Source organism: Lycium ferocissimum, chromosome 2, assembly GCF_029784015.1.
Source record: "Lycium ferocissimum isolate CSIRO_LF1 chromosome 2, AGI_CSIRO_Lferr_CH_V1, whole genome shotgun sequence".
NCBI lineage: Eukaryota > Viridiplantae > Streptophyta > Magnoliopsida > Solanales > Solanaceae > Lycium > Lycium ferocissimum.
The window spans coordinates 62288536-62429863 of record NC_081343.1 but is presented as its reverse complement, the minus strand read 5'-3'; the positions used below and the strand labels follow the sequence as shown (position 1 = coordinate 62429863).

General features: G+C 34.7%; 13 protein-coding genes and 2 long non-coding RNA genes across 18 annotated transcripts; 5 read left to right on the top strand and 10 right to left on the bottom strand.

Moving 5' to 3' along the window:
- Positions 1 to 26861: 26861 nt before the first annotated feature.
- On the bottom strand, positions 26862 to 28078 carry LOC132046635 (ribulose bisphosphate carboxylase small subunit, chloroplastic 5-like). The gene is made up of 3 exons (XM_059437326.1): positions 27823 to 28078; positions 27383 to 27517; positions 26862 to 27289 (listed from the first exon to the last, which is right to left on the bottom strand). Exons 1-3 carry the CDS (start codon positions 27997 to 27999, stop codon positions 27059 to 27061), a joined length of 543 nt encoding a protein of 180 aa, XP_059293309.1. The 5' UTR covers positions 28000 to 28078; the 3' UTR covers positions 26862 to 27058.
- A 1996-nt stretch (positions 28079 to 30074) lies between these two features.
- LOC132046638 (ribulose bisphosphate carboxylase small subunit, chloroplastic 3-like) lies at positions 30075 to 31980 on the bottom strand. The gene is made up of 3 exons (XM_059437330.1): positions 31765 to 31980; positions 30542 to 30676; positions 30075 to 30448 (listed from the first exon to the last, which is right to left on the bottom strand). The coding sequence occupies exons 1-3, from the start codon at positions 31939 to 31941 to the stop codon at positions 30218 to 30220; spliced, it is 543 nt and encodes a 180-aa protein (XP_059293313.1). The 5' UTR covers positions 31942 to 31980; the 3' UTR covers positions 30075 to 30217.
- Positions 31981 to 34369: 2389 nt separating this feature from the next.
- On the bottom strand, positions 34370 to 36154 carry LOC132046639 (ribulose bisphosphate carboxylase small subunit, chloroplastic 3-like). Its single transcript, XM_059437331.1, has 3 exons — positions 35937 to 36154; positions 34862 to 34996; positions 34370 to 34754 (listed from the first exon to the last, which is right to left on the bottom strand). The coding sequence occupies exons 1-3, from the start codon at positions 36111 to 36113 to the stop codon at positions 34518 to 34520; spliced, it is 549 nt and encodes a 182-aa protein (XP_059293314.1). The 5' UTR covers positions 36114 to 36154; the 3' UTR covers positions 34370 to 34517.
- Positions 36155 to 37773: 1619 nt separating this feature from the next.
- Positions 37774 to 39199, bottom strand: LOC132046637 (ribulose bisphosphate carboxylase small subunit, chloroplastic 3). Its single transcript, XM_059437329.1, has 3 exons — positions 38979 to 39199; positions 38282 to 38416; positions 37774 to 38188 (listed from the first exon to the last, which is right to left on the bottom strand). The coding sequence occupies exons 1-3, from the start codon at positions 39153 to 39155 to the stop codon at positions 37958 to 37960; spliced, it is 543 nt and encodes a 180-aa protein (XP_059293312.1). The 5' UTR covers positions 39156 to 39199; the 3' UTR covers positions 37774 to 37957.
- A 1842-nt stretch (positions 39200 to 41041) lies between these two features.
- LOC132046636 (ribulose bisphosphate carboxylase small subunit, chloroplastic 3-like) lies at positions 41042 to 42293 on the bottom strand. Its single transcript, XM_059437327.1, has 3 exons — positions 42046 to 42293; positions 41554 to 41688; positions 41042 to 41460 (listed from the first exon to the last, which is right to left on the bottom strand). The coding sequence occupies exons 1-3, from the start codon at positions 42220 to 42222 to the stop codon at positions 41230 to 41232; spliced, it is 543 nt and encodes a 180-aa protein (XP_059293310.1). The 5' UTR covers positions 42223 to 42293; the 3' UTR covers positions 41042 to 41229.
- Positions 42294 to 48056: 5763 nt separating this feature from the next.
- Positions 48057 to 50449, bottom strand: LOC132048293 (uncharacterized). The gene is made up of 2 exons (XR_009412940.1): positions 50407 to 50449; positions 48057 to 48505 (listed from the first exon to the last, which is right to left on the bottom strand). It is a non-coding gene; the product is annotated as an uncharacterized LOC132048293 (long non-coding RNA).
- Positions 50450 to 51996: 1547 nt separating this feature from the next.
- On the bottom strand, positions 51997 to 55682 carry LOC132048292 (putative Peroxidase 48). Its single transcript, XM_059439199.1, has 4 exons — positions 55170 to 55682; positions 53464 to 53655; positions 52866 to 53031; positions 51997 to 52768 (listed from the first exon to the last, which is right to left on the bottom strand). Exons 1-4 carry the CDS (start codon positions 55425 to 55427, stop codon positions 52284 to 52286), a joined length of 1101 nt encoding a protein of 366 aa, XP_059295182.1. The 5' UTR covers positions 55428 to 55682; the 3' UTR covers positions 51997 to 52283.
- A 10951-nt stretch (positions 55683 to 66633) lies between these two features.
- LOC132046634 (uncharacterized) lies at positions 66634 to 71978 on the top strand. Of its 3 annotated transcripts, none has more exons than XM_059437324.1 (4): positions 66634 to 66651; positions 67882 to 68008; positions 69748 to 69863; positions 71483 to 71978. In XM_059437324.1, exons 2-4 carry the CDS (start codon positions 67889 to 67891, stop codon positions 71826 to 71828), a joined length of 582 nt encoding a protein of 193 aa, XP_059293307.1. In that variant the 5' UTR covers positions 66634 to 66651; positions 67882 to 67888; the 3' UTR covers positions 71829 to 71978. The 3 variants fall into 3 exon arrangements, with proteins under 3 accessions (XP_059293307.1, XP_059293306.1, XP_059293308.1); XM_059437323.1 differs by having other exon boundaries at positions 67879 to 68008; XM_059437325.1 differs by lacking the exon at positions 66634 to 66651 and adding an exon at positions 67370 to 67617 and having other exon boundaries at positions 67879 to 68008.
- A 3092-nt stretch (positions 71979 to 75070) lies between these two features.
- Positions 75071 to 84915, top strand: LOC132046632 (uncharacterized). Its single transcript, XM_059437322.1, is given in 4 exon segments — positions 75071 to 75221; positions 76865 to 78241; positions 83455 to 84461; positions 84463 to 84915. Coding segments are annotated over 3 exon segments (2748 nt in total). The 5' UTR covers positions 75071 to 75221; the 3' UTR covers positions 84827 to 84915.
- On the bottom strand, positions 75382 to 83281 carry LOC132046633 (uncharacterized). The gene is made up of 2 exons (XR_009412755.1): positions 82964 to 83281; positions 75382 to 75439 (listed from the first exon to the last, which is right to left on the bottom strand). It is a non-coding gene; the product is annotated as an uncharacterized LOC132046633 (long non-coding RNA).
- Positions 84916 to 89752: 4837 nt separating the features above from the next.
- On the top strand, positions 89753 to 94650 carry LOC132046631 (protein translation factor SUI1 homolog). Of its 2 annotated transcripts, none has more exons than XM_059437320.1 (3): positions 89753 to 89774; positions 93744 to 93843; positions 94089 to 94650. In XM_059437320.1, the coding sequence occupies exons 2-3, from the start codon at positions 93807 to 93809 to the stop codon at positions 94391 to 94393; spliced, it is 342 nt and encodes a 113-aa protein (XP_059293303.1). In that variant the 5' UTR covers positions 89753 to 89774; positions 93744 to 93806; the 3' UTR covers positions 94394 to 94650. The 2 variants fall into 2 exon arrangements, with proteins under 2 accessions (XP_059293303.1, XP_059293302.1); XM_059437319.1 differs by lacking the exon at positions 89753 to 89774 and adding an exon at positions 91296 to 91372.
- Positions 94651 to 96640: 1990 nt separating this feature from the next.
- Positions 96641 to 105562, top strand: LOC132046630 (DDRGK domain-containing protein 1). Its single transcript, XM_059437318.1, has 9 exons — positions 96641 to 96761; positions 99705 to 99852; positions 100827 to 100932; positions 101608 to 101714; positions 103534 to 103635; positions 103708 to 103869; positions 104126 to 104182; positions 104998 to 105034; positions 105122 to 105562. The coding sequence occupies exons 2-9, from the start codon at positions 99733 to 99735 to the stop codon at positions 105325 to 105327; spliced, it is 897 nt and encodes a 298-aa protein (XP_059293301.1). The 5' UTR covers positions 96641 to 96761; positions 99705 to 99732; the 3' UTR covers positions 105328 to 105562.
- Positions 105563 to 107744: 2182 nt separating this feature from the next.
- On the top strand, positions 107745 to 112059 carry LOC132046629 (COBRA-like protein 10). Its single transcript, XM_059437317.1, has 5 exons — positions 107745 to 108205; positions 108806 to 109120; positions 109467 to 110009; positions 110271 to 111170; positions 111898 to 112059. Exons 1-4 carry the CDS (start codon positions 107932 to 107934, stop codon positions 111149 to 111151), a joined length of 2013 nt encoding a protein of 670 aa, XP_059293300.1. The 5' UTR covers positions 107745 to 107931; the 3' UTR covers positions 111152 to 111170; positions 111898 to 112059.
- Positions 112060 to 114869: 2810 nt separating this feature from the next.
- Positions 114870 to 122557, bottom strand: LOC132046628 (rab GTPase-activating protein 22-like). The gene is made up of 15 exons (XM_059437316.1): positions 122156 to 122557; positions 121867 to 121934; positions 121440 to 121697; positions 120076 to 120171; positions 119800 to 119903; positions 119542 to 119723; positions 119322 to 119399; positions 118591 to 118713; positions 118194 to 118282; positions 117959 to 118064; positions 117684 to 117781; positions 116963 to 117220; positions 116354 to 116437; positions 115928 to 115996; positions 114870 to 115140 (listed from the first exon to the last, which is right to left on the bottom strand). Exons 3-14 carry the CDS (start codon positions 121551 to 121553, stop codon positions 115976 to 115978), a joined length of 1353 nt encoding a protein of 450 aa, XP_059293299.1. The 5' UTR covers positions 121554 to 121697; positions 121867 to 121934; positions 122156 to 122557; the 3' UTR covers positions 114870 to 115140; positions 115928 to 115975.
- A 12786-nt stretch (positions 122558 to 135343) lies between these two features.
- LOC132048291 (vascular-related unknown protein 4-like) lies at positions 135344 to 136858 on the bottom strand. The gene is made up of 3 exons (XM_059439198.1): positions 136477 to 136858; positions 136282 to 136344; positions 135344 to 135745 (listed from the first exon to the last, which is right to left on the bottom strand). The coding sequence occupies exons 1-3, from the start codon at positions 136807 to 136809 to the stop codon at positions 135614 to 135616; spliced, it is 528 nt and encodes a 175-aa protein (XP_059295181.1). The 5' UTR covers positions 136810 to 136858; the 3' UTR covers positions 135344 to 135613.
- Positions 136859 to 141328: the final 4470 nt, after the last annotated feature.

Sequence of the window (141328 nt, the reverse complement as noted above, 5' to 3'; positions counted from 1 at the left end):
GAAGACTTAGAAATTTTAAGAATTGTTGTGTGGAAAATAACCTTAGACCTAGAAAAATTCAAGTAGAAATTGAGACTAGGTGGAACTACACTTACATTATGCTACAACAAGCATATGAGTATAGGATTCCCATACAACAAGTTCACAACAAATATAATATTAATAATGATGATTGGTTAAATTTTACGCATTGGGAAGATGTTAAGGAATGTATTGAACTCTTAGAAAATTTTTATAATGCAACTCTTGCTTTTTCTAAATAATTTTATCCCACGGTAACCGAAATTTTAGCCTACTTAGCGGAAATAGCTAGAGTTTTACAAGAGTATAAATATAAACCCGGTTATCAAGCGGCTATTTTTGATATGACAACAAAATTTAAGAAGTATTTTTTTCCATCCCAACTTTATTTATATTGGGTTCTCTTTTAAATCCTTGTTTAAAAGTGTCTTATACTAAAGCATTGGTTAATCAAATTTATACATTTTTAGAAATTGAAGAGGGAGTTCAACCATCTTTAGCTGAAGCCGAACACGCTATTGATGCCGAGTTTAGAAAAGTTTTTACTCATTATTCTAATTTGGAAGAACATGCTACACCCGTTGCTCCACGTCCTACTACTTCTCAAAGTAACAAAAAGGGCTTGTCAGGTTTGTCGCATTTAAAAGTTTTACATTCACATCCAACTCCTTCTTGTAATGCAAACTTTGATGAATATAACTTTTATTTGATGCAGCCAAATGTGGATATCAAGGAACTAGATGATTTGGATGTCTTAGCATGGTGGAAGAAGTACAAGGCAAGTAATCCGATACTCTCAAGAATGGCTCGAGATATCCTTACGGTTCAAGTATCAACCGTGGCTTTGGAGAGCGCATTTAGCCAAGGAAGACAACAAATTGACGACCATAGACACTCATTATCCGGCTTTAGCTTGCAAGTACTAGTGTGCTTTCGCGATTGGATTAGATCGGAGCGACGCAACCAAAACTTAGAAGCGGAGGAAGGCGAAGAGAAAGAGATTGAAGATTTGATAGCAAGTGGAGCGGACCAAATGGAATACTTTGAAGATATCTCCATGGCCGAATATGATATGGGGGAAATTAGCCAAATGATTGAGAATTGGTGATTTTATTATTCTACTATTTCTTTGCAACTCATGTATTATTTACAAGTTAAAAAAACTACAACTTACAAATAAATGTTATCCAAGAATGAATAAAATATATGGCTCATTGAGCTTTCTTCTATTTACCTGTGTTCATATTTTTACTTATATTAAGTTAGGAATATACCTAAAATATACTAAGAATATACTTATAATAGACATCTACTTAAATTAAAAACTAGAAAGTTATATACTTGAAAAATAACTAAAATATACTAAGAATATACTTATAATATAAATATACTTAATTTATAAAATACGAGTTTATAAACTTAGAAAAAAATTAAGCTATAAATAACTTAAGTTATAATATATAAGTATATATAGTATACATATAACTTAAACATATATATATATATATATATATATATATATATATATATATATATATATATATATATATATAAGTCAATATAGTATACATATAACTTAAACATATATATATATATATATATATATATATATAACCTATATTTTGATATATATAAGTATATTCTTAGTATATTTTAGGTAATATATACCAAGATATTCTTAGTATATTTTAGGTAATATATATAAGTATATTCTTAGTATATTTTAGGTATATATAGTATAACTTAAGCATATAACTTAATATATATATATATATATATATATATATACGTATATCTTTGTATTCTTAGTCGGTAAATATATAAACCTTACTTATAAACTTATATAACATATGTAAATATACCTACAATATACTAATAAATACTATAATATATATATAATATACAAAAAAAAAGAAGAAGAGGTTTTTGACACTTTTGAACCGGACCGGTCCGGTTTCGGTTATTTAACCGGTAAACCGGAACCGGTGGCCGGTTCCGATTTTTAAACCGGAAACCGGCCGGTTTGTTAACCGGTTACCGGTCCGGTCCGGTTCAAACCGGTTAACAGGTTTAGGTTGATATATGATGTCCCTTTGAGCAAAGAATGGTACATTTAAAGAACAATTAATCCAATTAGCACATATCTAATCTTAACAATTAAGCATGTGTCTTGACCAATTTGGAGGTTGGCGAAGGAATTGGGACAGACATGCCTGGGCTTAATATAGGAAAGGATTAAATGTAATTCCTTTATCTTAATCAAAGATCTTGGATCTAATTTTGGCAATGAAATATTTAGATATATGCTAATCTTGACTATTAGAACAACTGAAACAAAAAAGACACTCAGATAGTTTTCTCCTATATCCTAATCAATTTATTCTTAGTAAAATTGCAATTGGCTTTTACTAAAAATGAATGCAAGATTAACATAATCAAATTTACTCACATCCAATAATTAAATCAAATTAAAAAATATATAATGTGTTACATTATTCTTACATAATTTAATACTATAACCTATATAAAGTTGATCTTTAATTACTTAATGTTGATTCCAAGAATTATATTTAATAAATGAAAATCTTTTTTCTTAGAAGGAGCTTATTCCTAGGCAAGTAGATTTAGCCAAAAATTAAATTAATTTGTTTCCTTCTCTTTTCCCATTACTACTGACCACCTTCAAGAATTGTGGCACATATAATCCTATGATTCAGCTTGTTTGTCCCAAACCTGGTCGACTAAATTGCAATTCCCAAAGGGTTATGAAACTTCCCTTCAGGTGATTACTCTTTCTCTTTGTTAATTTTTTTTCATAGACTGTTAAACCTTTAACATTCTGTATTTAATTTGGGGTTCTTTAATGAACAACAATCAAGTTGAGGAAGCTGGAGCAGAAGTATATTTGGATCTCATTCTCAAAGAGGTATTTCTTTATATTTCTGGCCTCAGCAAATTGCATTTCAAAACTCTTTGTTTGTTGCCTTCATCTCGTTTCATTAATATGGATGATCACACATACTTACTGCCCCCCAAAAAAGGAAAGATTTTCATATTATTGCGTCAATGATAAGTTCACATAATTTTCAGGGTTTGAATATACCTTGTTGTATAAAATTTGAATTAGCCATTTCCATGTGGGAGGGGAAATGTAGATGAAATGAGAGTTTTGGAACCTCTCTGCTACGTTATATGAGGGATATAGTTGCAGTTATAAGTAATTGTCAACGTGGAATTCAACATTTTCATCTGCCAAAGGTTGTTGATTTCAAGCTAGATGAATCTTACACGCGTGAAAACAGTATAAAACATCAGAATTCTCAATGACGAAGCTTCTATTTAACTTTGAGTGGCATATATATGTATGGATTACGAGCTAAGGTCATGAATCTAGTCTCTAGTAGATTGCTGAAGTGTTGCAAACTGCATACCGTGGTTTCTGCGAAGTAGCTTTGATGCTTAAGTAAATGCATACAAGTTATAAACACTCACAGGTGTCATTTTTCTTTCAAATGATCAGAGTTTAACCATTAGTGCATAAATCCTTTTTTCTTAAAATAAGGGTCAGTGTATAAAACTGACAGTCTAAGTTGATTAGTTTGTCCTGTCTCGAAGTAATGCTCGGATCTAGGGTAAACATGTATACGTCGTGGAGTGGAGTAAATCTGGGTAAATCATAAGTAAATCGAAATATGGGAGTTGTCTCGAAGTACGCCTTGTGTCCTCAATAGCCATTCAATAAATTAGTTCTCATTACCTTTTGTTTTTATTTGGTAAATCAACTAATCAAAGCTTTTCATTTCATAGTTAACTAGGTGCCTCGTCCGGAACAATGTCACGGGCAACAGTTGGGTAGCAGTCACAAAAACTTCTGGAAGATCATTCCGGGAATGTTTGCTAGCAACAATTACATTAGGAGCATTTAGGTTACAAAAAGATCTAGCATATGTAGTTCCTTCCATGTCTGCCCAAAAACTTGCAGCTGCATACATAGGTGGAACTACCCGTCAGAGGCGAATCCAGGATTTCAGAAGGATGAGTTCACCTTAGAATTATTATGTTTTTAAAAAGATGCAAAAGTGCATTTAGTAGGGTTCAATCCCACAACCTTAGGGGATTAAATCCCATTACTTAACCAGTGCTCCACTCAGTCTAGTTTGATCATGTGTTTCTTCAGTTAAAATTAGATATATTTGAAGGATTATATACATAATATACCGAGTTTAGTCGGGTGATCATGGGTTCATATGAACCATTTTTTACACATGGATTCGCCCCTGCTACCAGTATCATTCTTTCTCCAAAAAGCTTCCTCCTTGGTCCTTCTCTTGCCAGTGCATCAGCGACTGAGTTTTGCTCCCTGTAGTCATGTCCTACTGTTGGATTCCCCAGCCTCTCTATCAAGCATCTGCATTCAAGAATCAAATGAGTATAAGTGTCATGGCCATGCTCCAGAATATTTAGTACCTCAGTCGAGTTGCATTCCACTTCTAGGTAAAAGAATCCTTGCTCATGGGCTAGCTTCACTCCCTGCATTAAAGTTGTTAATTCTGCATGAATAATAGAAGAATTTGGCAGTCCTTTGGTAAGGCCTATAATCCAGTTTCCACTGTTGGTTCTAATGACTCCCCCAATCCCTTTTATGCCCGTTTTTTCATGAAAGGTTCCATCTGTGTTAAGTTTATAGAAACCTCTTTTAGGGGGGTTCCATTTGACATTGATAGTGACTTTGTTGCTAGGTACAACAGGAAGCAAGTTATATTCTAGGGCAACATTGATGGTGGTGGTGTAACTCATAGGGTTGTGGAGGTGATTAAATTGGTTTTTATTTCTATTGATTCATATGTTCCACAGGCAGAAGGGAATGAGGTCAATCCATTTCAAGCAATTATTATAGTACTTGTTTTTTATGATGTCCCATGTGGCTTGCCAGCTACTGGGGAAAAAACTGATCATGATGCCTCCAGAGTCCATAGAGGCTTTAGCACATACTTCATTCCAGAAGGAGGAAGCAACGTGGCATTCAAAGAATATGTGCTTCATGGATTCATTTTGAGTATTACAATGGTGGAAGGTATTAGGAATGGGTATTCCTATAGAGGAAATGAAGCTGTTGGTTGGGAGTCTGGCATGGTTAAAGGTCCACATAAAGAATTTCAACTTGTTTGGGACATTGAGTTTCCATACTCAATTGAATTCTTTTGTATTTGCCTGCTGGGTGGTTCTGGTAGAGGAGTCAATGATGCTGTAGGAAGATTCGGTGGTGAACTTACCACTACTATGGAGGTTCCAAGCAATGGTGTCCTCCTTGCCAGAGTTAGCAGGGATGAAGGTGTTCTGAATGGCCTCAGTGATGTTATTGGGGAGTTCAAAAGGGATGAGGTGAAGGTTCCATCTGTTGTCATGATAGACATCAACAATTTTTAGGTTTTCCATACCTAGGGGAATGAGGCCAAGGATGCAACTTTAATGGTTCCTCTGCTAGGGATCCAATTAATGTGCCAAAAGTTATTACTCTTACCATTGCGGATGACATTAGTGATACCTTTATTGCAAGTTCTCCATCCTTGGAGGATGCCTTTCCAAGGTTTGGAGTGAATTGTTTTAGGATTTAGGCCCATTCCACAGCGTTTAGCAATAAGGATTGAAGCCCAGTTGGAGGTGGGGTTCTTTAGTAATCTTTAAGCAAGGCTGGCCAGTAGGGCCTTGATTTTAGATTCAGCTTTTTAGATTTCCAAGCCCCTTTTACTTTTTGGTAAGGTAATGGTGTCTCACCCTTCTAGATGCATCTTCTCCTTCTCAGAGGTGGTGCCCCAGATGAAGTTCCTTTAGGCTCTATTGATGTGCTTTGTGATAGTGCTTGAGAGAGTAACGTACTGTATGACATGATTTAGGATGCTACTGAGGGTAGCTGTAACAAAGGTTGTTCTTCCTGCCATATTCATGAATATAGTCTTCCACCCAGCCATTCTGTTATTTAGGTTATTAGTGATGTATTGAAAGTCAGAATTAGTGGGCTTGTTATGGAATATGGGGAATCCCAATCCAAAGCTGTCATTACGACACCTAACATTGTGGAGATGTTTCTTTTGGATTCCAATAAGATGTTTGAGGAGAAGACAACTTTAGACTTTGAGAAGTTAATCTTTTTTCCTGACCTGGTACTGAAGGTGGCAAGTGTGTCTATAATGGTATTGACATTCCTATTGTTTGCTTGGGTGAACAGGGTAAGGTCATCAGCAAAGAACAGGTGTGAGATCTTGGGGCCTCCTCTACTTATTGAGATGGGGGACCAATTCCTTTGAGTGACTTTTTGTTCAATGCTTCTGGAAAGAAGTTTCATACACATGATGAAGATGTAGGGTGACCTGAGGTCCTCCTGTCTGATTCCTCTAGTGGGCAAGAAGGGTGGTGTCCTCCCCTCATTCACCAAGACAGAGATGGAACTGGTGCTGATGCAGGACATGATGATATTAGAGAGGTTTGGGGAAAGTAAAAAAAAAAACATTTCTTTTATGAAGGACCATTCTAATCTATCAAAAGCTTTCTCCGGTCAATTTTGAGGATCATGCTGGAATTTCTCCCTTTTATGGGCTTGAAGTGGGAAATGTATTCTTGTACAATTATGGCATTATCAAAGGCTCTCCTATTGGACAAGAAACTAGCTTGACTGGGCCCAATAATGTTGGGAAGATGAGGTTTGATTCTATTTACTATTATCTTGGTGATGAAGCTGCACAGAGTGTTACAAAGCCCAATAGGCCTGAAGTTTTTTAGGATGGAGGCATCAGGGGTCTTGGGAATGAGACAAAGGAGGGTAGAGTTAACTTCAGGGTCCATCTTTCCAGAGGAGAAAACTTTATGACAAAAAGAAGTGACTTAGCTCTTTATAAGTTCCCAATACCTTTGATAAAAAAGGGGATGGAGTCCATCATACCCAAGTGCTTTTTTGGGCTCAAAGGAAAAAAGGGCTTTTTTTATTCCACTGTCTCTAAGTGGAGAGGAGAGACTAGATGCAGCAGCTTGGCTTAAAATATTGCCTCTAGGGTTTTCCTGGTCAGTGACCCTAGGGGAGGAGCTGAGCTCAGACTTATAGAGATTTGAGTAGAAAGAGAGGATTTGCAGTTTAATATCAAGCTGATTATGGATCCACTCTCCTGCATCATTTCTTAGGGCCATGATCTTATTCATTCTTCTTTTGTTAAGGGTGGTGAGGTGGAAGAAACTAGTGTTGGCATCTCCCTCAGCTAGCTAATTAATCCTAGATTTGAGGGCCCAAAATTCTGTTTTTAACCTGAGGATTTCACTGAATTCTTTGGTCAAGGTCACCTTTAGATCTAGCAAGAAATTGCGCAGATGATAGTTGGGGGAACTCTGGATGCCATTGATTCTGGCAAGGATTTTTTTTTTCCTAGCAAAGATGTTTTCAAAGGTATGCTTATTCCAAGTGATGACATCTTGTTGAAACGATTTAGTGGCTGTGCAAAGGGGGTTTCCTGGCCAAAAATTATTCCTGACAATGATGTTCAGCTCGGGGTGGTTACTCCACATAGTTTCAAACCTGAAGGGTCTATCATTAGTCCTATGATTGTTGTTGGCTAAGGAGACTAGCAGGGGGCAATGATCAGAGTGCACTCTAGGTAGGTGAGTAACAATGGCTTCAGGAAAGTCAGCAATCCAGGAATTATTAGCAAAGCACCTGTCAATTCTCTCAAGGATCAGATCTGTCTATTAGTTTAGTGTTTGTTGATCCAGGTGAACCTACTACCTTTATATCCTAGATCTATCAGATTATAATTGTTAAGACAGTCCCAAAATAGATTAGCTCTTCTCCTACTGATGGGGTTAACCCCAAATTTTTCAGAAGCTCTTAAAACTTTATTAAAATCCCTACCTACCAACCACTTACAGTGATTCGTATTGCTTATTCTAATGAGATCGTCCTAAAGAGACTGTTTAAGGGCAAAGTCATTACTAGCATAAATAGCAGAAAATAGCCATTTAGAAGGGGGTTGCATACCTGGACCATCACATGTATCCCTTGAAGATTAGTGGTTATGTCTTCAAGACGAAGAATTTCTTCCCTGTACATGATGACAATCTTGCTGTAGCCCAACTTTGTTGATTGGACTTCCTCCATACATTGGTCCTTGTTCGGTGGTTCCGCGGGGCGAGGGGGTGGGGGGGGGGATCTGTCCTTTCTACAATCTACACTTATCCTGCTGATTTTTTTCCCGAAACATTGCTTCAAATGTTGCTTCTGTTACATAATGGAAGTATAAAGAGATTTAACTTATTTCAAGGACGGTGTAATGAATTACACTAATGGTTTAACTTTCTTTTACACTGTTAGTGTATTTACTTAAACTCTAAATATAAAATCCTCTTTCTGAAATTGATCATCTATATATGTTTCTATATGTGGTTTAACAGGATGGTATAGTAATGCGATCAGCATCCCTATTGTCATCATCCCCTCTTTTTTTTAATGGGTCATAGCCGAGCGATGAATCCATTGATTCATAATGTGTACTTTGCAAATTATGGAAAGCAATTAACCTGTTTATCATCATCATCATCATCATCAAGTCTATCGACTTCAGCTTCACGTTCTCCATCATCGAGTTGTAAAGGAAGGTCATGTGCAAGGGCAAGACATATACTTGGGCAAACTAAAGCACCAGCTAGAGTTGAAGGCTTTGATTGCCAAAACTCTCGTCTAGTTGCTACAATTTGAACTTCAACAGTTGAACATTCAATAGGGAAATTCGACTATAAAACATGTTCAATAAAGAAGAAATTTTGACTAGAAAAGACAAAGAGAAGATGGAAATTTTGGGCATTAATTAGCAATAGAGGAAAGTTTTCAATTTTATATTTATTATGCAAGTATCTCTATCTTAAGCAATTATTTATGTAAAAGGATTGATGGTTCATCAATTTTGTTTATTGCCTTCTGTAAATGCACTCGAGTGGTCTTCACAAATTTTGAGAATTTGAAAATATGTAATAATATTGTACAGAGTGGAATATGTTTCCTTTTTGTATGTGGATGTTTTAGTTAAGTTTCATTTACCCATGAGTATATAGCTTTCTCGTCGCGCTTTAGGTTCCTTTTCCCCCAAATCAGTGAAGAAGGGAGACACTTTAGGTTCCTTCCGGCCAAATCAATGAAGAAGGGAGACGTAAGTTAATTCTTTCAAAAAATCAAAAGATGAGCGCTAATGCGGGTGACTGAATCGGAAAAAGAAATGGCTCTGGCAAAAAATTGGGGTTACTAATGCATTTCCACGTGATCAACCTTCCTTGAATGAATTTGCTTTCATAAACTTTCCTTGAATTTAGTTTCATGTTTCATTTTGAAAGCTCATCTACTTGTTGCTGAAGGTTCCAACAGTACCGTTAATTTCTACAACACAAAACAATGGATCAAGTAAACAACAAATACATAATTGGCATTAACACGCCACCCTATCTTGATTATCTCCTTATATTTCAGTGAAGAAAAATAAAAATAAAAACGGACGCCATGCCAACTACAGAACCACCAAACTGAACTACGTACTAGAGTTCATTCTCAAATGCAAACAAACTATATCTCTTGTAAAGTTCTGAAACAAACTGACACATACATAGATTCTAGAATCTACTGACACAAGTGTAATACATGCATAAATTTAGCTCTAAAAATAGCAAAACACCAAAAAGAAAAAGAAGAAGGAAGCTTTCACATTAGAAATTTCATAAAGGTGCCAACAAAGTGGTCGGTGTTTTTTTGGAGATTTCTACCTTTTCTCCGGTTGGGTTTACAGGTTTAAATGCTATGGGCTATCCTCCTTTCCGGTATATGACCTTTCTATCCTTTTTTTGGAAAAAAAGTGAATTCTTTTTCTTCTTCTAACATTTAACAATTTAACCTACCCAATATATTTAGAATTTAACTTATATACACTGATAATATTATACAGATGTTTGAGTTAGCTTGCTCGCACCTTGACTAATTCTACGGGGCATTTGCTACCTCTCACTAGCATAGGCACCGGGTAACCGATCTGTCCGCCAAAACTTGGACAGACGAGAAGAAATCACCTACTCCCTTCGTCCCAAAATAGTTGTCACGTTTCACTTCTTGATAGTCAATTCGACTAATTCTCGTAGCTAAATTAGATTTAATTAAAATTTAGATATTCAAAAACTATACGAAAAGTACTATATGTCGCAGTTTTTCTCAAATCAATGTGGTGAAAATTACATCTCAAAATGTTAGTCAAATTCATGCATTTTGACTCTAAGAAGCGATACGTGACAAATATTTTGGTACGAAGGGAGTATTCCTTTACTTCCGTTGGAAAATGAACCTTAGACCTCATTGTTCAGCCTACTTCGTTAAGCACAAGGCCATGCTCTGGATACTACTATTAGTATTATTTTAATCCGTCATAATAGATAATTTATCTTATTTACCAGGTTACTAGCTAATCCAACGTTAATTCTACTGTAGTTATCTGAAATGTTTATGCATTATCATAGAAGTTAAACTCAACTAATCTTATCTAAACTACCTTTACTTTTTAGTACTGAATTTTAGACAACCCTCAATTGAATTTAATGCATAATGCTTGATTCTTGTAACGGACAAGAGGTAGTTCGGTAGCTGCCTCTTTGTTCCAGTTTAATTATTGTGTTCTATCTGCTAGACATCTAAACTCGCCACTTATTAATACATGTAATCAGATTAGTATCTGTGACAAAACTCCAGATTTACTTCTCTTTAATCTCCCTTTTTAATTTGTCTGAGAAAAAAACAAACACCACCTTAATTGCGTGTGTGATTATGTGATGACTCATGCATGCAGGCATATAATCCAAAAACGATAACGTTGCTCCCCTCACTATATATACACTCTCTCCCTCACTCTATCGAAGCACAAAAAAACTTCTCTTCTTCTTCTTCTTCTTTTGATCTTTAATTTCTTTGTTTTCTTGTCCCTTCTTTTTCCGTTATGGGGTCTCTTAAACAGGGTGATGATGTGAAAATAGCGGTGAAAAATGACGAGGAAGTGAAAAGGTCGAAAAATGTTGGAGAATTTGAAGAAATTCCGTTAGATGTGAAGGATTACGAGGAGCTGGGGCTGATAATAGAACTAGGCAAAGATGACTTTAATTTGGAGAAAACTAGCGTTAATTTTGATGCTATGTTTTCCGACTTTTTTCCTGAAGAAGAGAGGGAAATGAATTATGAGAAGGCGGAATTTATTTTTTCAGAGCCCACATCTGAACAATTTAGGGAATTGGAGAAATGGATGGAGATACCTCCACCAGAAGAGAAATTTGTGGCGGGACCATTATTTTCAGGTGCTAATAATACCTGGGATCAGGAGATTATGGAGTGGCTTTGGTCCCCATACAGTTATGAAGAGTACCTGCGCTTTTATTATCAAAGATAATTAATGATCATAATTTCCCCCCTTTGGAATTAAACTGCTACTAAGAGCAGATGGTTGTGTGTTTGTTTTATTTTATTTTTGTCTTAGCTTTTTTTCTTTTTGTGTTATGGACTAAAGTCTATGTAAGTGTATATATATGTATGAACTTCAGTTACATGTAAGTGCATGTTGTACCCAGAAGCGGCCCAAGGGGCAAGCAGCCCAAGCAACTGCTTGACGCCCCATAATTTTCTAAATTAAGTACTATACGTTATTTTTTTTTTAAATAATTAAAAAGTATAGTTTGCAAAGGAAAGATGGTACTGGTGAGATTAATTGGGAAGCCAAATTGTATTTTGAGAATCTCTCCCAATAGTTACGGTTGAATAGCTCTCTCGCTCATTTATACACAACCATCATTATTATAAGGCTCCACATTAGATTTATCTTTTATTGTCTTTCTCTTCTTACTTGTCTACTTATCTTTTTCTTTCATCTGTCAACTTTTACTTTGACCTTTCTCAAGTTCTAAAGCTGCATTAAAAGTACTAGAGCGATGAAAATAATAGCAAGTTTCTATTTGTTGAACCAAGTTTGATTGTGTTATATTTTATCATTCTACATTTAATTTTTTTTTTCTTCATAATATATTGTCTTTTTAGTTATTTTTTAGAATTTTAATATGTCAACGAGAAAGTATGAATCCAGATATTCAAAACTCAAAAAAGTAGAAATATTGAAACTTTAATGCAATCCCATAAAGGAGGCCTTTATTTTGTTTTACATTTTTTTGAGATTTCCAATGTAAAAAAGAATAACTTAAAAAAAAAAAAAAAAAAACAACAGACACAAACGTTCGGCAACCCAAACCTTTTCAAACTCTTTCTATTCCAAACGTTTCCTCTCTCCATCCATTTTCAGTTTCCTACTCAATTTACACCTCTCCCCTCGTATTTTCCCTCCACTGCACTAAAATGGAATTACAGATACAAATCGTTACCACCCCAAAATTCACCTTCCTGAAAATTCTCATTGGCGCCACATAAATTTCTTTCTGCATTCTCCATTCCTCTTCTCCCACCGCTCAGTATTCCCAAACGTCATCTCCTTTAGGGTTTGCCAATGACTTTGATAGACGTCCAGGACTTTACAAACTGGAATAGCCTACATAGATCACCTTCATTATAAAGGCATGCAAATTCAACCACTTTATTTTTCTTTTGTTGCAGTGCTTCCTCGACCAATTAACTATTTCCTTGGAGATCTTTTCAAACTACTTTCTTCTAAATAAATTTAGATCTTTCACTCCCTTATCTGGAATATAGTGTTATTATTTCATAAAACTGAATAAATCTCAACAGGGATTCATCATTTTTCTAGAATTCTTTTTATATTTAGCAGGATAAAACTTTTAGACCTTTTATTGCTGGAAAAATTACTCGCTTTAACATTTTCTAGAATTCTCTTTTTGTTATGCAGGATAGAATTTTTAGACCTTTCATTGTTGGAAAATCAGTTTATGAAATTATCTTTAAATTTTGCGGGATAGCATTTTTATACCTTCCATTGTTTGAACATGAATTTGTGCACATTTAAGAGATAATAGCAGGTATTATCATCATCTTTGGGATTCCGAGCAAGTTTTCGCTCTGAAAATCAGGCCTTATCTTCTATGGTTCAACTGTTAAATTAGTAGCTCTAATTAATTTCTATGCATATGATGCAATGTTCTGCAAATATTTTGATGTTGTTTAATAGCTTTTGTCCTTCTTACTGCATTTTCCTCCTTGCCTGTATTGTTAAAAAAATTCTATTTCTTTTCTTGGCAAAAGCTTAAAATAAAAGTGTGTATTTTCTGTGATGGATGGGAAAGAAGAGTCAACAATGTCGTTAAGAACGTGAAATGTTCGTACAACAGTAATTGGAGAAATTAGTACAAGAAGCCATGGATACACTTCTTGATAATGGTATCTGGGACAACCATTGAGAGACGGTCATAATAAATTTTACAAGTCATTTTCTGATGTAATTAAAGGAGGTGAATGGAATCCGATGCATAAATCAATTAGTTTGCTAACTTTGAGTGTTTTTTTTTTCAGTGACAGCCGCTACAAGTCCACTTGTGTCAGCAATTTATATGGACCATATGATGCTAAGCAGATTAATGAAGAGTCAGCTATTTCTTTTTCTCAGGTATGCAATATTTTGTATCTTTTTTCTCCTCTTAAGGAGCTACTCTCTTCGGCTATGCTCCACTGTATCTTTCTACACTCCTCTGTTTGGTGACTTAGCAAGTCAATTATTTCTTTTGATATTCTTGGCTAAAAATTGCTTCTTTCCACCATAATTTATTCTCATGAATACATATATTTTAAATGTGATATTGTTTTAGCTATGTTTGTGAAGTCACATGTTTGATCGTGTATAGAAAGGTCCAAATAAAGAGGGATTTGGTTGAACAATGACACAACCCACTCTTGCAAGAAAATACTAGATGCAAAGGAGGAAAGTTGCAATATTAAAGATCTGTGAGATCTCTTTGGTCTACCAGATCATCTGTCGAGTGGATATAAAAGATGAGGTAAAGAACATTTGTATATCATGTCTCTTAAGTCTTATCCTTTTGAAACATGACAATTAATGTGAAATTTTGCTGAATCTTATGGCCTCTAATAAAAAATATTACTCTGTTAATTACATTCTGTTTTAATTTTTATATATACACACACACCTGCAGATCAAATTCTGGTGAATAGCGTCTTCCCGGAAAAAAAGAGAGGCAAACATGCGGTTTACTTTATTGCAGAAGTTTAACAGTCTAAGAACTCTCTGCAAATATGTTCGTCCTTTCTAATTATCAAATCCCTAAAAGCCATATTATTCAGAAAGTAGAAAGAATCTGCAATATTTTATTGAACATCATTGATCTTTCAACGAGGGGTATTCCTGATGATTTGAGTTCTGCTTTTCGCATTATCTCTATTATATATCACTTCTCTGGACATCTATATCTCTTCTGGCGGAGTTCACAAATTGTGCATATGGTGTCGGAAGAAGAGAATATGACTCTACATTCTCCTCTCAATTTCCCACCGCAAGCTCCGGAAACTATTTTTTTTATTGGTTATATACAGTGTTACTAGCAGTGGTGTTCTTCTATCATGACATCCAAGTGTTTTTAACCGAATGTCCAACTACCAAAAAGAGATCTCAACCACCTATGCCAAAAGATAATTTAAGTAACTTATAGATTCTTATTCTTTTGGTTTGGTATAATTTTTCAGTTAGATTTGTTGGGAAAATGAAGGGAAAACCACCTGGTGTTGTTTACTCAAAAAATACACGTATGTAAATCTTGCAGAGTAATCTTTACCACCTTTCCGTCTTTGAATATATTTGCAACATGTAACACAGACCTTTTCAGATAAGCAACTGAACGTTTTTTAAAAAAAGCTTTTCAGGAGTATATTATACTATTATTCTCCCAGTATTATGTTATTGTCTTTCACCCTCATTATTAGCAGTTTCTTATTTACACTTAAGGAACTACATATATTCTGTTTCTTTTGGTGTGGTATTATTTTGCAGTTGGATTGTTCGGGAAAATGAAGGAAAAGCTAAGTAATCATACTTTAAAATTACGTCTAATACAAGCATGTCCTAAGAACTAGCCGACATTGCATAAAACTTGCTTGGACAGTGCCTCCAAAGATGTGGCCAGGCCAGGAGAAGGGCCTATAGCAATCACTCTTGAAACGCCTATTGGTTTATTTATATTTGAACCTATTAAACTGAAAGATGCGCTTAAGAATAATATGTTTGTACGAAATCTTACTTCGTCCTGTCTTGGTCCCTCATGTCGTCTATTTGCTTCTTTTGTTCATTTCATCCCTACACGTTCCTGGTATCAAGTTAAATTGTTTTTAGTATTTTAATTTAGTTTGCATTAACGGTCTCTTTTTTTTTTTTTTTTTTAAATTCCTGTTTATTTTTAATTTACGGTTGTTGTAGCCTTTTTCCATGTTTATTCAGTCTGGTAATTTATATATAGTTTATAAAAAAATAAATTGTCGTCTGTAAGTTCTCAAACAAACTGTAGTGAAAATATATCTCTCCTCAAATATGGAAGACACCAAAGATAATAAATTGGCAGGTCCAATGTAAGGTTCGAGAATAGAGATGGTCAAATATGTTTGATTTGGTTAAGGACAGAGGCAGTTAGTCAAGTGTGTTTCATACTTATCTATCAAACAATTATTCAAGTATATTGCAGTTGTGTTATTTATTATGATAAACAAGTTGACTATACTGATTAGCATGAAATTTCATTAGTGATCACACTCTTTAGAGAATGGGATTCACTGGGTATGTTGTTGTACTCTTTAGAGGATGGCTAATTCCATTTATCTGTTTTTTTGGGAAGCCACATACAAATTCTGATTCTAACTTTGATAGGAAGATTGGATGTCTTACTTTGTGTTTCTTGGCGTGCACAAAGAATTTTGCATTCAGTGAACTACAATTAGCAACCAACAACTTCCGTCAAACGAAAAAAAAATAGGGCGAGGCGGTTTTGGCACTGTATACAAGGTACAACTCTCCTCTAAGAACACGTCTCCTGCTCTTTCATGCCTGAGTTTTATGCATGGAAACTTATTTTGTGTCTTTTGAATGCTGTTTACAGTGTTACATTCTTGGATGTTAAGGTTTACTTTAAGTTACAGGAGCAGACAGAATTCTGAAATTTTAAGTTACTGGAGCAGAAAGAATTCTGAAATTCTCAGAAATTCTGCATTATTAACTTCTTAGTCTGTTATCTAATTTTCATGATTATCTCCCCTCTTCAAAGAGTTGTGTAAAACAGTAACCAGCTTTGCTTCTGAGGTTAAGACCTTAATAAATAACAAATTTATTTGCGAGTGATTATCTCACGAGCTTTCTTTTCTACCCACCCATCATTTTAACGGATTACTCTGTTTATAATGGTTGCTACTTATCAGTTTTGATCTTACTTATTTACATGTAGTGATTAACCCTTTTTTTTTTTTTTTTTTTGGAAAATCTTTTCTTAACCTCAATGGATTCTTTTCAGGACAAGGGTCTGCAATGTATCTTAATGGATTGGTGGACTTTAAAAGCTTTAATGGCATCACTTGATAATTATGTAAAGTTGTCCCTCCTTCCCAAACATGCTTTTGAAAGTTTGGGAAATGAAAGTGTGCCTAAATACAGTATGGATGGACTCTGTATTGGTGGGCGCGCTTATACAAACTATGATGGGGCAACCCTCGACTTTACATCTAATTTAAGCTACTCATTTGATACATTTAAGTTAAATGATTGTGATGGAGAAACAGTTGAACAAGGCTGAATGCTTTTTTGGCCTCTATTTATAGTATATCATGAAAGGAGGTGCATTTAAAGAGATTTAAGATATGTAAATGCAGAAGGAAAATGCATCACCCTTTTACGTGCATTTTTTTTGGGAAATTAAAAGAACATCTATAAATCACCATTTACATGCATTTAAGCAGAGGCAAATTTACATATAAAATTTGGGTCACGTGAACACATGGTCACTCGACTAAACTCGATATATTATGTGTATAATTTTAAAATTATATCTAATATTAATTGAAGGAACACATAGTCAAATCAGGTCCAGTGTAGCAGTGGTTAGGGGTTGTATTTATTTCCTTAAGGTCTCGGGGTCGAACCCGATTTCCTGCACATTTTATGCTTTTATTTTCTAAAGCAGCCTTTTAACTTCCTTTTTATATTATTTTAAATCTTTTGTCTGTTATAATTCTAATTATCCAAAAGTAAAAAAACGTGTTTCTTTTTTATGTTACATCTAATGATTTTTTCCCTCCTTTATTTCTAATTACCCAAGTCTGAAGAGGCAAAAGAAATTAAAAAACCCCATAGGCGCTAAGCTGTAATGAATCAAAGGCAAAAGAAAAAATCAAAAACGCCATAGTTAATAGTCAATCCATCCTCTTGAAATTCTGGATTCGCCTCTGCATTTAAGTGCTTTAAAAATCTAATGTGAATGGAACGATTCATATTAATCTCACCCTATGTTGAATTGCTCATATTTCCCAGTACCAGCCTAACTAATTCGTACTGAATATATAGTATTAATCAATTCGGTTTTTTTTTTTTTTTTTTTCAAGGTACTTTTTAGCGGTTCAAATATTCTTCCTGACTTCCTCAAATTTAGAACACGATTGCTTGACGAATTTTATGTTTTTAAATAACCGCGCGAAGCGCGGGAAGTTCACTAGTTTGTTTAATAAATGATAAGTAACCAGAATAAGAAAATGTGGGAGAATTTATTGTAGATTAACAAATCAACGATATAGTCGACTTAAACTACAATAAAATCCAAGAAGGAGAAGTAGTTTGTGAAAAATCGGACATATATCCTTCAGAAAATCAAGATATTCTATAAGAATTGAATAATTGCATTCCAGAAAACATATATTATCAATTGAAAAAGAACTAGACATTGACTATAAAAATATTATTAATAATTTTGTATCTCAAAAAGCTAGAATTTTTTCTCAAATAAAATCAAATATGATTTTTTTTTTTTTAATGAAAAAACTTAAGGACTCTCGTTGAAGTTTCGCTGTAGGCCACAAATATCATTGAGACACCCCCGATTGTACTATCAAATAAATTGAAAAGGAGGAGTTTTAAGTTTGTAAAATTTCACCAGAATAGCACGTGTTTGATTTTGCATGACATTTAGACAATTTTGTCTATGTGTTGTTACTTCTCCCCAATTTGACAATAACATAATTAACGAGAACCAATAAGCTTTCTCAGTTTATGTTACTCCTGAAATTGGACTAATGAAAAGCTAGTATAAGAAATCGAGGGGCAACATAAAGTAAGGCATGGATAGAGAAGAAGAGATTCAGAACTTAGAAAAAATTATGTAGTTACGTAAAAGGGATGATTAGTTCACTTACGTACACCGGCAAAAAAGAAAAAGGGCATCCCGCATTAGCGGGGTTCGGGGAAGGGCGTGGCTCCTTAAGGGGTGTATGTAGACAACCTACCCTAATACTAGTATTAGTGGTTGCTTCCACAGTTTGCATGACGTAATATGTTTGATTTATACCATCATATCATTCGAAAGATATCTCTAGGTAATCTTCATTAGAATGAGGCAAGACGGTTTACTTTCTATAATAGGTAAATGTGATCAGATAACGTAAAAAAATATTAGAATGCTAGTGAATTATATTACTCTGTCCTTCCCAATTTATGCGGCACCGTTCGAATTTTGAGAGTTAAACTTTTAGACATTGATTGTGAATTCGGACATGAAATCTTTAAACATTTTGAAATAAAGTTAGCATATTTGAAAACTTTATTAAAAGTATTATAAGTCATAGTAATTGATAATTAAAAATATTTATAAAGCATATAAGAAAATATGGTAAAAGAAACTCATAGTAATTGATAATTAAAAATATTTCTAAAGCATATAAGAAAATATGGTAAAAGAAACTTATTTAACTCTCGAAATTGAAACACTACTAAAAACATTGCAAAATCCGATAAAAAAATTGGAGGTCGTCTGTAATAAAACACTGACCTCCGGAAGTCAGTATGCAGAGGCGGATCTAGGGGGGCAGAGGGTATTCACCCGAACCCCCTCGGCCAAAAAATACATTATAATATAAGGTATTTTTTTTTTTTTAATGTACATATATAGATTTTGATTCCCCTAGACATAAGATTAGAGGTTGGCTTAGTGGTTTAGGGCATTCAAAATACACCTTCAGTATGGAGGTTGGTTTTTGAAATTACACATGTTAGGATACATTTCTACTACTAGACCATTTGTACTTGTTGATTTAAGACTTTTTTTTGTTAATCTTCAAATTCATTTTTTCGCAAAAAATGAAATAGACCTCTGGAGGTCGGTCGCTTTAAAAAATAAAAAATTGCTAAAACCGACCTCCAGATATCGTTTTTAAAAATGATTTTTTATTTAATTACTGACCTCTGGAGATTGGTATTTCTAAATAAATTTTTGTGAAATTTAAAGCCGACCTCTGGGTTATAAATTTTTCCCGTTTTGGCACTAAAAAAAGCCGACTTCCAGAGGTTGGTTTTGTTAAAGAATAATTAAAAGAAATATTTAGTCAAAAACCAGCCTTCATAGATCAATCTTTTCGGTTTGTTTTTGAAGGTTGGCTTTTTAGGTCGGTTTTTAGCCTTTTTTTTTTAAAGGTGAAAAGATATCACATAAATTGTGACAGAAGTAGTTAAACTTCAAAACAAACAAAAAAAAAAAAGTACTCCTGCTCCATAGTTTAACTCTCTATTTGGGGACCAAGGTGGATGGTATGCTCTCTCCTTTTCTATAGGATCTTCCTAGCTCTGAATTGATTGTATATATTTCTGGGAGAAAATATATTTTCAAAATTATGGGTCTTTAAGAAGTAAAACAAATTATCTGCCCCTGAAACACAATCCTTCTTTCTTTTTCGAATTGTCCTTAGGATAGCATTTTCCTTTATTTGGGTCGTAACAAAACGTCTTATATACTGGTGACAAATGAGCGGGTTGGATTCGATAAGTGAGAGCAGGGGTGTTCAAATGAGACCGAGAAACCGATCGAATTGGTTAACCGAGTCAACCTGAGTTAGTAAACCAAAACCCGGCTCGGTTTGACTTGATTTGGTTTTAAATTTGAAAAAACCGATAACATTTGATTTGGGTTGGTGTTAAAAAAAAAAAAAAAAAAAAGGAATGAAACCGATAAATATATGGATATTTAAAATACTATATAAAATAAATAGATAGTTATATTCACCAAAATGACTAAGTTATACGAGTTTTTGTAGTAAAGACTTAATATAAGCTTCCGATACAATAGCGTCAGAATGGAATTCTTGCTTCTTTTATACGGTACTTTTTATTGCAAATAACGAGAGAGGGTACAAACTGGTAAATACTTCTCCACACCGGTGTTTACACTCAGAGGCGGATTCAGAATTTAAATTTTATGGGTTCAATCTTAGGATTTTTAGCATTGAACCCATTATATTTTTAATTAGGGGTTCATATCTACTATTTATTGCGATTTTAATAATTTTTTATACATAAATTTAGGTTCCGTATCGAAAGTTTGGGGTTTTGAACCCCTACCTTGTAGGCTAGATATGCCTCTGTTTACACTAAACCAACACAATTACCGTGGTTAAGTGATTATATGAAGTGAATATATACATTAATTAACTATGGTTAAGTGATAGTTGAATATGTTCAAACACTTTGTCATCATACATTGTTTTGGTGTAAATACCCAGTGTGAGTAAGTTTTTACCGTATAAACTTATCTTTGCAATTTTTATGAGGACCCATAAATACGGCATACTATTTGGATCTTAAAGGCTAAATGAAAAGTGATCCTTTGGTTTCTTGATCAAGTGAACTGTTATATAATAAAAATTACTCAGTTCATGACCTACGCATATTTCAATAAGAAGAACTAAGAATTAGTACATTTAGAGTAAAAAAGAGAGTTTACTATATTGAAACATTTCAGAAGCAGTGATTATCTTCGGGACAAAAACTATTTAAGAAGCCCTATAAAGTTTTATCAACAAAAAATGCCTAAGTTATACGAGTGACCTAAAAAGTTTTTAACATTTAATTACCTTTTGATTCAAAGATTCTTTGCATTACAAAATACATTTTCAAAACTCGCAAAAACCGAATCAAACTGGTAAAACCGACAAAACTGAAACCGATAAAATTTATATAGTGATTTCGTTTGGTTTGAATATTACAAAAAAAAAAACGGCTTAATTGGTTTGCTTTGGTTTTAACCAAAAATCGAGCCAACCCGGACATGAACACCCCTATGTGCGAGTTGAAAAACATGTTGGACAAAAAAGGGGATAAAAAATCCAGCCAACATATTATGCGGACAAAAAAATGGGTTGAGTGACGGCTTCTTATGAAAGCTTAAGTACGTCTTATATACTGCTAACAAATAGGCAAGTTGAGTTTGATGTGTGCAAGTTGAAAAACGTGTTAGACAAAAAGCGGATAAAAAATTCAGTAGCCATATTTAATACGGATAAAAATGGGTTGAGTGACGGCTTCTTAAAAAAGCTTAAGTAAGTCTTATATACTGCTGACAAATGGGCAATCTAAATTCGATGTATGCGAGTTGAAATATGTGTTAGACAAAAATGGATAAAAAGTACCGCTGTCATATTTAATATGGACAAAAAATGAGTTGATGAATGACGACTTCGTAAGACTGAGCCTCGATATGGAAACTTACTTAGCGGTAAATTTCAAATTTAAAGAAACCCTGGAATTAACAAAAATGGGCAATCCTGAGCTTAAGTATGTCTTCTATACTGCTGGCAAACGATAGGTTCAATTTGATGTGTACGAGCTGAAAAACATATTAGAAAAAAAGGATAAAAAATTCAGCCACCATATTAAATACGGACAAATAATGAATTAAATGACGGCTTCTTAAGAAAGCTTAAGTAAGTCTTATATATTGCTGACAAATGGGACAGTTGAATTTGATGTGCGCGAGTTGAAAAAGTGTTAGGCAAAAAATGGATAAAAGATCCGGTCGTCATACTTAATACAGACAAAAAATGGGTTGAATGACGACCTCTTAATAAAGGTTAAGTATGTCTTATATATTGCTGACAAATGGGCACGTTGAATTCGATGTATGCGAGTCAAAAATGTGTTAGACAAAAAACGAATAAAAAATCCAACCGCCATCATTAATCCGGACAAAAAATGAGTTGAGTGGTGGCTTCTAAGAAAGTTTAAGTATGTCTTATATACTGCTGACAAATGGGCAGGTTGAATTCGATGTGCGAGTTGAAAAACGTGTTAGACACAAAACAGATAAAAACTCCGGCCGCCATATTTAATACGGAAAAAAAAATGAGTTGAGTGACAGCTTCTTAAGAAAGCTTAAGTATGTCTTATATACTGTTGACAAATGGGCAGGTTGAATTCGATGTGTGCGAGTTGAAAAACGTGTTAGACAAAAAATGGATAAAAAATCCATCCGCCATATTTGACACCTACAAAAAATAGGTTGAGTGACGGCTTCTTGAGAAAGCTAAAGTATGTCTTATATATTGCTGACAAATGGGCAGATTGAATTCGATGCGTGCGAGTTGAAAAATGTGTTAGACAAAAAAACAGATAAAAGTCCAGCCATTGTATTTAATACGGACAAAAAATGAGTTGAGTGACGGCTTCTTGAGAAAGCTTGAGTATGTCTTATATACTGCTGACAAACGGGCAAATTAAATTCGATATGTGTGAGTTGAAAAACGTGTTAGATAAAAAACGGATAAAAAATTCAACCGCCATATTTAATATGGACAAAAAATGAATTGAGTGACGGCTTCTTAAGAAAGCTTAAGTATGTCTTATCATGGGCATGTTGAATTCGATATGTGCGAGTTGAAAAACGTGTTAGAAAACGGATAAAAAATCCAGCCTTCATATTTAATACGGACAAAAAATGGGTTGAATGACAGTTTCTTAATAAAGCTTATGTCTTATATACTGCTAACAAATGGACAGGTTGAATTCAATGTGTGCGAGTTGAAAAACATGTCAGAAAAAAAACGAATAAAAAATCCAACCGCCATATTTAATACGGACAAAATATGAGTGGAGTGACGGCTACTTAAGAAAGCTTAATTGTGTCTTATATATTGCTGACAAATGTGCAGGTTGTGTGCGAGTTGAAAAATGTGTTAATATAGGTTTATCAAATATATATTGGTATAAAAACATTATATTTGCAGTATTACTTCAAATATACCATTTACATACATACAGTATCTTAGATATATTGCTAATATAGATTTATCAAATATACGGATGATATAAAAACGCATAACTCATAACCATCACTAGCCAAAATTATAACATGGTAAAATAATGTGTATTAGACAAACTTGAATTTCAAAAAGAATAAACCAAGTGTTTTGCCAATATAGAAACAAAATAAAAAAGAAAGATAATAGGAAAGGAAAGGAACAATTGCCCTCATTGATCCACATCCCCAAAACTTAGTAGGAATTCATCACTCCCTACTTTTTAGGCAGGCAAAAGAGCTCCAATTAATTACAGTTGTTTCACTGGTTTTTTCGGAATTGATTTAGATGAAAAAGGAAATTGTTTAGGTTTGGATTTTTGCTAAAGTATATAACTATTTTCTGGCCATAACTGTTATTTTGAGAATAATGCTAAAAATCAGTAATGTGTTTCTTATGTCAACACCATGAAGCCACTTCCATTATGGGCCTTATGCCTTGCAAAGGAGTATCATAATCGTCCGAAAAAAAAAAAAGGAAATGTAGGATACGAAGCTCTATTTGATTAGAAATTTTGTGACTACATTTAGTAGATAGTTGGTTCAAATAACAAATTTTTTCTTCAATCAAAAAGGTTTGGACATGATCCTTTTATCTCCAGTTTCTTCAATTGTGACCAAAAATTTAAGGTACTCACATCATGAGCTATACATATACGCCGTGATAACCGAAAAAGGGAAAAAGAAAGAATCAACTCATAGTATAACGAAATTTTACACTAATCGATTACAACAGATTACCTGTCATTTTCATAGATTACCAATCATCAATGTTTATTATGAAGAGTTACCTACCATTTCCCTTTATCAATACATTACCAATCATCAATACATCATATATGCTTGAAAATAATTTTTCACATTTTTACTTTTTTACTTTACATATAAAATTTCTTTGTTCAATAGTTAAGTCATTAATATAGATTAAAAAGAGAAAAATATTATCATAATATTAAAAAGGTAAAAAATAACAAAAGTTGTTAATTTAGAGGGTAAAATGAGTGATTGGCCAGTTGACTGACAAGTTAAAGGAGTTTTCGATGTAATCTGCCAAAAAATTATGTAGTTACTTAAAGGGGATGCTTACTTAACTTTTATACCCAACAATGTATTATTTTTATTTAATAACATCATGTCAAATGTGATATTTGTAATTTTTATATAAGGCAGGACAGTTTACCTATTATAACAGGTAAATAGATCAGGTTAACATAAAAAAAAGATTACTCTCCTAGTGAATTATAGTAGCTAACTTGAAAAAAAAATAAAAAAAAATGATGCTCCTGCTCCAAATTTCAACTCTATAACGATCCGGGGAACCAGAGCTGGATGGTGTGCTCTTTCCGTTTCTAACTCAATTTTCCTCTAATAACTGATTGTATATATTTATGAGAGCATATGTATTTTCTAAAGTTATGGGTCTTTCATAACTAAATCGAAGTCTCTTTGTCCCTAAAACTCAATCGTACTTCTTTTAGATGTCTTCAATATTTAATAGTTGTGTGTCATATTTCGAACAAATTATTACAGTATTAAAATTCGCTATAAGTCTTCTTTGGTAAAAAAAAAAAAAAAATCGTACTTCTTTTTCGAATTTTCCTTGATAACATTTTTCTTTATTTGGCTCGTAACAGAATTTCAGCTTTCTTTAATTAGAAAGCTTAAGTATTTCTTAGATAGAGCCGACAAATTGGCGGGTCAGATTGAATGTGGGTGAATTGTAAAACAAGTTTGGCAAAAAAAGGGATAAAAAACCCAACATCCTTATTGAATACGGACAAAACGATAGTTTGACATCTGTACGATATGAATTATATATTATTATTAAAATGATAGTTTGAATTATATACTGTCATTACTAAAACGACAGTTTGAATATGTATCATTGTTTGAATTATCTATTGGCATTACTGAAATGCTAGTTGACATCCGTACGATGGTTCCATGGATCAATTTACAAATCCACATTATACAAATTCCTCCAATTTGGAAAAAAGAGCAAAAATGGAAAATGTCAGGAGAAAAATAGAATCTCTTTGAGAGATGCAAACCAAGTATAATACTCTTGTTACCAGCATAGAGTACTCTATTTAATGTGATATGTACCACATGTTTGGTGGTGCCAATTCTCCTTAAGGAGAAATGTGACATTACCAATAAAAGGGATTGGAGCTAGCAATATTTTGGGCCAAATTCTTTTTGGAAGTATCACATTAACTTTGCGTCAACAAAGGGAAACAACAAACAATATAAGGCCATCTATCCTTTTTTTTTTTTTAGCAGGGCCACACATGTCAACACCATGAAGCCATTGCCATTATGATCCTTATGGCTAGCAAAGGAATATCATTATCGTGGAGGGAAAATTAAAAATACTAGTAGGATATGATTAATTAAAAATGTTAAATGGAATACCGCGATTAATTCTTTTATTTCTTTGCTTCTATTGTCCTAGCAATTTCTTGAAATTCTTATGACTACATTGTATTATTTGAGATTTTGGTAGATAGTTGGTTCAAATAACACAATTAATTTGTTCTTCGATCGAAAAGGTTTGGACATGATCCTTTTATCTCCACTTCCTTCAATTGTGGCCAGAAAGAATTAGAGATACTTCCATTGTGAAACAATTCTCTAAAGTAATGATGTCAAATATAGTTGCTAAGCATAATACATAAATAGGCCCTCAAATTTGACATCACCTGCAAAGACGCCCTTCAATCCTCTGCACAAGAAAGACTTCAACTTGTCTTCACTTTGTCAGTTGAACGCTCCAACTTACAAAATGATCATCTAGACACTTTCAAAATTTATGTGCCACGTAAGTGCTACATCAGCATTTGTATTTACGTGTTCAACTTTATACAAGTTGAGGTGCCTACTAGTGCACACCCAAAGTTAGAGGGCATACTTGCCCGCTGAGACCAAGTTTGAGTGTTTGTTTATATATTATGCCTAGTTGCTATGCTACATCGATCATGAGCTATCTATACATATAGACCATGACAATCAAAAGGAAAGGAAAGATTCAACTTATAGTATAATGAACTTTTACACTAATCAATTTTAACAGATTGCTTGTCATTTTTATAGATTACCAATCATCAATATTTATCATGAAGTGTTACCTATAATTTCCCTTTAAGTATACATAATTTTGTCCTATCAATGTAAAAGATAATGTACTTAGTACTTACAACTGTCAGTTTCACTCAATAGATCAACTAAGCCTTAATGCAAGACTATAGTTGGAATCAGCTTAATAAATCCTCTCTGTCCATTTCAGCCTTTCAGGTTATCCTAATTGTACATTGATAGTGCCATAGTGTAGATAATTGTATCAAACAGAGAAAAAGAAGAGCACAAGAATTTCGGACAGAAAAAGTAGTTGGCGCGGAGCATATCTATTTCATAACTTGAATGGGGGAAAAGAGAATTGCATTGAGAATGCAGATATTGCTGGAATGAAAGTGATATATGCACCAGAAATCATGTTTCAAAAGGCAAAATAAAGAAACAAATAAGTATTATTAGTTCTCATAAACTCCATTGGAATCCGACCCAAAACATACACTGAATAGAAAGAAAGAAGCAAAAGAAATGAAAATGAAAAATGCGAACAGTTTTTCCAGGGAAAAACCTAAGGAGGATTCATACAAGTTTCCCCTAAATACATAAGTTGAGTTATACATTATAAGTAGAGATTTTAGTAGCCTTCGGGCTTGTAGGCGATGAAACTGATGCACTGCACTTGACGAACGTTGTCGAATCCGATGATACGGATCCAGGCTTGTGGGTATGCCTTCTTGGCCTCTCCGACCTCAGCCAAGACCTGGGTAGCATCAGTGCACCCGAACATGGGCAACTTCCACATTGTCCAGTATCTGCCATCGTAGTAACCTGGTGACTTGTTGTTCTCACGGTAAACGAATCCATGCTGCATATATCCACAACATAAACAAAACATTAACACATGATATTCATGTTAATTATACATAATAGGAACAAAGTATAAAACAGAGATGTTGACCTCAGTCTCGAATTCCAAGCAAGGAACCCATCCATTTTTCAAAAGGTACTCAATTTCCTTGAGCAATTGCTCGTCGGACAAGTCAGGAAGGTATGAGAGAGTCTCGTACTTCTTCATGTTAATTGGTGGCCACACCTATACATATCCCACATAACGAACTTCATAAGTACTTTTAACATTCTAATGTAAAACAGGGTTGTCAGTGAATTTTTTTTCCTTAATTTCCCGTGTATATACTAGATTTGGTGAAAGTAAGGCAACATAATAGTATAGATTAAAGTTTAGTATTGGAAACTGTTCATAATAAGTGAGATTAGTAACGTGGAAATCAAATAATTAAGGCAGGTAACTGCTACAATAAGTCAAATACATAGATAATACAAAAATTCCTTATATTGTCGGTATATATAAGTTAATCTAATATAATATACACTACAAACCTGCATGCATTGGACTCTTCCACCATTGCTAGCAATAGAGGTAATGTCAAGGTTAGACTTTCTTGAAACTGGGAAGGAGGCGGTGGATTTGAGGCCAGTGAAAGGTGCAACCATGCTGGCTTGAGCAGCATTGGCGCCGGTGGCAACAGCTACAGAGGACATCACTGAGGAAGCCATTGCTGAAAATGAAGTGCTTTGCTTAAAGCTATTGCTATGCTTCCCTTGACCTTTAATTTCAAGAGGGTTACTAGCTCTGTAGCAACCCCTCTCTATATATAGTGATAAGGCTTTACATCCTCTTCCCATCTAACGGACAAAAAGAGGTAGCAAACCTCATCCTAGAGGAATGGTAACCATCGGATTATGTGGTTCTTGGCATTACAAACTTTATGGCCACATGAATTTTGACCCCTAACGTTACACTCACTCACTCGTCCTTATCTCAAAGTTCCCGTACTGACAAATGGGATAAGTTCTTTTAAAAATAACACTTATTTGCTTCTCTTCTTTCCAACAAATTTTTCAATTTTAAAATTAGTACTCCCTCGGTCCAAATTTGTGTGATACACTTTTCTTTTTGGTTTGTCCAAAAAAGAAAGATACATTTCTATATTTAGAAATAATTTAACTTAAAACTTTCCTTTACCTTAAATGAAATGATTTACACTCACACATAAATCTATGGCTTGTTTTAGACTACAAGTTTCAAAAGTCTTACTTTCTTTCTTAAACTCTGTGCCTACTCAAACTATTTCACATAAATTAAGACAGAGGGAGTACTATCAGAACTTGAGAAGAAAATCGAATTTGTAGCCCATATGTTGAACTGTCCCGCATTGGGTGCGATGTAGATATTGGTCTCCTGACAACCCTCGCTTAATGAGCTTATTTTTGGAGTTGAGTTATGTCCAAGGTCCATTTTCTGTATCACCCTTCATTGTTTCTTTCTTGTTTGGTGTTGGTCGCAGAGTAATTTCTACGGCAAATTTGGGGAACTTGGTAATATCTTGGGACATTATGAATCGCCTGATCCCTCACCTTAAGTTAGTATAAATCAACAAAATTGGTTAGTCTATCTATTTGTTAGCAGGGGACACACATGTGACAACCATGAGGCCATTGCCATTTTCTGGCCAGCACAGGAATAAGAGGGAGGAAAACAATACGATAGAACCCTCTATTTGGTTGAAATAATCTAAATCCAATTCTTGCTTTTGTCAACTGATTAACCATAAAGTTTTTGGTTCCACTCCTTATTGGTTACTTGTTCAATTAAATACATTGAACAAAAGTTTGGTGAGCCCATTTGTGATTGTTCTTACTTCTTTTTATTTGCCTGAAAAGGATAATTACATATGAAATATTTAAGTTATGCACATTGATTGTATAAAGGAATTTTACAGTATTAATATCATTTTACCGTAGACTGGCTACATCACACCGCATTTGGTGCGGCCCTTTCACGAACCGTGTTAAAGCGAGATGTTTTGTGCACTGGGCTGGCTTTTTTTTTTTTTTTTTTTTTAAATGTCATTTCACTAATTATAGCAAATTACTTGACATATTTCACAGATTACCACACTATCTACGTCGCTCATGGGTAGCTTATCACTAATTAGATTTCTGTTTCTAATTGAATTTTATTCCAAAGATGTGACCCTAGAGCTTACTTACACTAAGTATATCATCGGTGGGTACTTTGCTTACTGGACCATTGAAAGTCTCAATTCCTATTTGCCTAAGGTCGAGAATTCGATCCAACGATTTGTTGACCTACAAATTTGTTATTGCGCAACTCAACCGTCAATCAATCAACGACTCCCCCTCTCCTCGTTCTACTGTCCAAACAGGCCGGCCGTTCTAAGTTCCGGGGTTGGGTCGGATAGGACCAGATCCAATAGGATCTGATAGTAGCTTCGAGCTCCGGTGTTATTGCGCAACTCAACCGTCAATCAATCAACTAAGCGTAAATGTAATACTAGTTCCATATGTGATCTTCGATATATGTCCATTTTACAATACTTGGATAATGTACACAATATGGTGTATATAAATTATACCCAAAAAGAAACAATAGAAGTACAACATTTTCCAACAGGAGTCGTTGGTTTAGAGCATATATTATCCATTTCATAATTTGAAGCGGTAATTGTTCAAGTTTAGCTAGAAGAATCTAGCGGAGGAGAAGGCAGATATTACCCGGATAATTAGAACTGACATACACACATTACAAGTTTTCAAAAGCAGGTAAGTAAAGAAACAAATGTCATATTAATTCGAAAGATGAAGGCAAACAACGGAAAATAAATACAGTTTCTCCAGGGAAAAACTTCAGGAGGACTCAAACAAGCTTCCCCTAAATACATAGGGTCAGTTTACATTAGTAATGGAGATTCTAGTACCCTTCGGGCTTGTAGGCGATGAAACTGATGCACTGCACTTGACGGACGTTGTCGAATCCAATGATACGGATCCAGGCCTGTGGGTAAGCCTTCTTTGCCTCTCCGACCTCAGCCAAGACCTGGGTAGCATCAGTGCACCCGAACATGGGCAACTTCCACATGGTCCAGTATCTACCATCGTAGTATCCTGGTGACTTGTTATTCTCACGGTACACGAATCCATGCTGCATATATCCACAACATAAACAAAACATTAACACATGATATTCATGTTAGTTACACATAATAGGAGCAAAGTATAAAGCAAAGATGTTGACCTCAGTCTCGAATTCCAAGCAAGGAACCCATCCGTTTTTCAAAAGGTACTCAATTTCCTTGAGCAGTTGCTCGTCGGACAAGTCAGGAAGGTAGGAGAGAGTCTCGTACTTCTTCATGTTAATTGGTGGCCATACCTATATATATCCCAAATAAAGAACTAATTAAACAAGCTCCATAAGTATCACTCCTACTCGAGTACTTTGGCCCTATTTGTTTGCATAAAAATTAAGACATCTGAATCTAAATGTATATCTGCATGATAAAGATGTTGTCTTTAGATCTGAATACTGATTAAGACAATTTATTTTTCAACATCTGAATGTGCATAATTTATTTATTTTTAAGCATAATAAATATACAACTAAAGTAATTAAATATTAGAAAAATATAAATTTATTAAAATAAAATCAATTTGATAAAACAAAAGGAACATTTGTATTTACTAGTGATCTGGTGCAGATAGTTTGTAGTGGTGGTGGTGATTAGTGCTAGCGGCTAGTAATGGTGGTGGTAATAGTTGTGATGGTGGAGGTGGTTGGTGTTGTAGTGAGTAATGTTTGGCCTGTTGGTGGCAGTTGGTAGTGGTGGTGGTGGTTGATGTTAGTAGTTGGCGGTGGTGCTAGTAGTGATGGTGGAGGTGGTTGGTAGTAGGGATTGACCCAAATGGTGGTAGTGGCCGATAGTGGTGACTATGGCGCTGGTGGTGGCAGTGAATATAATTATGATGATGGAGGTGGTACATATGGTATCCGTAGTGCATTGGCAGCGGTGGTGGTAGCCAGTGGTCGTTGTGATGGTAGAGGTGATTGGTGGTGGTGGTTGTGGACAGAGTGATGGTGAAAATAGTCCACACAAAAACATCTTTTAATGATAAACTTTGTTAAAGATCTTAATGATTAAGACCTATTCAGACCAAATAAATGCTTAAATCTTACAATAAACATATACACTTAATAGTCTAAGAGCTGGACTATTCAGATTCAGACATCTTTAATCAAACTTTTGGTTGTTTGTGAATTTTGCCTTCCCCATATGTATATTTGGTGAAATTAAGTAAAAAATAATAAAGAGTTCAATTTAATTCTACAAACTAAACATTGAAAGAGATTTAAAGCTGTCATAATAAGTGAGATTAGTAAACAGTCAAAATACACTGATAGTGCAAAAGTTACTGTTGTCGGTACCCTGCAAGTTAAAATGGATAATATACACTTCAAATTACCTGCATGCATTGGACTCTTCCACCATTGCTAGCAATGCAGGTAATGTCAAGGTTAGACTTTCTTGAAACTGGGAAGGAGGCGGCGGATTTGAGGCCAGTGAAGGGTGTTACCATGCTGGCTTGTGCCGCATTGGCTCCGGTGGCAACAGCCGCTGAGGACATCACTGAGGAAGCCATTGCTGTAAATAATTGCTCCGTAGCAACCCCCCTCTATTTATAGTGATAACTGATAAGGTTACATTCACATCTTTTCCCATTTAACGGACAAAAAGAGCTAGCAAACCTCATCTTAGAGGAATGGTAACCATTGGATTATGTGGTTCTCTGCATTTCAATATTAATGGCCCCTGATATTACCCACTCCTTATCTTATAGCTCAAACTAATAAATGGAATATGCTTTTTTAAAATGTCAATTTCCTGCTATTCTTTCTAATTTAGGCCGACAAGTTTTTCATTTCTAAAAATAATAATATCAGAACTTTAGATAAAAATCAATTTGCAACCCCTGCGTTGTGTTTTTCCTGGTTTGGTTTCGGCAGTAGAGTAATTTCTGCGGTAAATTTTGGTAAACCTTATAAGATTTTCGGGCCAGATTGTTTATGAATAGCTGACACTCATAGATCTCTTAAAGTTTTTCCTCTAAACTTAGATTCTTTTTTTTCATTTTGACACCTCAACTAAGTGTTGTTCCTATTAAATCCCTGAATTTGATCTTAAGTGTGTCTATTAAACACAATCCACCTTACATATATTGTCAGTTTTAATTAAAATTCAACCAATTAAAACACCACTCCCATTTTAATTATAAATATCAGATATTAAGTTTTGGTTTTGGTTTTAGGTTTTTCATTTTCAGTTTGGTTTCTTATATTTTTCAGTTTTTGATTTTGCAGTTTTGGGTTTTTATTTTTGGGTTTTAGTTTTCAGTTTTGGTTTCTTATTTTCCAGTTTTTATTTCAGTTTTAGTTTTCAATTTTGATTTCTTATTTTCCAGTTTTATTATTTGATTGGTTTAAGTGGTGGTTCTTTACTTGTATAACATAGTAGCACACTTCTTCCTATCCGATGTGTATAATTAAATTGAGTGGGGTGTTATAATTGGTTAAATTTTTCACGTAGGATGCGATTGACATTCACACCCAAGACTTAAAAAAAATGAAACCCACCATAGATGTTGCTCTATGTAAGTTGGATTGTGTTTGATGGATACACTTGAGGCCAAGTTCAAATGTTCAATATGAACAACACTTAGTTGATGTGCCACAATAAAAAAATAAAAAAAGTGGGCAAATTTAAGGGGCCGCATATGGATTAAGCCTATTTTTTAACTAATCTCTTGCGAAAAGAGTCATATAACTAAAGTAACATCTTTAAAGAACTACAAGTCCAAATATACCCACTTGACTTACTATGAGTCTACAAAGGGAAGCAAACAAAATTGTTAAGTCTATCTATCTATTTTTGAGCGGGGGCCACACATGTGAACACCATCTGGCCATTACCGTTTTATGGCTACCAGAGGAATAACGGACCGGGGGTGGGGAAATATAGTACGATAGGAGTTGAAGTAATCTAAAGCCAAAGCCAGGTTCTCCCAACTGAATATTATCAAAAAGCTTATAGTTATACTCCGTACTGATTACTTGTTCAATTAAATACATAGTACAAAAGTTTGGGGAGCCCATTTGTGAATTGTGATAGATTCTGACAATCAAAATGGAATGAATAAGTTGAGACGTGCGAATCTGTTCTCCTTAGGACCAATATACTATGGAATACCAAGATTTGTTGTATTACTTTCTTTGTCTCTGCGCACTGTTCTAGCAATTTCTTGTGTTTAAAGTCTGCATTGTCTGAATTTTCAGTACTTGATAGTTGGTCCAAATAGTACAATCTGTTCTTCAATTGAAAAGATTTGGACATGATCCTTTATCTCTCCACCTCTCAGTTCTGGCCAGAAAGGTTTGAGATATTTCAATAGTGAAAGAATGGTCTAATAATGATGACAAATGTAGTTGTTACGCTACATCAGTTAATTACAGACGTGCAAATAGTAGATAAGACAAAGGAGAAGGGGAAAAAGAAAGACTATGATCTAACCGCTTAAAGAATCTGTATAATAGTGTCAAACTACTACTGAAATGTAATTAGAAGATGTATTGTGTATAAAAAAAGGATACTTATTAACATAGGAATTAAGTTATGCACTTTGGTTCTAGAAGGAGTTAGTGTCATTTCAGTGATTCTAGCAAGCTGCTTGCCTTTTTTGAGATTATCACACTACCAATGTCAGCCAATCAATCAACTATATGCCATAATACAGAACTATTTCGACACATGAATCTTCTATATGTATTTCTCACTACCGGGCTTGTACACAGAATGCTGTATGTATATAAATTATATCAAAAAGGGAGAAGTAAAACATTTTCTTCGCCAGAAGGAGTCGTTGGCTTAGAGTAAATATATCCATTTCATAATTTGAAGTGGGGAGAATGTTCAACATTAGCGGGAGGGGTCGTTGGCGCGCACTAGTTGGTGCTTATGCCCGCAATTAATTGCATTGAGAATGCAGATATTAGTAAAGAAACAAAGGTCATTAGTAGTTCTCGTATACTTTATTGGAATTGGAATTCATACACTGAATAGAAAGAAGGAGAATAAATAAAGTTCCACTGGGGAAATATGTAAGGAGGACTCAAACGAGCTTCCCCTAAATACATAGGGTCAGTTGTATTAAAAATGGAGATTTTAGTAGCCTTCAGGCTTGTAGGCGATGAAACTGATGCACTGCACTTGACGAACGTTGTCGAATCCGATAATTCTGATCCAGGCCTGTGGGTAAGCCTTCTTGGCCTCTCCGACCTCAGCCAAGACCTGGGTGGCATCAGTGCACCCAAACATGGGCAACTTCCACATGGTCCAGTATCTACCATCGTAGTATCCTGGTGACTTGTTATTCTCACGGTACACGAATCCGTATTTATACTAATTTCCAAGATTTTCACACATCCACAACATAAACAAAACATTAACTTAAGATATTCATGTTAGTTATACTTAATAGTAGCAAAGTTTAAAAAAGAGATATTGACCTCGGTCTCAAATTCCAAGCAAGGAACCCATCCATTTTTCAAAAGGTACTCAATCTCCTTGAGCAATTGCTCGTCAGACAAGTCAGGAAGGTATGACAGAGTCTCGTACTTCTTCATGTTAATTGGTGGCCACACCTATGCATATCCCACATAAAAAAGTTTACAAACTTCATAAGTAGTAGCATTTGTAATCTAACACAGGGTTATCAGTGAATTATTTGTTCTTTCCCATGTGTATGGTATATTTAGTGAAATCAAGGAAGAATAATACAGGGTTCAACTTCTCTACACTGATGACAGGGTATTTAAACAATCACATCACCAAATAAGTACAATTAGCCGCCCATGAAAAGTTCGGAAATGCAAAGTGTTTTATATACCTACAACATGTTAAGATAAACATAATAGTATAAATTCACACCTATACAACAAAATATTCAAAGGGTAAGGTAAGGCCTAAGGCCATTAATTTAAAATTTTAGATCCCATTTTCCAATTATTGTATATGCATATGTTATTTTTTAAAAAAGAATTATTAAAAAGTATAGTGTAGAAACTATGAAATATTTACTCCCTCCATTCTCAAATAATTGGTATCTTTCACTTCTCCAGAAATACTGCAATTTGATTAATATTCGAAACTAAATTAGATTTGATTAATTCAATTTATTAAAAGTTAGATATTCGAAAACTATACCCTAAAAGTATAATCTCAAAAATTGCAATTTTCATATCAATATAAATTTAGTAAAAAATACATCTGAAAAATGTTGATCAAAATTTATACTATTTGACTTTGTAGAACGAAATATGACAAGTATGCTTGGATGAACAAGTATATATAAAAAAGATTTTTTTTTTTTTGAAATTATGATTGATATTAGTGTTGAAAAAAAAAATAACTCATTTAAATCTTTACATTACCTCTGAACTCATCTACATTTGTCACTGGAATAAATGACACAAAATAAATTAAGTTGAAAAATAAGGTAGGTTTGGCTTGTCACAGACACTAAATTTCATGACTACAAAATAGCCCCTACATACAAGTGTATATATGAATACTACTACTAACCTGCATGCATTGGACTCTTCCACCGTTGCTAGCCATGGAGGTAATGTCAAGGTTAGACCTTCTTGAAACTGGGAAGGAGGCAGCAGATTTGAGGCCAGTGAAAGGTGCAACCATGCTGGCTTGAGCAGCATTGGCGCTGGTGGCAACAGCTGCTGAGGACATAACTGAGGAAGCCATTGCTGAAAATAATTGCTAATATAATTAGCTTAAAGCTATCGCTTCACTTGAACTTTGCTTTCTGGAGGGTCACTATATATAGCAATCCATCTATATTCAATGATGAGGTTTCACATTATTTTTCCATCTAACAGACAAAACCAAGCCATAACCTCATCTTAGAGGAATGGTAGCCCATTGGATTATGTGGTTCTTGGCATTACAAAATGGATGGCGTCTGCCATCTGATAATACCCACTCCTTATCTTAAAGTTCCCAAACTAATGGATGGAATATGTTTTTAAAAATAACAATTTCCTGCTATTTCTTCTAATTATAGACTGACAAGTTTTTCATTTTTAAAATACAATAATATCAGAACCTCAGAAGATATCAACTTTTCAAAGGGCTTTTTTTCTTGCTGTTTGTTTTGGCAGTACTGCGGTAAATTTGTGGCATTGGAGCTGCTCATTCTATAGAAAGCAACCCTTGTAAGAATTTGGGCCAGATTATTTATTAATTGTCTGATACTGAACAGTTAACAGATCTCTTATGTTATTTTTTAACAGATATATTGTGAAAAGAGTCATATAACTAAAATAGCATCCTTAAATAACTACAAGAAGAAATCCCTTACCAGACTTACTAGGAGTCTACAAAGGGAAGCAACAAAATTGGTAAGTCTATCTATCTATTCTTGAGCAGGGGCCACACATGTGAACACCATGAGGTCATTGCCATTTTATGGGTAGCAGAAGAATTGAAGTAATCTAAAGCCAATTCCAGGGTTTCTCAACTGATTATCAATACAGTGTATAGTTATATTCGTTGCTGGTTACTTGTTCAATAATTTACATTTGTACAAAAGTTTAGGGAGACCATTTGTGATAGTTCTTACAATCAAAATGGAATGAATAAGTTGAGACAAACGAATCTGTTCTCCCTAGGACCATTATAATATGGAATACCAAGATCTGTTATACTGCTTTCTTCGTCTCTGCACACAGTTCTAACAATTTCTTGTGTTTAAATGTACATTGTTTGAGTTTTTTGGTACTTCATAGTTGGTTCAAATAGCACAATCTTTTCTTCAATTTAAAAGATTTGGACATGATCCTTTATCTCCCCCTAATTCTTCAGTTCTGGCTAAAAAGGTTTTAATTTGAGATATTTCTGTAGTGAAAGATTTGTCTAATAATGATGCCAAATGTAGTCGTTTTGCTACATCAGTTACATACAGACATATGGTAGAAAAGACAAACGAAAAAGCGAGAAAGAAAAGACTATGAACTACCCATATAAAGAATATAGGAGTATAAAATAGTATCGAATTACTTAAATGTAATAACGAGAAATATGTGTATTCTGTATAGCAAAGGTTATTTAAGTACTATAGGATTTAAGTTATGCACATTGATTCTAGAAGGAAATTTTATACTATTAGTGTCGTTTCAATCTTCTATATGCATTCACACTACTGGAATTGTACACGGTATACTGCATATATAGATTATATCCAAAAGGAAAAAAATGGTACTACTTTTTCTCCTCTGGAAGGAGTCATTGGCTTAGAACGTTCATAATTTGAAGGGGGGAGAAATGTTCAACATTAGCGGGAGGGGGAGTTGGGGCGCGCACCTGTGGTGCTTATGCAGGCAATTAATTGCATTGAGAATGCAGATAATAGTAAAGAAACAAATGTCATTATTAGTTCTCATAAACTTGATTGGAATTGGAATCCATACACCGAATAGAAAGGAGGACGAAAATGTATACAGTTCCTCCAGGGTAAACTGTAAGGTGGATTCAAACAAGCTTCCCCTAAACACATAGGGTAATTAAGTTGTACATTAAAAGTGGAGATTTTAGTAGCCTTCAGGCTTGTAGGCGATGAAACTGATACATTGCACTTGACGAACATTGTCGAATCCGATGATACGGATCCAGGCCTGTGGGTAAGCCTTCTTTGCCTCTCCGACCTCAGCCAAGACCTGGGTAGCATCAGTGCACCCGAACATGGGCAGCTTCCACATGGTCCAGTATCTACCATCGTAGTATCCTGGTGACTTGTTGTTCTCACGGTACACGAATCCGTGCTGCACACATCCACAACATAAACAAAACATTAACTTAAGATATTCATGTTAGTTATACTTAATAGTAACAAAGTTTAAAAAAGAGATATTGACCTCGGTCTCAAATTCCAAACAAGGAACCCATCCATTTTTCAAAAGGTACTCAATCTCCTTGAGCAATTGCTCATCAGACAAGTCAGGAAGGTATGACAGAGTCTCGTACTTCTTCATGTTAATTGGCGGCCACACCTATACATATCCCACATAAAGAATTAATTAAGAAAACTTCAGAAGTAGTACCATTTGTAATCTAACACGGTTGTCAGTGAGTTTTGTACTTTCCCATGTATATGGTGTATTTGGTGAAATCAAAGCAGAATAATATGGAGTTCAACTTTTGTACGCTGACAGGGTATTTAAACTATCACGTCACCAAATAAGTACAATTAGCCTTCCATAAAAAGTTTGGAAACTGTTGGTTTTTAAAAAAGGGCGGAACAGCAAAAAGACCAAAATGATTGAAATTGTCTTTGAATTTTTATGCCAACATAAAAACAGAAAATCTGCTGAATAAAATTCAAAAACCTAAAATATTTCAGCTAAACTTATCTAACTAATTTTAGATTTAAATAAAGATTTCTCCCTACGACTAAATTATTTATTATTCTAGTAAATCACCAATAAGCAAATATTCGACAGAAACTAAGGCAGGGTATCTACTACAACAGGTTAAAATACACTAATATATAGTATAAAATTTCTTTACATAGTTGGTGCATACAAGTTAAAATGAACAATATATACTACAAACCTGCATGCATTGGACTCTTCCACCGTTGCTAGCAATGGAGGTAATGTCAAGGTTTTGCTTTCTTGAAACAGGGAAAGAGGAGGCGGATTTGAGGCCAGTGAAAGGTGCAACCATGCTGGCTTGAGCAGCATTGGCGCCGGTGGCAACGGCTGCTGAGGACATCACTGAGGAAGCCATTGCTGTAAATAATTGCTAATATTAGCTTAAAGCCATTGCTCTCTGGAGGTTCATTATATATAGCACTCCATCTATATACAATGAAAAGGTTTCACATCAGTTTCCCATCTAACGGACAAAACCAAGCCATAACCTCATCTTAGAGGAATGGTGACTATTGGATAACGTGGTTTAGTGGTTCTTGACATTACAAAATGGATGGCCTCTGATATTACCCACTCCTTATCTTAAAGTTCTCAAACTAATGGGTGGGATTTGCTTTTAAAAAAAACATTTTCCTGCTATTTTTTCTGACTAGTTCTGATCACAAACATTTTATAATGTTAATATATTATTAAAATTTCAGAGTACAAGTTCAAAATGATGAATGTTATTTCATTTTGTTGTAGTACTATAATTTAAACAATATAAGTAAAAGCATCAAATAATAAAATTTAAAGAAAAAAATAGCAAGTTCAAAATGATGAAATGTTGTCTCATTTTATAGCATTTGAATTAAAATTAATAAATTAAAATAGCAACAAATAATAATGACAAACAAAATAATACACGATATTTTCAATTGACATAATCAACTATCTCATCTAACCCTCCGAAGAACAACAACCCAAAAGAGGTGCTTAATTGTAAATATAGCCAAAGAAATATCCCTAAATTATGATCACGGACTCAAACAATATCTTTTCCATGCTGCTAAGAGGAAAATTTAAAATCATTCATTAGGTTCCGAAGAGTCACTACAAGAAAAAATATATTTGGCAACAAAATTATTTTTGTTGCCATAAATTGATTATTGTTGCAAAAAGTATTTTTGGCAAAACATTTTTTTTTTTTTGCATAGACTTGTCCCAATGGCTATTATTGCAATAAAGTGCAACAACTTTTTTTTTTTTGTTGCCAAAAGTACTTTTTGCAACAATAATCAATATTACTAACAAAATTAAATTCTTTGGCAACAAAGTTCTTTCAACAATAAAACTAAGTTGTTGCCAAATATTAAATTTTTTGTTACCATTTATATACTTTCTTGTAGTGAGTAAAAGAAATATAATTTGATAAAAGAAAATCAGAAAAGGCTGAGTTCAAATATACCATTATGAAATGTGCAAAGGAATGATCCAGGAACTGAAAAGGAGAATAATTGTCAGGTTGAAGCATGATTGCTCAGAAGTGAGTCATTGGCATTGGTGGCTTTGCGGGTGTTCAATTCTACCTAGCATAAATTGAGCAATTCTCAACTGATACAAGTTGAAAGTATCACGAGTGACCTTGAGGACAAGGTCAATTTCAAGCGGGAAGGATTGTCATGACACCACTTTAATTAGTGTCACGTGAGAGACACATGCTATTGACCCTTCAACATAAATACACTTAAACTATTGTGGAACGGGCATGAACGAAAATCAGGTTTCACTTCTCTTCTCCAAAATTCTTCTTTTCCTCAAATTCTCTTCTCATCTACTCTAATTCTCTTCTAATTCTTCTTCTGCAGATCTGAGCTACAATGAAGCACCAATCTATCTTTCACTTTCGTAATTAGGTTGTAATCGCAATTTAGTTTTATCAATATACAGAAAATCGTCCCAAAATCTAGCGCAATTCCCATTCAGTTCGTTAATTTCTGTTTTGTGTGATTGAGATCACGACCTATTTACCAAATTATATCCAACAGGATCTTTCCACCAGGAGTACTCATTGGTTCAGACGTCAGAGCAGATTCATATTTGAAGGGGTAATTGTTCAGGTTTAGCTGCAGGAATCTAGGAGGGGCAAGTTGGTGCCTGGGTTTGTGGTGCTAATGTAGGCAATTGCATTGAGAATGCAGATATTAGTCTAACAAATCAAAATTGATATACACCACCAATTAAACAAGTATCTGAAGCATATTGGTAAAGAAACAAATGCCATTAATAGTTCTCGTAAACTTGAATTGGAATTCAAATTCATAACATTGAATAGAAAGAAGAATGGAAACAGCTGAAAATCAATACAGTTTCTCCAGGGGAAAACCTAAGGAGAATTAACAAGCTTCCCCTAAATACATAGGGTCAGTTGCACATTAAAAATGGAGGTTTTAGTAGCCTTCAGGCTTGTAGGCGATGAAACTGATACATTGCACTTGACGAACGTTGTCGAATCCGATGATACGGATCCAGGCCTGTGGGTAAGCCTTCTTTGCCTCTCCGACCTCAGCCAAGACCTGGGTAGCATCAGTGCACCCGAACATGGGCAACTTCCACATTGTCCAGTATCTGCCATCATAGTATCCTGGTGACTTGTTGTTCTCACGGTAGACGAATCCGTGCTGCATATATCCACAACATAAACAAAACATTAACATAAGATATTCATGTTAGTTATACTTAATAGTGGCAAAGTTAAAAACAGAGATATTGACCTCGGTCTCAAATTCCAAGCAAGGAACCCATCCATTTTTCAAAAGGTACTCAATCTCCTTGAGCAATTGCTCGTCAGACAAGTCAGGAAGGTATGACAGAGTCTCATACTTCTTCATGTTAATTGGTGGCCACACCTATACATATCCCACAAAAAATTAATTAAACAAACTTCACAAGTACGTATGGAGTATAACAATTTATTATCTAACACTCATTGGAGTGTTAATAAATTTTGTCCTTCCCCATGTAGTACATACTTATATTTGGTGAAATTAAAGCAAAATAGTTTATATTATCGAAATTTCACACTATCACATCATCTTAAAGATAATTACATGTGGCAGTCCATAAAATGGGACTAGTAACCTAGAAAATAAGGCAATTTCCCCACTAAAACATGTTAAAATACATTAATAGTGAAAAAATTCCATATACTGCCAGTATCGTATACAAGTTAAATCCAATAATAGATACTTCAAGCTACTACAAACCTGCATGCATTGAACTCTTCCACCATTGCTAGCAATGGAGGTGATGTCAAGGTTAGACTTTCTTGAAACAGGGAAAGAGGCAGCGGATTTGAGGCCAGTGAAAGGTGCAACCATGCTCGATTGAGCAGCATTGGCGCCGGTGGCGACAGCTGCTGTGGACATAACTGAGGAGGCCATTGTTGAAAATAAGTGCTTAGCTTAAAGCTACTGCTATGCTTCCCTTGAACTTTAATTTCAGGAGGGTTATTGAGCTGTAATCTCCCCTTGTATATATAATGATAAGGTTTCACATAATTTCTCCATCTCACGGACACAAATCAAGCAAACCTCATTAGTCATTCGTAACCATTGGATTATGTTGTTCTTGACATTAAAAAATTAATGACCACATACAAAAGTGAGCTGGAATTTTGAGTTTATGAGTTATGAATTTTAGAATGTATAGCTCACTAGTCTAAATACGTTACTTATAAACGTTAAGTGATTTTTTAAATAGAAATATAAAGTCTGAGCTAAAATTAGTGGATTCTGGCGAACCAGTAAGCAGAACTGTAGCTCCGCCCTGACCACGTTAAGCTGGCAATTGGGAGATGTTATTTTTTTATTTACTTTTCTTTTTTTGGAGCTAAGTTATTTTCATTAAGCCACAAGAAGGGGTGCCACGTGGAAGAATGTCAGTAGTCTTATCTCCTCCTAAAAGGGGTAAGGAATAGGATATGAACGAGTGAAAATGGTTGGTTAATTTCTCTTTGGGGCAGTCTTTTATTTGTTTTCTTGTATCTCTGCATTATTGGATCTGGATGCGACTTGCAGCCGTTTTGCTTGGATTTGGAGACCATTCCTTTGTGCAGACGACTCAGACTTTTTTGTTTCCATGCAAATCATTTTCAATTTTGGTCCATTCACTTCCATATGTGCCTATCTATTTTTTTTTTCTTTTGAAAATTTGATGATTTCAAGTTCAAAATCAAATCCTACTTGCATTGTCCAAACTTGGTTGCAACTTGGAAATCTTCTTATCACCATTGTCCTTTGTGGAATATAAGTATATAACGTCTTCGGTCAAGAATTGATAGCCAAGTCTTTAATTTCTCTATGAAAAGGTTTTATTATTATTCCAAAAGAAAAAATCAGGCCATTTGATCAGCTACTAAATTTCTTATATTTTAGACCAAGAAAATTAGAACTGCATATATATGAAGGTCCAAGTTCTACTAGAATTACATTTTAGTGGTGAAAAATAATCTATATTAATTTGCTTCCAAACCACTTAAAAGATGTCCCGAGTATAAAACTAGAAACGAATGGTTAACGTATTCTGTTACAAACGACCGGTTTCTTTTTTTTTTTTTTTTTCAGTACATTTAAAAATACTAGATAAAAATATTAAAATTTTCTATAAGTTCTATTGCTAAATCTGTCAAGAGCAAAAGCTCCATTTCCTCAATCATATCTTTTCTTACTAGCAAATTTCTATGTCTCTTCTAGATGTGCATAAAATTAGCCTCACCAAATATGTATAATATTCGCTAACGTATAGTTCCTTGGAGGATATAATAATGCACGATATTGTATAATCTTGTATCCTAGAATTTGTAAGAAATTCTTATCAGAAAGACAAAACTGCATTATGTTCTCTTTCTTACAGCTACCTTATCTTTTTTTTATTTTGTCAAGTGGCTTTAATATCTTGTTGAATGGACAAATTTGTAATTTCGTGCCATGGCATTGAAAAGATATTTTCTTCCAGTATTTGATCCTTTAACATGAAGCGTGTGACCTACCTGAACTTATTCATTGTAACCAACAGCTGCATTAATTTACGTCCGTGTACGTTCATGTCCATTAATATATATTGTTGACTTCTCAAAGGTAAAGCATCAATAGTATGTGAAATAATGAAATTAAATCTCCAGATCACATAAATTTTTTATGAATTAAAAGGATTAATGAATGAAGGAATTCCTGAGCATTTGGTGATATGTGTCGATATCAATAGTGACCTCATTATTTTGTTCAATCATTTCTTCTACAAAAGAAGATTACGTAAATACTTACTTGAAATCTCATTTATTAAATTCCACATAAGACACAATTATTTTTAAAAAATTCACCATGATATATATATATATATATATATCATCAAAGATGATACGTGCTCTTTGTTAGAGGCTTAGGGCCCCTTCAATTTCTAAACTATAATGTTGACGGACAAATTCGTAATTTTATGTCAATATATTCAACATATCTTTTTGCTTCCTACTTGGGTTAATGCTTCATTGTCTACCATATATGAACGTGACTATATGCCCGGTTCTTCTTTTTTTTTTCCCACATATATAAGGACCAGCATTTAGCAATGTGACATGTAAAGATTTTAATTTATACATATGATGTGATTTAAATGTTGTAATAGATTCTGGTTTATTCTATTAATTATTTATTTTATTTGTTTTGAAAAGTTATATAAATTTATCTTTTAAATGATCTGATAATTTTTTTAAGAAGTATACTATCTATGTATAAAAATTAAACTTAATGAACAGATTTTGTGGGCTAAGAATAAACTCCTAAGTTTCGGCTTGATCACCTTCTCCACTAATACGTCGGAGCATGGGCTATTGGTACTGGAACTGGAAGCCTGGATCTATCAACTAGTACCAATTGTCAATTTTTGTTTAATTATGGATAAATTACATTAAATACCCCCTATATTAACTTAATTGTATATATATTTTCTATATTTTAAAATTGAAGATTTTTACAATCTTTTATGTTTCTTATTTCTGCAAGAAAAAATTGTGAAATATTCAAGACTAACTTAAAGTTGGAGTAGCAAACCAAAATTGTTTAAGTTTTGGTATTTGCTAGTTTCCTTAATTCATGCTAAATAGGATTTGTAGCCAAATCCATATAGGAATAGGTTTTTCAATTCCTAATTAAAGTAGATTTTGTACTATAATAAATAGGGGTGCCACAAGAAACATATAGGTACTTGCTTAGCTAGACAAAACAAAGAAGTCACAAGCGAAATATGAACAACTTTATTGATTGAAACTATATCTGAGGGCCATACGGGATTGAGACATGAACAACTTCATCCATCTACAATCCCGTGGCTCTCAGATATGATTTCAGTCCATGAATGAACATTACGTCTATTGATCTACTACTGCTAGAACAAAGTAACAGGTATGACTTTTTACTCTCTTGTTTGCAAAACAAAGTTTGCTCATGCTATGTACTCTGTGACTCTATGTAGTTTCATGTAATTTAAAGTTATTGGAAACCACTTCTTTAATACCTTGATCCTCTCAATAACGGGTTATTATAGTTTCATGTTTCTTCGACCAACAAGATTTGGCAAGTTTCGGGGGTACTTGAAGAAATTAACGAAACGACATATTGGATATATAATCTCTCTTTAATTTTTTGATGTTTATAGTTCGTGTTTATAATCCTTCTGAGTATGATTCCCTTGTTTATGCATGCCTGATGTTAACAGGTATCTTCAAGATTTGAACATTCCCCTTCTTTTTTCCAATTATTTGGGGCATGATTTTAGATCAAAAAACATGATTTTTGCATTGGAATTACTACTCCAGGGAAAAGAAAGGATTTTTACACATGCTATGATTATATTTCCACAATCGATAAGGGTGATGAAGTAATACTTCCAGAAATTTAACAGAAATCTTGATAAATTCTTTGAGTTTCTTCTTGATTTAAACCCTATTTCTTGCAGCACGACGATATAAGATAATACATAATACTAATTCTGCCACGCCTTATTGCCGTCTGGCTCATGCCAATGAAAATCAGGATATCACATTGACACGCATATTTATACGTACAAAAGTTGCAAGAATGAAACACTGGCTGTCCACACTAGCTCAACTCAATTCTATTCCATGATGTGCTGCTGCCTCGGAGTCCACTGTTGCTGCTAGTTAACTGTGTTTAGGTTATCTATTGTATTAGCTTTGCTTGTACTGTTTTTTCTATATGTCCCTCTTGAGTCTGTACCTTGATCCTACTAGTAGTATGCAGAATTCATAGAAGTAGGTGTCATGGTTTTCTCTGTATTTAGAAGTTAGAGAATCAGGTGGTCAGCCCTGGTTAGTTTGTACTGTTCACTTTGGTTTAAATAAAATCATTTATTTACCAAAAAAAAAAAAGTTGCAAGAATGAAAAACTTTGGTAAATCATAGTTCACCATTAGCTATGAGGTTTTTTTATTTCTTTTGCCTGTGGTTCGCAGCTTAGCGCTTATGGGTCTTTTTTTTTTTTTTTTTTTGCCTTTTGGGACTTGGGTAATTAGAAATAAAGGGGGGGGGGGGGGGGGGGGTCATTAGATGTAATAAAAAAAAAAAAGAAACACGTTTTTTACTTTTGGGTAATTAGAATTATAGAAAAAAAAAGATTTACAATAATATAAAAAAGAAAGCTAAAAAGGTTGCTTTAGAGAAAAAAAAAAACATAAAATATGCAAGAGCTAGGGTTTGATCCCAAGACCCTGAGGAAATAAACACAACCCCAAACCAGTGCTCTAATCGGCCTAATTTGATTATATGTTCCTTTAGTTAATATTAGATATATTTTAGAATTATACACATAATATATCGAGTTTAGTTGAGTGACCATGTGTTCACGTGATCCAAATTTGATACCTAAATTCGCCTCTGAGTAGCATCCAAAGGAATAATTCACTGTGTGCCATCCAAGTTTTCCCTAAATCTGACACTAGGAGAAGTCATGAATTAACTAGTCTACTCATTGATCAAAATTGAGATGGGAGCAACCGTGCCGAACTTCTCCTTTGGAACCAGCAAGAACACCAATATTTTGTGGAGGGTTTTATGAATGGGTGTGAATGAGAAATGGACCATTGCACCTTTTCCATGACACCTTTTCACTCTCTTTTACTTTGTTGGCCATAAATACTTACCATTTCCATCGGATTTTAGAGATTGAAAATTCTAAAATTTCTCCCCTATTTTCTGCATTGTTTTTTCAAAAATAAAAATACTGTAGAGTCGTGTGATTTGCTCTGTTTGTTGAGTTCGATAAAGTGATTGGTGTTTGAGGTACTGTTACTCCAATAACAGGTATACCCGTTCTATCTTGGGAGGAAATAATCCTATACCTCGGGCACTTGAGAGGGTTAAGTTCCTTAAGGACACACAATGAATTCTGTGGCTCGATTAATTGTTTAAATTTTTATTTTCAGATTATTTCGTATATTTTGTTTACTGTTTTGAACGGAGATACTAACAAACTTAAGGAACTTAATAAATTGCTTAATCTACGAATGCGATGGTTCGAAAAGACAACGAAACCAACTGCATTATCACTACTGAAAAAACAGTGAATTTCGACTAAAATTTTAGACCTCACGCAGTCGAAAAAGGCCAATTTTCGATCAAAATTTCGACCTCAAGGCGATCGCTAACAATTTCGACCTCAAGGCACAGGCGCTAACAGCTAGGTTGAAATTTTTTTCGACCTCACGCAGTCAAAAAAAGTTTTCTACCTAAATTACGAAAATAAAGTTTTCGACCACGTGAGGTCGAAAATGTTATTTTTATTTAAATATTAATAAAAAAATTCCACCGCACGCGGTCAAAAATATTATTTTTATATAAATATTATTTAAATTTTTCGACCTCTTGTGGTCGAAATATGAAAGAATATAAAATAAAATAAAATAAAACAAAACAAAATTTATTTTCAAAATTTCGACCGCATGAGTTCAAAATTTAGCAATATTGTTGCCAGATTTTGACCTCATGAGGTCGAAATTCAAAATGTTGCCCAATTTTCGGACCTCATGCGGTCGAAATTCTAATTTCTGGGCACAATTTCGACCTCACAAGGTCGAAAATTATCAATCTGCGTTGATTTTCGACCTCCTGAGATTGAAAATCTGGAAAAAAAAAATTCCAGCTTTTACAGCAGCCCACATGCCAATCTCATTCATCAACCAAATCAACAATGCAATTCATCAACACATCCAATTCATCAAAGTACTTCTTCAATCATAACATACAACATTCTACAATCAAATTCAACCTCAAATTTCAATTTAAAGTACTTCTAATTCAAATTACAACTATATTCAAACACTTAAACATCATAAACTTAAACAACCATAAACTACATTCTACAATCAAATTTACCTTCAAAGTACTTCTAATTCGAATTAAAACTACATTCAAACACTTAAATATCATATACCTATCCAAGAAAACATAGCAGAATTAGAATCCAAAAAGTCAACGCTGGGTGTTAGAGACATGATCCGATCTCCTCACTATCCTCATCCACAAGATTATGATCTACGTTGGCCTGTGACCTACGTCGTCTACGGGGTAGGTGTGCTAAGACCTACAAGCATCCCCGGGACACAGGCACAAATGGGCCCAATTTGTGGCGTTCCGCAAGCAACTCTGAGAGATACCTGTTAGCACACATTGACGAGAAGAAAACGATGAGTATTTTTATCAGAACTTTCAGCCTAGATTGCCAAATTAGAGGCTACAGCTTCTAACAATTTGAGTCATTATACTATGAAAGGATGAAAATAATTGAATCCTTCAGCTTAATGTTAAGGAAACACATAGATTACATAGAGCTATGAGATCTCCTTGTCAAATCTATTACTTAAAGATGCACTAGAACAAGCAAAAATAGGCTGTTTGGATTTGAAGCAGATTTATTATACTTGATATCAAAGGAGACAGCATGAACACTGTTCAAAAAAATTTACAACAGGGAATTTATTGAGAAGAATGGAGAAAAGGAGCCGAAGTACTTCAGGCTTATTAATCTGATAGGCTCGCAACATTTTTTGAACTGTAACTACTGTACTTAATGAATCCTGAAACAACCATCAGAGTTAAAAAGCGCTCCAATAATTCGAAAGAATAAAACACCAAAACAAGAAAACAGAGGAATATGCTAAAGCACTCTCAGTTTTCATAAAGATATGTCACAAAAAATGAGAGTAGTCACATTAATCTGCAGAAAAAAAAGAGCATTTCTACTGAAAACTAAAGTACCTTTGGGGTTCAAGAAAACATGCAATTAAAAGGATACTTGGTAAAATGATTTTCCAAGAACTGTTAACAACACTTAAATGCAGAAAATAGTGTTAACATCTATCAGTCACATATTCTCCAAATGAGCAACAATCAAAGCTGGCCAAAGGATTAATTTTAATCTCAAAGCAGTCATATTAATAACTGAGTCCATGTAGGCTCGGTTCATGCATACAAAAGACCAAACGAAAATAACAATTAGCATCAGGAGAGGCAGCTAGTACTTGAATTAATACGCTGTGTGCGGAACATTTTGAGTCTTCAAGCGTAAGACTAAGTCCTAATCTAACTAAATACTTTGGCAGAGACAAGAAGGTGCTTCATAACATGCTTTTCAGGAAACAAAATCTAATAACATAAGTTACTAAAACCACTTATATACTCATTACCAGTTACCACCTATTAGCATGAAAGAAAAACATATAGCATATGTATGAACGGAAGTGTAATTTAAAAATGTTTGTCTATAAACTATTTAATCCTGGGACCAAACTTCTGAGGCCACTAACAAAGTAAAATAGCAAATCAAATAGTAACTTTTATCTGGTTATTCCCACTTGCCATGTAACTTCCAATAAGGATTAAAAGATTGTATCGTCAATATTCAGAGTTAACTAAATGTTACATGTCAATTCTCATGTTTACTGCTTACAAGTTCATGAAAACTACAAAGAAGGAAAAGGAAATGAGGAATCGAAGGAATCATCTACTGAAAGAAAAAATCAAAAACCCACTGATCTCAACTCAATATATACAATATGTTTAATTTAAAAAAAAAAAAAAAAAATCCAGCCTCACATACATTGCTCAAAGTTTTAGTTCTTACTGATCTCAACTCAACAATCCACTTACTTATTTCAGTTGTTCAAGATTGCAATAGCACTACAATTTCCAATACAATCATCTACTGAAAGCCTAGTGTCAACCCTTTGGAAAGAACCATTAGCAGGATACAAATTGAACTATTATACAGAATGACAATTGTTCATAGCATCTTTCCAACATTAATATGTAATACAGTCAAGTGCAAATGCAATCTATAAACACAAATGCTATCTTTAAACCAAATTATTTGGAATTTCAATTTGAATACTACAACAACAACATTAAATTTCAATTCAAAACCCTAAAATAAAGTTAACATTCTAAACCCTAAAACAAACTTTGAACAATCAACAAAGTTAACAAATCTACTAATTAAACTACAACTATACAAAGTAATGCAACTAATAATGATAAAATGAGATTGAAAACCAAAAACCTAGCTCACTATTCAGTCGGCGGTGGCTGGTGGCTGCTCCGGTGATTTAACTGGACAGCGTCGCCTACTTGGAGAATTCCGGTGGTAGTGGGTGGCCGGAGATTGTTGCAATTTTGATTTGAGCAACTTTAAGAAAGATTACTTCGTGCTTCTTATTCTCTTTCTAGTTTTAGCTTTCTCCTATTCTCTTTACTGTTCTATCAGATTTCTTTGAGTTGCAACAGAGATACGGTGGTGGGAATTTTGGGGGACATAGAGTTTAGAGAGGGTAGGTGTATTTTTTATTGAACTTTTTCGACTGTATATGTCGGAAAAATTAAGTCAGATTCGAACAAATTTGACTTAATTATTTCGACCTCAGGCCGTCAAAATTTGATTTTTTTTTTTTTAATTACTTATTTTATAATTATATAATTTACTTTTGTGTAAAATGATTCTTTTTCATTTATTATTTGTACAAAAAATAATTTCGACCTCATGCGATCAAAATTATATTTTTCATTAAAAAATCGACCCCATGTGATTAAAATCCTAAAGAAAATTTACCAAAAAAAAAAATGGAAATTTCGACCACATGAGGTCGATTTTTTCTTTTTTTACCAAAAGTGGTTGAAATTTTCAATTTATTTCTTTAGACAGAAGAAGATTATGTAATCAAAGACTAATTTAAAGTGAAATAGCAAACCAAAATTGTTTAGGTTTTGGTATTTGCTAGTTTCCTTAATTCACGTCTAAATAGGATTTGTATCCAAATCCATATAGGAATAGGTTTTCCAATTCCTAATTAAAGTAGGCTATTTACTATTATAAATAAGGTGGCACAAGAAACATATAGGTATATTGATTAGCTAGATAAAACAAAGAAGCCACAAGCGAGATATGAACAACTTCATTGATTGAAACTATATCTGAGGGCCATACGGGATTGAGACATGAACAACTTCATCCGTCTACAATCCCGTGGCTCTCAGATATGATTTCAGTCCATGAATGAACATTGCGTCTATTGGATCTACCGATCTACTACTGCTAGAACAAAGTAACAAGTTTGCAAAACAAAATTTGCTCATGCTATGTGCTCTATCATGACTATGTAGTTTCATGTAATTTAAAGTTATTGGAAATCACTTCTTTGATACCTTGATCCACTCAAGAACGAGTTATTATAGTTTTATGTTTCTTCGACCAACAAGATTGGGCAAGTTTCGGGGGCACTTAATTGAAGAAATTAAAGAGACGAAATCTTGGATAACCTCTTTTTTCTTTTATGTTATAGTTTCGTGTTTATAATCCTACTGTATATGATTCCCTTGTGTATGCATGATGTTAATTGCTATCTTCAAGAACTGAACCTTCCCTCTCTTTTTATATTTGCAACATGCATGATTTTAGGGTGTACGAACCAGTTCAATTTTCCTGCATGTATGTTTGCATTGGAATTACATCAGGGAAAGTCACATACTATGATTATCTTTTCCACTGACCGATGAAGGTGATACATGCTCAGCAATGCTTCCGGGAATTTAACAGAAATCTTGATAAATTTTTGAGTTTCTTCTTGATTTAAACCCTTTTTTCTTGCAGAAAGATGATACAAGTATAATAGTACGTACCTTAATGCGGCATAAGGCAATTCCGAATTCCGCATTCGGCCACACCCTATTGCCGTCTGGCTCATGCCAATCAAAAACAGGAAATCATATTGACACACATAGTTGTACATACAAAAGACGCAAGCTGAGCATGAGAAAGTTTGTTAAGTCAGTAATTGTAACTAGATCATTAGCATTCAAAGAAACAGTTCACTATATGCCATCCCAGTTTTCCCTAAATCTGGCCACACTAGGAAAAGTCAATGAAACAAGTCTCAGTAGTTCTCATTGATCAGAATTAAGATGGGAGCAACTGTGCCGAACATCTCCTTTGGATCCAGTAAGAACACCAATATTTGACATCTTAGCCATGGCATGAGCAAACTCTGTCCTAAATATAGTCCCGTCGTCAAAAGAATAATCCTCCACCACCGCAGCCGTCTTTTCATTAGCCATCAACTGTTGATCAGCAAACAGCAGCCCTCTTCCTCTCATCAAAGTCTTGTAATAGTGGTTATCAAATGAAGCTGCAATTGAGGAAAATGCTGACACTGACAGTCCCTGGGAGTAGGACATAGCAGACTCACTCAGACCTCTAGCTGTATGTTCGAGGAACATATTATTGATGGTGTTGTTATCGTGTGGACACTTCTGCTTCAACTCTTCAAGAAAGTCAGTAGGAATTGTTGGATCAGGTAAACCTGTGCCCAAGAAATTACTGAGCCTTGGCCGAATGAATTCACAACCAATCCTCCCAATGTTATGTCCTCCTTCAGGTGATGAAAAAGAGTAGAAATTTTAAAATATGTATAATCCAGAAAGAGGGGCAGTATATGAAGATTAAAGTAGTGGGATTAGAAAGATTACCAAGGAGTGCCACTGTTTCTCTCTCATCAAATCCTCTGAGCGAAAACAGCCTAAGAGTTTCACTGATATTCCCATTTGGTCGTGGAATTTCAGCCATGGCCTTATCAAAGAATGACTCCTTACTGTCCCTTCTGCCCGTAAGCACAGGATAATATGGTCCACCAGCCTAAAATGTAGGAAAGCGGCACGTGAGAGGAAAGGCAGAGTATTAAACATACTTGATGATAAAAAGCTAATTTGGTTCGAAAAAGCTAGAAGATCCCATAATGCACTGTTTATGAATATCCCTATATCTTCAGAACTGTGTTGTTAACATATGATACCACTGGAAGGTGTAAAATGTTCTGCTATGTACTAAATATCTAAATATGCACTATAAGATCGTTTAAGTAAACTATTTTAAGAAAGATGATACACATGCTAGCGCATGAGTTACAGACTGTATTCTCTGAATTGCTCCTTGAATTGCTGAATAGGGAAAACAAAACAAATCCATGTAAAATAGAAAAGTACGTACTAAGAGTAAGAATAAAGAAATCATCAAAAGAAACTTAAGGTGCTGAACTATAAGAAACAAAGGATATGGCCAAATTCATACCAGAACAATGCCATCTCTTGTTGCAAGGACAAGGACATCAGAACAAGAGACAACCCCAGGGCATGCCTCCTCAATTTCATCCTTTATGGTGTCAATGAAATTGAAGCCTTTCAGCGTCCTGTTCGGTATAGCCTCACGTTCAACAGTCCCATTCTGATTACTGTCAGCTAGCAGAATAGATGCATCACAACCCTGAAAATCAATAGAACAGATAATTCATTGTCTGGAAAATCTATCTTATCAAGGAAAAAAAAAATGAACCATTGTCTGGTTAACTGTTTTCACAATCAGCTCTGAGCTACTTCTTAGCTTAATATCATTTCTTGACTTCCTTATGACTCTAAAGGCTCACCCCTACTTTTTCAGATGTAATGTCATCCCATCCTCTTTCTATTACCAAAGAAAAAGTGGGAAAAAGGGTGTGGATACGATACACAGAGGGATATAACTACAGGTAAATATACATAAAAATATACGAAAATCAACAAGCAGAGAGAGAGATGTGATGCTGCTAAAACTAGTGAATTTAACAATACATGTGTTTATCTGTTTCCCCAAACTCAAAGCTGAGAAAATTGGATCAGTTAAAACCTCCATCTGAGTCAAACAAAGAACACAAGGCACATGGCAACATACGAAGAATCACAATGGCATGATGTTCAAGATCACACGGCTAATTATAAACAAAAAACATCCACAAGAAGTCAAAGAAATGCAAGTGCAACATGCGCGCATCAGGAATCAATGCCAAATATGAAGAAATACAAAATCCAAAAAAGTATTGCCAATACACATCTACATGGACAACCACAGATAAATCAACATAGAGAGAATAATTTGAACTCATTAAAATTCTGAAATTAGGAAGGGATGATAGGAACTGATCCAATTGGAGCAGTTAAGGACCCTTGACACAGAAAACTTAGACAAGGCACGAAAAGTTTACACAACGCAACATAACAAAAATCATAAGGCATTATTAAATAAATGTCTACAGTGTTATGAGAGAAATACAGAACGTGTAACAGAGGAATAAAGTGACAAAAGGCTGGAAGTACTTAGAACTATTCTGTGTTCATTGGGGTTACACGCAATAGAGATTGTAGAACCCAAAAAAAAGGCTAAGAACTGCATAAAATAACAGCAGGAAAGACAAAAATAGATCAGTAGTTATCGTTCTTGGTAGTAAGAAAATTAATCAACAAAGAAAATTAATCAACAATTATCAAAGTGAGACCAAAACATGTGGAAGGGAACCCTGACATACACCATTAACACGACTACAAGCCTCTTTAATCCCCTCTCTGTTTCATTGAAGGTCTTAAATCCTTTTCTTGACCTTCATAGGGCTCTAAGTTCCTCGCTTACGCTAATCCCCAAAAGAGAAGAAAAACAAAACCTAAAAGCTCGGTGATACAATCGTGATTAACTAAATCTTCAAAAGAAAAAATTGCATATAGGTGGGCGCACAATGTATTCATGAACAGATAAATATGTGTATAGAGCGATGAGAAAAATGAGATGAACACAAAAATTGCATAAAAGCGTACTTGTATGCATGATTTACAAAGCCTTAAACCCACAAAACCCTCTATTTTCAAATGAATAGACTACGCTATGATGTGAAATGACTCAAGATGATGCACATATCAAGAATCATAAACTTTAACAAATGAGAAGAGTATAAGAAAATGAATATTTCGTACCTCAATGAAACAATCATGGAACATAAGGCGTAAGAGTTGGGCAGGGGCATTGTGTTGCAGGTGGACAATACTCTTCATCTTTTTCCACACAATGCTCTCAAGATCCTCACATTTTTCATCATAATAACCATATCTGAGAGCAATACGAAATTGAGAGGCACTTCCTGGAACAATATCTGCTTGGGCCATCATTTTCGTCACAATGCAAGCAACCAAGAATGAAGAAACCGCCATCATAGTCCAGTTCTTGCTCATCATTTTGAGTTTGTGGGAAATGGCTTAAGAGGAAAGTAGAGATTGGGGAAGTGTTGGTGTGGACTCACACCTCACTCGCCTACACCACTATATATACACACACACACACACGGAGAGAACTATACTAGCTAGCGCCAAAATTTGAAACAGAAATTGGGGTATAATAAGTTTTTCTTTTCTCCTTTTTTTTTTTTTGGTCCCCTTTTGGGCCAAGATTTTGGAAGAAGGGGGTACATTAAGAGTGGGTCCAAGACATTGAGATATATGAGAAATTGAAAGCAAAGTTGATCGCAAAGGGAGAGGAATTATAAAGAACTGAGAAATTGAAGGGATTAGGAGGAATTGGGAAAGTTTGTCTATGAAAAAAACCACGAGACAAAATGCAAAATGATAAAAGATAAGTCCCTTATTTTAGTATATAAATAAGTTTAAAATAGTCCTTAAAAAATAATTTAAGCATAGTCCCTTATTTTATATAGTCAGTTTACAATAGTCTTTAAAAAATAATTAAAGCAATTTTAATTCTTTAAGTTTGTCGAAAATAATACTAATTGCAAGTTCAATCGTAAAGTAAACATGTGTAAATTATTTAGTTAGAATGTTTACATTAGCTTGAAGCCTGCTCGTAAATCTCTTCCCTTCTTTGCTTATAATTATATCAATTATTGAGCCACAAACATCTCTGGAAGATTCACATTAAGTTGACACTTGTAGTAGTGTATATTTAAAAAAAAAAAAAAAAAAAATTATAAGAAGAGAAAGATTCTGATAGACATTGCGTTGAATATGCTTATAAAATTAGATCAAAAACTCTCTGGGAATCAACATATTGTGTTCATTACAATTCATACACTGTATTTTTTTATTGGACTTCTCCCTTCTTGTCCACAGTTTGGACATACTAATCCATAGTAATTTTTTGGTTTATTTGAAAGTGAGTCCGGAGTCAAAATGGGTTGTTTTTTGAGCTAATAGCCCAAAATAGAATGCATTTTTTTTTATACCAAAATGGGTATTTCGTTGGTTATCCAACGAAATACCCATCACTACTGTTCCGGTCCGGTTGCATTTCGCTACACTTGTAGCGAAATGTAACAAATAATTTTTTTTTTTTTTTTGTATTTCGTTGGTAGTTCAACGAAATAGGATAAAAAAAATATTAAAAAAATTGTATTTCGTTTATAAAAAAACGAAATAATTTTTTTTTTATTTCATTTATATAAAAACGAAATAGGAAAATATAATTTTTTTTTTTTGTATTTCGTTGGACTACCAACGAAATAGGATAATTCTTTTTTTTTTTTTGTATTTCGTTTATAAAAAAACGAAAAAAATATTTTTTTTATTTCGTTTATATAAAAACGAAATAGGAAAATATAATTTATTTTTTTTTTTTTTGTATTTTGTTGGTATATGAACGAAATAGGATAAAATGTTTTTTTTTTTTGTATTTCATTCATATACCAATGAAATAGGATAAAAAAAAAAAAATTATATATTTCATTTATATAAAAACGAAATAGGAAAATAATGTTTTAGTCAACTTTATATGTCGAGAAAATTAGTCAGCTTTATTTTCAAAAATTGAAACCGCAGAAGTGAAATTGACATTCACAGCTACATTACCCCGGGATTTTTACATTGAAATTTATTGCATATCATCATCTTATAAGTAAATAAAACTGAAAATTTCAGGCTAATTTGGGGGAAAATTGAAATTGAATGGGATAAAAGGTGTTTTTTTAAAAATCGGCTCGGCCAAACCGCCTTGCGGCCGTTTGTCCGCATAGATCTCGAAAAAATACGCAAGTTAAAAAAAAAACGCGTAAAACGGATATCCGAGCGCAAAGTTATGACCATCTAAAGTTTGACCACTTTACAACTAGTTTTTCACCTTATATTTTTTAGAATTAGATTTATATTCAAAATAAAGTTATGTCTTGATTAAAAAATAATACGCTTAAATCAAAATCTTAAAAAATAAAACACCCTAAAGTTTCCAAACAAAACTTACTTCGGGTACCTTTTCAACCCCTAAAACGATGATCCGAACGTTTACGTATCCTTAATGTATTGAGCCTACATTATAGTACGCAGAAAAAAATATCAGGTTCTATATAAAATATTGACGTTTCGGAGTCTTGACACACGGCTAATCGTTGGTCAAAGTATGGAAAAAACTAAGTGTTGGTTGCAAACACTAAGTGTTTTTTCCTATTTCATTGGTATATGAATGAAATACAAAAAAAAAAAAAAAAAATATATATATATATATACATATGTATGTATGTATTTTCCTATTTCGTTTTTATATAAATGACATACAAAAAAAAAAAAAATTATGTTTTCCTATTTCGTTTTTATATAAACGAAATAAAAAAAATATTTATTTCGTTTTTTTATAAACGAAATAAAAAAAAATATTTATTTCGTTTTTTTATAAACGAAATACAAACAAAAAAAAAAATTATCCTATTTCGTTGGTAGTCCAACGAAATACCAAAAAAAAATATATATATATATATATATATTTTCCTATTTCGTTTTTATATAAACGAAATAAAAAAAATTATTTCGTTTTTTTATAAACGAAATACAAAAAAAAAAAATATCCTATTTCGTTGAACTACCAACGAAATACAAAAAAATATATATATATATATATTATTTGTTACATTTCGCTACAAGTGTAGCGAAATGCAACCGAACCGGAACAGTAGTGATGGGTATTTCGTTGGATAACCAACGAAATACCAATTTTGGTATTAAAAAAATGCATTCTATTTTGGGCTATTAGCTCAAAAAACAACCCATTTTGGCTCCAGACTCATTTGAAAGTGATATTTTCGCACCAATGGAGAAGGATTGTCCCTATGTGAAAAAAATGAGAGTAATCATTATAAAGATAATTATCAACACAAATTATGAATTGTGTGAATAAAAATTATAATATCCTGTTGTGATTGAACATTTAAAATCGATACTATTTCTTCATCCGCTGAAACAGAAATAAGAGATCCAGATTCAGATGTGCTTCTTAGAATGAAAGAGGCAAGCATGTCCTATTCGGGGGGGGGGGGGGGATTTTCTAAAATTTAGAATACAATAATTAGGAAGAAACAAGAACAATATATGTAGGAGTAATTGTTTGACACTATATTTGACTCTCCTTTTTCTTTAATTAATTTCATTGTGCTTCATAGTCCTGAATAATTTATCTAAATGATTGGTCTATTTTAAACTCTAAATCTCATAATTAATTTTGAAATAGTATCTCCTTAATTTTAATTAAATTACTGACATTATATTATACTTTATATATAAACAGCCAAAACTATTTTGATACTCCAATATCAATATTGGTATTTTTACTTTTAATAATTTAATGATTTTCTCATATTATTACTCTATTCTCTGAAATACAAAATCACTCTTTCTTTAAACTAAATACGTATACATTATTTAATTTATATATGTATACATTCCTAGAAATTAATTAGGACGAATTAATTCAATTTAGCGGAAAGAGAATGGGAAAATTCGGATTAATTCTAAACGAGCAATTCGCAAGAATGCCCTTATTTTGGGGTGATTTTTAATTTTTGGCCCTCAAATTGGCGGTCTTTAATTTTTGTCCTTCTCCTAATACCATGAGATTTGGGTTTTGAACCCCGACTCAGTAAAAGAAAGATAAATCACAAGGCAGAGTTTTATAGCAAACTTAGGCTATTGGGGTCAAAGTTAGGCCTGCAGGCAGAATTCTGCCTTAAAATTCTACGTTAAGGCAGAGTTTTGCCGGCAAAACTCTGCCTTGTGAATCCAAGTTCTACCTGACGAAATTTTTTAAAATTTTTAATTGAGCGGAGGTTTGAATTCGGAACTTAGGAGTTTTAGGCGAAGGAAAAAAATTAAAGTCCAACAATTTGTGGGACAAAAATTAAAGACCAGTTCATTTGAAGGCCACTACGCACAAAAAAAATGATTCTAAACCATTTCAAAAAGTAAAATTTTCTTAAATAGCTACTTTTTAGCTGCTTCTAACAAGCTATAACTACAAGTTCATTATTTACAATTCGTAGCTGATTCTTCCTATATTTAGGTCCTGGACGCGTCGCATAAATATAGCCAAAATACAGACTAAATACACGGAACTGTTGAGCAAATAATGCCTCTATTTAAGGAAAAAAATCTTTTGCAAACTAACCGTAAATACGTTTTTAATGTCCCATAAATCACGCATCTCATTCTCTTTCATATCTAATCACATATCTCATTCAACATCTAATCATTCACATAAAATTTGAATTCAATAACTCTCTTCATATTTTTTCTGAAATATAACTAAAAAAAAAAAAAATCTTTTAATGTTTCATAAATCACGCAAAGCTTGATTTGTTCATCAACCAATTGCATAGTGACAAGTTGAGATTATCTCCGATGCTATGACCATCGGTTTTGTGTTCGTTATTAAAAATATTCAATGAAATTACATTATTAAAAATCAAAATGTTCGTTACAAAAAATATTAGTTATTGAGTGCAATAAGCTGATATTGAATATTATTTAGTAACTTTAATAAGATGGGAAAACTTGACTCCATAAAAAAATTTTAATCCCTAAGGGTGGCTTTTGATTCACTGTATTTTATCTGTATTATGATTGTATTTTTTAGTGTATTCTAATTTATCCGTAAGATTTGAATTGTAATGAATATATTTACAATATATTTCACTTGTATTTTGTGTGTATTTTTAGGAGTATTAAAATTGTTCTTTAATTTTTGAAGTATATTGTACAGAAAAATGAATTTTATGGTTAAATAATGAATTCAAGTGTACCATGAATATATAGAGAAAATGCATAGAACTCTTCCTGGTTCATCAATAAAATATAGTGAAAACATGTAGGAAATACAAATTTGATATTGAAATGCACTTTATAATTTTTTAGCAGTAACTGTACATGAAAAATATAAATGTAATAAAAAGAGAATTCAAATCTATGATTAGACTATACAACAAACGGGATCATTACCAAAATACATAAAACTTCTTCTAAAATCTTCATAAAAATAATGACGCAATAGTGATGTTATACATCAAAAAAAAGTTGGAGAAAAAAAAAACAACTTAAAACATAAAGCGTTACGTCTACAAATCTACTCACGAACATCTACTAAAATCAACGCATCATAATCAACGGTAGCCTTGACAGGGTATTGGTGGTTGCTCGTTATCAATAAATGCATTCAGGGTTGCCTTGTCGATTTGCGTCGTATCTCATATGGAGAAACTTTGCATCAATTTCAGCTGGAATGCGTCAAGATATACTGAAACTTTGCATTAACAAAACATGAAAAAATAACAACATAACAAATTAACCACAATAAATAAAAACTCATTCAAGATATACTTAAAATATACTATAAATATAATGCAAATATATCAATGTCAAATGCACTTGTGGTTGTCACTACAACAATGTGTATTTGTCTTTGTAAAAATACAACTTGAATATATACTACAAAATATACTTTGATAAAAAGTAAACACAAATTCAAAATCGCATAAATTTACAAGTAACAAATTAGGCGAGAAAAAATATATAACGAGACAATTAAAAACACAAACTAATTGAAATAATAAAAAATACGACAAAAATATACTTAAAATGTACGCAAAATACGGATCGTTGAATTGAAAAAATGAAAAATTAACTGAAGTTCATCAGAAAATACGGTAAAAAAATACTTAAAATGCAAGTAACAAATTAGGTAAAAAAAAATATATAACACACAATTAAAAACACAAAAACTAATTGAAATAATAAAAAATACGAGAAAAATATACTTAAAATGCATGCAAAATATAGATCTGTTGAATTGAAAAAACGAAAAATTAATTGAAGTTCATCAGAAAATATGGTAATAATATACTTAAAATGCAAGTAAAATACATATCTCGTGAAGTGAAAAATAGGGTCATTAATAAGAAAAAATACTTCTCCATCATCTTGCTCATCAACAGAAGGTTTCGGCACAAACAAGTTCAACCATTGACTTTCATAGCAGCAGAAGTCATATTTCAACACAGAAGACACCATTGAAATACAAAATAGCAAAAAGGATACACCTAAAATGCGGCAACGAACACCAAAAGGAAAATACAACCCAACAAATAAATCATACATACGGCCACTTTGCACCTTGGCAAGATCACCTCCGAACAACGAGTTGGTGGGCGATAGTTGATACCACACTGAATCCGTAGGGCACCGGTCAACAAATTGGATGGTGCGCTTAGTCTTGATGGTAGCCACGAGCGGCATTCACATCCTTTGGCACAACATCGCCCCGGAATGGTGATGATGATGATGGGATGAGTGTTTGAGTCTTCTATGTTTTAGGCAAAAAATAAAAGAAAATCTTACATATTTTAGGTAATAGAGTTGAATTGGGACTCTAAAGGTTGAAATTAATGAGTAGTTAATACGAGTAAAAAAAGGAAGTGAACCAAATCGATGGCGATTTGAAAAGCACGAAATTAGGGGAGATTGGGAGTTAGAAAAGTAAATTTAGGAAAATGGAAGAGAGAGAACGTGTGTAGCTAAAAAATAGGGATGAGGGGAGTGGTTAAAAAAGTGGACAGGCTATAAGTTGTAAAAATATAATATTATAGCTACTAAACTTAATAATTAAAAAGTATAGTTATGTTCCATAAATATGTAACATAGTAAGTTATGCCAAGTAAAAATTACTTTCAAAAATCCAAAAGTCTAGCATTTGGGCCATCCTATCAATATCTGGGCCGAAAAGTTTATTTCGACTCGAGGGATCATTCGCACTTTGTCCCTATTTTGTGCTGGTCTTTAATTTTTACCCTTCAAGGCAAATAATATTTTCGCGAGACATAAGTTTATATTTTTGCATCATAATAGCCCACAAGTTATGCCCACACTCTTAAAAGCAAAGCATAAGTTCTATTTTGAAGAACAGAAATTAAAGGATAACTTGCATAAATAGCTATAACTTCTAGGTTTCTAACCAACCGTAGCTACTTTTTTCTTACTTACTTTTTGTAGCTATGTTATAGCTATTTCGGTGTATTTAAGTGTATTTAAATACACAATTCTGCATGTATTCAGGCCTATCCAAATACACAGTTAGTCAAATACAAATGTGTATAGATCATTCAAAAAACACATACACTCGACAAATACATATACCTTATATTTATACTAAAAAAATGACGAATACACTCAGATACACTCATATCTGGAGATACAAGAAATAAAATACATTTAGATCTGAGATGCAGGAAGGAGAAGAAGCCACGAATTCCGTCCAGAAATGTAAAATTTCTCTGAAAATTGAGCAAATACACGCAGATCGACGAATACACTTAAGTATTTACACTAAAAAAATGACTAATACACTCAAATGCACTCAGATCTGGAGATCCAAGAAATAAAAATACACTCAGATCTGAGATACAGGAAGGAGAAGAAGCCATGGATTATGGCCAGAGATGTAAAAGTTCCTCTGGAAATTGAGCAAATACAGTCAGATCGACGAATACACTCAAATATATCGTCATCTAGGTCTTCTCAGAGAAAAACATTGTTGTTTGGGACTTCTTTTTCAATGGGGGCGTGGTGTTTATGCTAGTGTTGAATTTTAGAATTATGGGAGCGTATTTTCCTATTTCTAACAGAGTAATAGGATTCAGAAGCATATTTATTGATTACATGTAGAATTTTTGCCCTTGATGTCACTGAAAACCACTCGATAATGGTAAATGAAACCCTATCTCTGGCCATCGTCTCTAGCTACCACCGCCAGCAAATACATCAACTCCAGCCGATCATTAATAGTGAAACAGAGTAAGAAAAAGAGGTGATGAGAGAGAGAGAGAGAGAGAGAGAGAGAGAGAGAGAGAGAGAGAGAGAGAGAGAGAGAGAGAGAGAGTACATTGTATTTAGGAGAAGGGTACATACAATATATCTATGAGCGGTAAATTAAATACACAGTATAGCTACGGGTTGTGATTAATTTAACATGTAGTTATTATACTTAAATACCTCTTATAGTTAGCTCCAGCATGTAAAAATTCCAAAATTAAGTACGAGCCCATTTGAAGGGCATAATTAAAGACTAGCCCATTATAAAGGACAAACCATACAGTTTCTTCCTATTTAGGGGTCATTCACACAAATGCCCTATATTTCAGAGGTGGTCTTTAATTGTTGGCCCTCAATTACTGGTCTTTAATTTTTGCTCTTCAACACTTTAAGTGGCCGAAAATACCACTGAGATTCTAGGTTCAAACCCTAGCAGAGTATAAAAAAACCATAAGGCAGAATTTTGTAGCAAATTGTGCTTATTCGGGCAGAAGTGAGAAACCCAGCAGAGTAAAAAAAAATCTTAAGAACAAGGTTTCATAGCAAACTGTGCCTATTTGGGGTAAAGTTGTGCCTTTAGACATAGTTTTGTAGAAATTAAGTCATCCTACGGAACTATGCCTCGAGGCATAGTTTCTATATACTATATAAGTTATGCCTTAAGACATAGTTTCTATATAGAAGTTATGCGTTAAGTCACAACTTTACCTTTGTCTAGCATAGTTCTGTAGAAGAAGTTAGGCCTTAAGACATAACATTTGCCCGAATAGGCATAATTTACTACGAAATTCTGTCTTGCGATTTTTTTTTTTTATCTCTGCGGAGGTTCGAACCCGAATCTCTGGTTTCATTGACCAACGAATAAAGGTACTTTCGCCCACAAATTTTCATTAAATGAGAAGTAGGGGCAAAAATTAAAGACCACTGATTTGAGGGGCAAAAATTAAAGGGGAAAGATCACGCATGCCCCCTCAAATCAAAATAATTACCCGCCCATACCCCCATTACTTTCGTACCCCCAGAAAAAATCAAAAGTATTTACTCGAGATGCCTCCTAATTATGATACCAACATGATATATAAATAAATTGAGATGGCATCATCGAAGATGCTTCAGCCCTTCTCTTAGTCCCCCATGATATTATCATGATATATAAATATACTGAGACGGTATTAATTATAAATGATCATGTTCATTTATTAAAAATAACACACTTTTCTCGATAAAAACCTCTATGATACCATCGTCTTATATACATATAATGTGATGGTATCACTGAGGACTGCTTCAGTCTTCAATGAGATACTCCTCAGGACCATGGTATCATTGTGGTATATAAATATACTGAGACGGTATCATGGACAACCGCTTCAGTCTTTCTCTTAGTCCTTCATGATACCATTATGATATATAAATATACTGCGATGATATCATAGAGGAAGGGGTTTGGGCGAGGAGGGAATGTCGGGTAACTAGTTTGGACCGGGCGGAGCAGAAGCGAAAATAGTTTGGGAAGGGGCATGAACGGGCAATTAGTGATGTTTTCCCAGAATTAAAGACCAAACCATTTGAAGGGAATCCGCGCAACTTTTTGCCATTTGAGACCTCAGTAGAGGCCCAACTTTATCCCAATTTCTCTCCATTTTTTTGCACGGATTGCCCTTCGTTTGGGGTGGTCTTTAAATTTTGCCACTCAAATTTGTGGTCTTTAAATTTTGCCCTTCATATTTGTGGTCTTTAAATTTTGCCCTTTGCTTGGAAAGATGAGCGAATACATGAAATTGGGTTCGAACCCCCGCTCAAGCATAAAATAAAAAAATAATTTCGCAAGGCGGGACTAGGGGAGTGTATGCGGATCCGATACAATCTTTAAGAAAAAGTTAAAGTTATGCCGGATCCGGCATAACTAAAAGTCTGCCCCTCAAGGCAAAGTCTGCCCCCTCCGGCAGACTTTTAGTTAAACATAACTAAAAGTCTGCTGGAGGGGGCATATAAAATTTAAACTTTGCCTTATAAGGCAAACTTTTTTTTTGGTTGAAAGTCTATTTTATTCCATCCAAAAAACTTGTCTGACACAAAGTTAAGTGACCTTCAATCGCATGGTAAAATTCCTACTCACTAACTTGTATAAGTCAAACTAGGAGCAACTATTACATTAAAAAAACAACGCCGCTTTAATCAACTACACTTAGCTAGGGATAGCAATTCATAGCGAAGAGCTCTCTGCCATTTGAAATTGTTCTGCCTTGGATGTGAATATGTTGTGCAATCTCTCTCTGCCAGAGTCTATCGGAAGAAACCGAGTATTTTGAAATGCGAGTAGGTTCCTTTCTCTCTCGAAACCAATGCCACTAGCATACCAAAAATGCAGCAAGTAATGGAGCGAGTGGCTTTGATTTGTGTCTAGCAATGTGTGAGATCCGTGTGATTTCATCTTGCCGACCCCTTTATTCTTCTAGTGTACTACCCATACCAACAATCGTACCACAATCCTTTTGTGATGGAGCATTCAAAATAAAGATGGGAAAATATTTCTTGGGTCCGCAGAAGATGGGAAAATATTTACGAAGTCTATCAACGATTTAATCTACCTTGTATTGCAGACCAAAGTGTGAATTTGTATGGGATGGACATTTGGTTGTAACATAATACTTTTCCATGTAACTTTGGTATATATGCTTGAAAAAATACATATATATGCTTCAAGGCAAAGTTTGCCCATAAGGCATAAGTATGCCCCCGTCGGCATAAGTTTGGTAAATCCTTAACAAGTTTATGCGGATGGGCATACTTTTAATGGGCAAACTTTTATGCGGGATCCGGCATAAACTTATGAAGGAATTATCAAAGTTATGCGGGAACCGGCATACTTATGTCAAGTCCGCCCATAAGGCATAAGTATCTTAGGTCCGCATAACTTTAATTCCTTCACAACCGTATGCTTGATGGGGCATAGCGAAATTTAAACTTTGCCTTGCGAATTTTTTTTAAAATTTTGACATGTGGGGGTTCGAACACTAAACCTATGGGATTTAGCGAAGGGCAAAATTTAAAGATTTCAAATATGAAGGGCAAAATTTAAAGACCACCCCAAAAGAAGGGCAATTCTGCGAATTGCCCATTTCTCTCCAAAAGCCCAAAACCCGCCTAACTATCCGAACCGCTTAATGTATAAAGACCTCCTAAAAGTTTTGAAGTGCGATAAAATCCCCCTCGCTCACTATTAGCAATAGGTTCTTCATTCAGATTGATTTCTCTACGAATTTTGGGATTTTAGGCTACTACCGGAGTACTAAAAGACTCGACTACGATTCGCCCTCAGGAGAAGGTCAGTTTCGTCTTTCTTTATTTCATTCCCAATATGAATATGACTATGTCATTTAATTCTCTCTTTTGCATTTGTTATAATCTGTATTTCGCTGTTTTCAGTATTTAAAAGGTTAAAAAAGAATCAGGTAGTTCGAAGGCGTGACTAATTTGGCTGTTCGTTCTAAACTCTGTTTCGTCCATCTTAGAGGGCTGTCCTACCATTATTTTTATCAAGGATTAGTAAGAAACAACTTGAGTGTGAACTACTGAGTTATTAGAACCTGATGTATTCTGTGATTACTTGTTTTTATTGTCTTGTCTGTTTGAAGTGGATGTCTAAGAAGCTACTCCTCTCTTCTATAAAATTCAAAGGTGTGTTGTACCAGGATAATAAGGTGAACTTGACTTAAGGGATCTGTTTGGTTTTGTTTTTACATTCATAAAAGTCCTAATTTGGGTGTAGAAATAAACATCTGTCCAAAAGTGATGCAATAATGGATGGTTTCTGCTTGCTCTTTTGGACTCCTCATTGCTGAAAATCCACTTTAGCTTGATTAGGAGCTTATTTAAGAATCCAAAACCTGTCAAGGACATATTCCTGTTAAGGTCATTTGTGTTCTTCATTTCATCTAGTAAAAGATAGGTGTTAGTTGAGTTTTTATGTTTGGCGGTGTTAGTTGAGTTTTTATGTTTGGCTTTAAGAAAGTTTAAACATTGGTGTTGTTGGGCGCTACTATTGCAAAAATTAAAAAGCTTCTGATGATCATAATTTCTATAAAATTCTGGTTAAGGTTAATTATTCAACTTCAAATATCCTATTTCAAATTGAACTAGATAATCCTTCTAAATTGCTGAGTAAATTAAAACATTTATGTATTTATATTTAATAACTCTGGTCCCAACGGCAAGCTGCCTGCCTATAAGCGTGAAAGCAGGAGGACTGACTGCGACGGACAGGGGAGTAGAAGCCGGGCTCAACTGCTAGGTGAGGTAACAGAAAAATACAAGACATCTGAGGGGGAAACTTCTCATCTTTCTCCAAGGATTTAGTGAACAAACAGCTGATTAATAATCCTGATGTTGCAATAAAGAAGGCACAAAGACAAATTCTTCTCCGATCTCTCTGTTTATCAATCTAATCTCAGTCACATGCTATTTCTTCGTACAAAGTTTTTTTCTTATTTAGTTTAATTTTTTTCTGTTAGTGTCATTGTGTGTACTTAGCTGATTCTGGATAACTGAACAGGAGATTAACGATGGAATCATCAACATCTTCTTCGTCTGTCATAACGCCAGAAGATGTAATGGGGACATTGATGAACGATGGAACAATTGATTCCATGAGGTTGAAAATCATTACTCAGCTCAAAGCTAATGTATGTTTTGCTTTCTCCTCCCCCCCCCCCCCCCCCCCAAAAAAAAAAACCACCCAAACCCCCCAAAATTACTTTTTATTCAAACATGGGTTTTGCTACGAATGCTTATCTAAGATTTTAAGTCAATGAGCGCTGAGTACTATGGGTCCCGTAACTCTTTTGTAATATGATTGCAGAATTAGTAAAATATGTATATCGAAAAAGGTTTTTCTCTCTATGTGGGGGTATACGCATTGCCTGAACATTCATCAGCCCCTTGTTGTCATTACACTGACTAGTTTTTGCGCACGTGCATCCCGTGTCAATGGGTACAAACTATCCCAGTTCAATAAGTACAAATTTTTAGAATGACACAAATATTTGTAAAATATGCACGCAGTAAGATATTGTTTGAACCTGCAAAGAGCGAAATACTATATTTAGTTAGCTATGTAAGGCGTGTAATGAGATATATTTCGATGCTATTAGGTACAAGAATATGAGATCTAGTTCGATGTTATTAGATACAAATTAAAGATTTGTGATATAGTATATGAAAAGAAAGCTCATCTAACACATATGTGGAATGAACAAATCTTTGTGTTCCCAATTTATGCAGACGTACGTGTATCAAATCAGGCCATATCGAACTATAGTTCATGTTTCATAACATAATGCCTCTCACATTTCATTAGATACTACCTTGTACGCTCCATTAGAGCAAGCAATGGCGCGGAAGAAGATTAAAGAAGGAGAAATACTTTTACTAAAAACGGAAAAAGAGACAGAGAGAACGTCAAAGTGTGATTTATCTAGAAAATAAAACAAAGAAAAAGCGCGCGCACATATATATATATATATATATATATATAGAAAATACCAAAAGAGATGATAAAATCTTACTTACGAGAGAAAAAGATTGGAATATGCTCCTTATATAACAACATGTGAAATGAAAATGAGAGCTGTTTCGTTGTTTAGGAATGAAACGGTTACGGGAATGTCCTAATTAAAGAATAATTATCACAAGACAATTAAATGGGGATAAAATGTAATTACTGATTCATGCATTGGAGGATCACCTCATCTTCGCAACTTGTATAACGTATGTTCATAATTAATTAACAGATTAACAGAGAGTAAGTCTTAAGTCTAGGCTTGTTTGTTCAACATCTCTTCCAAATTAAAGACATAATTATTAGATAGGGGAAGGGGAAAAGAGTTCAAATATTTGAAATTGTATTTAAACATACTAGTAAACTAAAGGAAAAAAGGCAAAAATAAAAACAAAAGGAGAAAGCATAGAACGCAAAACAGCATACCATCCTTGTTGAGAATGTAACTGTTTTTTTTTTTTAAGTTTAACTATCTGTATTTATTTATTTATTTGTTGAATTTAACACATTAAAAGTCTTTGTTGTTTTTTCTATTTATTTTCCCTTTAATTGGCAGTAATAAAACATTCACTAATTTTATATTCACGTTGCCTGATATAAATGGATTTACATTATTATCAAACTTTAAGTTGATCCTAATTAATACGTGTATAACTTTTTGTGTTCAAAGGGGTAACTACTATTTTGTCTTTTTATTACTCACATGTATAGTAATTGCTGTAGGAATAAATTTGTGTTTAAAGGGTAAAAAATGTCTATTAACATTTGAAGGGTATTATCGTAATCCAACTTTTAACTATGGGGCTTCCCATTTTTAGTATAATATGAAATATGATAATCCATTTTTTTTTTTTGGTCATGTAGGAAGAACTCAAAAATACCACCATAAAGATGGTTGAGCAAAGCAGGGTTCTGAACACCCCTGGTGCGGAAAAGCAGACCAAAAGGGAGCTCTTTGACGCATTGCGGCAAGAACTTGAGTATGTTTGTTATTTGTTCTGGTTTGGCTTCTGCATTATCTCAAGAAGTTCACTTTGACTGCATGAAATAAAATTGGAAGAATCATTTTTTGAAACTTGAACTTGGTAAATCTTGAATATATTATGATTCATCACGGTAAATCCTAAATATATTTGTTATACCATAAAAAAAAATTCCTGAATATACTTGTCACTTAGCGAGTTATCTCCCCCAGCAAGCCTGAAGGCCCATTCAACCCGTAAAATGCAGAGTCTTTCCTATTTCTAGTGCTATCTGGTACACCTGTATCAGCTAAGGATTCGATTTCCCAACACAAGAAATATAATATTGAAGCCAAAATATTGACTAACATTATAACGTTGTAATTCCACAAAGGACATCTTCCAAAACCTTACGTCAAAACAGTTGAACTGACTAAAACCAAGACTAGAACTTTAGAGTACATGAGAATAACTCTAGAATCAATCTTTACAAAATACAAATAAGCAAAATAATCAAAGCGCACGATGCAATGTGGAGCTTACCTAAGGAAAAAAGGTGAAAGAGGGTTGAGTCACCTCTCTCTTAATTGAAATACATTATGGGAATTTTTTAATCTTATTATACTTGTAAATGTGGCCCATATATTAATTTTAGTACTTTATTTTGCTTACACTATTTTGGTTGAGATTGTTGGAGTCCCACATCGGTGGGATAAGTGGTCCGTGGTCTCTTTATATGGTCTTGGGCAATCCTCCCCTTATGAGCTAGCTTTTGGGATTGAGTTAGGTCCAAGGTCTATTTTTTACGGAGATAATCCTCAAGTGCGGAGTATTAAAATATTATCGACCCAAATAGAGCATTTATGATATTGAGGATTCATTCAGCCGACCTCAACTAGCTTGAGATTGAGTCAAGTTGTTGTTATTATAAACTATTTTGGTTGAAGGTCAGACATATCTCTGACAGTACATGTAATTGGGTTTATGGTGCATTAATATATAGGAAGAGGCATTTCAAGGAGAAGGAAGTCCCTTGACCTTGTGTTACATCTCAACAAGCGTTTGATTGGTATGGAAGTTTTTAAACAAAGGTATTTAGGATCTTGATATTAGACGCTTGTTGTTGGAGATGCCGATGCTTTATAATTAGAACTTGAAAATTCTGTGATCTTAATCAACGTTGTTCATTTATAGAGTATTTGGTAGAAAACTGAATCTTGTCCAATATCCAAGTTTGTCAGATTTAATCTGCTCCTATATTTTTACCAGGACTTGGAGATTCTCATTGCTCATGCACACCCTGCTTAGGATGCGCTGATGCTGAAAACTCCACGTGCTTGCCACTGTTCTTAATTTATTCTAGAATTATTCCCACAAAATCTCGCCTACATCATCGCATTTGAGAATTGACAAATTTTCAGCTGCAGGAAATCAGTGTGTCAATGCCTTTTCCCATTTTAAACACCTCAGACCTTGCTGACTGAACAATTAGATAGATGATCACTGTTCTCATTTGGTTTGAGTCAATGCTAAGACTAGGAGGCCAAGAATAAGTGCCCGCCTTATGAAATCGTCTTTGGTTTTTTTGGTTGCCATTATTTGGTTTTTAACCTCTTCTTGCCCAATTTTTCCTGTAGGTCTTCAGTGCTTGAGAAAGCCTCTAAATCAGTTTGGGATCTTATTTTGGATAACAATGGGATAGGGAAGGAAATAAGTGAAACTGTTGAACAAGTATTCTGTCGGTTGAGTGGAAGAGAAGCACCATTATTTGTGTCGGATTTTGGACCTCAACCAGAGAAAGGGAAAGAGAAAAAGAGCGAAAGCGGGGAAACTGGGAAAGATAATTCTGAATCTTCTGCAGCAAAGAAGAGAAAGATGAACACAGAAGAGGAGTTTGATGAAGCTGTCTGCAAATCTAGTGACAAATCAACCTCATCAGACGATTCTAGTAAAATGCCTCCACCAAGTGTGAGAAGTTCCTGAATCAACTCCATTGTGTTTTATCCAGCTTTTAGTGAGTTCTCCCTGCCCTCTTTTTTGTTCGCAGATACCAGGAGAATCGTTTTCACCTATACTGGCTCAACATATTTAACTTTTAACGGGTTTGTTCAATTCTAAAAAAGTTATAACTCATCTCTAGGTGTTAGCTTCTTTGAAATCTAGGTAGCTGTATCAGTTAATTTTGACTAGAACTATTAAACATATCTGAGCAATATATAATTTTGCAATTTATAATGTGTGTGTATTCACACTAAATTCACATCGATTTCTAGAAAATAAGTACGTTATACACAAAATCTTACACCAAAAATCAAAATATAGAAAAGTTTGTGCAAGAATTCTTAACAACTAATTAAGGACAGAAAGATAGAAAGAAAATTTACCATTTCACTTGATGTCTTTTCAGATTATGTAAGATAGTGGGGCTAAATTACATTAGCACAGATATGTGATTGCCACCCATGTTGTACAGGTGTATTGCAAATTACAAGTGGTGAGACAGCCGACCAAGTTGGTGATTGGCATATGCATAACCTAATTGTGCTATACCTAGAAAAAGTACATGTACAAGAATTCTTAACGACTAATTAAGGATATATAGAAAATTTTCCATTTCAATTGTGTCTTTTCAGTTTTTATAAGATAGTGTGGCTAAATAACATTAGCACAAATATGTTACTTTGAGGGGGGAAAAAAAACTTTGCCACCCATGTTGTACAGGTGCATTACAAGTGGTGGAACCGACCAAGTTGGTGATTGGTGTAGGCATAAACTAATTATAGTCATCAATTTCCTAAACAAGCAACCTGGACCACTAAATCTAGTTGGCACTTTCATTAGATTGAGTCTAATTAGAAGTCTGCAAAAACCACAAGGGAAGATAAGCTTTTTGACCATATAATATATTGCAAGTGGCTTTAAAGAGAAAGGGCATGCAACCAAGAAATTGCCAATTAGGCAGAATTATTGGGTACAAACCCCTATCATACGGCCACCTCCTTTATTTATATTCAAACTAATAGGTGCATTATAGTATAGTACTTGTACATAAATCTATATTCCCTAATTATGACTAATTAGTACACATTTCTATATCATTAACATTTAGTTATATCAAATTAGTATGATATAGTAAACTATTTAACTATGATAGTTTAGTATAATTTAACATAAATATCAATCACGACTAAATATTTACAGAACTATTACTATTCTGAGCAAGAAGTTGAGGTTGCTTAATCATGTATGAGCATGATTATATGAGCAAAAACTTAGTATATTGGATTGAAGCATGATTATATTATTATGTTAATATGAAAAAGAAGGAAAAAAAAGGCAGAACTAGTCGGGCCTTTGGTAGGCCCTGCTCGTCAAAAACTTGTTGCCGCATCCAGGGGATCACGGATTGAAAAATTATCTAAATATATAAAAATGGGGAAATGATTAATAAAGTATGTTGTTAGTCGTTAATAAAGAACTAATCCCTTTTGGTCACCTATGCAGCATCATGTGTTTGTTTATTTTTTCGAAAAAATTCGAAATGGGTTGGAAATATATAAAAAATACTATCATTTAAAATATTACCACTCACGTTTTCAAAGTTAAAGCCAAATGTTTCATCACTTGCTTCTTTCCCCGTGGATTTGACGCCCAAATTATTATTTTCCTCATTTCTTAACATAACTGTAAAAGAAAAAAAAAACATAAAAAAGGAGACGATACAATAGGCAATGCTGGCCCCTGAAAATTAAATGTGATTTCTCGATCATGCTATTTCCTTGAAGACTCACAAATCATGAGTTGAGATGGCTGTCTTTTCTTAATAGCAAAATGGTGAATTGTTGAAAGAAAAAAGGTGAAAATTATTTTCTTCTCTAACTTTGTTTAAAACATCAAATTCCCTCTGAAGCATTTGTAGTAATTGACATTATTTCCCTTCTATCCTCTGATTAAATTCTTCAAATGACTATTTTACTTTTTCAATTATTAATATTATAATACTTTTTTCTCTTTTAATCTATGTTTAACTTGCAAATGTGCATTCATCACTTGGTGGCTGGGTTGCCCCACATACCAAAACCCAAAACCGTTTAATTATTTGACCAGCCCAAATTATATATGTGTAATTATATTTTAATATATTGTTAACATTTAAAAAAACTGAATAGAAAGATTAAAAAAACTTTAATTTAAATTGAAAGATAAAATTTGAATTGAGAGTAAAAAGAATTTAGATTTGAAAAAGTGGATACAATAGGTTTGATTCAATGTTGGCCCCTGAAAATTAACCTAAATGTGATTTCTCTATCATGCTTTTTGCTTAAATAAGACAATTTTCACAAATCATGAGTTGAGATATATAATATGTCTTTCTTAATAGCAAAATGGTGAATTGTTGAAAGAAAAAAGGTGAAAATTATTTTCTTCTCTAATATATTTAAAACATCATAATTCCCTCTCAAGCATTTGTAGTAATTGACATTATTTCCCTTCATTTTTATGTATATATAATTCAAGTGTATATATAATTCCTTGTATAATCCTCTGATTAAATTCTTCAAATGAAAATATGGTGAAAATATGGTTTGATTCTTTTGATGCTTTTTAACCATGTGTGATATTTAATTGACGCATATTTGGTTAAATGAGATTAGATGATATAAATTGTTAAATATAAAGTGTCTATTATTGAAAAATATATACTGTGATACTTTTTTAGAGGAGGGGCTTTAGTGACATATTATTTTAGGCATGTGTCAACTAGGAGATAATGAGCTTTTTGAGAAAAATAGTAATACTTTTCCACTTGATCTTTTGAGCTAACCATGTGATATTTAATTGGACATAAAATATAAATTTGAAATTTTTATAGAAAATTTATTATTTAAAAAAAAAAAGGGGGAGGGCTTTGAATAATCATCTTTGAAAAATAGGAATTAATCTAAATTAAAAGTAATTTTTATTTTTTTAATTTTTGAATAAAAAAAATGTATAAGAGAGGTCATTTTTTTTTTTAACCGTTAAAAAAAATGTACACCCCAAATAATTAAATAAATAAAAAAATGTTCACCTCTTTCCTCATTGGATTTTAATATTCTTGTTGTTGGAATGATAAATTGATGATAATAATTGTAGGAAGTTGCAACCTAAACGGCACCTAACTATGACAAAAAGAGGTTACCTTAGTGTGAAGGTTCAAATAATTGCTATAACTATGACACGTGTCATCCTATCATAGGTTACTTCATTAGGCAATTTTGTCTAAAGTCGGTCATAACACCTTTAAAAGGTGGCCTCTTTGCATCCATAGCCTTCATCCATTGATTTCAAATCTAATCAATTATTCTCTACTAATCTTCAAAAACCTCTCTCCAGGTATTATACTTTCTTCTTTGTTTAATTTTCTTTACATTTTGATAACTCCTTTATTGGGTATGTGTTTAGGATCAGAAAGCCCTTTAAATTCTGTTTTAAAAACTCAAATCTTGATTTTGTTTCAATGTTTTTGTTGTATGATATCTGCTTGTTGGGTTAATTTTATTTTATTTTCTTGCTATATGTTTTGTTGGGTATGTGTTTATGATCAGAAAAACCTTTTAATTCAGTTTAAAAATTCAATCTTGATTTGGTTTTTTTAGCTTTATGTCTGCACCCCAAGTTAAAGTTTCTGTTTTTGGGCTATCTGTTTTGTTGGATCTGTGTTTAGGATCAGAAAGGCCTTTAAATTCTGTTTTAAAAAATCAAATCTTGATTTTGTTTCAATGTTTTGTACATGCAACAAGTTGAATTGAATTTTCTGTATCTTGTGCTAATCTTTTTTGTTGGATCTGTAGTTCAAGATTAGTTTATGATCTGAAAAACATTAATTCTATCTTAAAAACTTGATCTTGATTTGGTTTCAATGTTTTGGATATGGACCAAGTTGAATTTTCTGTATTTTGTGCTATCTGTTTTATTCAGAAAGGCCTTTTAAATCTACTTTGAAAATTCAATCTTGATTTTGTTTCATATGTATATGCACCGAGTTAAAAAGTCAATCTTGATTCTGTTTCAATGTGTTGTATATGCACCAAGTTGATTTTTTTGTGCTTATTTTGTGAGAAACCTTCTAATTCCATTTTAAAAACTCAATCTTGATTTTGGTTTATAGCTTTGCATATGGATTTGTGTGTTTATTTTGGTTGTGTGGATGTTTCTTCGTTTAATTTTCTGTAGTTTGTGCTATTTGGTTTATTGGGTATGTGGTTAGGATCAGAAAGGCTTTTTAATTCTGTTTTAAAGATTCAATCTTGATTGTATGGGTTGTGTGCTGTCTGTTTTTTGGGTCTGTGTTTAGGATCAGAAAAACCTTTTAAATCTGTTTTAGAAACTGAATACAGGTTTTGTTTCAATTGTTTTGTATATGCATCAAATTGGATTTGTGTGCTTCCTTTGGTTGTATTTTGTGCTATCTGTTTTGTGGGCCTGTATTTAGATATCAGGAAGGCCTTTTAAATCTGTTTTTGAAAGCTGGTTCTTGATTTAGTTTCAATGTTCTGTATTTGCACCAAATTGGATTTGTATTTTAACTTTGGTTGTATTTTATGCTATTTTGGTCTGTGTTTAGAGATCAGGGAAGCTCTTTAATTCGGTTTAAAAACTCAAATCTTGATTTTGTTTTAATTGTATATGCACCAAATTTGATTTGTGTGCTTATTTTGGTTGTATTTTGTGCTCTCTGGTTTGTTGGGTCTGTGTTTCGAATCAGAAAGACCTTTTGATACTTGTTTAGATAAAATCAATCTAGACTTTGCTTCAATGTTCTGTATATGCACCAAGTGAATTTGTGCGCTTATTTTGATTGTATGGTAGCTGATTCTGGTTGTCTGATAGCTGCTTCTTCTGTATTTTGTGATATCTGATTAGTGTTTAGGATTTTAATTCTCTTTTAAAAACAATCTTGATTTTTGTTATGTAGCTTTGTCTATCCACCAATCTGAATCTGTGTGCTTATTTTTGTTGAATTCTGTTTTGTACAGATGCAGATCTTTGTCAAAACTCTCACCGGCAAGACCATCACCCTCGAGGTGGAAAGCTCTGACACTATTGATAACGTTAAAGCTAAGATCCAGGACAAGGAAGGAATCCCACCAGACCAGCAAAGGCTGATCTTTGCCGGAAAGCAGCTTGAGGACGGCAGAACCCTAGCTGACTACAACATCCAGAAGGAATCGACCCTTCACTTGGTCCTTCGTCTCCGTGGTGGGATGCAAATCTTCGTGAAGACCTTGACGGGCAAGACTATTACCCTTGAGGTCGAAAGCTCCGACACCATTGACAACGTTAAGGCCAAGATCCAGGACAAGGAGGGCATTCCCCCAGACCAGCAAAGATTAATCTTTGCCGGCAAGCAGTTGGAAGACGGTCGTACCCTTGCCGATTACAATATTCAGAAGGAATCAACCCTTCACTTGGTCCTCCGTCTCCGTGGTGGTATGCAGATCTTTGTGAAGACTTTGACTGGCAAGACAATCACCCTTGAGGTTGAAAGTTCCGATACCATTGACAACGTCAAGGCCAAGATCCAGGACAAGGAAGGAATCCCACCAGACCAGCAAAGGTTGATTTTTGCTGGTAAACAGTTGGAAGATGGCCGGACCCTTGCCGATTACAACATTCAGAAGGAATCCACTCTCCATTTGGTGCTCCGTCTTCGTGGTGGGATGCAGATCTTTGTTAAAACCCTCACTGGAAAGACCATTACCCTTGAGGTTGAAAGCTCCGACACCATTGACAACGTTAAGGCCAAGATTCAAGACAAGGAGGGTATCCCACCAGACCAGCAAAGGTTGATTTTTGCTGGTAAGCAATTGGAGGATGGAAGGACTCTGGCTGATTACAACATCCAGAAGGAGTCAACCCTTCACTTGGTCCTTCGTCTTCGTGGTGGTATGCAGATTTTTGTGAAGACATTGACTGGAAAAACCATCACTTTGGAGGTGGAAAGCTCTGACACAATTGACAACGTGAAGGCCAAGATTCAAGACAAGGAAGGGATCCCACCAGACCAGCAAAGGTTGATTTTTGCTGGTAAGCAGTTGGAAGACGGAAGGACACTGGCTGATTACAATATTCAGAAGGAATCGACCCTTCATCTTGTGTTGAGGCTCAGAGGAGGAATGCAGATTTTCGTGAAGACTCTTACCGGCAAGACCATCACTTTGGAGGTGGAAAGCTCCGACACCATCGACAACGTTAAGGCCAAGATTCAGGACAAGGAGGGCATTCCCCCAGACCAGCAGAGGTTGATCTTTGCAGGGAAGCAGCTGGAAGATGGAAGGACGCTGGCGGATTACAACATCCAAAAGGAGTCAACTTTGCACCTTGTCCTCCGTCTCCGTGGTGGTCTCTAAAGTGTGTGTTTTTCTGTTGGTGGTCGTAGCTGTGTCTTGAGTCTGTTCTAGTTGTTGCTTGTTTCGTTCATGAACTAGTCTGTTTACTTGTTTTGTTGTGATGTGACCCAAGAGAGTCGAGAAGAGACTCGTAAACTCTCATCTTTCTGTTTGTGAATAATAATTTCAGAGTTGAGGTATAAAATGTTTAGCCTTCAACTTCTATGTTTGCTAAATCTATGAGAAGACTATGATCTCAAAGTTTGGCCTTTTAACCTCTTGTGTTGATGATCTTTAATGTTGTGGCATACTTCTGTTTTCGTACTTTGTTGAAGTTCAGTTCATATTGAGGACATGCTATATATTGTAGAACAGATTAAACGTTTTTGGAATTTGATTACACTACTTGGATTCCTTGCTGCTCTAACCTGATATTGGTCCTTGTTATCTGCTGAATTTTCCTCCATGGCTGCTCATTTCAGTTTTAGCTTTGATGTTAACTTACAACCAGTGGCAAAATCTTCCGTAATTCATCACAACATATGAGATGGGGAAGCCTTGAGCTACACATACTTCCTTCTTGTGATGTGTTCAAGAGATCTGAGAAGACTCCTCTTATGTTTTTGTTTGTGAATAATAATGTGGAGTTGTGTCTGAGAATGTTGGTCTTAAATTCTCTCAACTTGGAGTCAGTGAGACTGAGAATTATTGTCTCTCGATCAGGATTTTAAGCACTTAGATATCTTGTGTCGTTCTACACAATTGATATCTGCAATGGCGCAGTTGTTGATCGTCAATGTCATGATCTATTGGACTGAATTTGTTCTCACTAATGATGTCTACCTAAGAATGAGAATATGAAAATTGGTTTGGCAGGCTTTCTTTGTCATTTGCCTAATGTTAGTCTTTGTGACTGCATGTTTCATGAAGTCCCTGGAGTAACTTATTAATGTTTTCGTTTATGTTGCAAGTTAAGATCATTCAATACAACTATAAAGCCAGCCACTCTATATTGAGAATGAGACCATTGTGTTGCTATAGTTGTTGTCTGCTCTCTGTATTTTTAGCTCTATTGGCCGAATAGGTATCTGGTTAATTGATTATGACTTCATAAATGTTTGACATACTAGGATTTCAAGATTTTGGGTTTGGATTCTTCTATGTACTTTGCATCTGAGCTGTGCAAGGACGCGGGGATACAACTAGCATGTACGTGTCATCCGGGTTTTCATTTAATGAAGTAAGAAATAGTTGGTTGATTAGTGAGGTCTTGAAAACGAGAAGTAAGAGATGGTTGGTTGAATTGTGAGGTCTTAAAAACGTCATAGAATTAGAAAATTCATTTCATGATCAGTCATTCAATTTTGCTTTCAGCTAGTAAGCAATGCAAATCTATCCTTTTTAGATTAAGAAGTTGTTTGGACATGACTTGAAATCATGATATGAAATCAGTGATTTGAAATCATGATGATTTAAGGTTGAAGTTTTACTTTTATTTGGACATGTAATTTGAGTTTCTCAAGTTGTATTTTTCTTAAAGACATAAAAACACCACAAGTTGTGAAAATTATAAGAAAAAAAAAATCAATTTTCATACAATCTCACCAAATAAGCAAATGATAGTTCATACCAAAATTAATACGTTATTAGAAGACCTTTCAAAAAAATATAACATTAATCCATTGAATTTTAGTTCAATAAAGAGAAAAATTGACACATGAGTTATAGTGTAACTTACTTTTTAAAAGATAATCCTCCCACTTGATATGAACAATTTCTTCATGCAGAAAGTTGATTTTTTTTTAAATATTTGATATAAATGATTAGTAAATATGGTTGTTAAATATATCTACCAACTTATAGATCTTTTTTGATAAAATATGAACTTATGGGTTGAGTTTTACATTTTAAAAAATTTAGAAATTATGATTTGAAATCCCAAATCATACCTTTTTGGAGAATTTGGGATTTGAAACCATAATATGAAGTGAAAGTTGAAATTTTGTGCAAATTACATAAATAAACGTTGATTTGAAATCATAATATGAAGTGAAAGTTGAAATTTTGTGCAAATTACATAAATAAACGTTGATTTGAAATCAAAATTATGAAATGCATGGCTAAATGTATGCTAAAGTCGGCAGATGGAGTTAGGTGTTGTTTTGTTGTGAACTTACTGATAGAAAGGATACGCTTAGTTTTCAGGTGACATACTTCTGTTTTCTTTTTTACTTTGCAAGTTTCAGTTTATTTACTTCCATCTTTTGATGAAATCTGAGCAAAGTTTTTCTTCCTGTCCTTATCTGGTTAGCTGAGGCATGTGTTTAACACTTTACCTACAATGCTACCCTTTTGTTTAGTTGCCATCATTGAATTTTGTCGGTGATAGCAGGAAGGTGAGCAGTGATAGATTCAGAATTTTTCGATTCTGAGTGTTACATTGGCCAACTTGATCAATTTTCAATTTCGGTTCGAGTTATTCGTCTTTATCAGCATATATAAACAAATCGATCACATGGAAAAATGTTATAATTATGACGACATTACGCAAAGTATAAAACATGTTATTCTAAGTTTTACTTTTATGAACTTAAGCAAATAAATAAAAGATATGATTAATAAATAAATTGAGCTTCTCAACAATAACTAATGGATTAGTTAAAAGCTGGTCAAAAGGAATTAAGGTAAAAGAGGAAAAATAACTTACCATATGTTGACATGTGTTCTCTATCTTTTGATGAAACCTGAGCAAAACTTTGCTTCCTGTCCTTTTCTGGTTAGCTAAGGCATGTGTTTAACACCTTACCTATAACACAACTCTCGTGTTTTGTTGCCATCATTGAGTTTAACACTGTTCGTGATAGCAGGAAGGTGAGGATCCCCCAATTCAAACAGGTCAGGTCGCCATGATCAGGACTTCGGCCGTAACATAATCGACAAATACAAGATGCGTTCCTATAAGTAAGGGGAGTTTGAATAGACACTATATATTTACTGCATATACTTACTTATACATGTATAATTATGTTCATAATACATGTATATATGAGTATTCAACTATTCATATAGTGAGTGATTCCGGAATTAAATAAAAAAGACCCCTTTTAATTCAGGTAAACCAGAGGCACAAGGCCTAGCATAGGACAAATCTGTTAATCCAAATGAATTGAGACAATTTTTGCACTCCCGTCACCACTTATCTTGAATTCTTTTTGTATATCAAGAGAATTCAACTGTTGTTATATATATATTCCTTATAATGAAAATATGTAAAAGGACTAAGACGTTTAGAACATCACACTGCATTTTTTTTTTTTAAATATAATTGCTTTAGAATGAAAAGATGCAACATTACTAATCAAAGATAATTAAGCTCACGACAATAATGTTATTATATCACAATGTTTATTTTGTCAGATTCTAATAAATATTTTGTGCCTTCACTATAATGCTACTTAAGAGACGGATATTTTGTTCCATATAAGACCTGTCTCTTAAAAAATACACAAGACGTAAGAGACGGATATTTTGTTTCATATAAGACTTGTCTCTTAAAAAATACACAAGACATAAGAGACGGATATTTTGTTTCATATAAGACCTGTCTGTTAAAAAATACACAAGACGTAATTTTTCATAGGAAATAAAAAGTCTACAATTATAGCTTGATTATATTGATAATATTTTTATGCGAATTGACTGAGAGCCCGTTTGGCTTAGCTTATAAGTTCTTGAAAATAAATTTTTAAGTTATTTTCGCTTTTTTTTTGAGCGTTTGAATGGTTTGAAATAAGTCGTTTTGTCTTAAAATAAGTTTCAAAAAATAAGAAATTTTGGATTGGCTTATAAGTTGCTTATGTTCGTTTTCATTTTTTTTAGTTTTTGGGTGTCAAATTTAAAATCATTTTGTCTTAAAATAAGCTCAAAAAAATAATTGATCCATTTGATTTAAATTTTATCTAAAGTATATAGTTCGCAAACAACTTATAAGTCAAAAAAAATAAGTTTTTACCCCAACTTACTTTTTTTTTTTTCTACAGCTTATGTTCGCTTAAAAAAGCCCATCCAAATAGGCTTTAAGTTGATAAATTTCAACTTATTTTTTTTACTTATAAGTTGGTTGCTATCTTTTTTAAGCTAAGCCAAACGGCCGTGATTCCCACACCTCAAACTACTTTTTTTTTGTAAACAAAAGTCTTCTCACTTGGATTTTAACACTCATTCTTCAAGTTGGAATGATAATAATATAGGAAATTGCTATCCAAACGGCACCTAATTTATATTATCCCTTAATACAAAAGTCAGTAGGATACGTGTCATCCTATCATAGGTTAATTCATTAGGCAATTTCGTCTTAAAGTCGGTCACAACACCTTTAAAAGGTGGCCTCTTTGCATGCATAGCCTTCTTCATCCATAGATTTCTAATCTAAAATCAATTATTCTCAACTAATCTTCAAAAACCTCTCTCAAGGTATTACAGATTTTCTAATATCTTATTTTCTGTATTTTGTGCATATCTGTTATATTGGATATGTGTTTAGGATATAAGATATACCTTCTGATGTTGTTTTGTGCTAATCTTTTTTTTTTTTTTTTTGGGATCTGAAAGGCCTTGTAATTCTGTTTTAAAAATTCAATCTTGATTTTGTTTTAATGTTTTGTATATGCATCAAGTTGTTTTTTTTTTTTTTTTGTATTTTGTGCTTATCTGTTCTTTTGGGTCTGTGTTTATGATCTGAAACACCTTTTAATTCTGTTTAAAGTTTCAATCTTGATTTGGTTTTATAGCTTTGTTGCTGCACCAAGTTGAATTTTCTGTTTGTGGGGCTATCTGTTTTGTTGGATCTGAAAGGTCTTTTAATTCTTTTTAAAAATTCAATCTTGATTTTGTTTCAATGTTTTGTACATGCATCAGGTTGAATTATTTTATTTTTTTATTTTTTTGTATTTTGTGCTTATCTGTGCTTTTGGGTCTTTGTTTATGGTCTGAAAAACCTTTTAATTCTGTTTAAAAACTCAACGTTGATTTGGTTTTATAGCTTTGTGTCTGCCTCGAGTTGATTTTTCTCAGATCCTTTAATTCTGTTTTAAAAACTGAATCTTGATTTTGATTCAGTGTTTTTGTATATGCACCAAATTGGATTTGTATGCTTAAAAACTCAGATCTTGATATAGCTTTGTGCCTGAACCTAGTCAAATTTGTGTGCTTATTTTGGTTGAATTTTGTATGTACAGATGCAGATCTTTGTGAAAACCCTCACCGGAAAGACCATCACCCTCGAGGTGGAAAGCTCCGACACTATTGACAATGTTAAAGCTAAGATCCAGGACAAGGAAGGCATTCCCCCAGACCAGCAAAGGCTGATCTTCGCTGGAAAGCAGCTTGAAGATGGCAGAACCCTAGCTGATTACAACATCCAGAAGGAATCCACCCTCCACTTGGTGCTTCGTCTGCGTGGTGGTATGCAAATCTTCGTTAAGACCCTCACCGGAAAGACGATTACTCTCGAGGTTGAAAGCTCTGACACGATCGATAATGTTAAGGCCAAGATTCAGGACAAAGAGGGTATCCCACCAGACCAGCAAAGGCTGATTTTTGCTGGCAAGCAATTGGAAGATGGCCGTACACTGGCTGACTACAACATCCAGAAGGAATCGACCCTTCACTTGGTTCTCCGTCTTCGTGGTGGGATGCAAATTTTTGTTAAGACATTGACTGGCAAGACAATCACTCTTGAGGTTGAAAGTTCCGACACCATTGACAACGTCAAAGCCAAGATCCAGGACAAGGAGGGCATTCCCCCAGACCAGCAGAGGCTGATCTTCGCCGGCAAGCAGTTGGAAGATGGCCGGACCCTCGCCGATTACAACATCCAAAAAGAGTCCACTCTCCATTTGGTGCTCCGTCTCCGGGGTGGGATGCAGATCTTTGTTAAAACCCTCACTGGAAAAACAATCACTCTCGAGGTTGAAAGCTCGGACACCATAGACAACGTTAAGGCCAAGATCCAAGACAAGGAAGGAATCCCACCAGACCAGCAAAGATTGATTTTTGCTGGTAAACAGTTGGAAGATGGAAGGACCCTAGCCGATTACAACATTCAAAAAGAGTCCACTCTCCATTTGGTGCTCCGTCTTCGTGGTGGGATGCAGATTTTTTTGAAGACTTTGACTGGCAAGACTATCACTTTGGAGGTGGAAAGTTCTGACACTATTGACAACGTGAAGGCTAAGATTCAGGACAGAGGGAATTCCACCAGACCAGCAGAGGTTGATCTTTGCCGGGAAGCAGCTGGAAGATGGAAGGACTCTGGCGGACTACAACATCCAAAAGGAGTCAACTTTGCACCTTGTCCTCCGTCTCCGGGGTGGGATGCAGATTTTTGTGAAGACATTGACTGGAAAGACTATCACTTTGGAGGTGGAAAGTTCTGACACTATTGACAACGTGAAGGCTAAGATTCAGGACAAAGAGGGAATTCCACCAGACCAGCAGAGGTTGATCTTTGCCGGGAAGCAGCTGGAAGATGGAAGGACTCTGGCGGACTACAACATCCAAAAGGGGTCAACTTTGCACCTTGTCCTCCGTCTCCGTGGTGGTCTTTAAAGTGTCTGTTCTTGGTGGTGGTTGTAGCTGCGTCTTGGGTTTTTGTTTAGGTGTTCGTTTGGTTCATGTATTAGTGTCTGTTACTTGTGGTCTTGTGTTTGAGAAGAGACTCGTTCTCTTATGTTTCTCTTTGTGAATAATGATGTCCGAGTTAAGGTTTAATATGTTGGCTTTGAACTTTTCTGTTTGCAGCAATCAATGAGAAGATTATGATCTCAAAGTTTGGTCTGTTAAGCTCATGTGTAGTTCTGAGCTTTAATGTGGTGGCATGCTTCTATTTTCTTTCTTTGTTCAAGTTCACTTTATTTGCATCCATCTGTGTAGAATTCTGATATGTGGGGGTGCCAAAATGGCTCAGTGTCTATAGTTGCGATTTGAGATTCTAGTTAAACGCTCAATTTTAGTACTGCCGGGGATATATTGATGATAACAGTACAAGTGGCGGGACCTCTAAGATGATCCAGAGGGCATTCTATATACTGTCGAAGCACAGATTGATACCTTATTACATATGCGAGAACAAAGCGGGTCAGTGTGTCCTTGTATTCTCTTTATAGCTTAATTTCTTTGTAGACCAACTTGTACTATGTAGTAATCCTTCCCTAAGATTGTATACTTTGCTGGTTTAACCTGATTCTGGTCCTTGTTATTTGATGAATTCTCCTCCATGGCCGGTCATTTCAGTTTTAGCCTTCAATGTTAAACTTACAACTAGTTGCAAATTCTTCCATATCTCCATGAGCATGTGAGATGGTCAAAGTTTGAGTCAACACAAACCTCCTCTTGTGATAGTGTCCAAGAGAGTCTGAGAAGACGACTCCTCTTATGTTTCTGTTTTGTGAAAAATAATAATGTGGAGTTGTGTTTAAGAATGTTGGTCTTGAATTCTCTTATCTTGCAATCAGTGAGAAGTATGTATCTCTATCTCGATCCGAAAGTATGTATATGTAGGACTTTGATCCTAAGCACTTTATCTTTTGTAGTTTTACAGCATTGATATGTGCAATTGTGCAGTAGTTGATCTTCAATGTAATGATCTATTGGACTGAATTTGTTCTCACCAATGAAGTGTCATGAGTAATCCGCAGAATGGGTCAGTTGGTTGAGCACAGAGCTTCCATAAAGGAGGTCTTAGGTTCGAAACTCTTTGCTTATAACAGCTGGGGATTTGCATTCCCGGTCGAGTTCATCGCGTGGGGCTTGCCTAATGCGGGTTATCTCTTCAGTGTGGTTTTCGGGGGGGGTACATTGCACAAGAGCGGGGTTTACCCAATTCGAACTCGAAGGGTTATAAACTTCAGTACCAAGAAATCATATCTTCTACCAAGATATTTACCGAGGAAGCAGAAGCCCTTTTGAAAGAAGCTATTCAGGAACAAATGGACCGTTTTATACTTGAGGAACAAGCATAAAGAAATATTGATTAGTTTTGTCTTAATCTTAATAAAAAAGGAATTAAGCGTCTTGGATTTAAATATTCAAACAGTCTTTCTTGCTATCGAAATCTAAAATATATATATATATGGAAATAAATTGCGTCCAAAAGGATTTGAACCCATACCAAAGATTTAGAAGACCTCTGTCCTATCTATTAGCAATGGACGCTTTTCATTTTGATTTTTTTTTTTTTCGTATTTTCACTTTTTGTTTGAAAAAAATATATAAAAAATCGGATGTGAAAGCATTTTTGGAATTGTATATTCAATGATGTACTAATACTAATAAACTAAATTTGATTTAATGAAAAGATTAAAATATTTAGAATAAATAGATATAGAGTGGGTAGCGGGTAGCGGGAATTGAACCCGCACCGTTAGGTTGGAAGGCTAAGGGTTATAGTCGACGTCGATTCATTATTTTGAACGTCTCGAATTCAAAACCGAACATGAAACTTTGGTTTCATTCGGCTCCTTTATGGAGATGAGTCAATTTATAGATCTAAGATGTGAACAAAATTAGAAAACGAAAAAAGAATTCTACCGATAACATCTATGTCAGCTTCTGGTCTGAATATAGATAAAACGAATAGCTTTGTAGATGATCCTTCTAGAAGAGGGGGATTCTAACAACCTTTCTAGTTAGAATCCCCTTCTTCTAATAGGATCCTGAGGAAAAGGATTTTGTTTCCACTGAGCTAAAACAATATGTTGATGTCTCTAGTAAACCAAAGTCATCGTTTAGTAGCTATTTTGCTTCACTTTCTTCTTTACAAATAAGAAATTGAAGATTTAGTTACGATTAGAAATCAACTTTCTATCTTCATTCATGGATCCTTTATTCATACTTATTCAATTGGACGTGTTGATCCAATTCAAAAATTATGTTTTGCAATTTCATAATCCAATTTTTCAATGTCTAAGTGACCTTGGATACAAATCACGAGAATGTGTATTTGTTCTCGAATATGTCATTGAGAGGAAAAGGATTAAATCCTTTTAAGAAATAAAGTTTTTGATCGGAATGCGAATCAAACCGAAGGACCCTATAACTATTTAGGGAATAACAAAACGAATCGCACTTTTACCACTAAATTATACCCGCTACAATTCGATTATTATATACAAATGCAACTTTTGTCAAACAGGGGAATTGTGGTATTCAAGATAGGATAAGATAGGGTCGTCAAAACCACTAAAATCATAACATAAAAATGCATTGTGGAATGCTCGAAAGCTTCTTTTTTTATTTTTTTTTATTTTTTTTTTAAGTCCAGCAAGATGGTAAACATAAAATAAAAAAGCAGAAAGAGAAATGAGACTTTTGTTGATCGAATTTTCTATTTCATATATATTTTTTTAACTTTTAGGAAAAATGGGAATTTTTTCCTATTGCTTGAATATTAACTATTCAATTAAAATGAAATATTAAAATTAGAACATAACAGGCATTTTTGTTTTCAAATTCAAATTTGTTGGAACAAAAGAGGCCCTGTTGGGTACTGACAGACCAGGCCATGAGAATAAGAGGGTCCTTTCGAACAAAATCAAGACAAAGAAAAGCATCTTCTTTATTTTTCTTGATATTCTTAGTTCTTCTGGGCCCTTCCTTTACTTTAGATAAAGATATAAAGGAAATTGATGATACAAGTTGTACATATCTATATAATATAGAAAGAAGAAAAGAGAGAGAGAAAGATTCTTTCCTTTATCTTATGTGCTATTTCATGTAGTAATTATCTTTTTCAATTGGAAGAAATGACTGAGTGGACTAAAGCGGCGGATTGCTAATCCGTTGTACGAATTAATCGTACTGAGGGTTCGAATCCCTCTCTTTCCATTGATGACTTTATTTTTCTTTCTTTTCAATTTTTGAAATCCTTTATTCTTATTCTTAGTTAAATGTGTGGAATAAACCAACCCTAAGAAAATTGGAAAATCAAGCAAGGAAAAATCTTTTTTTATTTTATTTTTTTATTTTTTTATTCTTCACATCCAGGATTACGTCCGGGATCATTAGATAGGAATCAAAAGTTGAAGAGAGAAGCAAAAAATATCACTACTGTGTAAACGAAGAGTTTGAGAGTAAGCATTCCACAGTATTTTTCAGGGAATGTGGCTGCGGGTTTCCATGTCATAAAAAAATAAGTGTCATGAATAATTTATTCATCATTTCTTTTAGGAGTTAACCCAGTGCGAACTCAAAGGGTTAGCAGCTGCGTGTTCCCTCATAAAAAAAAATAAGTGTCGTGAATAATTTATTGATCATTTCTTTTAGGCTGCAAGTTAAGATTCTTCAATTACTATAAAGCCAGCCACTCTTTATTGAAGAATGAGAGCAATATGCTGCTATGGTCGTCTATTCTTCTCTCTGCATTGTTATCTCTGTTGACCTGATGGCATCTGGTAAATTGATTATGGATTCACAGGCGTGAGACACTAGGATTTCAATGTTCCTGGTTTGGTTCCTTCTATGTATACTTGTTGAATCCGAGCTATGCAAGGACGCAGGGATCTAGCAAGGAAGCAGGAATACTTTTTCCTCGTCCCGGGGTGGGTGCATTCAATGAACTACAGGTGGTTGGTTGATTAGCGAGGTCTTAAAAACGTCACAGGACTTGTTAGTTGATTAGCGAGGCCTTTAAAACGTCACCAAAACTTTGATTTGCATTCGGTCATTCAATGAACTAAAAGTGGTTGGTTGATTAGTGAGGTCTAAAAGACATTATATAATTTACGGAAAAGGCTCAAATATGTCATTGAACTGTTGGAAATGACTCATTTGTGCTACTTGTCAATAGTTTGGCTCATTTATGCCATCACCATTACCAAAAGGGCTCATCTATGTCATCGCTGTTACCAAAATGACTCATTCATGCCATTTTTCATTAACACAGATTTTACACCAAATATGACACGCGGCCTCCAATTAGAGGCCCACGTTGTTTAATTAAATCAGCCTAATTTTAAATCCCAAATTAATAAAAAATCCGACCCAAATTAATGAAAAATGACATGAATGAGCCATTTTGGTAACGACGATGGCATAAATGAGCCAAACTATTAATGAGCGGCACAGATGAGCCATTTCCGATAGTTCGATGGCATATTTGAATCTTTTCCGTAGAATTTATGATATGCTTTCAGTCGCAACATTCAATGATCTAAAAGTGGTTGATCGATTAGCGAAGTTGTTAAAACGTCATAGAATTTGTGATTTGCGTTTAGCTTAGCAAGGCGACGTGGATCTATGCTTTTTAGATTAAGATGATAGGTGGAGTTAGGTGCTTGTTATGTTTGAACTTGGTGACAATAGCCTTGTTATTTGTGGTCAATGTGGTTGCATACTTCTGTTTTCTTACTGACAATAGCCTTGTTAATTAGAACAATTATCTTCCCTTAACCAATTATATTTTATAAAAAGGTTTTCCTTTTTTTCTTCTTTGGGGGTAAGGGAAGGAAACATGGAGGGAGAGAATTGCAAGGTTGTGAATTGAATCCGTACCAATAAGGTGAGAGTTCAAGTAGCCAACCGCTTGAGCTAATAATTTCCCTTATAAAGGTTGATATATTACGTGTTTCAACAAGGTTGATGCTGCACAACAACAATAAGAACATATCCAGTGTAATCCCACAAATCAGATATGGGAAGGGTAAGATGTACGCAAACCTTAGCCCGATCTCGTGGAGATAAAGAAGTTATTTTTAAAAGACCCTCAGCTCAAGTAGCACATATCGAAGCAGTTTGAATGAAAACATAAAAGTAAAGGGAACATAACAAATAATAGGAAAAGCATTACTTAGCATTCATACAAAGAAATATTAACAACAAAATGATGCGATCACTGAACCTATAAGTGGATGCTACATGCTAATTTAAAATCTTCCCTATCTTTGCATAACTAATGCAATGTTTGATTACATAAAAGAAGTACAATTTATGCATAACTGATGAGTTTTTGGTGGTGGCAATAAAATCATTCCCTTTAAAATATTTAAATATCTTAAAATTGAGTAATTTCCTATATGAAGTTTTTTTATTATTTACATAATAATAATATTATTTATTTATTTATTTATTATTGTATACATAATCACTAAACAATAATCCTGAATAATTAAACATTACATGTTTCTTTGAACAATCAGTCTTTAATAAGAGGTCTCATGTTTGAGTATTGGATAAGGAAAAATTCTTAGTAGGGAGCGCTTTCCTCACTTACCCTATACGGCGCGAATCCGGATTAATTGGGCACCAAGCGGGTATCGAATACTAAATGAGAAAGGAACACTTTCAACAAATCGGCCCTACGTGGCGTGAATGCAGATTAGTTGGACTCCAATGCGCGCACAGAACACCGAATGAGAAAAAAAAAAAAAAAAAAAAAAGTTGAACTATTGAAATTTAAAACTCTATTATTAGTAATTTATCAGTCCCAAAAAGATTATTTACTTTCCATATTAGTTTATCTCAGACACATTTTTATATTTAGAAACAATTAATTTTATGAGAAAATTTACCGTCACACAAATATCTAAAATTTATGTTAGACCACACATTTCAAAAGCCTTCCTTAAATTTTTTAAACTCCGGGTCAAATCAAACTAAGTAGGCGTTTGGTCATAGATACCAAAAACAAATTCACTTTTTTTGAAATTTTTGAAGTTTGGAGTTGGAGTTGGAGTTGGAGTTGTATTTGACCATAGTTTTTGAAATTGTAATTTTTGGTGAAATATAGTTGTAAAAAAGTGAATTTTTTTTGAAAAATAAGTTTTTAGTATTCCAGAATACAACTTTAAATTGTATTCGGAATATTTATAGCCAAACGCTCAAAAATAAAAAAGGTAAAAAAAAAAAAAATCGAAAAAAGTGAATAATTTTCATGGCCAAAGGCCACCTAAGATAATCTTTTTAGGTCGAAAGAAGTAATAAATAAAAATAAATGAGGCCTTAAAAGTAATTTTAGTCCTCGACCGACACAGCCCAAAACCCGAAGGCCTTTATTTATACATAACTTCTCCAATTGAAAAGTCAAACTATTCTATTCTCTCTGCACTTAAATCTATCCAAACGCGGTCTAATCTCTCCAAACCCTAATTTTCCAATCAGGTAATTTTTTAATTTGTAATCTTGATAATCTTCAGATCCGTTAAATTTAACTGTATATCTAGTTTTTTCATGTCATAAAAATCATTTTTTTTTTTAAATTGGGTTCTTTTTGGGAATTTTATAGCTAAGGCTTAGTGTAGACTAATCTTGATTGGATCCACTAAATAAACATGTGATAAAAATCTGATTTTTAATGGAAAATTGGTATCTTTTTTGTGATTTCTATAACCTAGCCTCGTGTTTGTTAATCTTGATAATCTTCGGTTTGGCTAATTTTACCTGTCTCTAGTTATTAATAAAATTCAGATTTTTATTTGAAAATTGGGTTCTTTTTGGTAATTTTATAGCTAAGTATTCTGGATTTTGTTTGTTATCCTAGTTTATACTAATCTTGATTGGATCCACTAAATAAACATGTGATAAAAATCTGATTTTATTTGAAAATTGTTTTTCTTTTTTGGGGTAATTTTATCTGATAGTGATTCTATTTCGATGGCTTTAGCTTAGTGTTTGTTAATCTTGATAATCTTCAGATCCTCTAAATTTGACCTGTCTCTCTAGTTTTTACATGTGATAAAAATCAGTTTTTTATTTGAAAATTGGGTTCTTTTTGGTAATTTTATCTGATAGTGATTTGATTTCTATAGCTTTACCTTAGTGTTTGTTAATCTTGATAATCTTCAGATAATACCTGTCATAAAAATCTTATTTTTATTTGAAAACTAGTACTCCGTCCGTCCCAAAAAGATTGACACTTTCGCTTTTCCAGGGTCAAACAAGTTGTTCTTTGACCGTAATTTTTTCATGTCTTTTAAATATGTTAAATTATTAACTGTGGTGACTTATAGTTCTTTTTATGTAGTTTTCAAATATGTAAATTTTATTTCGAAAAAATTAAAGATTCTATATTAAACATGCTGTCAAAATTAAGAAGTTTTGACTCTCGAAAAGCGAGAAGTGTCAAATCTTTTTGGAATAGAGGGAGTATCTTGTTGGGGATTTCATCTAACAGTAATTTGATTTCTATAGCTTAGTCTAGTGTTTGTTAATCTTGATATTCTTCGGATCTGTTGAATCCAGTCTCTTAGTTTTTACATGTGATAAAAATCAGATTTTTTATGGGAAAGCTGGTATCTTGTTGTGAAATTTTTTTCAATAGTGATTTGTATAGCTTAGCAATTATATGTGTTTTTGTGTTTTGCTTATTAGGCTGATTTTCGTTATCTGATGTGGATTATTGTCTTATGAAAGCTTTTGAGAATCAGGTTGTTTCTTTTGAAGAACTGTTATCTAGTTTGGTTTAATTTAACTTTACAGTTACTCGATAATTTTTGGTTTTGGGTTATTTTGTTAAACGTAATCTCAGTTTCTGGTATGGTTTCATGCCTTTGATTGCTTCTTTCGTTATGAAACCTTATACAAATCAAGTTTTCTCTGAAAGACTAGTATCGTCTTGTTAAATCTCTTGTTTTTTATTGTTAAATCTCTTGTTGTAGGCTATGTTATTCGGACTCTCCTAAAATGTCGTTGGGTGCGTGTCGGATCCTTCAAAAGTAGCGTATTTTTGGAGGATCTGACGCCGGTGCGGCAACATTTTCGAAGAGTCCGAGTCACTTAGGTTGTAGGGGTTTTAGTTTGCATAATTTTGGATTTTTAGTGCCTTCGATTGTTTTTCTGTCATGAACGTAAGAAAAATTGGATTTTTGTTTGCAGTGTTGGGAATTTTTACTCCACATCTATTTGATTTTTATACCTTGGCAAATCTTTTTTGTTTGGGTTGTTTTGTCAGCCTTATTTTGGTTATTTGATGTGGTTTCATGCCTGATATATTTGTGTCTTATCATGAAATCTTACTGGTAGACTGGCTTTTCCAGATCTATTTGCGATTAAAAAAAAAAAAATCTTTCTTTATCTGTACCTTCTTTGTTTAATTGATTGTAGAGGTCAGCAAATATTCCCTTTGGTTTCATTTTGTATCTTAATTTTGGTTACTTGATGTGGTTTTGTGCCTTTGCTTATTATCTTTGTAACAGAATGTTTATGTTAGACGCCTGTTTCAAATCCGTTATCTATAAAGGGTTCATCTATATACTCAATATGTCTCTGGTTATGTTGCTACCAGTGTTCTTCTTTGTGTTTTCAGAACAATGTACTCTTTCTATTATTGCTTTTACCGCCTTCTATTTTTAAACACGGGTATTCTATGGATCAGCAAGTTTAGCTGTATTTCAAGTTCTGTGCCACTTGTGATTGTAATACATCATACGAGATAATCTGTTCTTCATGTACTGCAACTTTCTTAAGGCAGATGGTTTTGATTTCAATGTTGATTTCTGGTTGTATAATTGATGAAGCCTTTTCTTCTACCCAGGTCTGAGCATCCAAGTTTGGTGATTTGAGCACGGTTGTTGTCTTTTATTCTCAACAAAGTTTCATGTCTGAGCTCGACCTCCAAGTTCCCGCTGCTTTTGGTATGCGAAACTTGTTTGATGTATTATTCCTCAGTTGAATTTGGTATTCAGTTGTTCGTACCGTACTTTTAGTTGTCTTCCAGTTTACCTTAAAAACTTGCAAGTGACAAATTTTAGCTTAAATGGAGCGGACGGCACATCAAAAAGATTATGTTGCTAGTTGAAAGAAGGGGGGGGGGGGGGGGGAATTGTTCTAGGTATGATTCATAACTGACCCATATTTCTTTGTTTTGATGTTTCCTTAGATCCCTTTGCTGAGGCAAATGCTGACAATTCTGGAGCTGGGACAAAAGATTATGTACACATTCGCATACAACAAAGGAATGGTCGTAAAAGCCTGACAACTGTGCAAGGATTGAAGAAAGAATTCAGCTACAATAAAATACTGAAGGACCTAAAGAAAGAGTTTTGCTGCAATGGTACTGTTGTCCAGGATCCAGAACTAGGCCAGGTTATTCAACTCCAGGGTGATCAGAGGAAGAACGTTTCGACATTTCTTGTCCAGGCTGCAATTGTGAAGAAAGAACACATCAAAATTCATGGTTTTTGATTGCCATTATCATTAATCATCGCCCAGCTCTTAAATTTGTTGTGTCGGAGCGGGAAATGTTATGCAAATTCAGTTACAATAAAGTTTACTAGTGCTTTATCCCCTCAAAAAGGTAAAAAAGAGACCTTCTAGTGTTAGTTTTCTGCTGGTTTGATATTAAAATACTTTGTTGCCCGCAGACACTCTGCTAGTGTTATGGGTGATTTATATTTTCCAGAACAATCGTTGTATGTGCTAATAGAGTTACGGGTTTATCATCTTTCAGTTGCTGCTTAGCATTTTTACATGTTCGTCTTGTGTTTATGTCGTTGGATGTGGGATCAAAGTTGTTGGTCAGGTAGTTTTTAAGCGTTTCTTGTTTGTTATTTTGCTTGGGGTGGCAGAGGGCGTTTGGAAGGGGGTTGGGTGGCGAGTTGTGTCGAAAGTCGTGCATCGGATGTGGGATTACACTGGGTATGTTTGTTGTTGTTGATGACATTCGTGGATTGAAACTATAGTAGTGAAACATCAATTGAGCAGTCCCGTGCATTGAAACTGTAGCAGATTTAACATAATCGAATATGTAGGATACATGTGTTGAAGCCAGAGTAACAACGTAAATCGAATGCGTAAGATACGTGGGAGGTTATTCAATTAAGGTACGTGAGAGGTAGCAACAAATCGTGATCGATTTTAAAAGAGTAAATAAGTGGCAGGTAGTAGCAAACAACGATCGATTCTGAATGTTCACTTTTTTATCCAATGATGCAGTATGCAAAATGGTGTAGTTACTGTTACTGTATCGTCATTCGTCTCACAACCTCTTCTTGGATGGTTTGTTGGGTTAACACTACTATTTCAACTTCAATCACATTCTAGTTCAATTTAGTTAGATGTAAAATAGATCATGCTCTTGAAAATATATGTCACCTTCACAATGCAAATGCAAGATGTCCTATTCAAATTCAGTGCGGTCTTTTGACAATGGCCATTTTTCAAAACTATGCAATAGAAATAATGATTTTCATGGAGTTGCAAATGCAAGATGTCCTATTCAAATTCAGTGCGGTCTTTTGACAATGGCCATTTTTCAAAACTATGCAATTGAAATAATGATTTTCATGGAGTTTCAAATTTCTGAACTATTTTAAGGACAAGGCTCATGTTTAGAAGTTTTACATGTGATATTTGAAAGGGAAAATGACATAAATAGCTGTCCGTCCCAAAAAAACCGGTAAGCGTAATATACATGATACACAACGTATATATTATGTATAGTAGCTCGCAGATGTAAATAATTTTGATCGAGCGGTCAACTATATAACTTTCTCAATTTAAAGTTTTATAATAGTCATTCAAAGACGACATTGAAAAGTGATCAACCAACGTTATTACATGGAAGAGGGTTATTCGCACAAATATCCTCTTTTGGGGTGGTTTTTAATTTTTGTCCCTCAAATTTGTGGTCTTTAATTTTTCCCTTCAAGACTTTTGGCAATTAAGATAAACTAAATTTCTCTTCGTCGACATAGTTAGCGTTTTGCTTTGGCATATGTAACATCACATCCACACAAGTTATGTAGGAAAAGGCAAAACTTTCAACACTAAACATAATCTAAAAAATACTACACAACTAATGCTGCATAACTTTCAACACTTAACATTCACACAAATGCCCTCTTTTGGGGGTGGTCTTTAATTTTTGTCCCTCAAATCGCTGGTCTTTAATTTTTGTCCTTCGGCACTTTAAGTGTCCGAAAATATCCCTAAAATTTTGAGTTCCAACCCTAGCAGAGTATAAAAAAGAAAAAAAATCGCAAAATAAGATTTCATAGCAAATTATGCCTATTCGGGCAAAAGTTATGCCTTAAGGCATAGTTTTTAGGTAAAGTATGCCTTGTCCGACATAGTTTCGCAGAAATTAAGTTATCCTACCGAACTATGCCTTGTCCGACATAATTTTGTGAAATTAAGTTATACTACAAAACTATGCTGGAAAAAACACTATATAGAAAATATGTCTTAAGGCATAACTTTTACCCGTACAGGCATAGTTTCCATGAAAATCATGCCTTGTGATTTTTTTTTTTTTTCTACCGGGGTTCGAATCCGAATATCTGATTTCATAGATGCGCGAATAAAGGTACTTTGGCCCACAAATTTTCATAAAATGAAAAATAAAGACAAAAATTAAAGACCACTGATTTGACTATTTGAGGGACAAAAACTAAAAGACCAAGTCCATATGAAGGACAATCCATGCAAAAACATTGATGGGGAAATCATAGCCCAAATTGTGTCTCAACCGTTGGGAAAACATAAACCAACTGGATTTCAAATCGGGACCCGATTTTTTATTCTTTTCGACCCGCCAATTTCTCTTTCTCAGGTAAGCCCTAATCCAATTTTCAATCATGTTTAGTGAGTCAAATACGGTTTTTTAAGCTTCGTTGCGATTTTAACAAGTTAATTTGATTAATTTTACCTAATTTTTGTTTCGCTATATGAATCATCTGCTTAATCCAGTTTTTTAACCTGTATAATTAGTCAAATACGGTTTGTTAAGCTTCGTTTTGATTTTGACAAATTAATTTTCTTAATTATGCATCAAATCGTTATAGGATAATCATTATAACGAGTAGAATACGGATTGTTAAGCTTAGTGATGCTTTTAACAAGTTAATTTTCTCAATAATGCCTCGTTGCTAACTAGTTTGAGTTTTAATCCAATTTTTAATCATGTATAATGATTCGAATACGGATTGTTTAGCTTCGTTGTGATATTAACAATTTAATTTGCTCAATTATAACTAAATTGAGTTTTCCAAATTTTAATCCTGTATAACGAGTAGAATACAGATTGTTAAGCTTCGTTGTGATTTTAACAAGTTAATTTGCTCAATTATGCCTCAATTCTAACTAGTTTGAGTTTTGCTAAATGAATCATCTGCTTATGATCCTAATTTTAATCCCGAATAACGAGTAGAATGCGGATTGTTAAGCTTCGTTGTGATTTTGACAAGTTAATTTGCTCAATTATGCCTCAATTCTAACTAGTTTGAGTTTTGCTATTTGAATCATCTGCTTGATCCAATTTTTACTCCTGTATAACGAGCAGAATACGGATCGTTCAGCTTCGTTGTGATTTTGACAAGTTGATTTGCTCAATAATGCCTCGGTTCTAACTAGTTTGAGTTTTAATCCAATTTTTAATTATGTATAATGATTCGAATACGGATTGTTAAGCTTCTTTGTGATTATAACAAGGCATAATACATAAATAGGCCCTTAAACTTGGCCTCGGCTGGCAAGTATGCCCTCCAACTTTGGGTGTGCACAAGTAGGCACATCAACTTGTTTAAAGTTGAATAAATAAACACAAATGTTGACGTGGCATTGACGGGGCAATGATGTGGCCCTCCAATATTTATACTCCACGTCGGCATTTGTGTTTACTTGTTTAACTTTATACAAGTTGAAGTGCCTACTTGTGCACACCCAAAGTTGGAGGGCATACTTGCCAGCTGAGGCCAAGTTTAAGGGCCTATTTATGTATTATGCCTTTTAACAAGTTAATTTGCTCAATAATGCCTCGATTCTAACTAGTTTGAGTTTTGATCCTAATTTAAATCCTGTATACCGAGTAGAATACGGATTGTTAAGCTTCGTTGTTATTTTAACTAGTTAATTTTCTCAATTATGCCTCAATTAACTAGTTTGAGTTTTGCTATACGAATCATCTGCTTATCCTAGTTTTAATCCTGCATAACGAGTCAAATATGGTTTGTTAAGCTTCGTTGTGATTTAGACAAATTTAATTTGCTCAATTATGCCTCAATTCTAACTAGTTTGGGTTTTGCTACTCCCTCAGTCCCAATTTATGTGATACTTTTCGCTTTCCGAGATTCAAACTGCTTGAACTTTGACCAGTATTTTAAGATGTATTTTTTCACCAAATTGATAAGAGAAAAGTTGCAAAAAATTATAGTACTTTTTGTAGTTTTCAAATATAGAAATTTTCATCTTAATATTTGAGTTAATCTAATCCAATTTAGCTTCAAAGTTTAGTCAAATTGACTCTCAAAAAGCGAAAAATATCACATAAATTGAGACGAAGTGAGTATATGAATCATCTGCTTATATTCTGCTCTATTCAAGCTCTTATGATCCTAATTTTAATCCTGTATAACGAGTAGACTATGGATTGTTAAGCTTTGTTGTGATTTTAATAAGTTAATAATTTGCTCAATTATGCCTCAATTCTAATTAGTCGAGTTTGTCTATATGAATCATCTGCTTATATTAGCTCAATTCAAGCCTATATGATCCTAATTTTGAATAGATTAATTATATGCCATCAATTTGGTAGAGTTCAATTTCTAATCCCATAAAAATTCAATCTTGTGAAGTCAGCTGATCTGAAACACAGCCTTATATCCAAATCACTCTATCCGAATTGTTTAATGTCGAAGTTTTCTGCTCTACGTTAAAGAATTTGCAATTTGGTTACAGTGCTTTCTGGCTGCATGTAGAAACTGAAATATTAGTTTTTGGACTTCCTTGTGATTTTGACAAGTTAATTTGCTCAATTATGCCTCAATTTTAACTAGTTGAGTTTGTCTATATGAATGATCTGCTTACATTCTGCTCTTTCAAGCCTATATGGTCCCAATTTCAGATATCCATATACGTATGGCGACTCTCTTCCTTTATCCGGCATCGGAATGGATATGCCTTGTGGAACTCACTTTGGTGGAGTTCCATTTCTGATCGTTTAAAAATTCAATCATGAAGTCAACTCATCTGAAAAACCGCCATATATCCAAATTACTCTATCCTAATTGTATAATGTCTAAGTTTTATGGTCTATGTTAAGGAATTTGCTTAATTTCTTTTAAAGGGTTTTTCATAGCTAACTGATCAAGCCAACCCCAAATTGTTTGGGACTGAGGCATGGTTGTTGTTTTTATCATGCCTTGTGTATGTCAAGCCTATATGATCCCTATTTCAAATAACCATCAACCTATGGCAACCCTCTTCCTTTATCCGGCCTCGGACTGGATATGCCTTGTGAAACTCATTTTGATGGAGTTCAATTTCCAACCGTTTAAAAATTCAATCATGTGAAGTCAATTGATCTGAAAAAAACTCCATATATCCAAATCACTTTATTCTAATTGTTTACTGTCGAAGTTTTTCTGGTCTACGTTAAGGAATTTGCTTAATTTTTCTTAAAGGCCTTTTCATACCTCACTTATCATGCCGACCCCAACTAATTTGGGACTGAGGCATATTTCTTATACTTATCATGCCTTGTGTATTGCAATTTCAGGCAGGATACCGCACTAAAGTATTGAAAAATGGAGGACATGTTGGTAGCGATTCTTTCGATGCTTCTGATTTTGGCATTAGTTCCCCTTTATCTGTGGAAACGCAGCCAAAATTCTGAGTCTTCCAGAGAACATGAAGATGAAACTCAGGTTTAATTGCTTTTCCTTGTGGTCGATTGGTTTCTTGCTGCTTGTTTTCTGTTACAAACTTGGTGATGTAAGAGGATTATTCGTGAAAGTTCTCCGGTACAAGGTGATAGGGATAGGGGATTGATTCTTTGACCCTCCTAACTAAAGAGTGATCTACAAGTGGGTATCACACCATCGTTGGAGTTTGAGAAGATTATGATTTATGAATTGATGTTAGGATTAAAGTTTTGGTACAACCATAATAACTAATAGTCCTTGGCCCATTTTATATAACAATATTTGACTGGATATGATGAGTTTAAGATGTTAATCTGAACTTAATTTTTTATTAATGACAATGAAAGAAAATATCAGATTAATGGTTAAAAGTAGTTTGATAAAGAAAATATCACGTGATGTTTAAAGTTTGAATAGTTTAATGAATTTGAATTCTTAAAGGTGTGAAAGTTGTAAAGAGATGTAATTATGCTGCACATCTTGGGATATCCTGAAATGGGAAAAGAGTATTGTATAATCGGAACAGAGGGAGTGCTAGACGTCAGCATTAATAGACTCCATTATGGTGGTATTACTGGAGGGACTTGTAAAATGTGTCTCGATGCTGTTTAATCGTCACTGAATTTGGAGAAATAAGAAATAAATACATTATTCTAACTAGCCGTTTGGCCATAAATATTATTCACTTTTTTCCGGAATTTTTTTTCACTTTTTTTACTTTTAGGCGTTTGGCCATAAATACTCGGAATACAACTCCGGAGTTGTATTCCAGAATACCAAAAACAACAAAAACTTGTTTTTCAAAAAAATTTCACTTTTTTTACACTACATTTCACCAAAAACTACAATTTCAAAAACTATGGCCAAACACAACTCCAACTTCAAAAATTCCAAAAAAAGTGAATTTGTTTTTGGTATTTATGGCCAAACTTAGTCTAATTTAGCAAGAACTGAAACTATTGTCGTCTGAATATCAGGTTGAACAGAGGGAAACAGTAGTAAGAGCCACTGGAACACGTCGAATGCGTCGAAGACCGGCCTCTTCAGCTGTTAGCACATCTTTGGCTGCAGCCACTATAGATGGTATTCTCTCCTTATCTCTTGCCCGATTGGAACTGTTTTATTGTTTTTATTCTCTCCTTCATCTCTTGCCCGATTGGAACTGTTTTATTGTTTTTATTCTCTCCTTCATCTCTTGCCCGATTGGAACTGTTTTATTGGTTTTCTTCTGATGTCTAATTTTTCTTCCATATCGTTTTAGCTTGTTTATTTTTAAAATCTAAAGATACAGTGTCACATTTTCGATGATATTTTACTAGAAATTATCTTTGCTCATCTGGTTTCAACTCTTTAAGTTGGAGGGTAAAAAGAAATTGGACACTGTTTCTGACCTTTGAGCCATTGCTTCAAAGTAAAATATGCAAGATAAAACTACAGGAGGAGTATCTTTCCATTCATTCAAAATGAGCCTAATTAGCTATGGCTTATTGAATTGGCTATAACTTTGTCTCTTTATGTTCATCCTCATTGTGACAACTTCATTTTGTAAGGTGTTGCATCAAACGAGAAGTAAAGGGTTACCATTCGTGGATAAAGACATGTTTATTGTTACTTTTCTTGGTACGAAAGATGTATTTTTCTTAATGTCTTTTAGGTGGCCTAGCTCTTCTTGATTACTACCCACAAACTGCTTCCCCTGCTTTAGGTGCACTAGATGAAGTTGATGCTTCATGTTTATATTTTTTCAAATATGTGCAGAACTGGCTGATGGCAGTGATGATGAAGAACCTGGAGATGGATATTATGCTGCAAAATCATCAAAGAAAAAAGAAAAGAAGCGTCAAGAGCGGGAAGCACAAAGACAGGTATCTCAAACTTATAAGCATTTGAGTTCCATTCTTGCAAAAGTTAATTGTCCTGAACCTAATTCTGTAGCAGAACTCTTATAATCTTAATGAGTACAATTTTTGTTTGTAACAAGCCTGATGCTTGTGATTTGTATGCTTTGCTTTGAGGGCATGTGTTGATTGTAATTATTGCAACAAAGATTAAGCATGGGATAAAAAGAAGTCCCAACGATGGGACTAGCTATTATCAGAAATATGTCAGCAATGTATAGTATGAGCATACAAGTGTTTAAAGACATTTCTATGCTTATCAAACTTTCAGTTTCTCTCTTATCTTATTCCCTAAATTGAAGCTGGAAAGAATTATTACACACCTATTAATCACGGAAACCCAAACTTTAGTTTTTGTCGGACCCAAGGAGAGTTCAATGTAGAAATAGAGTGGGTGAAAGATTAATGTTCATGTAGCACTGTATTATGCTATAATAGATCTGTAAAGCAATCTAATTATATTAGGATTTAGTTTCTTTTTCATGTTTCCTAGATAGTTTGTTAATCATTAGGTGTTTGTTCCCTAATTATTCAAGGACCTTTTTTTTTCGATAATTCAAAATTAATGGTTGAATTCTCTTCCATTTTAAGTAATTTCTTGATTAATAAGAACTAGGAATCCTAGCTTGTGTTGAGTTCTTCGTGTCTTTATTTTTTTAACTTATAAACATTGCCAGAACTTTGTACGTTGAGCATCTTTAGTCAATGATAGCATCTTGATTGGTTGCTGCTTTCTGACCTTCAGGATTCACCCTGAATGAGTAAGTAAAATACAAAGGCCAAACCCATCGACAAACACCTGTGGTCGTCCACTTCTTTCACTTGAGCACCTAAAGTGGCCCTTGTTCCATTTAGACATTTCAGGTGGGTCATTCCTATTCCACTTAGACACTTTTTGCACCGTTATCGGAGCAAAACCAACACCAGTCGTCTCCTACGTGGATTAAGTGGCCAATTAAATTGTGCTAGCTCATTTAAATTGTGCCAACTCATTTTAATTGTAAATTTACTAATTTATAAATTCGTGGAGTTTTGACCATTAAAATTTGGGGCTTTTGGGCTGGTTGGATGTGCAATGAGGTGGCGCCCCCTTTGGTGTTAGTTTTGCTCCGATAACGGTGCAAAAAGTGTCTAAGTGGAATAGGAATGACCCACCTGAAGTGTTTAAATGGAACAAGGGTCACTTTAGGTGCTCAAGTGAAAGAAGTGGACGACCACAGGTGTTCACGTCGATGGGTTTGGCCAATACAAAATAAGCCCTTCCTCTCAAATCGTAGAAATAGAAAGAGTGCAAGATTTTTCAACATGATAGAGCATTTTACACACTCAAGTTTTACAGGTCGTTGATGCAACTACAAATATTAGGTAGAAATTCTAAATGGTTAATTAAACACTAAGATGGAAATGGAACAGTAGTGTACTTTGAATAAAATTATTACTATGGAACTGAATCTGTTTAGTGGAATTCAATTTATGTGATGGTTAAACATTCAATCCTCACCTGTTTGCTTTCCATTCACTTTATGGCTGGGTAATTTCTCTCCCATCTCGCGGATGAAAAGCTAAAGAATGGCATGGTTTAACACATTTTGCAGTGTGTCAATAATATTCACCTTAGAATTAAGACCCCCTCCAAGGCATCATGAATATCATCTCCATGACATTATGTTGTGACACACGACTTGTCTTTTAGATTCAGAACTGAAATGTGCATTTCTATTGCCTCTTGCAAGTTTTAGAAATTGAAAATCAGGGTTGGCCATGATTCTTCTCATTGACCATATAGGCTGAAGAAGCTGCTCGGGAATCAAAACATACAAAGCAAAGTCACTATGATGAAGTCAGGAGGAGGAAGGAAGAGGAGCGTGAAGCTAAAGAGCGTGCACTGGTAAGTATATGTCTGTGGAATCACTTGATGTGTTGCAGAATACTTTTGAGAGAACTGGGATAATCTGTGTAGGAAGAAGAAGCCAAGGCTCGACAGGCCAAAGAGGAAGAAGCTGCTGCATTAGAGTTTGAAAAATGGAAAGGTGAAATTTCTGTTGATGCTGAAGGAACAACTGAAAATGAAGTACAAGATGGAAGCCAGGGGCTGCTTTTTGATTTTGTGGAATACATTAAGGTAATTTTAATTCATGCCAGTTGAGTAATGACAAACCAAAGATTCATATACTATATCTACATTGTTCCTCTTCTTTTTCTTTTGCCTTTGAATGTGATTTGATCTTTTCTTTTTTGATAAGTACATTTTTTCTCTATTTTGCATTAGAAATTTTTGATGTTAGTCAGGATCTACTTTTATGGTCAGAGTACATAACTCGCAATTTAGCGAAAACTATTGACATGAGTAAGTCAAATCTTTTCATATACTGTCGCAGAAACACAAATGTGTGCCGCTGGAGGATCTTGCGGCAGAATTCAAATTAAGGACTCAGGTAAGCACCTTTTGTCCTGTTACCCATTTCTGGATGTTGGTCACCATATCACCTTTTTTTCTTATGTGTAGAATAGTGCTTGTCATTTTTGGTTCTCTAAAAGGAAGATCCGAGGAAGGCTAGTTCCTGTTGATTTTCTATTTGCCAAAGTTGCTCATCTTCCTACACATAATTAGGGATATATAGGGTGTGTTTGGCATGGAGGAAAATATTTTATATTTCTAATTTTCCCATATTCCTACACATAATTGCTCATATTTTTTAAAAAAATTGCGGAAAACAAGTGCCTGAAAAATGGGAAAAATAACTTCCCTACTCGAAGTAGGTAAAACAAGTTCCATAAGTGGCATTCCGCTCTTCCCATTTCCAAGACACCTCATCTAACTCCCAGCCCTCATAGCCCACACCCCCGCCCCCATAGTGTTTGCCTAGATTATAAATAAGTGATTTTGGGATAATATCTTTTGTTCACTTACCTAACACCAAAAAATAAATAAGAAAGTCGCTTATTTTCTAGGATAACATTGTCCGAGAAAATATTTTCCATGGAAATCATTTCCCTTCATACCAAAACACATGAGGCAAATCTAGAATTTAAACTCTGGGTTCAACCTCTAAGGTTTTTAGCATTGAAAATATTTTATTGCAATCTTAGTAAAGTTTTGCCATAAACTTAATACTCTGCACCAAAAATACCTGGTTCAGATGAACCCGGTTCCATAAGGCTGCATCTGCACTTGCAAACACAACTATAATGTTCTCACTTTAAGATACACTAGCTCTTTCTCCCCATTACTTATTATTTCTTTATGCAGGAGTGTATCAATCGTATCAACTCATTGGAAGAAATGGGTATTCTTCTTTCCTTCTCTTAAAATTTTATTGTCCTTTCATGAAGCCATGAATTCTTGTTCCTAACGTTCAAATATTTCGATTCAGGGAGACTTTCTGGTGTCATGGATGATAGAGGGAAATACATATACATCTCACTAGAAGAAATGAAAGCTGTGGCTGACTATATTAGACGTGAAGGTAGGGTCAGTATCTCACACTTAGCTAGCAAGTCTAATCAATTCATAGACTTAGAACCAAAAGTAGAGGTGGTTGAGGATATAGGCAGCATCGAGGAGCCCATAGTTGCTTGAGCTTAATAAGAGTATCTTCATGAACTTGTATGTATAATTCTATGGAAAATAAAATGTTTAATGGACATGTTTTACCTTAATTTAGATGCATTTCATTCTCCTTCCCTTTTAGGGTGCTTATCAGTCGGTTCAGTACAGTTTTAGAAGCTTTCGGTTCAATGTATTCGGTTTTTGTTTCTCAAAAATGTTATACCAATAGCGTGCCGAAATTAATTCGATATGGGTCGATTTTTCATTTTCCTGTTTCAGTTTATCGCGGTTCGTTGATTCTGATATTACTCTTTAAAGTTATTTCCTTTCAACCAATTTTTTGAACAGCCACTAAAAAGTTGTAATCACGATTCAGAAATTGATTTTTCAGACTTGATGATTAAATCAAGCAAAAAAGAAAAAGAAAAAAACTAAAAGAGAAATTAAATCAAAATGTTAATGATATTTTCTTTTAAAATAAGATTCGTTCTTTGCTTAAAAAGAAAGGCAAGGAAAAAATAGCAGATCTTACATTATCCGAAGTCAAATGTCACGAAGAACCAAATTTAAAACAAGTATGTTTGCATCTATGATCTATCCACAAAGTAAATATAAGGTAACAAATTTTACTTACCATGATAACTAACAATTTGAGCAAATTATTTGACCAAGACTAACAGATACTCTTTAACAAAAGTCTCGTATTTATGAATTCATAATTTTAAAAATATAATGAGTGTTCACGATAAATTATGCTAGCAGAAAATAATAACTGCAATCATAAAGTAAATGTGAGAAAAAAATCATTTTATTGATTATTTTGTGAGTACAACTCTGAATGTATCCCTTGATTCTAACTTCCGTATTATTCGTCTTGATTCTAGGGCCAATGTTGCGTCTTTCTTAAATGAAGGATGGACTTGTATTGATGTATTGAATCTTGGAAGAACTTTGAGCAAGAAGACTTTGGATTGTTCTTGAGGGAAGTCGTCTCTCGAACTCTCCTTGTTGCTGAAGATGTCGTTGCTCTCCTTTGCCTCCGGTCAAGATGTTATGCAACTTTCAAGATGTCTTCAAAAGGAGATATGTGACCCCTTTATATAGGTGTTAGCTAGGGCTTGGGGTACTACGACCTCCAACTAATTCTAGCGAACCTTGGGTTAGAAAGATGTGGGTTGGACTCGTCTTGTAGAGGCTCAATTTAATGGACTAGCCCAAATGTAATTTGGATAATTAATCTGACTTTATTCACCAAATTTGACTTGGTCAACATGAACTTAGAACTTAATCCAGTTTTTTTATGAATTAATTCAATTAAAATTTCGATGTCTACAACGAGTTCACTGTTAAGACTTGAAATGTTGAATCCATAAAGTTATAATCCTTCGTCCCGAACACCAGAAACTTTAGAAAATTATAATTGAAATGCATGTTCGAGTGGTTATGGAATTATATCTAAATCTTTTTTTTTTTTTTTTTTTTTATAATTTATGACAAGGGAACCCGCAGAAGCTATCTTTTGGGTGTGCACAGGATAAATCCCGCTCCTGTGCAATAGCCCGCAAATCACACAGGAGAGATAACCCGCACTAGGCAAGCCACTGAGTCAAGGACCAATGAACTTCTTGTGCTGTAAATTTGGTAGTCTAGTTCTCGTATATACACAGGCAAGGAGTTGCCAGAGTCATTTGGTTGATGGTATTGGACTAATTAATCGCATTAGAATCTCTTTATTATAACAATCTCATTATTATTAGTCACTGCACAACAATCTCTTCATTATTAGTCTTAACGTATATGTGAACTAAACAACCTCTTAATGTCTAGTCGGAAACCTAGTATAACCTTCAAGTCTGCAATTCTTTTTTTGTTTTTTTTTCAGTAAGTCTGCAATTCTTTAACCAAACATAAATATGGACTATGGATAATACATCCTTTAGTTCATGCAGAATAAGAAGTAATTTCCAAATTAACATTATTCCCCATTCAAACACCCTCATTGACAATTTTCATGTCAAATAATTAGCTAAAATTTGCAATCTAACTCCTCCAATGTCAACAAGCCTTTAATTATACTGGCTACAAATATATATGTTCCATGACACGCTATTTTTTTTCTTTTCTTTTTCTTTCAATCCTAAAATTGAATAAAAAAACAGAAAAAGGGAAAAAATAGCATTGGATGAGAGATAACATCCGATGGTTGACTTACTCTAGAACATTAACATATCTTCATTTCTAACCATAAAAAAAAAAAAACAATTCATTTAACATACATAAACATATAGATAATTATACCATTTTGTGTGTCCTCCTTAAGAATCGGTGTAAACTAGAGGAAGAGCGTTGAAGTTGAACAAGTCTCACAATTTTCGTTTTAACTGTCTGATGCATGATTTCTCTTATTTCTCTATCGTTCATTTTTTTTCTCTGTATTCGACATTAATTAACTAATTTGGAATTGAGACGTAGTTGATTGATGATTGCCGTGTGTTTTTTTCACGCGGCATCAGCAAATCTTCCTCTTCCTCTTCCACCTCCGCCTGAAAAACAAAATTTGAACAAAGATACAGCTTAAAAAAACAAGCAAAAGAAAGAAAAAAACAACCAACTTCCTCCAATTTTTCCCTTCAAATGATAGTAACAAGTGAAGGAATGAAAATACCATGGACGAATGTGATCACTTGCATTGTGTTAGTTTTGTTATGTTATAGCATTGAGGAATGTAAGGGACAAGACTACGGTGGCGAGTCGACGGTTCCGGCGGCACCTCCGCCGGATCAGGACAACTGCGACGGCGTATTCGTGTCGTATGCATTCGACAGCCGCGAACGGGAATACCCGTTCGTGAAAAATGTATCGGCACAAGCATGGGCATTTAATTCGATGTTGACGGTCATAAATACAGGTAGGCAAAGGTACAAGTTGGGTTGAATTTGAGCGGATCAAAATGAAAAAATTGCACGGTTTTCCCTTCAAATAGGCTGGTCTTTAATTTTTGTCCTTCAAAATCTAACTTATGCCTAGCGACGCATAAGTCCTTTAAGGTTCTCGGCATAACTTTGGAATACTATGATGCGAAAATATAAACTTATGCCTCGCGAAATAGTTAATTGTCTTGAGGAAAAAAATTAAAGACCAACACAAAATAGAGACAAAAGTGCAAATGACGCATCAAAATGTGCTGCTCTAATAAATGGACAGGTCAATAACCAGCCCAAAGTTGAGCAGTTTGGACGGATGGGAAACTGACGTTAATGTACCCTTCAGCCATCTAGTTCACCAAACATGGCCGAAGTATACATTGTCTATACACTTCGGCTGTATAGGTAGTGTAGAAGTATGTATATTATATGTATAGGTTTGTATATTATATGTTTACTTAGTATAAACTAATATACACTACCTATATACTATGTACATATTTTGTAAACTAGATGGCCGAATGATATTTGCTGTATATTTCCCTTGTGATTCCATAGGCTAATTTTGCGACCTCTAAATACAGGGCTATTCGAGCTGAAATCGTGGAAAGTTCACGTAGGGTTTCAGCACAATGAGCTATTGGTGTCGACGGACGGAGCCGTGGCGGTGGAAGGCGACGGATTTCCGATTAAAGTCGGGAAAAACGGCACGGTTTTGGCTGGATTCCCGCAATCGGATTTGAAAACGGCGATTGATACTGCCGGAGATTTTACGCAAATGGCGGCTCAGGTGAAGATAAAGGGAACACAATTTGGAGTTTCGCCTAAAGCAACGCCAATGCCTAAGACAATTAAGCTGCTCAATGATGGATACAAATGCCCTGCTCCTAAGAAATACAGTACGTATATATACTGTTTGTTTGATTTATTTGTATGCATGCATGCAGAATTTTTGGACAAGTGGTGTCGATATTTAAAGAGGAGGAAAAATAATAAATGAAAGATAAAATTCCAACATGATTAACACACGATTTATTCTTTCACGATGACACAAAGTTCCAAGATGATTAAATTATATTCTTGGTTGCATTCAATATTGTTACTTCCATTTGAATAATTTTTAAAGTTATCTGCTTTTTATGTCTGATTAATTGAAAGAATATTTGAAGATTTGCTTCTTAACTCTTCAGAATTTTAATATTATCACTCTGCTGAAGAGGTTCTTATCTGTTGCAAAATTTGCAGAAACTTATATGCAGATGTGCTGCAAGAGGGACCCCAAATTCAAGCCAAAAAATACCACCATCAAGTTCATGCCTCGTCAATACGGAGACCTCTCGTTCACATACGACGTTCTATCCGCGTTTGAGAACAAGTACCAAGCTCAAGTCACCATCGATAACCTCAGCCCGTTAGGTCGTCTTGATCATTGGAACTTGACGTGGGAATGGATGCGGAATGAGTTCATTTATAGCATGCAAGGCGCCTACACACACAAAAAAGACCCGTCAGAATGCATTTACGGTGCTCAGGGACAATACTACAAGGATTTCGATTTCACTACCGTCTTGAATTGCCAAAAGAAGCCACTCATATCCGACTTGCCACCTGAAATGGAAAACGATGACAAACTTGGCAAGTTACCTTATTGTTGCAGAAACGGGACACTTTTGCCTTCTACTATGAACGAGACTAAGGCTCGATCTATTTTCCAGATGCAAGTCTTCAAACTTCCTCCTGATTTGAACAGAACTGCCCTGTATCCGCCTATGAACTGGAAAATCGAAGGTACTATTTGATTTTTTTGACAAAGAAACTTAGGGAAATAACTGAGAAAGGCTAAGAGAAATATATGGGGCAATGCCGTCAAAGGGAATTACTTTATTTGATCAGTAGGTTCACATTTAAATAGATGAGCATCAAAACTGAAACAAGAAAAATCAGTTAAATTAAAGCAGTCACTATCCTAATCCCTAAAAGATCTAAAACTGACTAACAAATTCCTTATGAAAAGTTACTACAACAGTTTCTAAAGCATAATTTTAACAGGTACAATTAATCCGGACTACAAATGTGGCCCGCCTATAAGAGTTGATCCATCAGGATTCCCTGACCCTAGTGGAACCGGCATGACTTCAAGTGCTGTTGCCAGCTGGCAAATTACTTGCAACATCACCCGCCCGAAGCCAAAACAGAATAAATGTTGTGTTTCTTTCTCGGCTTTCTATTCCGACTCTGTTATCCCATGCAACACTTGCGCGTGTGGATGTCAGCAAACGTCTAAATGTGATGCGAATATAAAACCGTTGCTTCTCCCTCCACAAGCCCTTCTTGTCCCTTTTGAAAACAGGGACACCCTGGCGAAAGAATGGTACAAAATCAAGCATTTAGGCTCTATGCCTAAAAAACCCCCCTGTCCTGATAATTGTGGAGTAAGTGTTAATTGGCATTTGGATAGTGACTATAATTCTGGATGGACGGCCCGAGTAACTCTATTTAACTGGGGTAACGACCAGTATGAGGATTGGTTCACGGCTGTGCAAATGAAGAAGAACATCGCGGATGGGTATGAGAACGTTTACTCCTTCAACGGGACTAAGTTACCTCAACGAAACAACACGATTTTTATGCAAGGGTTGAAAGGATTGAACTATTTAGTTGGTGAAGTTAATGGGACTAATCCTGATAAAGATCCAAGAGTACCTGGAAAACAACAATCAGTGATCTCATTCTTGAAGAAAAACATACCAAATATTAACATTGAAGCTGGTGATGGATTCCCTTCTAAGGTGTTCTTCAACGGCGAAGAATGCGCGCTTCCAACAGATTTTCCTAAAAAGAGTGCAGCATTCAAAGGACAAGTTGGTTTGTTGCCTGCAGTTTTGCTTGCTCTCATCACTTTCTTTCTGTTGACAGATCAATTACACTGATTTCCCATCCTATCAACTGGTATAGTCACATTCTCTTTTGTAAAAAAACTCGTACAGGATGTGTTTGGTATAACGGAAGTCATTTTCTGTAAAATATTTTCTTGAAAAAATGTTTTATGGGGTTTGGTCGGATTGTGGAAAATATTTTCTAGAAAGAACATCTATTCCTATTAAAGAGTGGTGATAATGTTAGCAAATTAACTGGATAGTGTTTGGATGAAGTTTTTCTGTTTACAGATGTCTTAAGGGTGTGTTTGGTATGAGGGAAAATGTTTTCCTCCATACCAAACACACCTAAAGTGTTGGCTTAAAGCAGTAACATGAAGTTAAGAGATTATTGTGAAAGAAAATGACTTCAGTCCAAAAGCGAACAAAGTCATTTTTTCTCCTTTTGGTAGAAATGTTTTCCAAGGAAAAGATCACCAGACAACGACTTATTGTTTGGAACAAAAAACATTTTCACTCATATTAAATGCACCCACAATGTTGTTGGTTTTTTCCTAGACTTTACCATGTTATTTTTTCCTCTTTATTACCAGGGATGCTCTGGAATGGCGGGTCTAGAGTACGGGTTCACGGGAAACAATAACTTTTGTCTAGGCTCTTTATATGCATTAAGAATCTACTAAATGTCTATAAATATTTGACTATAAAGTCAGTTATTATTGTATATTGACTTGGGATCACTATAGGAACCTGCTTCAAACCCTAAATCCGCCTCTTTGATCAATGTTTATTTGTTACAGGGTTTCAGTTTCAAGATTTTCTATAGGGCAAATGGACATGAAGTTGGGAGTTGTAAAGAAAGAGAAATGGATCAAGAAAAGAAGATCCCAAGACATGATTTGGATATTAGAAGACTTTGTAACAAAGTTTTTAAGACAGAACATGAATGTATACTTGTTTGATTGATGTATCTAAATTTAAAAAAAAAAAAAAAAAACTTATACACAAATGAAACATGAAACTTTTTTTTTTTTTTCTCGTGTAGTGGAGTTTGGTGGTGAGAGTAAATGGATACTGTTGAAACTTTTTATGTTCTTCAATAGGAAGTCCATAAAATGGATGAGTTATAGGCTGTTAGATATATATTCTAGTTATTCAGCGGTATCAAAGACAAGGAGCACTACTTTAATATTTCTTTAAATTTCTACTTAACTACTCTTTCTTCAAGTGATTGTTTATCATGATCTTTATTATACGACCCAAAGTAATTGAACATTAAAAAAAAAAAAAAAAAAAATTCTATCGTTTTTCAATCATTTACATTGGAACGAGTTGTAGTTTCTTCTAACGCTATTGATTTCTCTCCTGCTAGAGAACCAGAATCGCGTTTTCTCGAGCCCGAGGTTGTGCCCATTCTACGCGAAGTCCTCGTTCTGAAACTAGAACAACCCCTCCTTTGATATCCAAAGTAGGATAGAGCTTCAAAGACGGTTGTCATTTCAATTTTATCGGTAGGAACAAAGTGACATAGCTAGAAGTTCTAATAAGGGGATTAAAACAAATTACAAAAAGCCACATTTGGGATTTGAACTTGCATTTCTCTCAAGGGGATTCAGTTTTTTTTTATAAATGTATAAAAAAGTTTATTTTTACCCTGTTTGTGCAATAGAACTTTCCGATGAAGGGAATTCAATATGGCTTTGCTACTGCGAGTGAGGTCAACTACCTCCTGCCAATCAATTCAGGTATTTTAAAGAAATACGGGGTTCTACCTTCTGGCAACATGCATGATCTCGCTTATGGCGTCAAAATTCCTCCCTCCCTCTAAAAAGAGAAACTTCTTTTCTTCCACCTTCCCCATACAAGCAGTGAAGAACAGAAGTATAGAGAATTTTGGTTGATTGTTGACTAACAGAATGCTCGTAAGGCAAATAGCAACAAGCGATGTCTTGTTTTTTAGTTTTTATCTACTGTTCAATGCCCGCTTTAGCGTCAAACTAATCCGCATTCGCGCCGCGAAACCTCATTTTGGGGGGGTGGCAAACTAATCCGCATTCGAGCCGCGAAACCTCATTTTGGGGTGGGGGGTGGAAGGTAAAGCTCTCCCTACCAAAGATGACTCCGTTATAAGGGCTAAAACCTGAAATCTCTAGTTAATTATGGGGGAATATATACTTATCACCCCACCACAACCTTTGATAATGAAGCAATGTCTGATTGATGATTAGTCCAGTAGAAGAAAATTCCTATAAAGTATCTCCGATTTGTCCACAATAGTATATCTTCTTTTTTTTTTTTTTTTTTTTTTTTTTTTAAATACAAGCAGCTCAGCATATATGATCAGGGAAAAAAGAACAAGAATAACTTTGAAAAATGAAATAAAGTAGTCAAATTTGAAAAGGGAATATGGTCAGTAAGAATTCATGTGACTATTCGAACATTTTTTGAGACCGAGACAAAAGAATTCATGTGTCTATTCGAACTTTTTCTTGAGACTGAGGTGAAAGAATTCATGTGTCTATTAGCCATCCAAAGCTTTTGGTCGTCCCAAATCTTTGTTCTACCAAAAAAGAAAGTGATTAAACTGATTGAGGCAATATGTAGGATATTCCGATAGACGGGGGTGTTGACGTAACAAAAAAAGCAGTCATTGTTTGGGACAAATTATGCAGACCTAAAAAGTTATTTACAAAATTACTGGGTAACTTCAAGAAAGTACATTGGAGGAGGATAAAGCTTGCTTCTTGTGTTCAACAGGATTTGAAACTATCATATGTTTTTCGAGGGTGCATTTTCTGCCTATGCCTGGAGTAAAATACTGCTATGGCGAGGGACCGGTCCGACCGGATGACAAATTTCGGGCTGACAAGAGGAGCTGGATTGGATGATTATGCAGATATTAAGGGCAAATGTACTAGTGCAAGCATTTTTATAATGGTTGTGGTGGGTTGTGTTTTATCATATCTGGCAGGAGAGAAATATGAGAATATTTCAGAATAAAACAAGGTATGCTGAGAAGATTACAAAAACTGTCATTCAAGAGGTGTTCTACAGAGGAAGTTCAAAGACTAAAATAGGAATGGGGCTGAAATCCTTGAATTATTACCCTGTTTAGTATCTCTACTTAATTTGGGAAGGTAGTTAGGTGGTAGTTACCGGCCCGTTCTACTGAAGCTTTGCTGTAAATTTTCATTATTTTTTGGTTATGCTGTAATACTTCCAGCTTGGTAATAAAATCATTTATTGCCATAAGTTATCACATTATGGCCTGAAATAAGGATTTAATCTTATACACTGGAAAAAATGGAAACTCTGTGAACGAAGCATCCCGTGGTTACATAGGGTTCATGGAAAGGCCGCACTCTAATGAGGCGTAATGCAAACAATATACCATGACGCAAGCATCAGTAGCTAATTCCACGGTCCGAACCCGTGAACTATAGGTCACACAGAGACAAGTTTACAGTTACTTTTACCTCTGAATTCTTTTTTGGTCTTCTTACTTGTAAGTATGTAATTCCCTTTGAAAAGGATTTAGCTTAATTATATACTTTTACCCATTGTAATAACTTATATAATCAGTGTAAAAGAATTTACTTATATCAATATACTCTTCATTATAGGTCACTGACCATCTTCTGCAGGTAACCACTTACTAGTATTATATTTTTCATAATTCCATTATTTTCTTCAATTTGATAACCATTTCTTTACCCATTTTCCTCTCTTAGTTTTAGTCCTATCATAACATGAAAGAATGACAAGTCACAAGTCAAAACCAAGAAGATACACGGCTCTACTAGTAAATTCATACTATTATACAAGTTTTGGAAGAGTATCTTTTGTATACATCAACCCTGAGGGCACATTTACTAGGAAAAAAAAAATTACATGTACATGATGGTAGTTCCAATTATGGAACCAGAAAGAATGACAATTTACATATTTTCTTACTAAAACAATAGCACAGTATACAAAAACAGCCACTGTCCCTTGACATGGCCGAAAAATCCGAACATCAAACTTGTCAGAGCCTTCTTGGCCTGCATAAAAAATGGCCAAGTTCATTTAGAAAGCTAGGAACCAGAGGCAAATCCAGAATTTAGAGTCGGTAAGTTTGGAATCAGTTTGTTCTTGTTACATAAATGGACCTCGGTGTAACTCAACCCAAAAGCTAGCTCTTGAGGGGAGGTCTGCCTAAGTCCATATAAGCAAACAACCAGTCCATTCCCCAACCAATGTAGGACTATAGCCCACTCTAACACTCCCCTTCATGTCCAGGCCCAACTAGAGCATGGATCGGGAGCTCAAACAGGGATGGATTTGGCTCTGATACCATGTTGCAGAAATGGGTCTTGGGAAACTTAGCCCCAAAAGCTAGCTCTTGAGGGGAGTTTTACCCAAGTCTATATAAGCAGACCACCAGTCCATTCGCCAACCAATGTGGGACTCCAACCAATCTAACATATCTTATTATACACTCCCTGTCCCAATTCATGTGACATAGTTTGAATCAACACGAAGTTTAAGAAAAAAAAATGAAGATTTTTTAAACTTGTGGTCTAAGACATGCCATAACATTTGTGTGGATATAAAACTTTTCAAACTTGTGCCATTAAGTATGGCATAACATCTGTGTGGTTAAAAACTTTTCATTAAGAAGTGTGTCATTTTTCGAAACGGACTAAAAAGAAAAGTGTGTCACATAAATTGGAACCGGAGTACATTTTATAGGTTATTTTACATATACATACATTGTTCGAGCCGTAAAAAATGTGTTCAGAAAGATGGCCACAAGGTTAAAGAAAGAGGGTAATAAAAGTTACTTACATGAGCTCCTTGGTTTATGAATCACCTAGCAGTTTCTTTGGGCTCGGGCTACCTGTTGGTGTTCGCCGCCTGTTTTAACCAGCATCAGTATTTGGAAAAATAATAGATTCTTGCAGAATTAATCTTGCATATATTGCTAATATATTCGGTTATAAGCCAATAATAAATGACAGTTTCTGATAGACGTTTGCCTGCACTAATGGCGGAGCCAGGATTTTCACTAAAGGGATTTAAAATATAAAGAAGTAAGTACACAAAGAAGCTTGTGTATACATAAAAAAATAAAAAATAAAAATATTTTAAAAAACAATTTTGACCCTTGCGGCCCTAGCTCCACCCTGGGCCTAACCACACTGTTGTGCATTAGTTTAGAATTATTGCTGGATTGGCATTTGAATGTAGCCATCAACAGGATTCAGAGATTACCTTTTTAAGATACTTCTTGTGAAGTTTCATCGCACCAGTGCAAGCCTTTTTAGCGTCCAAGTTTCCGTTAACGTCATTCAGTATCTGGAAATAATAACCAAATGATTAAAGTATGAAACAATAAGGGACAACCAATGAATTTACCCAAAAATTGAGTATACAAGTATGTATTACTCCAAGTGGATAACTAATTTAGAATCTATCATTTCTAATTAAAATGACTATCATTAAATGTTTTTCCTGAATTCTTAGTGTTTGAAAGTTGCTTTCCACGGACTTCTAATTATTTCACTGAAATCATTTGAAATTGCCGCTATACTAGTTCTACAGCAAAAATGCATGGGTATTTTTAAGATTTTCACGACATGTGCTTATTATTGCCAACGTCGTGACCTCGTGGATTATGAAAGTTGCCTACAAGAAGACCTTAGGAAAAGGAGGTTAACTAATATCCACTAACGGTGCAAGAAATTTTTACACTATCAGGTCACCTTTACCTGTTGTACCAAGTATCCTTTGTCTGACTTGACAGTGTAAAATTTCTTCGCACCGTCAGTGTATATAAGTTAAACTTCAAAGTAGACACTTAAAATTAATGTAGTTGAAAACCTTAACAACATCGTCCAGTCCTCTTGCTTCTGTCAGCAATTTATCACTCTTGTCTTTCAGGACGCTGGCTACTAGGAAAACGGAAATAGGGAGGGGAGCTTCTGCAGCTTTGCCAGCATTTTTCATGTTTTCTCGCTCATATTTCCCACACTGACGTGACTTTGATTTTGCTTTAGATTCTTCAGGTTTGTCCGCAGCTAATTCAGGGTCTTCATATGTAACAAACAAGTCTGGATCATATTCCAGGGCCCACATCATCTGTTCGAAAAAGGTCAAGACAAAGCAAAGAATATTAAGGAACAATAAGAACATGATTATTAGCCTGTTTGGCCAAGCTTCTGAGAAGCTAAAAGCGATTATTTTGGACAATTGAGGTGTTAGGGAAAAAAGAAGTGCTTTTGAGTAGTAATTGAAGTTGTATTTTAGAAGCTAAAAATGGTAGTTTTCCCTTAGAAGCACTTTTAGAACACTGACCAAGCGCAAAGTACTGCTCTGGTATTCGCAAAATGTTTTTCAAATTGGTTTGCCACACACAATATGCTATTCTCCTAAAGTATTTTTTTCAAAAAATACCTCTGACAAAAGACACTTTTCAAAATAAGCAGATTTTGAAAGCTTGACCAAACAGGCTATTAATAGTACTTAGCAGGTAGCCAAATGGAAAAGCAATCTGAATAACCAGTCAGAACCAGGGAGAGGTTTTTCAGTAAAGAAACCTTACCTCCCAAAGATATAATGAATCGCAAAAAGAAAACTCTCGACGGAACAAAACCATGAGCATACGGACAGCAAACAAGTAATCACCTCCACCTAATTTATCTGTCGGCCAAGATCAGAAGGAAACAACTATGTTACGTTTTTCACAAGAAGATACAAGGAAGTATTAAAAAAAAGAAGGAAAAAGGATGTCATAATTCTCTCTCTTTCTCCTCTAAGCTATTAAGAAATTAGTGCTTAGTCCTCAGTTTTTAAATATTAAATTAGAGAGATTTTTACCTAAGTGTTGGTGAAGTTTGGGATCAATAACTTGAGTTACTGAAGCTAGATTATTTAGCTGCGATTCTACTCCAACAGAACTGTCAGTGTACCTGAAATTTCCTCTCTATGAAAAACACAAAAGTTGGTATCAGTCACAAAAATTGCAAGTATATAACATACAGTCAAAATATAATACTTGGAAAGAACATAATTGATGCAAGAGTGCTGTTTGAGTAAGATTATAGATATGTACCAGTCTTCTCATTAAACGTTCGAAGCACCAAAATGCATCTGCTTCATCGTCAAGAAGAATAATCATTGGAGAGCAAAGATCACTCATCCCTGTTCAGCAATGTCAAGATCTTTATAGTTTTAGAACAAACAAGAAAAAAGTATAGATAACTAGATAAGCATATAGTCACGCTACTTAAAAAGAGATCAATAGATTGAAAAGAAAATGGTACTGCCTCCGTTTCAATTTGTTTGTCTCAGTTTGAGTGGGCACAGAGTATTGAAACAGAGGAAGTAATAGTTTTTTCTTTGATAATTGCAGATAAATGCCATAATTATTTGGGGCTCATTAATTGTAGGATCAAAGAGAAACCAAGTTAGTAAAATAATAATGTCAAGAAGATATTGCGGCAACCTACCTTGACAATAATTAACATCTTTGTCAAACCAAGCATAAACAGAAAGGATATCCCAAAGCTTTGATAGATTCTCTTGTTTCTCATAAAAGACAAGTGACCTGTCAGTGCGAGCCACATCGAGTCCTAGCATAAGCACGAATCCAAGAATAAAAGTTACAAGGCATAAACAAGAAATTATCAATGTGAAGAGAAAGGAACGACAAATATTCTCATATTGAAAAGATAAATCTGTTAGCGCATCTGTCAAATCCATACTAGATTTGGCTAACTGAAAAATGAACGGAGATGAACATTTTTGCAGATTGACTAGGAAAATAGCGTTATCTTCCTGTTTCTTTAACCAAATTCAATAAAATGGTGAAATATATATATATATTTTCAAACCGAATAACAAGTCGGAGTAGAAAATCACAAGGATTTTAGTCTCCAAAACGGGAGTAGAAAATCACGAAGATTTTAGTCTCCTAATAACAGAAAGTAAGATGAATACAGAAAATATTAATGTAAAATAAAATTTAATTCTGAGCCCATAGAATCCATTGTGTGTTCTTAAGGAATTTAATCCCTTAATTGGCCTCTGAATTTATAGCCAATGTAGGTGTACCTGGTGCTTTTTTTTGTGTAATTGGTGGTGCCTTTTGGAAAAGAGACACAGAAAAAGCTCTATTTCCCATTCACACCAAAAACGCAATAAGTAGATCAAGGAAAATAAATCTATATAGATGACCAACCTATCTGGTGTAACGAGAGTTTCCACTCTATCACTCTTTTATCATGCTCCTTTACCATTTCGTAATCATCGGAAGCACCTGTTATTGCATGGTCAGTAGATGATTAAATCTCAAAGGCATAAAGGATCCAACAACCCTACAGACATATAGAAGAAAAGAACAGAGAGAAAAAGAAAAATGAAAAGGACACAAGTTGAGAACTCTACATCATCAGGATTACCATTTGGTTGACCAGCTGAAGTCGCTTCTTTTGCTTCTTTTGCTGCTTTTGCCTCTTGAAGTACTAAAGGATCTAGAATAGGATCACCATCTTCTGTTATTACAGGTGCAGTAATAAATCTACCACTTCCAATCACCGGAAACATTGTGCGGCATTCTTCTTTTAGTATAGCATATTGTGTCCTGAATGTACACAAGAAATGCATGCGTATCATTTAGTAAGCAATTTATACTTTTGTTGAAAAAGAAAGTAAAGTACCTCCGTTGTTGTCGTATATCCTCTCGTTCCGCGTATGTGCTTTTTGGATCATAGCAACCAAGTAAGAATTCCCAAACTTCACCTCTAATTGATGGATGAATTCCCTAAAATGTCACGGATACGTTATGGTTACTATATTACTATACTAATCATATCGCCTAGAATTAGTTTAGGAAAGAGCAAAGCCAGCATGAACAAAAAAAATTGAATAGCAATATTTGTGAATCATCTGCCATATAAACCTTCAGAAACTTTAAGTGATGAAGTGAAGCTTACCCCTCGATGGATTCGACCGAGTGTTTTGCCTATATCAAGATAACCTTCCGGAGAAAATGCAGCACGCCATTTTCTTGCACTTAGTGTTTTCCCATTCTGAATAAGTAAATTGCTCGATAGTAAACATGCGCCGAACATATCAAAGCAAGGGAAGGATGGATATATGACACATTAACCACAAGAGCATTAACAATTCGAGCCTTAGATGGCTCAATTAGTATGTATTACAAGCTGAAACATCAGGTGTAAATCTCAACACAAAAAGAAGAAAAATAAGGGAAAAGGGGGGAAAGAAAAGGAATACTTCCTCTATTAAAACTATTTCCTTATTAATCCGTTTCAAAAGAATGACACGTTTCTATATCTCGAAACAACTTGACTTTGAACCTCATTTACCTAATAAGAAGTTTTTATAGTTCCAAAAATGGGATGTGTGCAATCAAACTACATGCTCCCATAAAAAAAAGGAAGTACAACATTCTTCAATACGCACAAGAGCGATAACAATCCAAGACATTGACGGCTCAATAAGTATGTGTTACAAGCTGAAACATCACGTGTAAATCTCAACACAAAAAGAAGAAGAAATTAGGAGAAATGGGAACAAATACTCCCTCTATTAACATTATTTCCTTATTAGTCTGTTTCTTAAAGAATGACATGTTTCTATAGTTGGAAATAACTTAATTTTAAGCTTCTCATTTTATCTAATAAGAACTTTTTATAGTCCCACAAATGTTATGACATGTTTAATATAGCAAGTTTCGAAAATATTATACACACAAATGCTATATCAAAGACATCTTTCTTTCTTAGGCCCCGCTTGTCCATAGATTTGTTTTCAGTGTATTCTCATGTCCAAGCACAAATTCAACTGTGTTTTTATGTCCAAACACAACTTCGACTTCTAAATAACTAAACTTCGAATACTATTATTTGATAACCAAAAACTTCAAATACTATTTTTTTATTCAAATATCAGCCGATTCATGTCAAAACGCCTATTTAAACTCAGTGCTGAAGCAAACCACATCACATAAACTAGAACGAAGAGACTATAATAATAATGGTGATATAATAGGTGTGCTATACAACAACATAATACCCAGTGTAGTCCTTGTGAGGTCTAGGGAGGGTAGAGTGTACGCAGACCTTACCTCTACCTTGGTAGATAGAGAGGTTGTTTCCGATAGACCCTCGGCTCAAGTAACACAGAAGCAACATCAGAATAGCAAGCAAACTAACGCAGAAAGGACAACAAGTAGCAATAGAAAACTAAGAATAAGAGATATGCGAATGCTAGAATAAAAATATAAGAAATTGACGTAAATAATACTGGTGTGCTATGTGCCGAAAATACAAACCTTGATTCTAAATTTGGACTTGGGAACATCCTTACATTCAGGCCGAACCTGATAGAATGAATCAGCTGGAGCACCAGGGTCCCTCCACATTTTTGTAATATCTAAAGTAGCCATCTTTATATATAAATTCCACTCAAATCACATCCAAAATTCAATCCCAAAAAAAAAACCAGCACCCACCAGCTTGCAGCTCCTTACCAAGATCAAAAATTTCAACAAGAATTAAATTACCCAAATAACCCTTTGCTCTGCTGGTGTCTTCAAAAGAACCAAAAAACAAAAAACAAAAACAAAAACAAAAAAAACAAAAAAAGATCAGTCCAAATTTCAATCTGAAGAAGAAAAAAGAAAAAAAAAAATTTCAATCTGAAGAAGAAAAAAGAAAAAAAACAAAAAAAAAAAACACCCACCAGCTGCAGCTCCTTACCAAGATCAAAAACTTAACTTTCAGCAAGAAACCAATGTGACCCAGATAACCCTTTGCTCTGCTGGTGGCTTCAAAACAACAAAAACCATTAAAAAAACCAACAAAAATAATTCATGAAGAACTAAATCAATAAAGGGAAACCTAGTGCACTAAGCTCCCGTTATACACGGAGTCTGGGAAAGGGCCGGACCACAAGGGTCTATCATACGCAGCAAGCATTAGTATGGCATAATCACATCCAAGATCAAATTTTTAAAACAATCTAAAAAAAACAGCTGTAGCTCCTTACCCAGATCAAATTTTTAACAAAAAACAAATGTGACCCCAGATAATCTTTTGCTCTGCTGGTAGCTCCAAAACAACAAAAACCACAAACAAAAAAAAAATTCAGAGGAAAAAAAAAGAAGCAAGATTTTTTTTTTTTTTATTTTTTTTCCTTTCTTGCTTTTGTTTCTGCTGTTCTTGCTGGTGGTGGGGTTGTGGTGGGGGGAAAAGGTCTTTTTTTTTTTTTTTGCTGCAAAAATATTTCTTTTTCTTGTTATAATGAAATATCTGTTTTACACTCTTTGATTTGTTCTCTCCCCAACACATGCACACACAAATATTTGGGTGTTTAATGTGTTGAAAACTTATAAAATTGTGTTTATGGTCTTACGTTTTTTGTGTCTTTGTTTTCTACCCATTGTGTTTTTTTCGTGTAGAAGAGTTTAGCGAGAAAGACGCTGGATCAAAGGACTTGGTAACTAAATTTCCCTCCATACGTGGGTACTACTGAATTTTTGAATGGTCGTTGAAAGGTCTATTTGACTTTGAAGGAAATTGGAAATGGTCAAAGAAAAAAAAATCATTGTGTATTGGTCTGATCAGCTTAGGCGCACCTCAACTTTTTTACTAGGTATAAGACACTTTTCATCGATACAAGTTCTATCTTATCATATTTTTTAGGAAATTTTACATGGTGTTTACATTAACTATAATTAAAACTAATTAACTATCCTATCTATACAATGTAATTACCTACCGTAATCATGCTATACACCTCCGTCCCAATTTATGTGGCTTCATGACTTGGCACGGATCTTAAGAAGGAAAGGAAGATTTTTGAAATTTGTAGTCCAAAACAAGACTTAGATATTTGTGTGGCCGTAAATTATATCCAAAAATTTAAATTATTCTAAATCTAGAAAAGTGACATACTTTTTGGGACAGACTAAAAAAGAAAGTGTGTCACATAAATTGAGATAAAGAGAATATATTAAAATAAGAGTACTACGCCAGAGAGAAAAATACATTGAGAACAAAGTCTCTTTCCTCTCCCTCCACCGACAGAGTTGTCTCCCACCGGAAACTCTAGTTCTAGCGCCGCCATCATCTCTGTCTACTCCCTCCACTAACGTCGTCATTTGCCGTCGAAAAAATCAAGAGTTCCAGCGTCGTTGTCATCTCCTCTTTCTTGTATATCTCAGATCTTGCTGGATTTTAGTTATTCATCATTTTTTTTTAGTGTAAATACAGTGTATCTTTTTGTACTTTCGCCGATATTTTTTTAATTTTTATTATTTGAATACAGCCAAATTGAATACAATGAATTGAATGCAGTGTATAAGTACCTACGAATGAATACAGTGTAAAAGTAGCTACAAATGAATACAACCGAATTAAATACAGTGAATTGAATAAAGTTGTATGTCAAGGAATTAGTAGCTACGAGTCGTAATTAGCTATAGTACGCCATGGAAAAGGGTAAATATACCCCCGTTATACTTTTGGGGTCAGAGAAGCGTCCAAATTATAGTTGTTTCTGTAAGTTTTTCTATTTTTTATATAATGATATGTGTCCGGACCAACTTATGTGCAAAATTTTCTATCAGAAATGGTAAATTTCAAAAAGTTTTTCAATGTGGGTTGCCCAGGTCAATTTGGGTGCATCTTAGTTATTTTATTGAGTATTTGTTAATTACCACTGGTACATATACCATTTTGTATATTTTTTATATGATGGTGTGGACTTGAACCAATTTGCGCACACCTTGATTAAGCTATTAAGTATGTGCTAATTTCCCTAGCATAGGTACCGTTTGAACATTGTTTTTAAATGTTGGTGTGCGTCAATCCAGGTTGCGGACACCATGACATTTCATTGATACCTGCTATTTCTACCTACAGAAATATCATTTCACCATATATTTTTTTATGATAGTGTAGGTTCGAGTCAGCTTATGCACACTATGACTATTCTATCGCGTACTTGTTGAGTTAAACCTATAGCAATAATTAAAGCTTCACCTGCCACTGGTTGGGATCCCCTCAAACTTGTACCCCTTTTATTTCATTTTGTTTGATACTAATTTCTATTATTCCGTTAAAAAAAGATATATTTCCATATTTCCTTAATGAGAAACTTTTTAATGATGCAGAATTGGGTAACTATTGCATACTCAGAAGCAAATCAAGGTTAAGGAAACAAGGGATCTTGGAAGCCTTAATAGAAGGTTCTATGGAGGATTTATTTAACCTTTTGGATTATAGTAATTAATGGATAGTAACTCAACCGGTGCATTTTGATGTTTGACAACATTATTACTTTAGAGTTGCATCTTTCTCAACAGGTGGATTTAGAGCAAGTTTTATCCGTTCAATTAAACCTGTTGTTTTCGGTTTCCAGGAATTCCCTTTAAGGGTATACACACATATACATTAATAGAATACCTATTCTAAATTTATTTACTCAAAATCATAAATTCGCCTCCGACAGAAATCTATATATAATATTGTACATAAAAAACATTGAGGTCGACTTTTCAAATGTCATCTATTCTAAGCAAATACCATTATCTGGTGATCAATAACCAAATATGGCATGTACCACATTGTACGTTGTTATCTATGTACTATATGTTATCTTAGTCAATACCACAACGTAGACTTGGAAATATATGTCGCTTCATTGCCTTGAAAGTTAAAGATGATTTGGAACGCTCGATTCATCCGACTCAAATAGAAAACACAAGATAGATCTACTCTTCCATTAATTAACATGAACATGAGTTAGATTCTGCTCGCATTCTTTGTTTGAAGAAATCCCTTTAATAGTAGGTGAAAATGTTATGAATGGGCCCGAACCAGTTTAATAAATGGACCAGTGGAAATATTACATAGAAGCCTCGGCGGCTTGAACACCATATTAAGTGGTTTTTTTTGGGATCTAGGGTGATAAATAGTGTCGGATAGGAGCAATTGCGGTTATGCGAATATTGTTGAGTCTAAACTCAAAAGTACGCTTCTTCTCATCCCCGTTCTCGGTATCTCGATTCTCATCTCATTCTTTCTATCCTTTGTATTTCGGTCGATTTCTATTGTTATTTCCGAATCGCTATTGTATTGCTCTTGTGTTTGGATTAATACAAGTTGTTAGACGTGTTAAGAATTTGGTTCGTTACATTGGTGCTTTCATTGCTCCTCTCTCATGGATGCCTCTCGTTTCTACCTTTTTCCTACACTGAATGCTAGGGTCATGGATTTGCTACTGCAGATGGACGCGAATTGTTCTTATATGCGCCTACTGTTGGGTTGAGGTCCACTCATGTGGGAAAGAAGAAAAGTGGCCGAAAGTGAAAGTTGAGACATCATAACGATGTCGGCCGAAAGTGAAAGTGGAGACATCATAATGATGTTGGCCGAAAGTGAAAGTAGAAAATATATTTTTTTACTTGAAATCTCAACTATAAATAGAGGCACTTCTTCTTCATTCAATGCACACCAAATAGAAGAAAAAACAACACATCCCATAGAGAGAAAAAAAAAATCTAAGAGAAATACTCTTAGTGAAAGGCTTAAGTAAGAGAAGTCTTTGAGAGAATTTTTAGTAAAAATTCTTGAGTGTAATTGGGATTGGGGTTGTGAGGTTGAGTGTTGTAAACACTTGTAATATTTCTTCTTTAATAAGATGCGGCGACAACGTGGACGTAGCTCTCACATTGAGGGTGAACCACTATAAATATGTGTGTGTGCTTTATTTATTCTTCGCCTACGTCACGGGCGTAAGTAGGTTACTGTCTAAGGAGGTTGGTATTTAAGTGGTCCGAGTTGTGACCACTCCATCTTTCACCGGGAACACAGCTTACAAAGGTCGGATTTGGGATTTAAATCCTAACAAGCGGTATCGAGCAACGAGGTTGTGTTGTGATTCGAGAAAAGATGGGAGGCGAAGATGGTACGACGCACGGCATCGATAAATTCGATGGTACGAGTTTTGCGTTACGGAGAATGCAAATTGAAGATTATTTGTACGGCGAGAAAACTTCGCCGAACCTGCGAGTCGAAACCGGAGGAGATGAAGCAAGCGATTAGGATCTCGACGGACAAGTTCTAGGAGTCATTCGGTGGCTTATTTGTCGAAGAACGTTGCTCACAACGTGGCAAAGGAGAAGACCACCGCGAGATATGATGAAGGTATTGTCGATATGTATGAAAACCTTCGGCAAATAATAAGGTATTTCTCATGAAGAAACTATTTCATCTAAAGATGATGGAAAATGCTCGTATTTCTTGCACACGTATAAATGAATTCAATACCATTGTAAATCAATTGTCATCGGTAAAAATTGATTTCGATGATGAAGTGCAAGCTCTAATTTTGTTGGCATCCACCAAATAGGCGGGAACCCGATGAGAGCGAGCGGTTAGTAATTCCAGTCGGCGGTATGAAACTAAAGTTCAACGATGTTAGGGATCGTATCCTTGCGAGGAGGTGCGCGGGAAAAGATTACGGAGGCGTCGACGAGTTACATTTTAAATGTTGAAAACGAGCGAAATCATGACGAAACTACAGCGAAATAGGGGCGGTCGAAGTCAGGAATGGCGGGGGTCGATCCGGACCGGGACGAACACATGAGTGTTGGAGCGCGGAAAACCGGGTCATTTCAAGAAGAGCGCGGGCGCCAAAGAAGGAGGGGGGCAAGGGGGCTGGAATCAACGCTGCTACGGAAGACATTGGCGATGCGTTGTTGCTATCGGTTGACGGCCCGATAGACTCTTGGGTGCTTGACTCGGGAGCGTCCTTTCATACCCCCCACATCATGATATAATGACAAACTACGTGGGGAATCTCGGCAAAGTTTATTTAGCCGATGGAGAGCCGCTAGACGTTGTTGGCACGGAGACATTAATTTGAAGATGTCAAATGGATCCTCGTGGAAGATTACAAAAGTTAGACATGTTCCAAAGTGATGCGAAACTTGATCTCGGTAGGTCGGCTTGATGATGAGGGATATGATCTCGATTTTGGTAATGGGTCTTGGAACGTGGCGAAAGGTGCTATGGTAGTTGGCGGGGAAAGAAGATTGGCACTCTCTGCACGCAGACGACTAGGCATCGTGATCTGCCCTCTTTGGTTGGTTGACAACACAAAGAAAACCAGTTGTGGCATTGTCGGTGGGACATATCGGCCCGACGGAAGGGGATGAAGGCATTGGTGACAAATGGCTTAATTCGGAGGGAAGACGGTGGACCTTCATACGTGTGAGAGGCTGCGTTCTCGGAAAACAAAAGCGAGTAAGCTTCTCGAATGCGGCGGGGAGTTGAAGGTCGAAAAGGCTGGAATTGGTGCACACGGACGTGTGGGGACCTACTGCTTGTTCCCTCTCTTGGAGGATCACACGCTACTACGTGACCTTCGTTGATGATTCAGCCCGGGAAGGTGTGGGTTTACTTTATGAAAAATAAATCGATGTGTTTAGTGTATTCAAAAGATGGAAAGCCATGGTTGAGAATGAAACAAACCTCGAGTTGAAGTGTTTGGGTCGAAACGGCGGAGAATACAACGATGGTGATTTCGAAACGGTGCTTGTCCGATAATGGGATCAAGATGATGAAGACTATTCTGGAACGCCGCAACAAAATGGAGTAGCGAAAGAATGAGCGAACGTTGAACGAGCGTGCTCGGAAGTATGAGAATACACTGCAGGAGCGCGAACGTTACAGGGCGGATGCGGTCCCGATGCGCGGCCTTCTGCTTAGGGGACCGTCGGTTCCTTTGGATTTCGAATTCCGGAAAGAAGTACGGAGTGGCAAGAAGGTAAATCTTTCATTTACGAAAGTGTTCGGTACATTATCATATGTTCATAATGATGATACGGCTAGAAACAAGCTTGATCCAAAATCAAAGAAGTGTTACTTTATTGGCTATGGTGACACCGGCTTGGTTACTAGATTTTGGGATGAACAAAATCGGAAGATCATCCGAAAACGAGGAATGTTGTCTTCGACGAAGAGTGCGTACAAAGACAAGTTGCAAAAAAATTCGGAATGTCGGGACAAGGAATCGGAAATAGTCGATTTGAGGACTTCCGGAAACACGAGCCGCGACGAGTACAATCGAGGCGGAAGGAACAAACAATCCGAGAAGGTGTTGATGAAAGTGCGATTAAACAAATATGCGGCGACGCCAATCACGGAAATTGCGTAGATCATCCCGGGGGATCGGGGAAGTCGATTCACGAGGTACTCTCCGTCCCTCGACTACATTCTACTCAACGATGAGGGAGCCGAAATGTTATGAAGAAAACGTGCGTCGATGAATCGACCAAGTGGGAGCAGGCAATGAAAGATGAGATGGATTCACTATCGGCAAATCATACATGGGAGTTAGCCGAGTTGCCAAAAGATAAGAAGGCATTGCAAAACAAATGGGTTTATCGGATAAAGGAAGAACCCAATGGAAGCAAGCGTTATAAAGCGAGGTTGCAAAGGATTTCACAAAAGAAGGCATCGACTATACGGAGATCTTCTCTCCGTAGTCAAGATGGTGACTATCAGAGTTCTTGGAGTGGTATGAAGGAAAATCTACATACGCAACGGATGGACGTGAAAGCTGCATTTCTTCACGGTGATCTAGACGAGGAAATCTACATGCGACAGCGGAGGGATTCAAAGTCAAAGGAAAGGAGAATCTAGTGTGCAAACTACAAAAAGAGTACGTACGGACTAAAACGGGCTCCAAACGGTGGTATTTAAGAGTTTGACGGCTTTATGAAGAAAATTTGATTTTTCAAGGTGCGAGGCGGATCAGCATTGCTACTTCAGGGTTTGAAGACTCGTACATAATCTTGCTACCTATGTCGACGACATGCTAATCGTAGGAGCAAACCTACGGAGATTGATCGGTTGAAAAAGGGGTTATCGGAAGAGTTTGCAATGAAGGATTTGGGAGGTACCTGCCAAAGCAAATCCTTGGGATGAGGAATTGACCGAAGCAAGGAGGGCATCAAACTCTCACAAAAGAATATGTGAGGAAAGTTATCAAAAGGTTCAACATGCGTGATGCCAAGCCGGTCGGTACTCGGCTTGGGCGGACAACTTTCGGTTTGTCGAAAGGATCGGTCGCGAGCAACCAGGGGATGAGAAAGAAGACGGATGGACAAGATACCTTATGCATACGCATGATCGGTGATGCTTATGTATGCAATGATATGTGCAGACCGGACATTGCACGTGCGTTGGGAGTTGTCGGCCGATTTATGAGCAATCCCGGGAAAACGACAACGGGAGGGCGTGAAGTGGATATTCGGATATATAAGGCGACTCGAGTTCGACTCTGTATTTTCGAAAATCAAAAACGAGTTGCAAGGGTATGTTGATGCGACAACGGTGGTGATATTGATAGCGAAGAGCACGTCGGGTATGTTTACACCTTCGGAGAGTGCGCAATCTCTTGGGTCTCCAAGTTGCGAAAGATAGTAGCTCTCTCTGTTGTGAGGGGGTACGTTCTTTGTAACGGAGGCCACAAAGGAAATGATGTGGCTACAATCTTTTCTGCGGGGTGGATCGGGACCACGAGGGAAGTGTGCTATATTGTGATAGCCAAAGTGCCGTTCATTTGGCAAAGAACCCGGTGCTTCGGTGCTCGAACGAAACACATCACTCGGTGCCACTTCGTTAGATCGGCTTTGGAAGATGGAGGGTTAATGCTTGAGAAGATCGCGGGGAGTCGGAATCCGGCGGAACGTGCGACAAAGGCAGTGACGATAGACAAACTGAAGCTATGTTCAGCTTCAGTTGGCCTGCAGGAAGTATGATACTAGGAAAGAGCTGCTGCATCGATCAAAAGTGTGAAGACAAATTAAAATTAGTCTTCAAGTGGGAGAATTGTTGGGTTGAGGTCCACTCATGTGGGAAAGAAGAAAAGTGGCCGAAAGTGAAAGTTGAGACATCATAACGATGTCGTAGAAAGTGAAAGTGGAGACGTCGTAATGATGTTGGCCGAAAGTGAAAGTAGAAAATATATTTTTTTACTTGAAATCTCAACTATAAATAGAGGCACTTCTTCTTCATTCAATACACACCAAATAGAAGAAAAAACAACACATCCCATAGAGAGAAAAATCTAAGAGAAATACTCTTAGTGAAAGGCTTAAGTAAGAGAAGTCTTTGAGAGAATTTTTAGTAAAAATTCTTGAGTGTAATTGGGATTGGGGTTGTGAGGTTGAGTGTTGTAAACACTTGTAATATTTCTTCTTTAATAAGATGCAACGCGACAACGTGGACGTAGCTCTCACATTGAGGGTGAACCCACTTATAAATCTGTGTGTGTTATTTATTTATTCTTCGCCTACGTCAAGGCGTAAGTAGGTTCTGTCTAAGGAGGTTGGTATTTAAGTGGTCCGGCTGTGACCTCAATCTTTCTGGGAACACCTTGCAAGGTCGGATTTGGGATTTAAATCCTAACACCTACAACTCGGGACGTCCGAACATCCTTTTGCTCCCAAAAGTTGGTGACGCTCGAAAGTTCGAGTGCCCGATACGTCTTTGGGCTGATTGGCGCGAAAGCGGCGAAGGTCGCACCATCGGAGATTGCTTCGATTTGGACGATGGCAACGCCGACCACTACGGAGAATTCCAGGTCCCTCCGCGGTGTTAGAAACTCTCGAAAGTGGAGCAAGAAAATCTAGAGTCCGTGGGTAACTTCCTTTCATTTGGTCATTTGGACACTACTTTCTCGTCCCAAGACGTTTGCTGAAGATGATGTTGCAATAGACGAGAAAAGATGAAGCGACTCCAAGTTCGGAGGGTAGCGAGCACCACTTGTTCGATGAATTTCCTCGAAAGGAAAGCCAAATTCCCAACTGGTTTACCTTAAGCTCGACATTCCTACATATACGCATAAAATGTTGGTTGTACTTCCGGTATGCTCTATGACACTAAGGAGAATTTACGGTCGACTTAGAGCTAAATCCAACGCGTAGCCTCTTCGTTTATCTACTTGCTTTGTGCCGACTCAACTAACTTATTGTTATATTGCATTTATAATGACTTTACGCACTAATTGTGAACCAAATTTGAAGGAAGTCTTTAAAGATATATTCGACCTTGCACGTAACGCTCATTTATGCAAATGGTACGACAGTCGGTGGAGAGACCGCGACTTATATTGCCATCTGGTACACTAAAATGAGGAGACACAATTATTTGAAGGATCTTAAACAATCGATTCTCTGATTAGGCTAAATTTGTTGCAATATATCCTTGGGTCGGTTGACGTTATTTTTGACTCGGTATTTTTTCAACGAAGATAGTACATTTAAATTTGAGTTTGCGTTGTCTCTTGTTGTCGGTGAAGTAATGTTATGCGAGGCTTGGAGAAAATATTGGCATTTACGATCTACATGAGGTGTGGGGTTTCCAATGTTGCGTTAAGGAAAATTAGACAAGACATGAGTACTTCGATACTGCTTGCGAGGCTTAGAGAGTGAAACCCATTTCTCACATGGACAATTTGATTTACTTGGGTGACACTTTACTTTCCTTCGGATGCCATATCACCTCGTCTTTCATGTAGTAACTACGTTTGGTTTAAGCCCTATCTCGAGGCACATTCTTCCGAGTTTCGCTTGCATAAGATACTCCTAATTGTCTATCAAAAGGTTCTGAGGAGTTTAAGTCAAATGGGGTTCTTGTGCACCTCTTAGAATTACTATGTTGGCTTTGTTCTTAATAATGATTCTAATATGTCATTGCATTTTGGTTTATGTGTTTGTGCAATGGAAATTGGACGAGCCAAGGTGCTCGTGTGTTTGGTGGGGAATGCTTTTACTGGCGAATCACTTGGGTTGTTGGAAAGTTGCCCGTCTTTGAAGTTACATCTAGAACTATAAAGAGCGTTGCGAAGGGCTATTACCTTCTATGAGGCGACGGGGTGGAAAACTCATTTTACTATCGGCTTTTGTTTGTGCTCTTGAATGCATTGTAGAAAACATTGCAGCTCTCTTTTCCTTCTACGAACCTTGTGAACAAAACTTGAAGGTAGTTTTTAAAAATATGGAAGAGAAGAGTAGTCTAGCCAAATTAAGACAAATAATGAGTTCCTTTATGAGTGTCTTAGAACTTGCTATACCTACGAATTACGAGCATTTCTTTTTCTGGTTCACTATCTTGAAAATGTTAAAGGACTCGTTTCTTTGGTCGAATTACATCTACATGGGTGCTTCGGGAGGTTTTTGGCCGGAAAGGCGTTAAAAACTTGAGTGCGGATCTTTTGGAATTCAAGGTAGAAGCCTGTATTTTATAGAGTTCTAAGAGTTTATGACGAAATATTCACAGTTCATTCTACAGCTATTGGTGGTGTTTGCCAAGTGATACACTTGAAAGCTACTATAGCAGTGTTAGAATGCGTATGGATCTTTTCCGTCGGCCACTTTTCGGACTTTTTATGCTACGGATAAAGTGGGAAAAGGCAGTTTCCCTTGGCTAAAGCTTATAGTATGAGTACAACTGGAATGCTTTTTGATTTGCTTCAACATCATGTTCTGAGGTCCTAATGTTGCTTGAGAATGTGAACATGGAAATGGGGCTTGGAATGGCATTATGCCATACGAAATTTGCAGCATGGTTTAGGGAGCGAAGGTATAAGCGAGCATTTTCCTTGGTTTTGATTCTAGTCTGCGTATTCCACTCAAAGGTTGACGTCGTGGACTCTTGGAACATCTCTACACACACTCTTGTCATTATAGAATATAGTACTGGTGGTTTCTCTCTGGTATGCATATGGGCCTTGGGCGCTATGATATTAGTGTTACTCTACTCGAACCTTGAGGACAAGGTTCTTATTGAGGAGGGGAGTATTGTTATGAATGGGCCCGAACCAGTTTAATAAATGGACCAGTGGAAATATTACATAGAAGCCTCGGGCGAGAAACGATGACCCACCCATATTAAGTGGTTTTTTTTTGGGATCTAAGTGATAAATAGTGTCGGATAGGAGCAATTGCGGTTATGCGAATATTGTTGAGTCTAAACTCAAAAGTACCCTTCCTTCGTCCCCGTTCTCGGTATCTGCGATTCTCGTCTCATTCTTTCTATCCTTTGTATTTTCGATCGATTTCTATTGTTATTTCGAGAATCGCTATTGTATTGCTACGTGTTTGGATTAATACAAGTTGTTAGACGTGTTAAGAATTTGGTTCGTTACAGAAAAAGAGAGCGCTTTATTCAGAACTCCATTATTGGAGCTAGAATCTATAACATGATGAGAGTTTGTGTGTCTCGATTGGACTAAGATCAACGGAATATATAGCACAAAATCGCTTTTTCTCATTGTCATTGGGTCAACATGTAAAAAAGGTATCAATAAAAAAAGGAGATACCACATTGAGTCCCTGACAAGGTTATATACTGCCCAATTAAATATTTTTTCCCTGATTCAACTGTTTTATCACATACCAAAACACAGAATCTCTTGAGATGGGGAATTTGGAAGTCCCTTTTTTATTATTTTTATAATTTTCTATTGTTGCATGGTTCGAAATTCTGTGGATAATAAGCTAGCTCGTTCCTTAACTTTATCCTCTAATCTGTGTCATTGTATTATGCAAAAACTTATTCGCATCAAGTGTTTATTAAATCAACAAATGTATAATAGTTACTTACACATTAACTATTATCACTAATTAACCATGATTTATAACTAACTTCATTTTATCAGCTAATCATGATAAGTTAATATAGTTAATTGTAAACAAGTATAGAGGGTATAAAGAAAAAGTTTCTAAGATTGAAAATTCTAATTATTAAACCGTACCGTCATTCCAAGTTTCCAACTATGTACTCTACAATTAGCATTATATTATTCTAACAGTAGCGGATCTAGAGCAGGTATGTGCGTTCATCCACTGAATTCATTACTTTTGATTCAATATATATATATATATATATATTTTATTACTCAATTAAGTACTTGGGGATAGAAAGTCTAATAATTAAATGTCAAGAAATAATATATACCAGGTAGGTATTATTTTTGGAAGGTCCGACATTCTCGATTCATCTGACTCAGGAGAAAGAGAGCAAGATGGACCAGTCTGATGTTAACATGAACATGAGCTAGATTCTTTTGTCTTCTTTATTTTCAAGAGAATCGGTTCTTCCACCCCACGCGACTTTAATAATACGAAAAAGGAAAGTACTTGATCCATAAAGTTCTTGTTGGACCTAGAATTTATAGCTAGTGGATTTGTATATATGTATGTATACATGTTATATTTTTATTTTTTTTCTTTTCAATATTTTCGCAAACTAAAGGGGCAGTTTAGGTAATTTGAAAAGAATGCTACGTTTCACCTAAAAGAAGAAGACTTTACGAAAATAATTTTTTTATGAAATGGCTAATTTCAATATAGTGTATATATTGGGAATGGATCATTGTGGACTTGTGGAAGTCAGCTGCTAATTTATCCATAATTTCTGATTTTCTTTGCACTTAATAAGATCTTAGGAGAATGTCAACTCTGGCCTTTAATACTAAAAGTCAAATACTTTATTCCTTCATTATATTTTTCTCTGTTTTAGAGAATTAATGAATGAAATCTCCAAAGAGTAATGTGTTAAATTAATTAACTAAACATATTTATTCATCATTGAGAACTTTGTTGGTTATGAGGAACAGATGAATTATTCAACAATCCCTTAAGTTATCAACAAATACATTAATAACTTTTGGAGGTCCATCAGTAATTGACTCATCGGAAGCTTTTCCACGGACTTTCTATCAAACATTCCATACTTCTGACGGATCTCCTTGAATTTTCTTTTTCCATTGGAAGATCACTTGTTTTTACTAGTGTGATTAATTGAATGAAATAGGAAAACAAATCTTAAAAATGAAAAGGAATATGACATCCCTATGAATCTTTATCTAAACTTGCATTAATCGTACTCCACATCTCATATAGCTACATTATCTACTTTTTTCAAACTTTTGCGCACCTCTTAAAAAATACATTTAATATATATTTTAGTTTGTAAGAGTATTTTTTTAATCATTAGATATCTCTCTCTCTCTCTCAATGACTCATTTACTTAGGTGAATTTTAAAAGAGAAGTAATAAATACGTCTTGTGTTTTTTCTATAACTACAGATATTTTAGAACGATCTATTAAGTTTTCCAAAACGAGAAATAACACATATAGCAAATGTCAACTTCCATTTGCAACTAAAAAGAGTGATATATATAGATCTTTACCATCATTTTGCAAGAAATTGATAGAGGAGATACATATATGGTACATAAGTTTATGTCTTTGGATTCTAACTCTGGATATGAAGTCGGCTTTGTTAGGAGCGTTTTACTCCTCAATGTAGATACCGAACACTGGGTAAAAAACCAAATAAGAGTTTATGTCCATGTGCATAAAATCAATAGAGAAATTATATATACACTTTTATGTAGCAGTACCAAATTTATATTTCCATGCATCACTTTCTGAACATAGATATAGGTACTAAGCATAATCCTTTTTTCTTCAGTTCTGTACGGTCATTATTGTCCTTTGTAGAAATATTCAATCCACTAGTCATCATTTGCTGGCCAGAATTATTTCCCCTTCCCTGTTGAAAACAAATTTCAAAAGGGATATCTTGAGGACATAAATGACAAGTTACTATATATATGAAGTGCAACGCAGCGGAGTCTAAATTTTTACTAAAGGAAATCAAAATTTAAATAAGTAGACACACGAAGAAACCAAGGAAGTCAAAATATAAATAAGTAGACACATATTTTGATTTATCTGCCCAGTGTAATTTTCCGACGAAATTGAGAGTGCAACATCAACAACTTAAAAGAGACTTTTCTGCATTTCATTTTCTATGGATTCCTCCCTTTATAGTTCTATCCAGAAAAGAATCGTACCTTTTTGTATTTGAAACTTTCTAAACTTAAAATTTTTCATTTTACCTTAATGACATGTTCTTATCTCCATAAAAATGTGAGAGCATAATTTAAGACTACAAATTCTAAAAGTACTTTTGATTCTATCTTTCTTTCTTAATCTTTATGTTCAATCAAACACCATGAAATAACATAAATTACAGGGATGGCGTACTAATAGAAATAAACCTTTTTTTTTCTCCCTCTCAATTACCTCTATAATACTTGCAGTGCTCTTCCCTTTCTGACTATTGCAAAACTGATCCATATAAGAAACCTGAAAAATAAAAGAAAAAGAAGAACAAAACAAATAAATGAGTAGATATATACTAAAAAGAGAACAAAAACCCTAAAGTAATACTACAGTGTTAATAAACTTTTATTTAGAAATTATGATAGATTGGCTGACCTTGGGACTATTGACAGGTGAACTTGCTGTATCCTCAAGATCATCATCAACTTTTGCTGCTCCTTTCATCTTTCTCTTCTTGGAACCAACAAATTTCTTATTATTATTTTCATTATCATTAATGTCTAAAGTACCAATATTATTTCTATTGGTGATGAGTTCATAGGGTGCTAAAGAAGCAGCATCAGAACAAAAAGAAGTTTGTTCACTACAATTATTGTTGTTGGACTTGAAATCTTGAAAATAAAATGTCCAACTACTTTCTTCTGGAGATTCACCTGAGTTTGCACTATAAGAAAAACCCTTACATGTAGAAGAATTATCCATTTGCATAAAGAAAAGGAAAATTAAGGGAGAAGAGATTATAAGTTTAGGTTTTTGGTCACTCTCAATGAAACTCAGAAAAGATGGTTGAATTATATATAGTGGAGATAAATGATTATAGAATAAGAATGTTAGAGAAAATGACAAAAATGGTCCCTTATGTTTGAGTAAGTTTAAAATAATCCCTCAAAAATATATAATTAAGCAACCTAGTCCTTTAAGTTTGTCAAAGATGAATACTTTTGGTCTCCGTCAAATATTCAACAATCTCTAAATGTTAGAATTAACAGGACTATCGAAAAGAATTAGCAGAAGAATATATTTGGAGGTGCAATTTGTGCTTCTGATCTATTTTTGGCGTCTGGTGCAATTCCGTTTTAGGTTTTACAATTTCTAGTATTTGACTGGAGTGTCCTTGAGTTTTGGTTAAATCCTATTTTCATAGTTCCTGTTAAATCTAATGGCCACAATCAAATATATGATGGAGACAAAAAGTGTTTACTTTTGATAAATTTAAAGAACCAAAATTGCTTAATAATATATTTAAGGGACTATTTAATACCTACTCAAAATAGAAAGGACCATTTTTATTGTTTTCTCAAGAATGCAATAAAATGAATTTACAAGACTTGCAGGCTTGGTGCGGCGTGGGGGAGGGGGGGGGGTGTTGTAATGGAATCTTGATTGTGGGCCATAGGAGAGTTGAATTATAGAGAAGTTTAGAAGATGCAACAGAAAAATATATGAGGGAGAAGTTAGAAGGATTTGACCTTTTGTGATTTAGGATTAGATTAGTGGAACAAAGATTTGCCAAATCTTATTTTCTATGGTGCATTTCCTCTCAATTTAATATATTGAAATGGTCATTAAGTCATCAAATGACTTAGACTTTTTCATTAGTCATTTTCTTCCTTCTTTTTTCAGCTTTCTTTTTAGTTTGTACAAATTTCTCGGAAACTTATTGCATTTACTATTCCTTCCGTCTCAATTTAGGCGAAAGGCTTCGAATACAAGAACAAAACACTTAATTCTTTTTTATGTAAATTTGGATTAAATATTTAAATATTTTTTAATAAAATTTATATATAAGAAAACTACATGCAAATTATTGAAAATAAACATATATAGCTAATGAATCAAACTATTTTTAAAAATTTGAGAAAATCATAGTAAAAAACACTATTTGACGCCCCCAAATTAAAAAGTGACACCTTCATGTAAGATGGGACGAAGGGGAAAATAGGCGTTTGGATAATATTAGGTTGAAGTTGAAGTTTAAAAAGAATATCTGGAAGTTGAATATGTTTGGATCGGCAAATTTCATTTTTATTTTACTTGAAATACGTCTCAATATTTTGATATTTTATATATTTCAAGTAATGAAATGCATTATTTACAAATAATTATGTCAAACTAATACTTGATAAACTTAAAAGAAGAATATTGGATTTGATAAGCTGCTAAATTTTTTGCTGGTTATATGTTATCACAAAACAAATGATTTAATTAATAAATGTGTGTGATTGTCAACTCATGAGACCTTATAATTGGGTGTGAATTATGTCTTGACTTCAGCAGGAGCCAAGTGTATAAAAACGATTTGACATAACTACTTTTTTCCTAAATATTTAATGAGCTTATGACTAATGGAATTTATAATCATTATTAATTAGTTTAGTATCTCGACTGACGTATCAACAAAAAGTTTCATTCTAATGATTATCATTTGTTTTATAAACGTGTCATTATCCATTCTTAATTAGTACTCTTGTCCTTTTTATTTGACATTTTATCCTAAAATTATTTGATATAAAATATTTGTCACTTTAGAAATTAAGAACGCTATAATTAATTTTTACTACTCTGAAAAGATATATATTCATCAATTACTCATTTAGGGATGAATTAATAGAAGAATAATTTAGTCAGATTCCTTGCATTAAAGTTTTTAATTTTTTAATGAGTGTACTAAAACCTTTAACGATAAATAAAAAGGATAAGAGGGATTACTTCGTACCTAGCTAGTTGCACTTGTCCATCACCGAGAATTATGGTGGGTGAATAAGATCCTTTCATCTTTAATCAGAGATCTCGATTTCGAGTCTTCGGTATGGAAAAAGATCTTGATAGAGACTGCTTTCCACTTTAAATGGACATACGTGGCGCATATTCAAATTAATTGGAATCACAATAAGTATCGGACACCGAGTATGAAAAATAATATAGTTGCACTTGTCCAAAGTGAATAGTTAAAAACCCTTGCTTTGCCCAAGAGTCAAATCAAGAAAGCGAAGGAGAAGACAAATAAATAAAAACCCTCTAAAGTTGCAATTAAATAGAAATGAGTTGGTATAAAAATTATGTGACTTTTACTGACTCGATTAATTTGGATTTGCACCGTCTAAGAGGAAAGTGATCTCCAAAAATTAAAGTAGAAAGAGATGTTTCAATATCTTTTCCAGTATATGTTTCATTTGAGAAAGGAATATTGACAAGGAAAAATCTTAGAACCAAGAATTAGGTTAGACAGATTGACAAGTACAAACATAAATAGAAAGAGAAGTACATCTTAGTGCTTGGTTTGAGTAATTACTACAAAGTACATTGCACAGAGAACTTCAGTTAGGCTATGTTTTTTTATTAAAATGTGTAATATTTATTTTTATTAAGATTGAAAGTATTTGAATTTAAATACACATATATTATATATTAAAATGTTGTATTTTAATCTAAATGCTGTATAATTAAGATTTTTTATTTCATCAATATCTGAATAATTCTAATTTATTTTTAATTAGATATTAATAAATATATTATTTTTAAAAATAAATTACGGAGCGATCGGTGGCCTACGCATACAACTGTTAATATGGGCTTGGCCCGCGAGGCCGGCGCAATCCAACCCTTTATTTAAGTAGGGTTGGGCTAAGATTTCTTTGGCACATATAGAAGTGAGGCTCAAAAGTCCAGCCTCTCTTGGCCCGCCGGCCTCAGGGGTTGGGCTGAGGCCAGCCCTTGAGGCCAGAAAAAAAAAAATTAATAAAAAAATTTAAAAAAATAAGTAATTAAACAAAAGATAAAAAGTAATGAGAAAAAAAAAGTACTTAATACTAAGTAATAATTAGAAACTGGAGTAATACTTTCTAGTCTTAGAATTTATATTATGTTTAATTTCTTTTGAATGTGATCTGAATTAGTGATTAAAAATAATAATTTATATTTGTTCTCTTGAATATTTTCTTCTATGATATGGATTTGTGCAAGAATGGGTGGTAGAAGATTTTATTTTGCAAAAATTTCATGTTCAAATTGTACCAAAATTCACTTAGAAAATATTTTTTCGAAAGACGAAAAAACTAAAAGGCCTGGGCCGTCCTAGCCCGCAACTCGCTTAGGACTGGGTTGGGCTGCCATTTTGCATGCCCTTCAATTAAAAGGGTTGGCCCAGCTCATTTTGACACCTCTACCTACGCATGGTAATTGTATGGTGATAGCTACAATAAGTAATGGATGTGTGATGGCGGCCGATGGTGGTCATGTGTCTATCAAAAAATTGAAGACATCATTTATACTTGATGCTATCCACACGAAGGTTCAATCACATTCTTTCTTTGTCTCTATTATTATTGCAGGACAAATAAAACATTGAAATTTGAAGGTGAAGTATTAATCACTTTCCCTTTTTGCATTTTTGTGTGCAAACATCTTCTTTATGATGTTGTTTTCCCATGTCTTTATACAATTTAACTTCTGTATTAGTCACAATCATCGTTTCATAAACTTACAAAAGTAGTCTTGATAAAGACCTAGCTTCCAATTTTCACTCGTCGGATATGATAAAAATTATTATCATGTCATAATTGGTCGAAGGGGAACTAAAATTGGCCACTTGTATATATTTATAAAAATTAGTCTCACAAGAAAATATGTGATAGGTAGGGGGTGGTGACTCTCCTCAATCTTACACCAACCTTTCATGATCCCCATTAATTTCCACTTTATATTACTCATATTGATAAACAAATTAAAAATATTAGGGGGAAAATAAACATAAACAATATGAGACACAAGAGAAAAGGATGCATGCCCACTTTATGTTGTGCCAAAATTGTGTGTGACTCCTCCTTTCTCGTGTTTAGACGGCACCTCTTTTTCTAATTTGAACTTTTTATAATAAATCAAATAATTAAAGTATATAAAAAAAAAATTGACTGCTATATTCTTTATGTTAAGAAAAAAAATTATTTAGGCATTAATGGGATTCATTTTTAACGAAGCCTCAACTTACTACTAAGGATGATATACCATTTACACTTAACTGAAGATATGGGGTTCGAATCTTGAAAATAGAGTAATTCGGTGAAACAACTCCAACACAGGGTGCATCCGCCATTTATTCCAAACTTAATTTAGTTCCAGAAATAAGGTTGAGTACTATGTAAAAGAATCTGCCATCTGTTTTGTCTTTCTAATTATGCAGATTGTGATATATGAATGTCATAAATTGCAGACCATCAAAAGTTGTGGT

What these genes read in the sequence shown, in the direction of transcription:
- LOC132046635 (XM_059437326.1), bottom strand. Translation starts at nt 27,999, where the DNA reads ATGGCTTCCTCAGTGATGTCCTCTGTAGCTGTTGCCACCGGCGCCAAT. An exon ending in GAAGAGTCCAATGCATGCAG is followed by an intron (nt 27,518 to 27,822) that starts GTTTGTAGTGTA and finishes GGATATGTATAG; the next exon opens with GTGTGGCCACCAATTAACAT. An exon ending in GCTTGGAATTCGAGACTGAG is followed by an intron (nt 27,290 to 27,382) that starts GTCAACATCTCT and finishes GGATATATGCAG; the next exon opens with CATGGATTCGTTTACCGTGA.
- LOC132046638 (XM_059437330.1), bottom strand. Translation starts at nt 31,941, where the DNA reads ATGGCTTCCTCAGTGATGTCCTCAGCGGCTGTTGCCACCGGAGCCAAT. An exon ending in GAAGAGTCCAATGCATGCAG is followed by an intron (nt 30,677 to 31,764) that starts GTAATTTGAAGT and finishes GGATATATATAG; the next exon opens with GTATGGCCACCAATTAACAT. An exon ending in GCTTGGAATTCGAGACTGAG is followed by an intron (nt 30,449 to 30,541) that starts GTCAACATCTTT and finishes GGATATATGCAG; the next exon opens with CATGGATTCGTGTACCGTGA.
- LOC132046639 (XM_059437331.1), bottom strand. Translation starts at nt 36,113, where the DNA reads ATGGCTTCCTCAGTTATGTCCTCAGCAGCTGTTGCCACCAGCGCCAAT. An exon ending in GAAGAGTCCAATGCATGCAG is followed by an intron (nt 34,997 to 35,936) that starts GTTAGTAGTAGT and finishes GGATATGCATAG; the next exon opens with GTGTGGCCACCAATTAACAT. An exon ending in GCTTGGAATTTGAGACCGAG is followed by an intron (nt 34,755 to 34,861) that starts GTCAATATCTCT and finishes CTTGGAAATTAG; the next exon opens with TATAAATACGGATTCGTGTA.
- LOC132046637 (XM_059437329.1), bottom strand. Translation starts at nt 39,155, where the DNA reads ATGGCTTCCTCAGTGATGTCCTCAGCAGCCGTTGCCACCGGCGCCAAT. An exon ending in GAAGAGTCCAATGCATGCAG is followed by an intron (nt 38,417 to 38,978) that starts GTTTGTAGTATA and finishes GGATATGTATAG; the next exon opens with GTGTGGCCGCCAATTAACAT. An exon ending in GTTTGGAATTTGAGACCGAG is followed by an intron (nt 38,189 to 38,281) that starts GTCAATATCTCT and finishes GGATGTGTGCAG; the next exon opens with CACGGATTCGTGTACCGTGA.
- LOC132046636 (XM_059437327.1), bottom strand. Translation starts at nt 42,222, where the DNA reads ATGGCCTCCTCAGTTATGTCCACAGCAGCTGTCGCCACCGGCGCCAAT. An exon ending in GAAGAGTTCAATGCATGCAG is followed by an intron (nt 41,689 to 42,045) that starts GTTTGTAGTAGC and finishes GGATATGTATAG; the next exon opens with GTGTGGCCACCAATTAACAT. An exon ending in GCTTGGAATTTGAGACCGAG is followed by an intron (nt 41,461 to 41,553) that starts GTCAATATCTCT and finishes GGATATATGCAG; the next exon opens with CACGGATTCGTCTACCGTGA.
- LOC132048292 (XM_059439199.1), bottom strand. Translation starts at nt 55,427, where the DNA reads ATGATGAGCAAGAACTGGACTATGATGGCGGTTTCTTCATTCTTGGTT. An exon ending in TCCATGATTGTTTCATTGAG is followed by an intron (nt 53,656 to 55,169) that starts GTACGAAATATT and finishes ATTGATTTTCAG; the next exon opens with GGTTGTGATGCATCTATTCT. An exon ending in AGAAACAGTGGCACTCCTTG is followed by an intron (nt 52,769 to 52,865) that starts GTAATCTTTCTA and finishes CATCACCTGAAG; the next exon opens with GAGGACATAACATTGGGAGG.
- LOC132046634 (XM_059437324.1), top strand. Translation starts at nt 67,889, where the DNA reads ATGGAATCATCAACATCTTCTTCGTCTGTCATAACGCCAGAAGATGTA. An exon ending in TTACTCAGCTCAAAGCTAAT is followed by an intron (nt 68,009 to 69,747) that starts GTATGTTTTGCT and finishes TTGGTCATGTAG; the next exon opens with GAAGAACTCAAAAATACCAC. An exon ending in GCATTGCGGCAAGAACTTGA is followed by an intron (nt 69,864 to 71,482) that starts GTATGTTTGTTA and finishes TTTTTCCTGTAG; the next exon opens with GTCTTCAGTGCTTGAGAAAG.
- LOC132046631 (XM_059437320.1), top strand. Translation starts at nt 93,807, where the DNA reads ATGTCTGAGCTCGACCTCCAAGTTCCCGCTGCTTTTG. An exon ending in CCAAGTTCCCGCTGCTTTTG is followed by an intron (nt 93,844 to 94,088) that starts GTATGCGAAACT and finishes ATGTTTCCTTAG; the next exon opens with ATCCCTTTGCTGAGGCAAAT.
- LOC132046630 (XM_059437318.1), top strand. Translation starts at nt 99,733, where the DNA reads ATGGAGGACATGTTGGTAGCGATTCTTTCGATGCTTCTGATTTTGGCA. An exon ending in AACATGAAGATGAAACTCAG is followed by an intron (nt 99,853 to 100,826) that starts GTTTAATTGCTT and finishes TCTGAATATCAG; the next exon opens with GTTGAACAGAGGGAAACAGT. An exon ending in AATTCAAATTAAGGACTCAG is followed by an intron (nt 104,183 to 104,997) that starts GTAAGCACCTTT and finishes TTCTTTATGCAG; the next exon opens with GAGTGTATCAATCGTATCAA.
- LOC132046629 (XM_059437317.1), top strand. Translation starts at nt 107,932, where the DNA reads ATGATAGTAACAAGTGAAGGAATGAAAATACCATGGACGAATGTGATC. An exon ending in GTTGACGGTCATAAATACAG is followed by an intron (nt 108,206 to 108,805) that starts GTAGGCAAAGGT and finishes CTCTAAATACAG; the next exon opens with GGCTATTCGAGCTGAAATCG. An exon ending in CCCTGCTCCTAAGAAATACA is followed by an intron (nt 109,121 to 109,466) that starts GTACGTATATAT and finishes CAAAATTTGCAG; the next exon opens with AAACTTATATGCAGATGTGC.
- LOC132046628 (XM_059437316.1), bottom strand. Translation starts at nt 121,553, where the DNA reads ATGGCTACTTTAGATATTACAAAAATGTGGAGGGACCCTGGTGCTCCA. An exon ending in ACTCTCGTTACACCAGATAG is followed by an intron (nt 118,714 to 119,321) that starts GTTGGTCATCTA and finishes TGCTTATGCTAG; the next exon opens with GACTCGATGTGGCTCGCACT. An exon ending in AGATGTTAATTATTGTCAAG is followed by an intron (nt 118,283 to 118,590) that starts GTAGGTTGCCGC and finishes ATTGCTGAACAG; the next exon opens with GGATGAGTGATCTTTGCTCT.
- LOC132048291 (XM_059439198.1), bottom strand. Translation starts at nt 136,809, where the DNA reads ATGCAAATGGATAATTCTTCTACATGTAAGGGTTTTTCTTATAGTGCA. An exon ending in CACCTGTCAATAGTCCCAAG is followed by an intron (nt 136,345 to 136,476) that starts GTCAGCCAATCT and finishes TTTATTTTTCAG; the next exon opens with GTTTCTTATATGGATCAGTT. An exon ending in GCACTGCAAGTATTATAGAG is followed by an intron (nt 135,746 to 136,281) that starts GTAATTGAGAGG and finishes TGTTTTCAACAG; the next exon opens with GGAAGGGGAAATAATTCTGG.